This window comes from Mixophyes fleayi, chromosome 12, assembly GCF_038048845.1.
Source record: "Mixophyes fleayi isolate aMixFle1 chromosome 12, aMixFle1.hap1, whole genome shotgun sequence".
NCBI classification, from domain to species: Eukaryota; Metazoa; Chordata; class Amphibia; order Anura; family Limnodynastidae; genus Mixophyes; species Mixophyes fleayi.
This window is the reverse complement of record NC_134413.1, coordinates 16,860,092-17,004,270: the sequence shown is the minus strand read 5'-3', so window position 1 is coordinate 17,004,270 and position 144,179 is coordinate 16,860,092. Positions and strand designations below refer to the sequence as shown.

At 40.3% G+C, this 144,179-nt stretch overlaps 3 protein-coding genes across 8 annotated transcripts; 1 reads left to right on the top strand and 2 right to left on the bottom strand.

Annotated features, from left to right (window-relative positions):
• Window positions 1–20,895: 20,895 nt before the first annotated feature.
• On the bottom strand, window positions 20,896–42,827 carry TRMT61A (tRNA methyltransferase 61A). Its single transcript, XM_075192998.1, has 4 exons — window positions 42,709–42,827; window positions 38,669–39,021; window positions 32,482–32,748; window positions 20,896–21,431 (listed from the first exon to the last, which is right to left on the bottom strand). The coding sequence occupies exons 2-4, from the start codon at window positions 38,997–38,999 to the stop codon at window positions 21,118–21,120; spliced, it is 912 nt and encodes a 303-aa protein (XP_075049099.1). The 5' UTR covers window positions 39,000–39,021; window positions 42,709–42,827; the 3' UTR covers window positions 20,896–21,117.
• A 10,389-nt stretch (window positions 42,828–53,216) lies between these two features.
• Window positions 53,217–67,031, top strand: CKB (creatine kinase B). Its single transcript, XM_075192502.1, has 8 exons — window positions 53,217–53,344; window positions 55,135–55,339; window positions 57,434–57,588; window positions 58,516–58,648; window positions 60,104–60,275; window positions 61,705–61,828; window positions 63,610–63,799; window positions 66,655–67,031. The coding sequence occupies exons 2-8, from the start codon at window positions 55,147–55,149 to the stop codon at window positions 66,831–66,833; spliced, it is 1,146 nt and encodes a 381-aa protein (XP_075048603.1). The 5' UTR covers window positions 53,217–53,344; window positions 55,135–55,146; the 3' UTR covers window positions 66,834–67,031.
• A 14,965-nt stretch (window positions 67,032–81,996) lies between these two features.
• On the bottom strand, window positions 81,997–124,389 carry MARK3 (microtubule affinity regulating kinase 3). Of its 6 annotated transcripts, none has more exons than XM_075193257.1 (18): window positions 123,855–124,389; window positions 119,503–119,694; window positions 117,880–117,933; window positions 110,292–110,340; window positions 108,776–108,841; window positions 105,906–105,976; window positions 104,172–104,228; window positions 103,479–103,715; window positions 102,382–102,501; window positions 100,297–100,396; window positions 99,596–99,708; window positions 98,794–98,947; window positions 98,128–98,345; window positions 97,214–97,317; window positions 94,835–94,996; window positions 93,455–93,712; window positions 83,926–83,970; window positions 81,997–82,999 (listed from the first exon to the last, which is right to left on the bottom strand). In XM_075193257.1, the coding sequence occupies exons 1-18, from the start codon at window positions 123,903–123,905 to the stop codon at window positions 82,654–82,656; spliced, it is 2,397 nt and encodes a 798-aa protein (XP_075049358.1). In that variant the 5' UTR covers window positions 123,906–124,389; the 3' UTR covers window positions 81,997–82,653. The 6 variants fall into 6 exon arrangements, with proteins under 6 accessions (XP_075049358.1, XP_075049353.1, XP_075049355.1 ...); XM_075193252.1 differs by lacking the exon at window positions 94,835–94,996 and adding an exon at window positions 87,740–87,766 and having other exon boundaries at window positions 123,855–124,388; XM_075193254.1 differs by lacking the exons at window positions 83,926–83,970; window positions 94,835–94,996 and adding an exon at window positions 87,740–87,766 and having other exon boundaries at window positions 123,855–124,387.
• Window positions 124,390–144,179: the final 19,790 nt, after the last annotated feature.

Sequence of the window (144,179 nt, the reverse complement as noted above, 5' to 3'; positions counted from 1 at the left end):
CATCATCATTTATTGATATAGCGCTACTAATTCCGCAGTGCTGTACAGAGAACTCATTCACATCAGTCCCTGCCCCATTGGGGCTTACAGTCTAAATTCCCTACTATAGACGCACACACAGACAGAGACAGACAGACAGAGAGGGAGAGACTAGGGTCAATGCACATCTAACAATGTAATGCAATGCACAGTTTTTTTCAGCCTGTACTATTGTGTCTCTAAATGACACTTATGCATACTTGCCAACATTAAGAGGCAGCTGTCCGGGAGGGGGTCCGTCGAGGGGGCGTGGCCTCGTGTGGTCGGGCGTGGCCTCGTGTGGTGGGGCGTTAGGCTCCACCCCTGTCAATCTTAACCCATTTTGGCCAATCGCAGCAGGGGGCAGGGCCACGATGCCCCGTTTAGCTCCGCCCCCGCCATCTTCAACAGCGGCGACTTTGGGATCCGGGATTTTTGCCTGCTCTCTCGGGAGTCCGGGAGAACTCCCAAAAATTCGGGAGTCTCCCGGACATTCCGGGAGAGTAGGCAACTATGCACTTATGACCCTCTGGGGGACATATTTGATTAGGGAAAGGTTGTCCAAAAGTGAATAATACCTATAGGACTTAAGTAGAAAAGCTACAATGAATAAAAGGCAGTGTTTATTCAGCATCTGCATAAGCCCTTATTCCAATATTTTCTTCACATGTAAGAGACAATGAAACTTGCAAAAGGCTGGCAGGGAACTATGGAACTTGTAGTTCCACAACAGCTGGAAACTCTCAATGACTGTTTCATGTGACAGCAACATGATCAGTACTTTTTTTCCCCAAGGCCACTGTCACCTTCCTCTGCCATGACAGATAATAGAGAAACAATAATGAGTTCCTTGCACCTATTAGTGTCCATTAAGTGATATAACCTGCACTGTACAAGTGACAATAGCACATGTTCCCTCTGCATAACTCCTCTAAGGATAATTGCTGCGAAGTCTTTGACATGACATCATTTTATTCACAGCATGAAATGGAAAAAGCAACAGTTGATGAAGTGAAGGTAAATCCCCTGTAGCGATGTGCATGTGAGACTGTCAGGTGTAATAGCAGTATAACTAATGCTAGGAGCTGTCACTGTGCCCTACGACAAGGATTTTATACTAAGCTACCACAGGGAATGATCACTAGTGGCAAATAACATTTGTTAATGACGTGTATTCTACATGCAAAACACTTGGATTATTTTTAGCGATAGTCAGATCAAAATACTATTTTTATCCATCAGCTTTATGACTGAATGTGGGATTATTCTAGCTATATAAAGCTAGGTTTACAATAAAATATGTTCTGATGTTGCATTTGCCATTTAATGTGATACAACTGGCTATCTACTGGCAAAGCATGCTGGGACAGGAAACAGTGGATTAGTGGTTAGCACTTCTGCCTCACAGAGTCACGGGTTTGATTCCCGACCATGGCCTTATCTGTGTGGAGTTTGTATGTTCTCCCTGTGTTTGCGTGGGTTTCCTCCCGCACGCCAAAAACATACTAGTAGGTTAATTGTAGTTTCACAACACCTGGGCAGCCACAGGTTGGCCAGGACTGAACTAGACTATTTTGCACGAGACCAGTGGTGAAACGTATGACATTTCAGTGTGTGTGGCGGCTAGGGAGACCTGGAAATGAGAAAAGAGGCCCACTATGGGGGAGATTTACTAAACCTTCTAATAAGGAGAGGAGGTGTTGCCCCTAACAACCAATCAGATGCCAGCTATCATGTTCTAGAATGTACTAGATAAATGACAGCTAGAATCGGATTGGTTGCTATGGGCAACACCTCCATTTTTCCTTATTAGAAGTCTTAGTAAATCTACCCATAAAACACCCTGCAACGCCGGTAATTATTACTAGTGGGTACAGTCCATTGCCTGCACCCACTATTATCTCAGAGCATGGGCAAACCCCCCGAGTATTTAAGAAGAACAGAGCGGGGGCTGAGGAAGGATGGTTTGCATCGCTTGGGCCCCCCCAACAATTTAGCTTTCTGGCCCAGCGATCAGTGTTTCGCCGCTACTTGAGACTGCACCTCTTTTCCATCTGGCCACTTGTTTTACTGAACGAGAACCTACAGCGGCAAGCTTTTTAAATAAATAATAAATGCATTACCTTTATAAAAAGATACTGAAGTAATTTTCAGGAAGTCGGGAGCTGTACTGAATATAGCCTAGGATCATACAACTACTTGACTGCTACCTCTTAGCTCACTTCCCTGGGACATACTAATATTTGCCATGAATTAATCTAATGACAGCTGGAGACTGAAACACAGACAGTCGCCTTTTGAAGGTCATATGAAGGATGAACCAGAAATCTTGTCCGGTTTTTATAAATGCACTGTTTCTCTTCCAGGTAGGTTTCTTCCCATGTTATAGATACTGCAGAATCTCCCGCTACATGTACAGCCGACAAGTGCAGGGTTACAAGGGTGTACCTCAAAACCCCTAAGGATACGGCAATTTACTGTTAACATTTGGAGTCTGACATATGCAAATTACGCCATGTAGGCTTCCTTACAGGTCAGCTAAACGGCGGATTTATAGATGTAAGAATAATTATATTCATTTACTGCAGAAATTCCACGTGGATAAGCTTCCTGCAAAGCTTCTACAGCAATTTCACATTCCTAGCCGTCAATAATTTACTCAGTTACCTTGTTTCTTTCACCCTGCCAGAGTGTAGACACAAAATTCAAAATGGAATAACTAATTTTTATTCATTTAAAAAATACGTATGGAGTTTCCTGCGTCAACACAGGTGAATTGATCAGAGTAATTTACTTTAATAAGTTTATCTGCATTCCAGTGCGGATACTGGTAATTAATCTTCTGTGACGGTTCATTTGAGAGCTATAGCTACGAAAACGGATACTAAATAAATGAAATGTTGACAACAGGCGCTGATGGATACAAAACACATTCCCATAAATAAAATGCGTAGACCTAAACTAAAACATGATCTGTTTCTCCCCAAAAAAAAAGTTATAAAATGTATTACTTGCTAATACAGTTTTAATGTCATGTACCATGTACTCGACATCCCTAAACGTGACTAGGCAGAATTATAATTGTATTGTATTTGGAAAGCTAGGTACACACTACAGAATTTTCCACCAACTTTTTATGCCGATCGATTTTACATGCGATCGATGGTCCGATTGCTCGGTCCATGGACTGCATACACACTAGCCTTGCTTTAGACGATAAAGGGAAGAGCGGCCGTCCCGTTAGCGACTTTTTACAGCCATGTTGTCGTGAGCAATCATTTTAATTTCGTACACACTGAAGCATCATTTGCAGGGCATGTAACGATATACCAAAGACATTAGCATAAAGGGGCGGAGCTTTCACTATAGTTAACACCCAAAGCTGCATAAAAAGAGAAGGTAACACTGTCTCTTAATTCATTCCTATAAAATAGAAGTTTATTACCATACATAAAATATGATGCAACATAGATGCAAAGGGTAATAACACACGTGTAATGGTCTGCAGCCAGACAGGTGCAATACACATCTATACAAAACACAAGTCTGTGATGTGCGGATACCGCACCACGTGGGACTGGTACAGACATCACAAATTTACATTCACGCCCCCCAGGTCGAGGAAGTATCGGAGGATTGTCGTGGATCGGTCGGAAGTTTATACACACTACACAACGGAAACGAGATTGGAACGAAAATATTTAACTGTACGACCAACCAAATGAGGTGACAATCGTCCATTTGGGCAGACTTTCGACCATCGCGTCACTGCACACACTGACCCGACTTTTGAACGAGCGGTCGTATGTCGGCTGGTTGAGCCGATTATTGGACGAAAACAGTGTAGTGTGTACCTAGCTGAACTGGTTCTTTTAATTGACCATACCTTAAACTACATACATGAGTAGAACAGAACTGCATATAGCACATAGGGAAAAAAAGAGAGAAGTTGTACTGAGCATTTAGTCAATAAAAAAAATAATAGTTAATTTTCAAACAAACATATCCAGTGACGCATGATAGGTACATTTGGCAAATATGACCACATTTTACCTCAGAAACGTAGTTGTTTAAAATCTACTAAGTTCTCTATTGCACCAGGGATAAACATTTACATTTTTCGTCAAAAACCTTTTTAAAAATGCTGTGCAAGTCTATTCACTAAAGAAGGGTTGTCTCGCATACACAAAACAAAACAACAGCCTATTTTAGAGAAAAACAAAATTCCGCCTTTGGCTTTCTCCGTCACCACAGAAACCGTTACAAAAACACAACAATATCCTCCAGATCCCCTCATCAATGAGGCACTGTGGCTTTCCGCACCGCCGATCATGGCTCTGGTGAAATGCATTAGATGCTGGAGGCCAGCAAGCATGCCATGGATCACTGAGAAACTAATAGGATATGTTGTTAGGAAGAAATTACAGGAGCAAACTAGTTTATTACAGCTAATTGAATATACATTGACCTTATACATTGATCAGAAGACAAGGCACATTTCCTGTTATTCATGTTTGTTGTGACTTATTCTGAGTGATTTTCTTAAGTCTGCATGTCCTTCATTTATATATGCATTGATGTATAATTTATTACCTTCACAGGTAGCTACATATGCCGAAAGCACTATGGGGTATATTTACTAAGCTGCGGGTTTGACAAAGTGGGGATGTTGCCTATAGCAACCAATCAGATTCTAGCTGTCATTTTGTAGAAGGTACTAAATAAATGAAAGGTAGAATCTGATTGGTTGCTATAGGCAACATCCCCACTTTTTCAAACCCGCAGCTTAGTAAATCTAGCCCTATATGTTCTTGATCAAAAATGCAGACACAGGCAGGAATGTAGTGGCTATAAATCTTTGACCACATTTTCATCAAGACCGACAACTTGAGTGCACAATAAACCCTATTTATAAACGAAAGGCTCTTATAAACTGGTATAGGGAATGTGTGTGTGTGTGTGTGTGTGTATACACCCTTTTTTAGCCAATTCTACTGAGTGGATTACAGTGACACCATTGCCTACATCCATTTTGTAGGCTGCACCAATATTCATGGGAGGATGCGGCCTAGCCATTCCCCGGGCTGCGCTATTTCCAGTGTCTGTCCGGAAATTCGGGAGTGGTCCGTCATTGCCACACAGCTATACCAGAGGGGACCTCCCATTAACCAGAAACACCTATATGTCCGGGTGTACATTGCTGAATCAAGATCACCTCATGGCTGGCTGGTTACTGAATTAAAGATGTCTACCCATCATTTTTATTTTACCGGAGTGCAGTGGTCCCAGTGACTGGACCCATCAGGGGCTGGCTGGCTAGCCCAGTGGGGGGAGGATCTGCTCAACAGCCTATTAAGAACATTTTAAAGGAAAACAAATTGCAGGTAGCCCAGTGTCCCAGCCCAAGGTAGCCCACACCCCTCTGCACCCATGTTACACTTCCACTAAGGCCAAGCGTTTCTTCTATCAAATAAAAATTTTGGACATTTTTTTTTTTTATACTATTTATGAAGAGTTTTAGATCATGCACATAATCTACCACTGAACTGGTGTGGAAGCTGAAAATATGTAAAGATAGTGTATAGCTGGCATGTTCGGCCAGGGACCAGGTCTTCAGCCAAATGTGTAGTAAGTAATTACGCTGACATTACAGCCAGAACATCAAAAGACAGCTGTGTCAGGTGCAGTGTGCAATATGAAGTCATTTATAACTTTTATGTAGAGATGCTCAGGCTCGGTTTTCTGAAAACCAAACTTAGGGGATCCGAGTAGGTTCGCAAACTGGCTCGTTACTTTCGCGCGTCATCGGATCTGAACCGAGGCAAAATGTCATTCTTGCATCATCGGATCTGGTGGGTTTTGGATTCCATAAGTACTTCCCTCCCGGAGATCCAGTGCCATTGCTCACACAGAAACATGTGTAGCAGTGTTCTTGTCACTTGACAAAAATGTACTGGAAATGATTGGGAATTAATGTTATTGAGGTCAATAATAATGAAGGGATAAAAAAAAAAAAAGATCCAATTTATGTGATTTTAGCAAAACAAAATAAGGATTTTAGAAGAAAAAAGAAAAAAAAAAAAAAAAAAAAAAAAAAAAAAAAAATCGGGATCCAAAACCAAAACCGAAGCACGAGGTTAATCCAGATCCAAAACCAAAACACGAGGGTCAGTGAACATCTCTACTTTTATTTCAGCATTTAAAGTACATTTCTGTTTTTGATCCCACTTACCAACAAGTTGTCACCCCTCTCAAAATCTGAACAACCTCTGACCCTATATTAACAAGGGGTCTTACTACAGGGTTTATTTTCCTAAGCTACATATACCATTAGCCTGTGCGGCTGTACACCTCTCTTTTGATACAGCCAGAACATTAAACCAATCAGGAACTAAATCCGGAATAAAGACTAGAATCGCACATCAGCACAGGGTGGTATGTGCTCTCCCAGAGGATTGTGGACAGGAAGCAGTTATAACACCTGACAGCTATACCCCTAGGCACTGGTTACCTCAGGAAGCTCCTACAGAGCTTCATTGGAAAAGAGGCTCTAATACATCAAACCACACAAATGCAATCCTGAGGACAGTGTGAATAACCCCGTGCATGCTTCTTAGAATGAGGACACCTTAGTAACTGCTGTTTTGGAAGAGAATTATTGCCGACTAACATGATCCACCTTTGCTTCTATCTTACAATAAAGCAGTTGTGGTGTGAACAACACACTTTGGTTCCGCTCTGCTCTTGAAAACCATTTCAATGACAATTTTTGCAGCACAGAACTGGTAAAAACAGGCGATTACAGACTTGGTGACAGGGTCATGAAATAAAGGGTTATAATAAACACGGCTATTGATAAGAAACCAGGGTAATATATATATATAAAAAAAACAAATGTTAAACATTAACATCTCTATGTCAATTACAGCAGAGATAAGTGATGTGTGCACAGGGTGCGGTAGGTCATTGTGCCTGGTAAGCCCGGCCACTTATATCGCTACACTGATGTGGTGAAGAAAGGAGAGAGATTGGAAGTGTATTACATATTACGCGGCGCTTTACAAAGAATGTTCGTCAATGACGTCAATTCTGCCCCATTGGATCTTACAGTCTAAATTTCCTACCACACAAACACACACTCTAGCACAGAGACGAGCTACGGGCCCCGATGCAGGAAAGCGGGACCCCATTATCTCCATGAGCCCCGATGCTCCAATGGTAGCTCCACCCACCGCTCTAGCGTCATTTTGTCAGAAGCCAATTAACCTACCTTCATTTGATCTACTATTTTTTGAAAATTAGTACCATGATAAATATTACCAGGGAACTCACTTGGAAAAAAAGGGTTAAGAAAAAGGGCTTTAGATATAATTATATTTCATATTCCCACATTGAATTAGAGATGGAGCAAGTAGTTAGAAAGCAAATACTTCATCGAAAAAAGGACAAAATATTAAAGCTTCTAATAGCCAACAATAGAAACAGATCTGGGGGTAAATGTATCAAGCTGAGAGTTTTCTGGCGGGTTTTGAAAAGTAGAGATGCTGCCTATAGCAACCAATCAGATTCTAGCTATCATTTTGTAGAATGTACTAAATAAATGATAGCTAGAATCTGATTGGTTTTTCAAACCCACCGGAAAACTCTCAGCTTGATACATTTACCCCCTGGATTTAGAGGACTGGAGCCTGTAAACCAGTGAGGGACAACATGAAATAGCCTCCAAAGGAGTCTCACAGATTATCAGGTAACAGAAGCCAAACAGAGAGATTGAATCTAAAGGTTGATTTCTTGTTTGTAGTCTTGAAATTAAAGTTATGTGCCTCGGTCATATCACCTTGTGACACGATCGGCAGTTCCGGCGGAGACAAAGGTCACTTGTTTTACAATGACAAGGAAAGGTAACGTCTCAATAAAATACCTGCTTACTACAACAAACACTGGCTTAATCTGTGGAAGGGTGGACAGATATATGTACTTCTATACAAACAAAACATAGATCCATATTGCTATAGAAAACATTCCCAGGTAATATCTGCAGCCTGGTTAGTTACATACGGTCTTCACAATCATCCAATATTTAAAGTAGGCCCATCTGTAAGTGTCAAACATTCTAAAAAGGAAAGGTGGAGATGTCGCCTATAGCAACCAATCAGATTATAGCTATCATATTCTAGAATGTACTAGATAAGTGATAGCTAGAATCTGATTGGTTGCTATGGGTAACACCTCCACTCTTACTTTTTTTTTTTTTAGAAACTGAATAAATCTAAAAAAATGGCAGGTCCTGTAATGCAAATGCCACATGTGCCTGTTTTTTTTGAGCTGTGGAAAATATTGAGCAACCTGCATGCAAAATCAGTTCATTTTGGAAGATAATTTTATTTAAATGAGATAATGAGGTGAAGAAGAAGTATTTAAGGAGATGTTCCCATTTCAGCAGAAACAAGTGGTGTAGATGGGCCTTTGCCCATACATTTAACGGGAAGTCACCTGCACTATCAGGGGCATTTTGTAAGGAAATGCAGATTTGCGTTGTGCATTCCCACCAATGAAATGAAAACATTTAAACTTATGGGGGCAGCACGGTGGCTAAGTGGTTAGCACTTCTGCCTCACAGCGCTGGGGTCATAAGTTCAATTCCTGACCATGGCCTTATCTGTGTGGCGTTTGTACGTTCTCCCCGTGTTTGCGTGGGTTTTCTCTGGGTGCTCCAGTTTCCTCCCACACTACAAAAAAAACAAACATACTGGTAGGTGAATTGGCTGCTATCAAAAATTGACCCTAGTCCCTCTCTGTCTGTGTGTGTGTGTATGTTAGGGGATTTAGACTGTAAGCTCCAATGGGGCAGGGACTGATGTGAATGAGTTCTCTGTACAGCGCTGCGGAATCAGTGGCAATATATAAATAAATGGTGATAATGATGATGAAAACACAAATTAAGCTAAACAGATCAGTATTTAGGAAAGCAATCAAAAATCTGAAATTGATGAAGGGAGGGGTCCTATAATTGTTATACACTTCGGACTCACCTATATAACAAACTTTGGAACTTACCTATCTGTTCCGGAGCAACCATGGAGTTACAATGCGTAGGCATTGTCCATCCAAGCTAAATGCCTTATGTATAAAACATATTCATGATCTGAATGCATAAAGCAAGATCTCTATAGCAATAACAGACTATTATCCAATTTAAATATCACTTAACAGGTAAATATCCCGCACTGTGATACTGAAGGTAAAAGGCAGGATTAATTCTAGGGCAATGCTGATGCAGTTTATGCAATCAATGCTACTAATAGTTAAATCACTGATGACTTAATTGCAATCACATGCTTACTGTGTATAAATAGCCCTATCTCCTAGTTCAGGGAAAATGCTGCTTTCTGCAATTAGGTCAGGAAAGTATCTGATAGAGGGGAGACATTGTGTCATGAAATGAGAAGAGAACAACGCATTTTATTTCATTGTTCCATGTAATGATAGCCACTAAACGCATAAAGGAATCCTGTGGCTACATGTTATCTGTTTTCTCATTAACTGAATATTTTATGCATTTAAATGGATTTGTGAAAATGAAAAACTGGGTAATTGATTTTTTTTTAGCTGTATAGGTACCATTTACCCTGAACAATATACTGTAGATTGGATTTAATGGGATGCTTTTAGAGAGGTTGGAGACTTTTTTCATACATACAATCTAGGGTATTTCTTGTATATTTTATACACTTATTCAAGACTAAGGGAGAGATTTAGTCGCCACGATGTCTGGCTGCAATTACGGAAGGAATCTCTGCTCAAATGAGCGGAGATTCCAGTCATAATATTGGCGCAAAGTGTCTCTACGGATGATTCTGAGACACCTCGCGCAAAATTGAATCTCTTCCTAAGAGTGTTGTCTACACACAGTGGAGGAAGTAATTCTGTGGGCCAATATTCATCATCATCATTTATTTATAAAGTGCCACTAATTCCGCAGCGCTGTTCAGAGAACTCACTCACATCAGTCCCTGCCCCATTGGGGCTTACAGTCTAAATCCCCTAATACACACACACACGTCAATTTGTTAGCAGCCAATTAACCCTACCAGTATGTTTTTGTAGTATGTGAGGAAACTGGAGCACCAGATAAGGCCATGGGCTGGAATTGAACTCATGACCCCAGTGCTGTAAGGCAGAAGTGCTAACCACTGAGCCGCCTAAAATATTCACCACAATGCAGCCCATTAATGTGTCACGACTCAGTGCCTCAGCAGTTCCTAGTCTAATGAATGTTTCCAACCTATCTGCTGCAAAGTTGCTGCTAAACAGATCAACCTGTGTTCTGTAAACCAGTTGATAGGTTTAAATGTTTTGTCTGCAGACATACCACAGGCAAGAAATGAGTAACGATGTCTGCAAATCATGTTATGAATCGGATACGACTGAAGGAAGAAATGAGTAAACCTCATTTACAGGAAGTTGCACCTTTATATAAAACAGCACTTTGTGTCAGTCACAAACAAATGTGAAGATTTCCAGGGCAAGCTGAGGCTTGTAGTTCTACAACCGTTGAGGAGGCACTGGCTACCTAGCTCAGCTTTACATGGATTTTCTACCTTTAATGGCTTTAATTTTCTCCCTGTGTCTGCCCTCCCGCAACACGACCATATACATTTTATTTACCTTATGGCTCTCTTAGGTGCTTTTTAGTCTTGTATTCATATCAGGAAGTTACTTATGTTTCCCTGGGATATGACACAAAATCTTCTCCCTGGAAGCAACTGAATTCAATGCCGAGAGCAAAACACAGCTTTGCAGTGTCACAGAGCAACAAAATAAACAGATCTTTCTGATGATATACAAACATGATTGAAAAGCACAGAAGAATGAAACCAGGAAGATAAAGAGATGCATTAAGTAAAAGTTGCAGTAGGGCACGTGCAAGCCAATAAATTGAATTAATCTGCGGGCTGGACAAGTCATATAACTGGGAATGCAACGGTTTTACTTTGTAATAACAGCTCTGGAAATAAAGTATTCTTTTGAAAATAAACACTGTTCCACTATATGTTCCAGAACGTTATTGGCTTTGTCATGGCTTTGCGTAGGTCAATACTGGAGCGGTATACGTTCTTTATAGCACCGCGTACAAAATGCTTCACTGTCTTACAATAGAATCCAACACACCCAAAGGTACCAGTGTCTGGTCAAAGTCCTCTCAGCTCAACCCTTGTACTAAATCCATCACTGTAAGGATCATTAATTACATCACCGAAGGATTTCACAGAACAGCGAAGGTAGGGCAGGAACAGACTAGAAGCATTAGAAAAAAAAAAAAAAAAAGGCTTATGTCAACATTAGCCATAATGCCATATTCATTTATAATGTGAAGTCATATTTAACAAATAGGGCATTTGCTTTCTTTTTCTAGCCCATAGGCACCAATCATATGAAATTAACTTATACAACTACCTTGTTCAGTGGCAGCAATGCGGCATTTGGTAGCAAAACACCGGACTGGTCTAAATTGATGCTCTACAGTAACAAGAGAGAGACTCTTGGTACAAGGTGCCAAGTCTTAGTTTGTGAATGCATTTTATATTTTTGGTTCATATCTGAAAATGTCTGTTTCGGGCCTTAGTGGTCCTGTATAGTACAGAAAAAGAGGACAGGGTTGTATAGTGTGGCAGCTTAAGAGTCTCAGGAACTGGGATAACACTATAGGGCAGTGGATCCCAAACTCCATAATTTTTTCAAGGCACCCCCAAGCCAAAATAGTTACCAAGTAGTCCCCCCACCTTACTTATCACCGGCCCTGGCCGCGGCATCCCTGCGAGATCGCCGCGGCACCCCAGGGGAGCCGCGGTGCACAGTTTGGGAACCACTGCTATAGTGCATATGAAATTAGGTCCGGAGATAGCGGATACGCTCCGGAACTGCCGGGCGAACGTACTACGCGTTACCGCAATAACGCAGATATCCCTTTGCCCACCAGAAGGTTGCAAAGGAAAATCTGCGTCGTTGTGGTACCGTATTACTTTATATAATGCGCAGCCGTCGCGTAACCGAGATCACCGGACCTAATTGAATACCTCCCATATGAGTCCTAAAGGAGGCTTCTTGCAAATTCTTAACAGGTTTCTGTCACTGTACAAGTATCGAACACAAAGTGCTCTATCTCTACACCACTATACCTTTTTCCCCAGTGTGAATGCATGTATCTTTTATTTTATTTATATATATATATATATATATATATATATATATATATATATATATATATATATATATATATACTAATTATAATTGTGTCAATGGTGCAAACAACAATCATTCCGTTTGTCTACTCTTGCGTATAAAAACCACAATAACTTTGTGCATATAAGTATATATTAGTGTTCTTATGCTGTCACTGTTGTTTCGCCACCACTGGTAGATGTGTGATATCAGATCAGCAGCGTAAGAATTATTGCAGATATCTAACATGGCTATACGCAAACATGAGAAATATGTAGGAACCTTCTTCGTCAAGAAGAAATGTTTTGCTGCTGAACAATCACTGAAAAATAAATCTGCAACAAATGCCCAAAAGCTTGATTCATATGCAGTGAGCTCGATGCTGTGCTTCCCCTCCCCCTCCCTCTAGAATAAAGGTCAGCTTTGAGATGACCGCAGTGCGCAATAATCCTGTCTTATATAACTCAGGGCATGATCAGGTGAAATCTCTTCTCTCAATTGTATAACCAGCTTTTTACAGCCACAGCTTCCTCTCCAACCTCTGCCTATTTGATGTGTTCAACTCTCTTCCTCCACCAATCTATCACTGCCTCATTGTAATTCCTGAAAAGTAACCAGAATAGGATGCACATAAATGAAACATTGCAACTTTGTGATGAGTTTAAAGTAATGCTAATTTCTTAGCCTTTAATTCAATCATCAAAGGCTCTACAGAAGCATTGTGTATAATTCTATTTATGCTTAAAGGGGCATCGCACAGGAAATTACTTACTGTGTAAGAGAATATAGCAGTGGGTAATTTGTTTATAAGCTGGTCACACACAGTAGTGTAGCTAGGAGAGCAGAAGTAACAGAACCACAGTCAGGTAAAGTCATATACAGTACAATCATATTCTTTACTTGCTGCCCAATATTCCGAGCTTCAGACAAGTCTGCCCTGAAGGGGGGTTTAGGGACAGCTTCTAACCCGCTAGACGTGCCCCCAAAGTGCACTATGTAAATGAACAGCTTTTGCTATTGTCCAATTGGGACAACGCTAGGAGTACATTACGCAAGTCTAAAGAACAAACCACAATTCATTAATATACAGACAATAGGTGGACAATAGTACAGATAGGACTGCAATAAACAAGATATATAAAAAGACATCTAGCTACAGATAAAAGACAGCTGGTTGGATATGCATAAAAAGTGGTCCGTCACTAAAAGTGAATACCATACGCAACAACATACTTGAATTTATAGAGCATGGATACTACAAAGACACGAACAGTGTGATTTCCCTAGTGAATGACTGGAGAAACATGTCAAGAGAGGTGGGCAACGGGGGTGGATCAGGAACTATGCTAATAGCAAGAGGGAAGGAACAGAAGGCATACGAGAAATTGGTGAATGAGGCTAAGATACAGGGAGAATGTGGAAGGAGAGTGGGATAAGGTTGGATCCTTGGACTGTCAAAAGATCTGCTTTGCATGAAAACCTTCACTGTTAGGGGTCTGAAGACCAGGTTTGGGAAACCCTGTTATAGGGAAATTAAACCTATGGTCTGATATAAAAACAATACAATGCTGCATAGAGAAGGGTAGACTAGTGATGAAATGCAAAGCACTTTAATAAAAAAAAAAACAATTAACTTAGGTATAAAGAAGCACATTGGATATGGATTATATCCAATATTAATCAACTAGGGAAAGTTACGCAGTGGGCTTTGGCTTTTAGAAAACAGATTTAAATAATGATGACTAACCACCAATCGATACATTTACCATGTCTCTGTCTCATTTTTTTTTATTAAATAAACCCTTCACATGGTTTTCAGAGCAGTCTGGTCAGGCCACACCTCACGCTTTTAAATTCTGTACAAACTGCGGAGCTTGTACTAGAAGGGTAGACATGCTTAATACGTGAAAATAGCATTGTCTGTCTTTTGGCATTAAGCAGCAACTTTTATTTTACTAAAGATCTAGCTTTAAAGTCAACTTGGAAATCCCCACAGTTGTGCAACAGATGATTGTTTAATTTTTTTATTTTTTTTTCCAAATTGATCCCCAAAGTCTATTTTGTTGATATAAATGGCAAATAAGAGCAGCCCCTGTTGAACACCTGAGCGTAACAGATTTGGGGGGAAAAAAATTAAGCTGTGGTCTTGACCAGTTGCTCCCTAATAGAAAACGTAGTTGTGGAACCAAAGTATGGAGGTAGAATCTAGACTAATAGATTTTAATGCAGAAAGGAGGCAATGGTAGACAATGACAAAGGCCTTACTGAGGTAAAGAAAATGGCCTTTGCATAGGAATGCACAATGTGTGTGTGTGTGTGTGTGTGTGTGTGTGTGCGCCATAGCCCAGGCCTCAACCACCAGCCACTCCCCACTGTCACCCCCGGCAACCACCAACCACTCCCAACTGTCACTTCTCCTTCAAGAAATATATATATATATATATATATATATATATATATATATATATATATTTTTTTTTTAAATCTTTATAAACACTTTTAACAATTAACAAATTAAAAACATCTTAGTATACCAAATTTCAGCCCTTTCTGAATTCTTTTTTCCACACACACTAAGAATTTAGTAGGTCAGTGTATAACTCCGCCCAGCAGGTGGCGCTGCAGCTTGGTTTTATATTTTCCACACACACAGACAGACTAACACACACCACTAGACATTTATATTATAGAGATATATATATATATATATACATACACACACACATACAGCTAAAGTAACATGTGATTATAAACATATTTCATTTGAATCTGAGGAACAGCAAAGCTGTGTTCTCACTACATGAAATGCTCTGCGAGCTGTGCCTTGGAATAAAGCTGCGACCAAAGACTACGACTTAAAGTTCTTCTGATACACTTTACGTTGGCAGTTGTTGGCAACAGATGCACTCCACAATATCCAAACATGGTGAGAAATACAGCTCTCTATGCAGAATAATATACCACATAGCTTCTGCTGTCACATTCATGTATCACTCTGCCAGTATGATAAGCATCAGCAAGACAGAAGAAAAGGAGTAATTCACAACGTTATTACTTCTGTGTGAGGGTGAAACTCAATGAAGCATATCAATGTTTCAGTATTCTATCAAGACTTTTATATATATATATATATATATATATATATATATATATATATATATATATATATATATATATATATATACATATACATATACATATACATATACATACACATACACACACACACACACACACCTTCAATTTTTGAGAAAACAATTATATTATAGAGTTGTCTTTGATCTCAGTGCTGCACACTTGGAGAGAGATCATTATAACAATCCCCAGACAAATGCTACGATAGTGAAAATACCTATTTATGTTTTGCTCCTCTGTATAAATGTTCAGAAATAGTCTAATAAGAAAACATTGCACCTCGAGTTGACTAGGACTGACTCATTTCAATGCACGTATCAATGGAGCAGAAACCAAAACTCATAAGGAAGCAGCCTATCACTTCACAAGTGACCTGCTGATGAAATTCTTGCCTCATGAGACCAATATTCATATTAGTACTCAAATGCCTCAAAAATTCAGTATTTGCAAGAATGAAGCTTCAGAGCTTATATCCACGGACCCCAGTAAGCAGCTGCATTCTCATGAATAGCCTACTCCACACAACGGATGCCTGCAACATCTGAAAATGTACTGAAACCCAGGTTAGCCAATTAGATGATCGCTTTTATTAGTGTAGTAGAGTCTGTCTAAGGAAAGCGAATACCGGACTGGCTGCTATGGGCTACAGCACTTGTACTATTAATTAAGTCTGTCAACCAGCAACTACATTTCAGTGTAGGTATGAAGCCCTGTGGCATTTCTGGTCCTTTCTGTTTACTGTACACCCTAAATTTACTGTGCACATTTGCAGCTATGCACTTTCTCAAAATGTTTAGCAGAACGTAGCTGCGGTACCATGAACGCTATTATTTGCCATTCGAAGATGGTATCGATGCTGAAAGCCAAAAAGAGTCTTGGGGATACAAGTATACTGTATAGTGTCAAAAAGAAAACACCAAATCACTGAGTGCCAATGTTATGCTTTTTCCGTTACCCACTCTATTTAGATAGGGGACTTATAACAAATGGAAATGTCCCCCCCCCCCCCCCCCCGGGCTTGCTGGAATCCGCCAGCCCTGCCCCAAATGTCTGGAAATTCTAAATCACTCTGGGTTCCGTCATCTGAAATGGATATATTATTACCTATTTTTCCATACCCATCTAAATTCTCAGCATGAAGGAGGCAAATAAGGTACCACCCGTGGAAGTGCCATCCAGGATAGCTGGACGACCACTATTGGAAGCCAAACCCGGGATCCAAGTACCATACCCTGATTTTTCAACATTAGATTTAAAAGGCACTCAAGCCCTCCCCACTGAACAGTAAACCTCTGTCAACTGTCTCCGTTTAGCCCCATAGTTAAGTTTCCCCTATCGCTTTAGTGAACCTCGAAAGGGATGTGAGCAAAGACCCTGCCCCCCTTGCAAGTCCCCCAAACACAGAACAACCAATAATCTCCACCAGGGCCTAGCTCATTCGATTCCCACAGAGATCCAGGTGGGAACCTAGGACTATATGGGCCAGGGTTTATGATTCCTGCTGGACTGTCTACTGAGAAAGAAGGAAGACTTGTTACTGTTGAACTCCAGCATCCAAAGAATGAACTGTTTGTGTTGTTGTGTGCCCACTAAAAGCAGGGTGACAACTGGGCTGGACCTCAGCAAGGCAGGATCGGAGCAGAACAAACCATGACCTGGATAGTAATCACTATCAATTAAAACCCAGGGTTGGCTCTTATTGGTGTGGTATGTGTTGTATATGTGCCATTTTACACAGTATGGTTCTGCTGTATAATTGCTAAATTGTGTAGCAAATTTATGGTGGTTTTAGAAATAATATAGAGGTTTGGTTTATTAAGAATATTTGCCTAGGTGTGAATCCTTACCTATGAAACAGAACCAGGGTAATAGAGCAGATAGGGCTGCAAGATAAGCCCTACATTGGCGCAGAGTTGTACCAGGTAATCACTGGAGACCGTTTTCGTCAGTTGTTGCAGGGTAAATAACCAAGGTACACCCAGTTATTGTGAGACAATTCATAAATTAAGCTAAATGGAGCATTATAGAAGGGGTAAAGCAGAAACAAGGTGTTTTGTGACGAGCAGTCCGTAAGCTTGATCAATGTAGTCTACGGTCTCTAAACTATTATTTGATCCAGGAAATTGCACTGGTAGGGGTCATAAAGGATGGTGCTGATTAGTAGGCAGTAGTGTAATTAGAGGAGATAAGAGGACTGGCCAGAGAAAGCTTGGAATCCAGTACCACCAAATGTTCTATATCTATTCTTATATTCCATATGCAAGATACTTTACAATGGACAGATGTATTATATTGTGGTAACTCTTCAGTGTGTGCTCACAATGTACTGGTACTACACAGGGCTGATGCTGGGGATCTCCCAGGCCGGAATAATCAGAGTTTCAGGACTCAAGAGTTTAACAATCCCCAGCAGCAGTGTCAAAGCCTGTGCAGCTGTATATACTAATATGGAGAAACGCCAAACAAGCATGCTGCCATATGAGGCCATTGTGCAAGATCCAGTTTCAGTCTCTAAATAAGGAAAGAGAATGACTGTTCCCACTCCGTCTGCAGCTACAGGCACATGTTACAGCCATAGCATGAGCGTGCTGAATACACTGAATAAGGGAACACAGTATCGTGTAATGTAGTGGGATGTACGAGAGCACAGAACAGTACCATGTAATATTTACGAGAGCACAGTACAATACCGAGTAATGCAGTGGAATTTACGAGTTCACAGAACAGTACCATGTAATCCTGTGCTATGTACGAGACCACAGAACAGTACCATATAATGCAGTGGTATGTACGAGAGCACAGCACAGTATCGTGTAATGCAGTGGGATGTACGAGAGCACAGCACAGTATCGTGTAATGCAGTGGGATGTACAAGAGCACAGAACAGTACCATGTAATGCAGTGGGATGTACAAGTGCACAGAACAGTACCATATAATGCAGTGGTATGTACGAGAGCACAGAACAGTACCATGTAATGCAGTGGGATGTACGAGATCACAGAACAGTACTGTGTAATGCAGCGGTATGTACGAGAGCACAGAACAGTACCATATAAATCAATGGTATGCACGAGAGCACAGAACAGTACCATGTAATGCAGTGGTATGTACGAGAGCACAGAACAGTACCATGTAATGCAGTGGGATGTACGAGAGCACAGAACAGTACTGTGTAATGCAGCGGTATGTACGAGAGCACAGAACAGTACCATATAATGCAATGGTATGTACGAGAGCACAGAACAGTACCATATAATGCAATGGTATGTGCGAGGGCACAGAACAGTACCATGTAATGCAGTGGGATGTACGAGAGCACAGCACAGTATCGTGTAATGCAGTGGGATGTACGAGAGCACAGAACAGTACCATATAATGCAGTGGGATGTACGAGAGCACAGAACAGTACTGTGTAATGCAGTGGGATGTACGAGAGCACAGAACAGTACCATATAATGCAGTGGTATGTACGAGAGCACAGAACAGTACCATGTAATGCAGTGGGATGTACGAGAGCACAGAACAGTACTGTGTAATGCAGTGGGATGTACGAGAGCACAGAACAGTACCATATAATGCAATGGTATGTACGAGAGCACAGAACAGTACCATATAATGCAATGGTATGTGCGAGGGCACAGAACAGTACCATGTAATGCAGTGGGATGTACGAGAGCACAGCACAGTATCGTGTAATGCAGTGGGATGTACGAGAGCACAGAACAGTACCATATAATGCAATGGTATGTACGAGAGCACAGAACAGTACCATGTAATGCAGTGGGATGTACGAGAGCACAGAACAGTACCATGTAATGCAGTGGGATGTACGAGAGCACAGAACAGTACCATGTAATGCAGTGGTATGTACGAGAGCACAGAACAGTACCATGTAATGCAGTGGGATGTACGAGAGCACAGAACAGTACTGTGTAATGCAGTGGGATGTACGAGAGCACAGAACAGTACCATATAATGCAGTGGTATGTACGAGAGCACAGAACAGTACCATGTAATGCAGTGGGATGTACGAGAGCACAGCACAGTATCGTGTAATGCAGTGGGATGTACGAGAGCACAGAACAGTACCATATAATGCAATGGTATGTACGAGAGCACAGAACAGTACCATGTAATGCAGTGGGATGTACGAGAGCACAGAACAGTACCATGTAATGCAGTGGGATGTACGAGAGCACAGAACAGTACCATGTAATGCAGTGGTATGTACAAGAGCACAGAACAGTACCATATAATGCAATGGTATGTACGAGAGCACAGAACAGTACCATATAATGCAATGGTATGTGCGAGGGCACAGAACAGTACCATGTAATGCAGTGGGATGTACGAGAGCACAGAACAGTACCATGTAATGCAGTGGGATGTACGAGAGCACAGAACAGTACTGTGTAATGCAGCGGTATGTACGAGAGCACAGAACAGTACCATATAATGCAATGGTATGTACGAGAGCACAGAACAGTACCATATAATGCAATGGTATGTGCGAGGGCACAGAACAGTACCATGTAATGCAGTGGGATGTACGAGAGCACAGCACAGTATAGTGTAATGCAGTGGGATGTACGAGAGCACAGAACAGTACCATATAATGCAATGGTATGTACGAGAGCACAGAACAGTACCATGTAATGCAGTGGGATGTACGAGAGCACAGAACAGTACTGTGTAATGCAGCGGTATGTGCGAGAGCACAGAACAGTACCATGTAATGCAGTGGTATGTACGAGAGCACAGAACAGTACCATGTAATGCAGTGGGATGTACGAGAGCACAGAACAGTACTGTGTAATGCAGCGGTATGTACGAGAGCACAGAACAGTACCATATAATGCAGCACATGTTCAGCACCATAGTATCCAGCAATTTAGGAGAACTTGGTACCATATCCTGCAGTACATTAAAGCTTCAGAAACGAGAAGCACAATGTGAAGCAGGGTCAGTATAGCTTAGAAAAAGACCCTTACAATGCTGCTGTATGGTCAGTAGAACATTATGTAGTGCAGATCAGCCATCAGCGTTGTGTACTACGCCTCTGTAATGGCTCACTCTCTCCCAGCAGGGGAATTATGAATCACAGCTCTCTGACACACTGCGTTCCGAGAACACTGATTGTACTGCTGTTCTAGCCAACCAGACATTGCTCTTCACGCATAATGTGCCAGAGCACTAACATTACCCGTTACAGATTCTGCGTGCCAGACACCAGAACCTCTGCTGCTCTGCCAGCTGACGACAAGGAATTGAACATTTAATATCACCTTTAATGCTGTGCGATGTTCAGTCTAGCACATTAAAGATCGATATAATACCCGGCAGTGCACAGCAGCACAATGTGGACCAATGCACACAAAGCAGCGAGTTACAATGCTGAGCAGTTGAGTAGTACAGTCCTGTGCAGTGCTCATTAACACTGTTCAATACACCAGACGCTGAGGGAAAGAGTTATCACATCTTTTAAGGCCTAGACCAGTTGCAGCCAAACTCTGACACGATTTAAAAAAAGAAAAGAAGTTTATTATTTACACACACTGAAAAATGGATGTGATGGTTCTTCTCTGGCAGAAAGGATAAGGCGCACTGGAAACTCTGCCATTCCAGTGTGGATGTGCTGTTTACATAAATGCATTCTTTAGCCCGGTCTGGCTATATATGGGGCTTTCTAATGAGTGATGTACAATATGCACTCATTTTTTTTTTCCTCCCTAGAGGAATACTTAAAATAAACTCTTGGTGGCAAAGGTCAAGTACCCAGTATGACCCACGGATTCCCTGGCCGAAACTCCACTTTTAAACACCGCACTTCCCTGCTGGAAAGCGGAGACCTGCTTGGTCTTATCACTACTCTGTGAGCTTCCTTTATCTTCGGCAGCTGTCCCAAAGTCTGGGATCTGCAGAGTGACTGTCCGGACATCGTAGGCACGGAGGAGAATCTCCAGAGTGTTGATCTCGGTGAATCCGTGTTCCGTCAGGGCCAGACAGGTTCTCTGCACCTGCTCAATACAAGGCGAAAAGGAGCAGACTCTCCCACCTGCAAGAAAAACAAAAATCATGGGGATAAAGCACTTTACTGACAAGCGACGCAGCTCCCTGACTGCTAGCGGCTCTGCGCTTTGCCGCAGGACGGCTTTACGATGTTACGCGTGTTTGATTACTTCTCTCGGGAAGCACGGCAATAAATCTACAGCCCACGCAGCTATTGGTAGAAGGTAATTAGAATCCTATACAAAACCAACCAGATAAGGAATAATTTAACAGCTGAGAGAACAGAACTGGAAAGCAAAGCAGGTTTAGAAATCGTAATTCTACGTGGTGCTCCAATCTTCATAAATATGAGCAGACCTAGCAAGAATTCTACAGCCAAAGACATCTAGTGCCTGCTAAATGGAAAAAAAAAAAAACAGAACAAAAATAAAAAGGGCTTGTTTCAGTTTTCTATGAATAGGAGCTTATTTTTTTCAGCAGATATTCAGATTTCTCTGTATATTTGCAACAAATGTCTTTTCGGTTGCTCTGTAAAGATGAACTTAAAGTGCACCAAGTTCCTACACAACGTGGAAGCAAGCATTTTGCAGGCTGTACATTACATGGGAATACAGCCAACAATTCACTTAGGGCCTGATTCATTAAGGATCTTAAATGAAGAGGATTCTTATTTCAGTCTCCTGGACAAAACCATGTTACATTGCAAGGGGTGCAAATTAGTATTCTGTTTTGCACATAAGTTAAATACTGACTGTTTTTTCATGTAGCACACAAATACTTGATAGCTTATTTGTACACTGAAATTTAAAGTTGATATTTGTGTGCTACATGAAAAAACAGGCAGTATTTAACTTATGTGAAAAACAGAACACTCATTTGCACCCCTTGCAATGTAACATGGTTTTGTCCAGGAGACTGAAATAAGAATCCTCTTCATTTAAGATCCTTAATGAATCAGGCCCGAAGTACCAGTGACATCACTGTTGTGCAAGGTTCTTGGTGATGTCACTAGGTTTCCCATGAATATTGGTCCCACCCACGTAATGGCCATATTAAAAACAGTCCCTAAAAGGAAATACTGCCCCCGGTGGTCAAACTCATGTAAAACTGTACACAATTTGCATATGGATTGCAAAAAGAAAAACAACGAAAAATAAAAAAACAAACAAAAAAACAAAAAAACAGCAAAACAGTATTTCTAAAATAATGTCAAAGAGAGAATTTCCTAAATAGGAATCTGCAACATTAAAATATAAACACTCTCCAGCAATTAACAATTATATGAGTGAAAACAATTGGAATTTTTTTACATTTTTATAATATTTGTAGATATCTAGGAATATTGTTTGGCTATTTTTGGTGTGTCAGATTTTTTCCCCAAAACGTCAGCCCTCACCAAAAGTGAAGATATATTGTATAAACACACAACATTCAGGCACCTTTTTTGCTCTATACTAGAATTCCTATCATGCTTTGCCAAACGAAACTGCTGAAACTTGTAGTTCCACAACAGCTGGAGTGCCACAAGTTTCCTACGTCTGCTTTAAAGCATAAAATAAACGGATGTAAAATCTGAACCGTGAAAGCAGCAGATATATTTTCCTTTAACAAAAATTCTCTTTTGAACAATTTTAAAAAGGAGCCGGCAGTGAGCTGGATGATTCCACTCTTATTAGCATTAGCTTCTGATCAAAGTTTAATCCGCAGATTTGTCGGTATTTTAATCAAAGGAATTATTGTTTTGCACATCAGAGTTCTGCTCTCCTGCTGAAAATCACTAGTGTTACAGCAATCCAAAATGGGGGAGAGACAAGAATTTATGATTATGTGGTATGTTATTAGGCGGAATCAGCATATACAATGTCCAATTAAATAGCTCTGGATTTCCAATGGAGCTTAATGAGCAGATTTTTAATAAAATTGTATTTTGGGCTAAACCAGTTTTACAAAAAGGGACAGTGGGCAGAATATGAGGTAGAGGCCTAGGAAACGAACAAAGCCTCAACGTACTAGCAGAGGGGATTTTAAACTTATTCCTGAGGTCAAAACCCCCTGACCTCTACATTCGCCAAGAAAAGCAGGCAGTATTTTGCAGTAGGCAAAGCCCATGCAAGCGGACATTTGCAGAAGCCGTAAAAAAAAGCCACCACACACGTTGAAATTCTGTACATATAACTGGCTAAATGTGTTCTGTAAATGACCCAATGCAATACCACAGACAATCTGAAAGAGTCTCCGTCTGCCAGAATTCACAAAATGGCCTCCTTTGTATTTGTTTAGTAGGCCGAAGTATGTCGATACCGTCTGTTTCTTGTTTAATTTCATTGATATTTGCCAATTCTCTGTCTCTATCGGCATACTTCAGCCTACTATACTAAGTGGAGTCGGCCATTTTGTGAGCAGAACCCAATATTCATAAGAATGACGCCATACAATTTGCCAGCGTCGCCTCTGAGACACAAAGTACCTCATGCCTCAGTGGCGACACAAGTGTAGGGGACAGGTACAGTTTGGCTGTTTTATGATGAGAAAAGTATAGCCCTATCTCAAATAATCTTCCAGGCAGATGCTTTTTTTCCTTGCCGTAACACTGACATGAAGCAACAAAGAAGAATATTCTTCACGTGGGGCTCTCCTTTTAATCATTAATGACTAATTCATACTTGGCAGAAACATGGTTACCGTAGGAACCGAGCGGGGACACTCGTTTCCTCAGAGAGGTAGGTGGGTAGATGAAATGCTGAAACGTGTTGAAAAATCTGAGGGGTTTGCAAAAAACACTACAGCTATTGTTTATTAACCTTATTCTCAACACGAAGCAAATGAACTGAAGTCCGCAAAACAAGGAGAAGAATACATAGGCTTAGCACCAAATAAATATATTTCTAAACAATAATAATACTACAGGGTCACAGTTTCCAGAAGACACCCCATGGCCTGACAACCGTTAGTCAGCTACAAGATGTGTAGGAAATGTCCCATTCATTTAAATATCACAACACAATGGGATCTTTGTCTTGAATTGTATGAAGAGAAATGTAGGCATCCACTGAGAATAATTCCAGTGGATGGTTTCACCCTCTAAACAGGCCCCAGACATGGAATCCTGTTGTTCTAGAACCATCTTACCAATCCTTATTTAATCAATTCTCATGGTTCCGCTGGAGCTGAAACTGAAAGTAACCTTTAATAAAACACTAAATACTAAGTTGTTATATTTAAGCACAAGGATATTCACATCATCATGACTCAGATATGACGTCAAAGTCCTATATATAAACGCATGTACTTTATATAATTAAAGTTATTTGATCCAGATATATCTGCTTTTTAAAGCCAGGCGCTTTTTTTTTCACAATTTTAAATCAAATATGGATTTCATTCATATATACGGATTCTGTAGTTCTCCAAGTTAACGTCAGTTTGATTTAATCTATATGCTATTTTCAACAGATTTTAGAATGACCTTCAAGATTAATAAGAAATCTGGTTGAATTGAGACAAAAGAAATTAAGTATTGAGTTGTTCTTTGCAGGAGTCTATATGAATCAGATTTTGTCGCTATGGTCAAATAGTAACAATCTTTTATCATATACAAAAAACGCATAGTCTGTGTTCTTGGAAGATAAAGTATCTGAACTACAACATATCCCGTTCTCTCTGCACAAGTCAGCTGTCTTGGGTCATATAACGATGACTGAAATACTGCAGGCAAAGTCCAAGACCCGTTTCTTGAAGTGCAAGCAACAAGGATAAAGGAACTGGGCTATTATCAAGCTCACACTAGTAAGCACTGGGCAGATAGCAGAGCAACTTGGTGATAAAAAAAACACAAGACTTGGTCTAGTTGTGCAGTGATATACATCACGTGGGCCACAGATCATATATATTGGGGAACCAGTACATGAGCAGTACAGCAGCATTTCTGTCACTTTGTCCCAAGTCAGCATGCATTTGTCCTGGCAGTGAATCAGTCTTCCACTCTCACTGTGGCAGACTGATTCACTGCTAGACTGTCAACTGCAGGGATAAGTAACGTGACACACACTAAGGAGGACAGGTGAGAACTGTGCAGGAAATATGCTGCTAAAGGTCGGGGGGAGGAAGACAAGAAATAATGCCCTGGGGTAGGGAGAGGAAAGACCTGCTGCAGGAGCAGAGGGAAGCCCAGCAGGTGGGGGGAGAGTGTGAGTGTGTGTGTGTGGGGAGAGTGTGAGTGTGTGTGTGTGGGGAGAGTGTGAGTGTGTGTGTGTGTGTGTAAAAACCTGAGCCTCGCTGTGTCGGAATAACGTACCCCACCCGTCTAGGTCTAGTGTACAGAATAGCAAAACTTGACGGACATTCGGAAATAGAAGCAATAGAATAATACAAATAAAAACAACTGCAGTTACAATAACAAAACCTCTAAACAACGAGACCTATTGTAAACAAACCACATCCACCCAAAATAGCTATTACCCAATATGTTATTAAAGGTTATGTCTAAAACACACATTTAAAATTACAAAATGTTTATGGTCATGATGTTGTCCCTTTAAGGGGACTGTTTACTATCACCAACGGAGAACTACACAACCACTGAGAAGAATATAAACCCCCTTTACCTCCCCTCAATCACATGTACACGGCTTAACATGGCAACTAGAAAACAAGTGTAATATGAAGACTGCAGAATATTAACCCTACACGTCTGACCTTTATCTAAATAAATCAGTAACTCTTTAGCCGTCGATACGTCCTTCACAACTGTCTACTAGCTGCAGGGTCTCCAGGTATCAATGATGCTTTCAGCGGATGCTCTCCAGCCTGAGCACCCTACAGACAGCTCAGACATTGTACCCATCAAGCAGATATCACCCCGAGGTGACAAGTGTGTCTGCAGGGAGCTGCAGAGAGAACGATTAGAGAGTCAGACAGCGACTGCCATGTACGTCTATTTATTTATGTTTCACAATGACAGGGCCAGTTACACAAGCAACACAATGTTCTCTCAGCGGCCAAGACTACACCTAGCGAGAGCGACAGACAATTTCCTGTTTAATAGCCAAAAAAACTAAAAAAATAAACAGCATTAGATCTGCCCATTCCAAGAGGTCTGCTGTGCACGTATCTCAAGAGCTGAACAAGTGTTAAAAATGTCAAATTGCCCATTCATTTTCACAGCATAGAAAGATTCAAAACACCCCAGGAAATATGTGAAGACTGGTGAGAAGATTAACACTGACTATCAGCGGTGCCTTCTGCCTGCATCTCTCATGATACGCAATTGTCAAGTTCGCATTTATCACTGAACTATAAAAGATATAAATGAATCGAAAATAGACAACTCATAAATAGAACAGGTACCGTCCATAACAGCCCCTTGCTTCTTCCTAGGTAACACATCCGCTGATCTAGTGCTTGCCTCTCTATATTGCAGGGAATTTCTGGTCTTAACTGCTCCAATATACCCCAAGCTAGAAGGAGCAATAGTTAGCAAGACACGTTCAGGAATATCGCTGCATACCGCTCCGTTAGACCCAAAGTGAGAAGGAGCAATAGATAGGTAGATAGCAAGACACATTGTTGTATTATAAGAGAAGGTTTCTCTATAGCAGAATTTGCCTATACCCATCTATACGTATCTGCAATCTGCTGCAATTTAAGTGGTTATTATACCGGGATCTATTTATAATAGTGTACAGATAGACAATCTCTTATGCAGCACTATCATACCATATTATATTAGCAAATTCCTTTATGATACTACCTATGATCAATCCCTTATAAAATAAGAGGCAGAATCACTCTATCAGTGGATTTTAAACACACACAATTGTTTTTAAATGAGGATAGTCGGATTTATTTCGCTTTTTTGTTTATAATAAATAAAAGTTAAGTTTTATATACCTCTCTATCTCCAACTTTAAAATAAGCAAGAGTACTGTGCACCCAGGCCATTTCTTTCTGTTTCTGGTTTACATTATCTATCGATGGCTGGTGCACCCTCTGTACATATAGGAAATAAATATCATCTTTCAAAGTAATAAAAGAGGAGTTACTCTTGTTCATTGGTGCGACATAACCTTTGTCTATTAGGTAACACATACAGTAAGACAGTTATAGGAAACCATGTCCGTTAGGTATGTTAATCTATCGGGCAATGGACTAGATATTGCAGCACGTGCAGACCCAAGCTGTGCCCAATGCACGATACCATCTTATCTAAACTGGGGTCGTTACTGGACACGTTGAGAAAAGGAGTCGGAAGGTGACCATTATTGTCCGACCACACCAGGCAGAGGTGGGGCAAGAGAGGCATTTGTGTCAGACGCCGAGTAATGGGCCACAGTAGTTTATTTTCTTATTTTCAGATAAATGAATGAAAGTAAAAGAAAGAAAATGTTATTTGAGATCACTTAAAAAAAAAATTGAGATTAGAGGGGAACTGGGGAGAAGGAATACAGAAAATAAAAATAATATTAAAGTATAGGGGAGATAAACGTGCATCCGATTTTGAGTACATTACGTGAATGATGCACCAAATATTCAAAAGTAGAGATATATTATTAGAAGTAACTACAATATTATCAAAACCACATTTTCGAAAGTGCAATTCACAGGACTGAATGCTAGGCAGCTGCCAGCGGCTCTAGGTGATGGCAAAAGGGAGATTAGGGACTAGAGGGATCAAATCAGACACTGGCTAAGAAGGGGTCACTACAGATTGTATTGTAACAGCTGAGGGGTGCTCTAAACTGTGTGGACCAGGGGGCCCAGGTGCAGAGGAAACCGTTTGGGGAGTTCATTTAAACGCAGGTAATATGGTCCATTTTTAGATCGGCTATGTGCAAAATTTACACAATGTTTGTGGCAGTCTCACGATACACAGCAGCATAATGGAGACGAAAGGAAGCGGTCATTTTCTTGCTGCTGGCGTTGGTTTCAGACATTCAGTGCCATCCAGACTACCCATGTCCTAGTGTTCCACTCCCACCAGTCTGTAGTGCCACAGCACCAGTGCCAAACAGCACCCAAGGGCAGTCAGCCCACCAGGAGCTGCATACAGGCTACAACAGAGCACAATAAGTGACAGTGATTGACTACTTCTACTTCTGGTCATCAATCATCAGCAGCAGCCTCAGGAGATGTTATGATGCAGTGTTTTGTTTGTTTGTTTTGCATTTGAAAATTGAAGTTTGCTGTTAACAACGGTGTAAAATATTGTGCAATGTTGTTGTTTTACGTGTAATGCGTATGCCACCGTTGTTTCATTTATATATGGTTGGTAACATGTTTTAAACCTCACAGTTCTAAATATTCTGTATTGAAAAGTTAATCAAACATTTAAACCCCAATTGTGTCGCTGAAAATTGTGTTTATGCATTTTTTTGGGGGGTGGGTCACTTCTGAATAGCTGCAACAAGGCACTGAAATGAATTGTCCTGTCTATGACACTGGGCTTTAATGACAACGTAAGAGGTCCAGCTGAATGAGGGGGGGAATCTCATCCAGTGTGTCCATGGATCCTGTTAAGACTGATCTTCCTCTCTCACCGATCCACATCTGCTGCACCCCTTTGCAAATCCCTACACTGGCTCCCTGTGTCCTCCAGAATCAAATTACTCACAATTACCTACAAAGCCTTTAACAACACTACCCCTGCATATATCTCAAATCTCATATCAAAATACTCTCCCTCCCGCCCTCTTAGATCTATCTCTGACCTGTGCCTTGTCTCATCTCCGGTAACCACCTCTCACTCCCGCCTACAAGACTTCTCCCGTGCTGCTCCCTACTTATGGAATTCCCTACCACACCCAATCAGGCTTTCCCACAGCCTTCAAATCTTTAGACGCTCTCTGAAAATCCATCTCTTTATTAGAGCTTACCCTACTCCAACCTATACTACTCACACTAATACACCCTCACAGCTGTCCCAATCTCCACTCTGAGCCACACTCGCTCCTCTTGTTTCAGCTGTGCCCTCTTCCACTTAGAATGTAAGCTCTCTAATGACCGGGGTCCTCTACCCTTTGTTTTCATGTCTGCGTTTATTTTGTCTGCCTTGTACGTCCTGTTTTCACTACTGTACAGCGCTACGGAGCACTGTGGTGCCTTACAAATATACAATAATAATAATTTGCACTGGGGCTGAGTGGCAGGACTGCCCCATAGGCGGCCAGCATTATTATGGAGGCAAAAAAAAACAGGAGATTAGGACACATGGGAACAGATTTTTACAAATAGCCGCATATGTATGTTCATATGTCTCAAAGTTCTCCGCAACTGAAGTCAAGATACTGGAAATGGCATAGGCAATAGATAAAGTGAGAGGCTCCAAGTGGTTCTCTGTACCGGCCTGTAGCGTTCTTCCTATACTATACAAATCACAGGTTGAACCTTTACATGCACTTTACATTAAGTTATCCTGAGCCGCGAGCTGAAATCCAGCTAACTATTACCGTAATAACGGTAGTAATTTTAACGCGGCGGGGAATCCGGACAATTGAATATGCCCCATTGTGTGGTAATATGCAACAGTGAGCATTAGAAAAGAAATTACAATTATTAAAACATGAAACAAGGGCAATTCAGATGCCAGGCATTTAGTGATTGGCTTGTTGCCTCCTAGGTAACAGAAGTGATCCGAACAGACTACAGATTGGTGGGTTCATACACAGGGTAAGCATAGGACTATATGGTGGCTTACCATACATCACAATGTTAGAGAGGAGGGGATGAATGCTCACATGCTCACTTTCGGCACAATCTGTCCACACTGCTTAAGACTGGGACATAACATTCTACAACCCCACCAGTACGTAAGGAAGCCAGAACAGAGCTCCAACTCTTGGGTGCCGGAACATAAAAAGTAAGCCAATTTTTTTTTTTTTTCAATGTTTTAACTGTAGCTAATTAGCAAGATTGATAAGGAATTAATTTGGAGGGATTCTGCATAGCTACAGTAAAAAAGGTCAAATGCCAGAGAGAGAGAAGACGAATACTGGGAGTCATTAATCAAGAGGGAGTCTAGAGCAAAACCAGAGACCGCAGGGACGACTGAACCATTTTAGCTGCACAGAAAAGGTTGTAAATTTGGGGAAGAGCCACCGAACAGACAAGGTAGATAAATCAAAATAGAGAGAACAACCGTTTTCGCTGCAAACTATGCAAGGTTTGCATGATATCTGTTACAGCAGGTTGGAAACCTGGTAAACGTACTTACTCTACGTTATCTGAACTGAGCCATAAAACTGCAGTCCTACATCCATGTACAATGTGATCTAATGCACCAGATCGTCACAGAGCAACATGCAGCCCTAAGCAGGTCACAGAGAATACTGTAACTACGTTACCATACCATGGGATCTAAGGTTAACAAGGTAAAGGCGGCAGCATCTGCTGGTTATAAAATAAATGCAAACATTCCGCTAATGGAACGTTTATCCTTCTAAAACGGTTTAACTCCTACGCTGAATTTATTCTATGCACACAGGATTTTTCCGGCTTATATGCACAAGATACATTGTAAAAGCCAGTCTATTTTTAAAAAACGGGGTCACTGGTCATCTGAAAAGACTCTGCTTCGTATGCATGCCACCAGAACGAGCTCTGTTTTCAATACAGTATGTAATATGCTACACAAGGCATGTACAATATACTGAATTAATGGGACCCCTAGGCATACCATTTACGTATTTTACAACACTACGACTAAGCTGTATTATGCATGGCGCACTAGTTATATCGCTTATCGCAGAACTGGGCCCAACATTTCTTTGTTTGCCATGCAATGTGCTATCCAAGGCTGCTAGCAAGTCTGTCTTACAATAAACCAGCTCAGAGGAGCCTCTGAAATATATGCAAGCTCTGAGGTGTGTTGCCCAATAAGCTATCGTGTTTATTATGGGATATATGTTTGGGAAGGGGGGGGAGCCCAGTGAGCATATTCAGAGCACCAAAATTTCTTATTGGATGTGAAAAACAGAAGACAGACCCCCACTATAAGATGAATGTCTGCAGGCATGTAGCTTTTCCCTGTGGCGGTTGGAGGGGGTTGAATCAAGCAAAGACTCACGCAGCAGAAAGTGTTGGTAGACCACCTGTTATTGCATAAGAAACCACCGTATTGGAGGCAAACTTGTTAATTAACTTTAAATACTCAGATTAAATTTGTAGTGCAATAAATAGCTGCGACATTTAATCAGTTAAAGAAAAGGGGGCAGCTTTATAAGTGATTTAAAAAATAAATAAATCCTGAAATAACAAAGGTGTTCAGGAGCGCAAGCCTGTCTGGGTTCATTTTATCAGGTGCAGATCACCGAGAGGAACATCAAATGAGGGCGAACGTGTAATTTACTGTCTGTCGGTCATAGGATGCATCAAGGTTTAATCCTGCAGAACAGTAAGTGGATTCAACGTTCTAACACATATTTGAACCTCCCCAATCCTCAGACCACAATTCCATCCAATATTAGACAACGCTGTTTGCAGAGCTGACCAGCTGCTCTGTACCCGTCATTGATTCCTACATGTGGGTGAGGGGGGAGGAGGCTGGTACTAGAATACAGAGACAGGAGTCAAGATTAGAAAATAATCCCAAACAAGGAATACAGTAACCTCTCGTCTGCCGTGCTGTCTGCTAGAGTAACGCAGAGTGACTGCTGCTATGGTTACAGCACCTTTTCCTGCAGTTATGGGTCCACCAGATTCTAGAACTGTCCCCCCCCAGCGATTGGCTATAGTCCTGTGAGCCAAGGATCTATTTATCCAGAATTTCTAAGCTTTAAGGCAGCTGTTAATTGGCTGCTATCAAATTGACCCTAGTCTGTGTGTTAGAGAATTAAGACTGTAAGCTCCTATGGGGCAAGGACTGATGTGAATGAATTTTCTGTACAGCGCTGCTGAATTAGTGGCGCTATATAAATAAATAAATGATGATGATGAGTTCTAGCTAAACTAATAGGCTGCATTCTCAACTATTTGCTTAGCCCACAAAATGGCTGCATACACGAATATTATGCTAAAAGAATATTGATAAAACGGCAACATGTTCCACAGTGCAGTACAACAGGGGGCAAAGTTCACTCTGTACAATGTGCTTACGGTCATACCTTCAGTCTTTAAAGCGTCCTTGGCATGACCAATCGCCTCCCAGGGGGATGGTATGTCCAGAAAAACAGCATCAGCGACGTGAGACACTCCAAATCCATTCTTACATACATCCTGGTTCTTTACGGTGACCAGATGGCCCACTTTGTGCTGCTGGAACTCCTCTGTGGCTTTCTCGGCTCTCTGCTGATGGAACTCCACTGTGTACAGATGTCCCGTGGGGGCCACCGTACGTATGATAGCATGGGAGAGAGAGCCACTTCCTGTACCTAAAGAGAGAACACGGCGGGTGAAACGGGGGCCAGATTACCCAGAATTCAATGCAGCAACAGTTTTGTACTCCTAGAGCCTTATGGACAATAGGTCATAACCTTAGACACAAATAGGTACATTAGTGTGAACTACAGGCCCGCACTCATCTAGCTATCCGTTTGTCTCCCTGTGATCAGTGGACGAAGTGGAAACTTAGACGTGGCGATTTGGAAAATGTAATGGAATGAAAGTTGATAGTTTCGCAAAGACGGTAATAAGAGAAGTGCCAGTATGGCGTACCACCGTATACTCCCCACTTCCACCACTGCCTATATATGCCTAAATATACCATTTCATATAGTAGATTTATAGTAGAATATGCCTATTCATATTACTAAATATTAATAATAAACTTGCCACCACAATCCCACACAATTTGGGAGCTCAAGAGAGAAGATTATGCAGTTTACCCTTAAAAGTACAAACGGTTACATTATCTCCAGGGAAAATGGTCTTCTAACACGTTTCTAAGAAGAGACGGGACGTCCGAAGCCAGATTTATAATGCACAGCAATATTTAAAGAGAGGACAAACAAGACAATATAAAACTCCAGAGGGTAAATGTATCAAGCTGAGAGTTTTCCGGCGGGTTTGAAAAGTGGAGATGTTGCCTATAGCAACCAGATTCTAGCTGTCATTTTGTAAAATGTACTAAATAAATGATAGCTAGAATCTGATTAGATTTTTAAACCCCCTGGAAAACTCTCAGCTTGATACATTTACCCTCAGACGTACACTATCCTTACCTCACTGAAAAGCCGACATAAAGTCCCATAAAATGTTATAACAAAAAGTGTCCAAAATGCATTAGACTTTTTGTTTTACATAAATCTACCCTGATGTTTTTAACGTGAAGCCTCAGACAAATTTCGTTTTTAATTTATTTATTTTTTATTTGGACGTGGATGTTTTGTGAAATTATAGTCATGAAAAATCAACCTAACAATTCACTAATAACTCATCAATACAATAGGCACATGCCTCAGTATTCTACATTCTTGGAAATTGATATGCTGCATACCGATACAGCTCCCCAAGTATCAGGTTTTCAATTTTACAATAACAGAATGCTACAGAACCAGACACTCCCCCCCCCTTATTTGCATATTAGAGCCACTGGCATTAAGAGTACAATCAAAGAACAATTCTGTGCAAAACTCTTCCCCCCCTCCTGATAATTAGTAGAACCATAGATCCTTTCCAATGTTTCCACAGACACAAAAATACAACATTTTAGCTCCAATCACAGTCCAGCTTAGAATTTTGCAGCAAACATGGCTCCTCTCTTTCTTCCTCACGTGTTAGCTGATGGATTATCCTTTCTTCAGTTGCAAATCCAGACCGGGATTACCCAATCCAAGTTCAAAGCAAGAATAACTAATGATTAAATATGTATTTATTTTTTGAAGAACAGGGAAGGGCTGTTAAATCCTTGCAAGGGAAATCGAGCGGTTAATCTCTCCTCTATTTATTTTACGGGAATGGATAATTTATACATTAGCAACAGTCCCGTCAAGAACAGGCAAGGCTGACATTTTTGTTTGCTAGTCTCAGGTACCGATAAATCAATACAGCAGTGGTTAAATGGATGGATGAAAACAATATAGCTGTTTGCAGACAAACAAATAGGCAGTTTTGTGAGTTTGTGGCGAGAAAGATCTCCCAGGGCCGTACGCACACATGGAGCCCTGTCAGATGCCCTTTGTCTCTTGTTCCAAGAACAATGTCTCGAGTGACACAAGGTGCTATGTTAATGCGGACTGCTGAATGCCAAGCAAAGTGCTGCTTAATGTGACTCTGGAGAATTCAGGCTGGTGGATTCTGTGTCATGTTACAGAAACTGTGATTAATACAACTGCTGCTTTCTATGTGAAATCTATTAGTCTGTACAGAAAGGAGTGCAAAGGGAAAAGTGCTTTCAAAGAAATTCTATATTTATCATCACCATTTATTTATATAGCACCACCAATTCCGCAGCGCTGTACAGAGAACTCACTCACATCAGTCCCTGCCCTATTGGAGCTTACAGTCTAAATTCCATAACATACACAGACAGAGAGAGAGAGAGAGAGATTAGGGTCAATTTTGGTAGCAGTCAATTAACCTACTAGTATGTTTTTGGAGTGTGGGAGGAAACCAGAGCACCCGGAGGAAACCCACGCAAACACGGGGAGAATATACAAACTCCACACAGATAAGGCCATGGTCGGGAATTGAACTCATGACCCCAGTGCTGTGAGGCAGAAGTGCTAACCACTGAGCCATCATGCTGCCCCTGATTTATTTTGTTGAATTCAAACTAACAGTCAATGATTAGTAGCTGGATTTATTTATTTTATTTTTTTTTACACATTAACAATAGGTAATATTTTCAGCACCAAAGTTGCATTTTAGGTGGTTTTCGTTTTAGATCCTGTCTCAGAAACCATGCTCCTTCAACATGCACGATAAAAGAATGATTTTGATAATAAAGAGAAGGGGTGGTTTAACTTTACTATGAGCAAAATAAACCTGCCAAAATATTCTGGTATTTTATATTGCAAATAAAATCAACTCCTCTATCCTAATACAAATGCACAGACGGTGGGGTCATTGTCTGGCCATGGAAATATAAATTAATTTTTACTAGCAAAAGAAAATTAAAAGAATCTGAAACTTGCACTTGGAAAGGAGAGATTTTTGTTGCATAATAAGTACAAAGCCAACTACTACCTAAGGTGCTTCTTATCGGTTGATCCGAACTGTTAATATATACCCACAGTCTTTCACTTAAAGAGTCAATGTAGTCATATTATAAGGGTTTCATTTCAATTTCATTATTACAGTTATGACCAACTGACACCGTGTAAGTGGTTGTTGACTTAAACATACTCTGTACAATGTGCAGCCGTCATTCATTTTTCTTCATACGTGGTTTTTCTTTTTTACATCTGGTTTAAAAAGAACGTGATTAATGACCATGTCCGTATACTGTTTGGGGGAATTTCTGCAGCCAGAAGAACCAAGTTCCCTCCTGTGTTCCACTTACCTTTATTGAAGAGATTAAACAGTAATAACGTAATTCAAACCCGTCAAAAACATAAGAAAAATACACACACACACACACACACACACACACAAACACAGTATTTGTGGTTGGTGTATGAATACCTCAAAATAAACAGGGCTAAGCTTGGATCAAGTTCTAAAGCTAGTTCCTGGTTATCCTACAACGCATACATACCGCTTAGGGTACGAGTTGATGCCACAGTGAGAATTCACCATGTTCAGTCTTGGAATACAGGTGGATTGCCTTTGGTCGATCTAAAATACCTACCTAGATACTTGCATGGTGTTGACATTTTTAATAAAACTTTCTAAAAACCGAAATGTTTTCCTTATGCAGTTTAGCTTATACAAGTTTTATGAGGAATATAAAATACAATATCTGTTAAGCAGTAAAGCTGGGGGAACAAAGGGTGTATCCATGTTTGAAATATTGGTTTTCTTGCCACTAATCATAGTTACTGTAGCTAGACATGAATATTACAGTAATCCAAATATAGCTTTTTCAGGGGCAAACAGGACATCGCTAACCAGGTAAGACACCGTGTACTGCTTTACTAGCCTCAAACATTTTGTAAAACAAGAACTTCTCCAAAAACAGAGGTTCACCTCAAGTCGACCACATTTTGGACATGAGCGAGTCTTATAGCTCCCTGAAAAACGTACTACGAGGTGAACAACGTGACCTGTGGAAAAGCCCCAGGCACTTTTCTCTTGTAAACAACATTTTTATTACGTTTGATGATTTGAGGGTGGGAGACTGGCCGTCCACTGGAAGGCCAGATTTCTGAGTTATGTGATCTGTATTTTGGCCTGAAGAATAAATAATTAGGTGAGATGGCAGGTCTCATCCACAGGAGTCAAAAGCTGTAAGAACAGTTATTTTCATGTAGCCCCAAAAAAAGACACAAAAAAAAAAAAAAAGATAAGTATATAATTCTAAATTAGAAATATTATATTTCCTGTATATAAACTGCAAATAACACAGGGTTATTGCATCTCTTCTTATAAATCCCACCGATACTTGACTCTTCTCTTACTGTGCATAATTGTGGCGCTACCACATCTGGGAGGGTCTGAGTGCTGGAGACATTACTGCTATTTAACCACCCGAAGGACCTCCCAATTTTTCAAACTGGAGCAACTAAGAATTAGCCGAGTGTTCAAATTAAGTGCAGTGTTGGAAATGTATCAAGCTGCGGGTTTGAAAAAGTGGAGATGTTGACTATAGTAACCAATCAGATTCTAGTTATTATTTATCAAGTACATTCTACAAAATGATAGCTAGAATCTGATTGGTTGCTATAGGCAACATCCCCAATCAGATTCTAGCTGTCATTTTGTAGAATGTACTAAATAAATGATAACTAGAATCTGATTGATTGCTATAGTCAACATCTCCACTTTATCAAACCCGCAGCTTGATACATTTACCCCCCCCCCCCAGCAATTAATAAAACCAAGGATCTCAATACACAGAACTCCTGTACTTCACTCTGGGAAAATGGGAATAGTATTTTTACCCAAAATAAACAAACAAAAAAGCACTATTCCTACATCATAGATGTAGATCACTTATGGAATTTTCCACACACAAGAGGGACTGTGACATTGTCATAACTTACAAGGACTGTACAAATATTAGAAGATATGATGTCACATCAAAGCTAATCACCAAGAGCTGCGTTTACCAGCTTCACCAGCAGAGCAGGGGTTAAGAGAGGTTACACAGCTGAAGGAGCGAAGCAGACTGCCGATTCTCCCAATAAAACGTTCTTCTGCTGACATACCATCTGTGACCTCCAGCGCCGCGCAGATCACATGTCCTGACTAAGCTTTGTGAACATCGGCTTACAAAGAGGCTTGTGAGCGCCAGACCATTATCAAAATCAAATATGCAGAAGGTGCATTACGGCACTGACAGAGCAGAACAGGAGACAGGAGCTTGCAATGAGCTAGGACTGTAGAAATCCATAGGCAAAGCATGCACGGGACAGCTGAGCAACATATAATAATATTGGGTACTGATTAATTGCTAACTGCATAAAACCACAATTGCAATAACAAACTCATCATTAATAATAAAAAAAAATTGATTAATGACCTTGTCTCTTTGCACAATTACAACAGACTCATTTATAAAGAGAGGATGCAAATTATTATTTTTTGGGCGTTATCGGAATGAGCTGTTCTGTTCTTTAGATCTACGCCCCTGATCCAGTGGTGTTAAGATGGAATTAGGCTGAAGGCGTGCAACAATTTCTTGCCTTCCAGTATTTTATATATCTATTGTTAAATCACTCTCATTTCTCCTTATTGTAAAACAATCTGACATTCCTAATTAAATTAACTTATTTGTAGAATGCTCTAATAAAATCCTTCCACGGATAGCATGATCAGGCACCAGCTATAAATGAATTATATTTCAAGACAACATAAGAGAGCATTTATAATCACGATTGCTATTTGTTCTACAAATGCCTAGAGAAGCCCAGCAGTATGCCATTTAAAAACATCACAATGTGCGGTTTAAATAGGAAATAAAGTTGTCATTTGTTTGACCATACAAGCGGTTAGGACTATCTAAAGTGATTGTTTGTCAAACAATGTACAAACGTTTTTTGATTAGTTGCTTTGGGTCCACACGACGTAGCGTTTCGGTTTCAGGACAGTAAAAGTTAATGTCGCACGTCTGCACTTCCAAGACAGAAGAGCACAGAAGCTTAGCAGGAAATACTGCTGATTACTGCAGTGAGCCCAGTAATATAGAAAGATGGGAGCGAGACAACAGCATAACCTTTTGGAAATGTACCCGTATTAAAACATCATTACCTGATTCACAGACCACAGATCCCGGTTTTATCTCCAGCATCATAGTGATCATGGAAATGTCAGTAGAATAAAGAATTTGAGTGCGGTGAGGAAGGTTCATGGTCCATAACTCCGGGGTCGGATACAAAATGTATACCCATCCTCCTTTGCTGCAGGTCACCTTGGAGCCATACTTTTTTCCTATCAAGTCAGTGGAATGTCTGAGAACTCCGTATTTGGTTTGCGTCTGGCCTCCATGCTGGATGACGGCTGGAAACATGGAGTCGTGACCCAGAAAGATGATGGCCGTGTCCCCGTCTTGTATGAGCTCCCTGTATTCCTCAAAACTCATGCTGGCGATCAGCCTGGTGAACCTTAAAATAAATAACAACTTTAGTAGATGGGGCGTATTCAGCAGACCGATCAGTAATTCATGTTTTAAAATGTAGTGTGGTCTGTCCCAGGCATCCTGTCCACTGGCACAGATTGTTTGCAACAGAAAACTCAGAAATACTAAAACATCAAATCCCCTCCACCAAAAACAAACAAATTAAAACCAGAAGCTCTAATTATAACTAATGGACAGTTTAGGTTAGAAGGATTTATATGGTGATCAGTTATCAAAAGGATACATTTTAAATGGCAAACGTAAATACACCATATGTACAAAAGTATTTGGCCACACCTGTTAATTGTTGAATTGAGGTGTTGCAATCAGACCTGTTGCTAGAGATGTATAAAATTAAGCACCTAGCCATGCAGTCTCCATTTACAAACTTTGTTATGGAAAATGGGTCGTTCTGAAGAGCTCAGTGACTTCAAGCGTGGTACTGTGATAGGATGCCACCTTTGCAATAAGACGGTTCGTGAAATTTCATCCCTGCTGGATATTCCACGGTCAACTGTAAGTGACATTATTAGAAAGTAGAAGCGTTTAGGAAAAACAGCAACTCAGCCACGAAGCGGAAGATCACGTAAAATCACAGAGTGGCATCAACGACTGCTAAGGCGCATGGTGCGCAAAAGTCGCCAATGTTTTGCTGATTCCATAGCTGGAGTTCTAAACTTTGACTGGCATTATTGTAAGAACAAAAACTGAGGCGAGAGTGTAATGGAATGGGTTTCCATGGCCGAGCAGCTGCATGGAAGCCTCACATCACCAAGACCAATGTCAAGCGTCGGATGGAGTGGTGAAAAGCACACGGACACTGGACTGTGGAGTGACAAATCATGCTTCCCTGTTTGGCAGTCAGATGGGCGAGTCTGAGTTTTGTGAATGCCGGGAGAACGTTACCTGCCTGACTGCATTATGCTAACTGTGAAGTTTGGCGGAGGAGGGATAATGGTATGGGGCTGTTTTTCAGGGATAGGGCTAGGCCCCTTATCTCCATTGAAGACTAATCTTAATGCTGCCCCATACCAAGTCATTTTGAACAATACTATGCTTCCAACTTTGTGGCAACAGTTTGGGGAAGGCCCTTTTCTATTCCAACATGACTGTGCCCCAGTGCACAAAGCAAGGACTACAAAGACATGGTTTGATGAGTTTGGTGTGGAACAACTTGACTGGCCCGCACAGAGCCCTGACCTCAACCTCATCTAACACCTTTGGGATGAACTGGAACGGGGATTGTGAGCCAGGACTTCTCGTCCAACATCAGTGCCTGACCTCATAAATGCTCTACAGAATGAATGGGCACAAATTCCCACAGAAACACTCCAACATCTTGTGGAAAGCCTTCCAAGAAGAGTGGAAGCTGTTATCACTGCAAAAGGGGGACCATCTCCATATTAAAGTATATGTATTTGAGTACAATGTCATTACAGTCCCTGTTGGTGTAATGGTCAAGCGTCCAATTACTTTTGTCCATATAGTGTATAGATCTGAATTAATCTCTTTCAGGATATGTAAAACATGTGTGAAGACTTTAATTTAGCCAGTGAAATGTCATACTAATGTTTATGTAACGTGTCCTCAATATAACCTCTCATATCACCTTTTGATTTGTGCTAGTTTCATTTCTTTATATGCTTTTAGAGATATAGCACGATGGCTAGAACCACATAACGAATGATACTGTGTCATTGTGACACATGAATAAGCAGGAATGTATATTCTGGTCTTAGATAGCGGAGAGACCATACGCATGGGTAACAGACATTATTATGAGCATGCCTCGATGAGCCCAGATCATGTTCAGACTTGACCATTTTAATATAATACTAGAAAAGGTCGCTTTCAAAGCTAGGACTGGTTAGCTAATTAAACCTGTCACAACATGTAGACTCAGACTGGTAAAAAGAAGGGTGACCCCATCCCTTCAGCCCTCATGTTAGCCCACCCTGATAATACAGACAATGAATGAAACTACCACTGAGGTGTAGGTGACTGAGGAACCATCAATGGTTATTTGTCACGCCCCATAAAACTCTGCAGTGCCAGTATAATCGTACACAAATTGAATCACATATAAAAACAGAACAAGTGCATACGGCACTGGCGAGGAAGGTGCAGACGTGAGGCTGAGGGGTACGGCTAGCTCTACTCATGAGATAGGATGGGGTCAGCTTACCATTGCTATGAATTACAGCATGCACTCCAGGCTCTACTTGTAATATTTTACTAATTGTGACTATACATGTAGATAAGTGTAAACAAAAACAATTTGCATTGCTAAATATTTTGTCATCGTTTTCCAAACGGACAAAAGTAACAGTGTATCAATATATGCAAACAAGTCATCTCAACTGAATATATTAACTGTAATATATATTAACTGTAATATATATATATATATATATATATATATATATATATATATATATATATATATATAGCACTACAGCTGCTGGTGGGCACCTGCCTCCTATATTATGTGTCACAAACAGGCATTAGCCCCACACTTCCTCACCCACTGCTGCAAAGGTCACTATTTATACAGCCCACTGACACTGTTACTTTACAGAATGTGTTACTGTCCCTGTGATGGAACACACAAGAATTCTGATTGAAGGTTTGTCTTTGGAAATTTGTGTCCCCAGAAATTGATCTATTTTTAAATATTTACCAACTACACTACAAAACTGTGGAACTTGTTAATTATATGGGTGCCACTTGAAAACATAGACTTCGCCCAAATGTTATCCAACTGAGGATTTGGTTATCTTGTGCAAGTCCTGTTTTGCCTCATGTAGTTCATGTCCTCCTTCCCTCTGGAACTCTCGACCTTAAATCGCACCCATATGGACAGTTATAATAGTTACCTGGAGTGTGATTACGATCGCAATCAGCAATAGCTATTCAGAATCCAGCTCTACCGGTTCACCCCAAACTTATCCTCCTACGGCACAAAGCTAGCAACATGGCTGAAGAAAAACCAATCAGCTCCCGAGCTGAAAGGAGGTGAACCGCGGATACCCCATTACCCAGCATACATAATCTAAATTCATTTGGTATCAAACCTCACCGCTACTATTTACTGAATTGATTGGGCCAGCCAGCAGGAGGAGCCTGATTTGGCATTTCACAAGTACCAACATTTCTCTTTTTCTGCATATTAAATACAAGCCTTACCAATTATTCAATGGGTTTTATACATTTATATTTTTAAGAGATTAATAAAATAGCAAAAAACTATGTTATAATCAAATTCATTCAATTGTAGTGCTCCAAGATCTGCCAAGACAATATCGTATGACAAATAGCAGCAAAGTGTACCTGCAAATCAGGTTTTACAGCAGGTAAATGAGTGGCTTGATAACTACTGTATAAAACGCACATAAACCTCTGTTAAACAATACTATATAATCCTCTACTGAAGTGAAAGCTGAAACCTGACTTTAGGGATATGCAATTAAAATACCAAACTCACGCTGTGATACAACGGGAATAATGTCAGAGGTGAATAAATGTATTTTATTGAATATCTTGGAGTGAAACAAAATATAAATATAAAAAAATATTAAATATATTTTAATATCATTATCAACACATCATGATGATTCTGCTCGTGTTACTTAATACACAGCAAAATATAGACAGATCAGAGAGCTACAATTACCTGCAAAGCGTCTGATGCCCAATACAGACGTCTATTGATAACAGATTACAGCAGACGCCGCAGCTGCCCTCACTGTCATACACGTGGTTGGCCGCTTCCGGGTCGCTGAGTGATGACGTAGCCGGCTTTGTCTTGTGCAGATGGAGAGAATAGAGTGATGATATAATCCATATTAAATACTCAGTGCAGTTATGTTCTTTGCCTCACATCACAGTCCATGTGTCTAGGCATTTTATGTTATAATTATATGTACAGATTGTGAAAATAGTCTGCATTTTCATTTTTGCTTTCCTAACAAATAATTTAGCATAGGATGTGGTTATTGGGGAGTCTTATAACAAGATGCACTATTGCATGCATGCCTGGATATGTGGCTGAATTTTCAATGCAAATCATAAAGTAGTTTACTCTAAGCAGCTATAAACAAAGACCCATGAACTCTATTTTGTATTGTGTGATTCCCACTGCATAGTCTTGTGTGCCACCAAAACATAGAATTAGCAAACCATTGTAGCTAAAATGTTATACATGGCGCACAATATGGTGAAATTCTACCTGACAGGCGTGCTTTGGCCAAATGTCAATTTATGGCAGCATAAAGTGAATTATTTACATTATGCTAAAATGTTTCAATGTGCAAAAAATATGCCACTATAATACCTTGTATGAACCTGTATTGCACCATATGATCCAATACCAGTCACTATTGCCTAATGTGCTCCCCAAGACAATCAATAATCCTGTGGCTCTTGAAAGACAGGTGCCACACTAGAAAGCAGTACTTCTGGCGTTGAAGGTTTTACTGTGGATCCAATTGTTTGCAGATCATGAAGTACTTTCTTAGAATTCTGAAAGCAGTCAATGGGCTAGATTTACTAAGCTGCGGGTTTGAAAAAGTGGGGAAGTTGCCTATAGCAACCAATCAGATTCTAGCTTTCATTTATTTAGTACCTTCTACAAAATGATAGCTAGAATCTGATTGGTTGCTATAGGCAACATCCCCACTTTTTCAAACCCGCAGCTTAGTAAATCTAGCCCAATGTGTAAGACTGGGATATTGCAGGTCTGTAAATACCAAAAACCACTAAATACATGGTGATACTATTCTGAATATAGGACAGAAGTTGACATTTTTGGAAACCAGTAAATGAGTGTATCTATACAGGTCTATACACATACAAAGTTAAACAGTCCCATTTGTTATGGGACAGTCTAAAGTTTTGAATGTCAAAGTGGGTGTGGCATATTTGAAAAGGGGGTGGACTTGTGTGAAATCATTGTGGCTTGGGCAGATCCAGCAGAGTTTAAGTAGATCGGGGATGTGGCTTAGCTTACCCCAAATTCCATTGGGAATGTTGTGAGGTCTGTACAAATCAGTAGGAAAATAGAGATACTTTTGGAAGGAAACAGGGACAGAGATTTGAGGCACTTTAGAGGTATGTGTATTTCTGTATGTCAATTTTGTTCAGTAAGAGTGTAACTTTACAGTAGCACCATAAATAACTCAAGATGTGGATCTATGCTGTTCATCTACGCTAAAAGTCAGGGGCATTTTCTGGACATTTTCCAACGTATAATATTTAAAACCTGAGTCTGTCTCTGGAAATTAGGATGGCTGGAAAGTATGCATCCTCCTACCTCCAAATATTCTAGGGGCCAATTGGGAAAAATGGCCAATTTCCCGATCCACACAGCTTTTCCACCCAAAACTCTCGATATATACCCAAACCCTTGGCCCTTTTTACTGAGACCACTCGCCCAGTTAGCAAGCCACACCCCTTTGAGAGGCAAAAATTCTAGATAAATAGGGGTAGTGCAGGCTGTTTGAGAAGCTGGGCTAATTCAGTTTAAAAGAAGGAAGAAAGGCATTAAACAAAACCGGTAAGTGTGAGACATTTTAGGAGACACAAACTTGAGAACACAGTTTTAGGTGTTAAACTACAGGACCATTACATTCCTTGGGTACTCCAGCTGATTAAATGGAGCACAGTATGCTTTCATTTTTATTTTAGCTCTTCGTACTCTACCCACAGCTAAGTTTTTATTTTTGGAGGAATTCAGTATTGGATTGCAGTATGGTAACATGGCCATAAAACACACAAGTTATGCAGTATGGGCCTGATTTTGAGTTACGAGCAAAGCAAAGAAAAAGAGCAAATTTGCACCTTGGCAAAACCATGTTGCAATGGAGGGGGAGGTAAATTTAAAATGTGGGAAAAGATTTATAGTTGGGATACGGCATGTCATAGATCAACTTTAATTTCAGTGTTAAAATAAAGCTATCAAGTATTTGTGTGCTACATAAAAGAGCAGCCCGTATTTCTGTTGCATGCAAAAAAAAAGTTAATTTGTAACCCCTTGCATTGTAAAATGGTTTGCCCAGGTGCAAAATTGCTCCTGTTCTTTGCTTTGCTCCTAACTCAAAATCAGGTCCTATATGTACACTTTGGTTTCAAGTTGACCTAAAACAATGGAGGTCTGTAAATGTCCCATCAGAGTCCAACCTCCTGCCACTTCAGAAGCACCCTTTTAATTAAATATGACTTTTCTAAAATCCTTTCCTTTTTTTTTTCCTCTACCTAATGCTGTGCCAAGAGCCAGTGCTGGGGGCTTAATACTTTGGAAACTTCCCTAAAGGGAAGTGCCCCATTACTCCACATACTACATGAGGATAACAATCACCTGTAAGGCCTGTTAACCTACACCTCATGCACCTGTCTTGTGCAATGCCTGGATACTCCCTTCTCAACTGTTTCTTAACCTTATCAATCACTTCTCAGCCTTCTGGCTAAGATCAAGTGCAGTTGTGGCAGAGCTGTAATTAGTCCTTTGGCCAGGGAACAGTGTTGAAAGCCCAGGACTAAGGTAGCGACCCAGGAGTGCCATAAATCACTCATCTAGTACCTTAAACATATAAGCTTATAAGCACCGACATATTTTTTGCCCTATTTGGTTGGGTGAGAACATTTTTAGAATGGCCCAACCATTAGATTGGGATCATGACCACTCGGCACTTTTTTATTTTTCTATTTTATTACATTTTTTTTGTATGTCCCATTCATTTTTGTGCTTTTTTGTTTCACTCTCTGCGGTCTCCTTTCTGCCAGTTGCTACATTGTCTACCCATGGTCAACAGAATTAAATTTAGTTTCCCCACTCTCCCCTTCAAAGCTCTCAATTAATCCCCTACATCTTCAATCTCATCTCTTCCTACACTCCTCACCACCCCCTCTGCTCTGCCAGCGACAGCCGCCTCACTAATTCACTGATCACCTCTTTCCTCTCCCTCCTCCAGGACTTTGGCTGGTCTGCTCTCCACGCCCTATCCGGTTAGCCTCTACTCTCAAAGGCTTCAAGCATTCCCCTTTCTTTTAAGATGGGAAGTAAGCTCTCACAAGCAGGGTCCCCTTTCCTTGAGTTCTCCTTCTGCTATTCCATTACCCTCTGTACCTCTTGGCCTGCTTCACTGGCCCTCTTTTCTTAAGCTCAAGCCTACTTCATGCTGGCCCTTACCACCACTCTCACTCACTGTCCTGCAAATATTTTGATCTGGATTACCATTTTATAGAATAGTATTTCTTTATTCAGTACGTCTGGTCTTTGTATTTTCATGTAATGTGTTATGGATCATTGCGTTCTGTATATGTCATTTATGCCGCTGCAGACCCTTTGTGGTGCCTTTATAAGTAAGATTACAATAATCGTCTAGGAGCCACAAGGCCCCAGAGAGAGACAAGGGTCTTTAGGGCCCCCCTTTGTCATAGCTGTGGGGGCTTGTCATCCCAAAACTCCAGAGCCAAAAGACCCCTTATGATAAATATAGGTCAAGACATGATCTTCGCCATCTCAGAGCTGGTGCAAAATTTAATTTTTTTTTTTTTTTTTTTTTTTTTTTTTTTAGTGAAAATGCCTGTGTGCACTTCTGCACACAGGCATTTTGTGTGCAGAAGTGCATTTTCTGCAAAGCAAGTAGAACCCTTAAATACACATGCATTAGTGGGATCAAATGTCTAGTACTAGGTCTCTGGTAGAAGCCGCACAGAGCTTCTGTCACTGCTGTACACTATAGAATGGCAACGGTGCCTAGGAGAATCTGACACCATTCCTGCCTTCTGAGTTACGGTTTTCCCTTTCTGAACCGATTCCTATAACCTTCATTTGCCCCCACGTTCACAAATTATTTTGTGGATGAATCCTCAATATTCAAAGAAACTAAAGTTTTACAAAATCAAACAGTTTGAAATAATCAGTTTCAGTGGTTTTAAGTAATTCTAGCTACCTACTTCATTAGTACCTCCACCTATTTTCAGAAAAATCAATTATTTATATCATATATATTTATATTTATACCAGTTTTTTTACTGAGCACATGCAATACAATCTAGGGGTAAATGTATCAGATGAGAGTTTCTGGTGAGTTTGAAAAGTGGAAGTGTTGTTCATAGCAACCAATCAGATTCCTGCTATCATTTTGTACAATGTACTAAATAAATAACTAGAATTTGATTGGTTGCTATAGGCAACATCTCCAGTTTTCCCACCGGAAACTCTCAACTTGATACATTTACCCCCTGGTCTTGAGTGGGGAGTAGATGAGGTGTTTCCAAAACCATTTATTCATAATAGAAAAATCATGGCAAAGTCCCAACCACACACAAATCTGCCAATGCCACGCGAATTTTCACGAAATCATGCCGATTTCCTACCAGGAACTCCTTGCCCGCCGAAAATCTGTTGGTAGTTATTCCTATTTGAACTTGGTAGAGTAACTCTAAATTCAGCCCAATGGGAACTGTGTAGAGAGCAGCAGAGGGAATCTGCAGAGGTAGGACCGGGTACCCCTGGTCAGAAAACCAAGAGAGTCATCGAGTAAGTCTTCTAAATGAAATTTCATTCTTCATAAAGACACAGAAAAGAACTTTAAAGTATTATCGCTTTATTTCATTATATACTTCTCTGGTACGTTATCATATAGGTCTGTGGTTTCGCTGTTCCGTTCTCATAAAGATATTAGTCAGTTCCTGTTGTAGATGTATTTGCTATTAATATTGCAGTGGAAAAAATAAAAAGAGAGAATTGTTTCCTTTGATACAGAGAACTGCAAAAAATATATAATAGTATATCATTAAGTTGGACTTAATGTGAACCTGCCACCTACACACTACATAGAGGTGAGATAACAATGAGGGCTATTTACTAACATTGCATTTATGTGCAACCAATCAGACACTTTTTTGTTTGAATGGCGCTAGACAGATATAAACTATTTATAGAATTGAGTGTAGATATGCATCTAATTAAAATGGGAATTGCCATCAATTTCAAACTTGCCAACATTTTAAAATATGCATTCGCTCATAGGAAATATACTAGCAAATATGCTATATGTACCTAGTCTTGAAAGCAATTGGTCATTGAATAAACTCACAAAAAAGCCAATAATGACTGTTGCATCATCACAAAAGGGTCACATTGTTACTGACGGAAAAAACGCACTGATGTATTGTACCAGCAGAAGTGTATAGAAGCAGTCAACCGCCAAGTAGGATCGACATGAACTACATCCATATGTGGCAAGGACGTCACCCCAAAGAAACAAGGAAGCTAGCATTAAAGCAGCTCGTTAATGGTTTCAACATTGATCAGTGCAGCCAGAAAATAAAATGTACAAGTTTCCTTAAAGGAAAAATTACAAGAATTTTCTTTCCAAAAACTAGCAGAGAGGAACAGCCTCTGGACTTGATACACTGATGTATTCATTCAGACCACAGGAAGTAAGAGGCATTTTCTCATGTTCTTCGATGATCAATCAAGATACTCTATAGTCTTTTATAGTAGATTCTCTTGGGGCTGATTCAACTCAACGCAATGTGCTGCGGTGTGTCTCTGGAATGGGCATTCCGCAGCAATTCAACTTCATGGGTTTTTGGTTCACATTCTATAGAAATGCGCAAGGAAAATCCACGATGTTGGGTACCGTAGTACCCGAAAATGTGCACGGACGAACATGTCACTGATGTTTGGCAGTGAATCGCTCAAAGTTGAATAGGGCCCATTAGAGTATCTTGCTCAAGAAAGCAAAAAGTTTGTAAGAAATGCCAATATGGCTACTGAATGCTCAAATACTAAGACACAAGTCATAGTGGGAAAAGAATAGACTGTTCCAGACTACAATTTGAACAGAATGGTGTTGCAGAGAGAGAGAGAGAGAGAGAGAGAGAGTGCAACTCTATAAAAGCAGTTATGACAGCATGTTATCTTACCGAGTGGGAATCTCATGCAAGGGAATTAATTCTGGTAGGCTGCAGTGAGATCAGAGCCGGAACTAGCGAGCTGTGGGCCCCGATGCTGAGAAGTGGAGAGGAGGGAACTGGGGCCCACAGCTCGCCAGTTCCTCATGCAGTGGGCCCCAGTATCTCCATGGGCCCCTGTGCGCTGCACCTACAGCACCAATGGTAGATCTGCCACTGAGATACAAATTTCACAAGTAGCTCAGCCTGAGCAACAAACTTAATTAGAAAAATAAATTATCAAAGTGTAATTAAAATCAAATGATGTGATCCAGATATTGAAGAAGGGGAGAGAGTAGTAACATATCTAACTTCAATGTAACATCCCCAAGATAGAACAAGTGCATCTCGGACAAATGTTTGTCCTTCCTGGTTCTAACAGCAGCACAATCCAAATCAGTGTTGTGCAAGGAAATTAAAAGATCACCTAATCACAGAAATCAGATGTGGATTAAAGCTGATGATGAAGTGATGAAATCTTTGTCGGCTCCAATCTGTTTTACGACTATTCTGAGGATACAGGCAGCTATGATGTTACCCTCTGATATAGATATATATATATGTGTTTACATTTACTTACTGTTTAATTAGCTCTGCAATCTGTGTAATGTCTCCTGCCACTGATATATTTAAGTGTTCAGTAGTCCTACTTATGAATGGACCTGTAGGGGTAAATGTATCAAACCTCCTAAACAGGAAATGTGGAGATGTTGCCTATAGCAACCAATTAGTCTAGCTATTCTAGAATGTAATGGATAAAAGCTAGAATCTGGTTGCTATGGGAAACGCCTCCATTTTTACTTTTTAGAAGGTTTGATAAATATACCCTGTAGTGTACTAAAAGCAACATTTTAATGGTCCCCACTAAATGTGGGAATAGTCACACCCTTCACCTATTACCATAAGTACAACTAGAACTGCGGAGAACCATTCAAGTTATTATGTCTCTACGTTTAGGCTGGGTACACACTGCAGAAAATTTCTCCGGAAGCGCTATCTTTAACGATGTTACTAACGACAAAAAAACACCAAAAATAAACTCCCAATCGGCATCCTGATTTATGTGTACACACTATATACATTTTACACTATTTGCCTTCAGATCTGTGCGCTTCATCTGACATAACCATCGGCTCAAAAGATGGTGACTGTGCACAGTCCATAGAGATCTATGGACACTTCCGGTCCTGAGTGCGTACACACTGCAGAACTGGAATGATATCGTTCTATCGCTGATCGAAAGATTTAATCCAGTTTAAGAATCAAATAAAACGATGAGCTTATGTTTAAACTCCCCACCTGCCGCTCCGAGGATGGTGGCAGGTGGGGAGTTTGACTGGGGCGGTACACCTGTCAAACTGTAACGCAGATGTCTTAAGGCGAGCTCAGGGAAGACAGAAACCTCCCGTGGAGCAGAAGAGCAAGATCATCGTTCACTAATGTGGTATCGTCTGATAATCGGATGACTACACTGTGTACCCAGCCTTACTTTATAGACAATGGTAGTTATTCTTATGGCTTTATTTGCAATGAATCGTATGAACGGCTTACGTCAGCACTTCAAACACTATTTATCACATTATAGCACTGGGTTTGATTACTATTGTGTTCTGCATCATACATGCATTCTGTATTCCATTAATATAACTCTAACATCCAATCACCACATGTGCTAATGTACAATTATTTCTCTAATGTCATGGTATGGGGTTGAGCTGCGATCAGCTGCTTGCGGAACGCAACAGAAGCCTCTTGTCAAATACCATAAATTGTTCTCTATGGGAGATTACACCGGACGATGGAAACGGCATTGGGGAGAAAAAAACAAAACTCCTTGTTGTAATTTTACTACTAAAATGGACAACTGGCTGGGTGTTGCCCATAGCAACCGTTCGGATTCTAGCTATCACTTACATTCTAGAATGATAGCTGAGCTGAAATTCTATTTGTTGCTATTGGCAACACCCTACACTTTTCCGTTTTAGTAAATCTACCCCTCATGTCTATAAAGTGTACTCATTTATAAGTGTTACATGTGGAGATAAAGGGGGATGTTTATAAATGCAAATAATGAATTAATTAATATGCATATCTACCTAGCATATTAATAAACAATGGGTGTGCTCTGAAATTTCATTGCGAAGTGCCGCAACAATTGTTTTAAAAGGTGACCAGGGTCTTATGTGACTGTGTGTCCCAGAGCGGTCATAGATCAAGGGCATTGCGTAGTTATAAAATTTATTTCTATATATGTGAAACATGGTTTTCCTCTTTTTAATTGCTTCTGGTGGGCTACGGTACTTCTGTTCTGTTGTAGTGAATGTCCCCCAGTGGCTTTTGTGTCTCACTCATTCCTGGTGTTTCAGCAGAAGAAAATTGGAATGTAAATGATATATATGTTATATATTTTCACTAAGCTCTGGGGAGTTAGAAACAAGGGAAGCATCCTATGCTACTGTCTATAAATCACCATACATAGCAAATAAAACTGTTATTCCAAAACGTATGGAGCCTTGTACAACACAAACAAACCACTTTGCCTGATGATATAAACATAAGGATGAAAAGCACAGAAGAAAGCTAAAAGGGATTGCATTCAGTAAGGCACATAAATGAATATCATCTGAAGGTGGAAAGCCCCTTTATGTCCAGTAATATCTGAATTAGGAACATGTATATAAGATAAGGAACTACAGCACAATACAGAACTTAAAACCTGCTAATATGCTTCAGACAGTGGCGTTAATTTATCTTGCAAAACTGTGCTCATGGTATAGGGGTTACAGAGACGAGGAAGAAGTTTTAATGTAATGAACAAAACTAACAATGAACAGACCAAAATGTGCAGCAATCTGATTGGTTGATATGAGGTACTGCATTGTGGTGCTTCTTGAAAATTGGTTAAATTCCAGAGCCTTGTGTAGCATTGAATGCATTTGTGTTCCAAATAATAGTAAGCAGAAAAAAAATATCACCTGAAAAAGCATATTTAATGAAGTGTCATATAGCTGAGAGCATAGTGTCATTAATAAATACAAAAGTGCCATTTACATGTTAAACATAATTAGAGACACAAATGAAAAATAAAAGTACAAATGAAATTCCATTAAATATAAACCTCTGTCACCTTCCTCTTAAAGAATCAAATGGTAATTTTTCCTGCTTTAGTCCAAATGGAGATTTTGGTGAAATTATTTGAATAGACTACAGCAACTTTATATAATATAGCAGCAGCACTAGCGAATTTAATGCTGTCAGTGTGAGGTACGACTCCTGACAGACATATAAGCATCTCTGTCCCAGTCTACCTTGGTTGCGTTTATGAGAATACGCCCCTTGCGGTACTTTATCTACGCTGGCCGACCTCTTCCCTTTCCCGTTCCACCTCTCCGCTTATAAGGAGTCAAAGTGGTATATTTATTAAACCCCGGGTTTCATAAAGTGGAGATGTTGCCTATAGCAGCCAATCAGATTCTAGCTATCATCTATTTACTACATTCTACAAAATGACAGCTAAAATCTGATTGGTTGCTATAGGCAACATCTCCACTTTTTCAAACTTGCAGTTTAGTAAATCTAGCCCAAAGTGTATAATGCAACCAAATCTGCATGTTTGGTGCACATGCACAATATAGAAATGCTTGCTTTACGAAAAAAAACCCAGATGTATGTCCAACTCTACATGAGCTACCCCCCCCCCCCCCCCCCCCCATTTTTTGAGGCCCATTTTGTTGAGTCCTCCAATGAGTAGTAAGTAGAGCTTCCATGTACCTCTTTCTCCAAGGTCTTGCTGCATATAAATTAAGTCATTCACTATATGAGTGAAAAGCTAATAATGCATGCTCTTCTTAGGCTTATTGCATCCTATTACATGTTGTATGTAACTGTCCTGCTGCATCCCAGTGTTTATTTGTTATCCACTTTTTTGCAAAATGGCTTAAAATGCATATTTAAATAACTAACCAAGCATAGACCTTGCTCCATAATGTTCAAGCGGTATGAACGTGCGTTTTGGATGATTACAGGTGCGTCTACACTGTGCGCTGACTACACTACAAGCTGCTGTCGGTCACCTGAGTGACATTATACTGCACAATGCAGTCAGGGCCAGTTCTGGCAAACTGGAAGCGCATTGATTAGAGGTCGTCCTGATACTTCCCTCTCCCAGCCGCCCAATCCAATGAATGGAATATAAATAGCAGCCAATGACGGGGTGGTCTGTCAATGCTATATAAAGGGGATAGAGGCAACATCTCACACACATCCCTTCAGGTCTGGGTAGTTGTTTGGTCCTGAAGTCATTCAGGGTCTTTAACAATTTTGCCTCCAGTAACAAAAATTACCAGGTAAGTAACAATGTTACTTGCTCAGCATTTTGCAGAATCTAGGATAAACAAGCTGCAGTTTTTTTTGTTTTGTATGGGATGCAAATGTTTTGCAATTGATCTCTGGAACATTAATGGTTGTGGAAGATTGCAATGCAGAGCGCGTACTGGGCTGGCTCCAAGCGGGTTAACTGAGGCTTGGAAGTCGCTGGCTCCGGGCTGGTGCCTGATTCTGTTCCCAATCAGCGGCAGCTTGGATCAGACGCGCGTCCCCTTTGGATCGTGGCATTCCAGGCGTTATTGCGCAAAGGAGAAGCCCAGATGGCCGCTGCGATAGGAAGTTCTTTGGGGGCTCACGAATGGGGAAGCTGCGCTTAGAAGCGTCATCTGTCATGTCCTTGGGATGTGTCCCCTCTCCAGACTGGGGCGTTGTTGCAGAATGCGCATTCAGACACTGCTTGTGTGGACTCCAAATTGATGATTCAGAATTATCCAGGTTTAAATCGCAATTTACCCAATAATGCTCAGATTTTGCAAATGATTATGAATCTGTAAAGGCTGCTCCAAGCTGCACATGTCCTGATATACAGTGTGTCATTGCTGCCATCATGCTAAGAATGTGATGCTGAGTTTTACATGGAGGTGGGAGGGAGTTTTCTGCAAACAAAAAAAAATGTCTTTACATAGAATACCGTTAAAGAGTTAATCTAACTGTATTGAAGTTTTTCTGTCCCAGCTCAACAGTGCCCCCTATTGGTCCTCCTTATGCTAGTGGTGCAGCCTGTAGGCTCAGGGCCAACAATATTTGGGGTGACTTATTATTGCAGCATTGTATATACTCACTGCCAGGGCATAGAATATAAACCGTGAGAGGTATTTGGAGAAGTTACAGCAATGCAACCATTAATCTGCTTAAATGCCTTTAGCTTTATATTGCTATTTCAGTTATTATTTTGACCAGTAATTCATTGTTAAACCTGTCTTCTGCATCCACTGTTTTTAATTGTTTCTGATAATGACTATACTGAAGCACACACTATACAACTGGTAGCTGTCTTTCAGTTTGCATTCGTTAACCTTTAAAAAGGCTGTTCCTTGGTTATATGGGGTGAGGAAGGGGCCCTTAAAGTGATATGGTTCAAGTGGAAGCTCCATTGATGGAATATGCTATATGTAGCTCTTAGCTGTTGAACTGCAAGTCCCAGCATACCCAGTCAGCCTTTGGCTAACATGGCAGACCGTGACTACAGTGCTACAGTCTGACCTCTTGATTACACCAGATGGCAAACAAGGGATCATCTTAAAATTTAGGAATCCATTATCATTTTTTTTTTAATTTATTTTTTTATTTCATTTTTAATTAAATATTGGATATTTTTTAATAGATTACTCTTGTGCTTGTCTTTGACAAGGCCAGTATATCCTCACCTGCCACTTAATTAAACACAATGTGCCATTTCAATGGTGTTACCCTACCCTTGGTGCTGGTGATGTGTAATACAAGCTCCACTGGCTGAATATGGGGCTTGCAGTGTGTTGGAGTGTACATAATTGATGGTAGGCCTTCCTGCCGTCTCCTATTCTGTGTAATGTTTACAGAAATTGTCATGACCTTGGGCTTCCTACCCAACCTCATACGCCAGCTCTGGCTTAGGGTAATGACATATATAGTCCAGCACCAGCTAGATTCCAAGGCTGCCCATTCCTGGCAGGGTGGGCTTGCTGCCACAGCGCTTTCTCAAAGGTCATCTCTAAGGTCATGCAGTAGCCATGTGTAAGGTTTTTACTTCTTCTTCCCCATAATCTTGCAGTAAAGTGCAATCATGCCTTTCGGCAACACCCACAACACCATGAAAATGAAGTACTGCGTGGACGAGGAGTTCCCAGACCTGAGTGTCCATAACAACCATATGTCTAAGGTGCTGACAACGGAGCTGTACGAGAAACTGAGGGGAAGACAGACGCCAAGTGGATTTACAGTGGATGATGTCATTCAAACTGGGGTTGACAACCCAGGTAAAATAAAAGTCTATCTTCATCCACTCTGCCATCTGTTCACCCTCATTACTGGAAGTGCTCAAACCATATCTGCTGTCTGTTCAGTATGACTTAAAGGACTGGTCCTATGATTTAAAGGTGTTTGTTTATTTTCTATGATGTATTTGAATTTCTCTCTAATGCAACAAATTTTGGTGCAACGAGACCTTTTTTGCAGCACTTCTATTGACAAGGGAGAGCAGATTTTTAACCCATACAGTGTTTTATTTTCACTCTAGCAAACTTAATATGGCCGAGCTAATCATTTTGAGGTTGTCGGCTGAGGAGGAATTCCCTGATCTGTCCACACACAACAACCATATGGCGAAAGTCTTAACTTTTGCTATGTACAAGAAAATGAGAAACAGAAGGACCCCTAGTGGCTTCACTCTGGATGATGTAATACAGACTGGGGTAGACAATCCTGGTAAAGAGAGAATGCATGCCGAGATACCTTGTTTTAAAACTCACCCATCGTTTTATTCACAATGGAGGCAGCCATCTTGTGTGCTGAAGCATTCCCTGAGTACCTGGTCAGGTCACCTTGAACGGATAGGCTGCGGTATGAAGGGTGGGGCTTTGTGCCTCAGTGATGTCACTGAATCCTAATGATTGGATAGTCCTTGAGTTCTCGTGAATACTGGTCAAGGCCACAACATGGCTGCCTCCACGGTGTAAGCGGCGTGTGCTCTCTAACTGTTACTGAGGTTTGCAGAGACTGTGTGTTTGCTCTAACAAGGATATATATTTTGGACTTTGAAACCATTAATACTAATTGTCTAGTATAGAGACTGAATTGGACTACAGTGCATGTCCCAGCCATAAGCTTGGAGTAATGAAATAAATGTCTGCATTGTCCCCCCAATACTAGTGAATCACCTTTATCAAAACCCCTACAAAGGAAAAGGAGAGATGTTACCCATAGCAACTAATCAGATTCCAGCTATCATTTTTTAGAATGTACAACAGAAAGGATAGCTAGAATCTGACTGGTTGCTATGGGCAACACCTCCACTTATCCTTTTTGAAGGTTTGATAAATCTACCCCTTTGTCTTTTAACCTCTGTAACTGCATGTATGTCGGTGAACATGCTCTAGGTTTCCTGTAAGGGTCTCCTTTACCTCTGGCCCTTCAGTATATTTTCAAATCTCCCTTTTTTTAAACTCCTTCACTAAAATGAGGTACATGGACCAAATTTTAGCATGACTGTGGTGCTGTCTAATAGCTTAATTAATGTGGAAAATATTCATATGGTCCTTGGTTGTACAAAGTCACAATAGTTTTGCTTACTAATTTATAGTAAGTGTTAGTAGCCTCTGGGTGGCAATACTCTGGCCCGTCTTGTCCCTGTTCCTGAGTGATGAACAATTTAGTTGTCAAGGATGTGGGTGACCAGACTAGACCGTTCTGCTCACACAGCCGTTCTTATCCAACATGCCCCATAATATTTATTTCAATAGGATGTCTCTTGGATATGGTAAGCGCTTCGAGGCCAGATGCAGTGATATGAGGTAAATTGATTAATATCGCAGCATAACATTTCGTTACTGGTAATGGTTAAATACTTCTATATCACGCTGGACATTTTATTCCAGATAATTCTCCTCCGCAGCTAGTAGCCCCTCACTACTGCCTATGAAATAGATCCTGAGCGCATTCTGTCCTCAATATCTTAAGTGCACTTAATCACTTTACATGCAGTGGATGCATCCATTGCAAACCAATATCCATGACCTAAACACAGCCTGTCACCAGGGACTGTGACCCAACCGAGTCATGCAGTAAAAACAGGTGGAGAGCTATGGCAGTCTTATATTGTGACTGCATCTGATAACGGCCTGCCTGACGTGCGTTGGTGAAGTCTCCCTTCACAATGCCTCTGTCTTATGTAGGGATCTGTGGGGTGAGTTTGGTACTTAAACACCACCCAAGTGCAGGTTTCAGCCTCTCCTAACCTGGTAATGGGCAGGTTAGTCACTGTCAGACTTCCAGAACTGGTCACCGCTGGGGGGGCATCCTTTAGAACTGTATCATTTATTGTCATTCTCCTAACGACGCCTGTACTTGTGCAGGTCACCCCTATATTATGACCGTAGGATGTGTCGCTGGGGATGAAGAATCCTATGATGAGTTCAAGGAGCTTTTTGACCCCATCATTGAGGACAGACATGGGGGCTACAAACCAACAGATCAGCACAAGACAGACCTGAACTCTGAAAACCTGAAGGTGAGTTGGCTCTGCCTGCACCTTGTCACTGGTATGTTTGTGGACTAAAAACACCCGTAATGTTATAAAATATAACAAACCCAACATTTCTTGTTCGGTTGCCGGCAACGTCTTTAAAATGTGATTAGACCTTTAAAGATGGACACGTGCTTACCTCAGGAGGTATTTGATTATGGTTTACCTGTGTCGTGAGATTTTATCAACAAATATCAGACGTTTACTCTTGGATATGAGAATGTAAGATAAACTAGGAAATATATTTTATTTTATTATACCATGTACCACCTATTAAATGCACTTTCATGTTTCCTAAGTTTTGTTTGGTTTGACACAGAGGAAGATGTATACTAGCACACTCTCCATCCTTATTAGGGCTCCTCAGTGCAGGGAAGTATAATTATTGGTCCGCATATGAAATGCTATATACAGCCTTGCCCAACTAGGGATTCTAGCATGCTTGGCCAACCTGTGGCTCTCCAGGTGTTGTGAAACTACAAGTTCCAGCATACTTTTCCAGTTAGAGGTTAGATATATGCTGGGGTTTGTCCAGGCCAGGACTGTAGCATTGAATCTAACAGCTACTATGTAGACTACATCTCCCAGAAGTCCATTCTCCTGAATAAGAGTGGCATATTTGTATATTGTCACCACTAAAATTTAGCTTATGGCTCTCCCCGACTCTTCCTTTTTGTTAATAAACAAACAACCAGGGCGATGTCTTAAGTAACTAAATATTTTAAACCGCTTTTCACTAAAACAATTTCTTGTGCAGTTTTTTACACCTCTAGCAAGTAACATTTGTTTCCATGTAAAATCCCTAATACACAAATGCAATTTTGGTTTTTAATTTGTTTTTAAAAAAAAATTTTGTTTTCAATTATTTTATTTTTTTTAACTAAAGTTGATTAACTCCTATGATTTAATTAGGGTGGTGACGATCTGGACCCAAACTACGTCATCAGCTCCCGTGTCAGAACCGGCAGGAGCATCAAGGGATTCTGCCTCCCACCTCACTGCAGCCGCGGAGAAAGGAGAGGCATTGAGAAGCTCTCCGTTGAAGGTAATCTCACTCCTGTGAATAAATAATATGAGATTTACTTTAATTACAACGTTCTACCTCTGCGCATTCTTTCCATGTGCTCAGTTTCCATGAGCTGAGCCTGTAAATAGGGCAACACTGAGACACCCAGCAGTATAAGGAGGTAATGTATGTCCATAAACTGTGTATTGAGGGCAACCAATTGTTAAACACTGCAGAGTCTGCACGTTGTATATAAATAATAAATGTGACATGTTAAAGTATATTCTTTCATTCAGTAAGTGATACTGGAAAGCTGGGTGTCACTTTCTAGGAACAAACCTTTTTAAGGAAGTAACTTTCTCCTTTACAAATCGTGCTGAATACCTCTCTGTATATGGTAATGTCACATAGAGGGACTTGGCTGATGGTACAAAGACATTCTTTCCATCTTCCGCTAATATGGAATAACAGGTTGTCTAACATACAGCCAGACGGTGAACGCAATAGAACAAGCATCGTTCATTCCTGTTATACGAGATGTTAAAATAAAACCCTGCCGTTTCATTATCCAGCGTTCCTACAGAGCTATACTAGGCAAGTTGTGGCACTACAGGTCCCAGAATTCTGGCTGGCAGGATTTGCTGGGATCTGAAGATCCACAGTTTGCTCTAGAAGAAGATTTTATACAGTTTAAGGGATTTTTTTTTTTACTTTATTTTCCCTTGAAGGCTCTGTCCAGATGGATTGTTTTCTTACACCGTGCCACTTATAATAAACCCCTTGTGCCTGGTAAAGACATGGAAAACGAGGGCTGCCTAATTTTCTACTCTGCTCTCAAAAGTGGGAGAAGCCTATGTATTTTATGTACATAAAAGTATATGTATTAGAATAGCTGTATTGAGAATAGGTTCTCCACAGCGCTCCCCCTTCCCTTCCTCAAACTCAGACTGGGATAACAATAGAAACACCTCCAGGATTTGGCAGAGGGTCTGGAATATCCACGTTGGCAAACAAATTAAACGTATCAAAGGTGATGTTAAAACATGACTTTATTCAGCACAATGGATACATTTAAAAGTGTTCTTACTGGAGTAACGCTCATTAAGATTTAGGACGATGTAAGGAGGAGTGAACCGTTTTATTTTAAGAATAAATGTGCAAAATAAACAAAGTCTATATTGAAAGTATGACCCTTAGCCTATATCTAACGTTTGGTAAGATACATTCTCTAGAATGTATCCAACATGAGCGGCTGGTATGTCCTCTATAAAACTGAATGGACATTCGTGTCCTACGGGAAGGAGGGGGCTACAATGACTCTGGGAGCTAAATCTTGGCACGGAATCAGCTTACAGGAGGCTGAGCTTACAAGGTCTAATCCTACAAGAAATAGACCTGTCAGTGGCTGTAATGCTGCACTATAGTTTGTTTTCTGATTTTGGTTACGGGGCGGCAATCTGACTTTTGTGTAAACATCGTCTCTTGTGCTTTCAGCTCTGGCTAGTCTGGACGGCGACCTGAATGGGAAGTACTATGCTCTCAAGAGCATGACAGATGAAGAGCAACAGCAGCTTATTGACGATCACTTCCTCTTTGACAAGCCCGTCTCTCCTCTCCTCTTGGCCTCTGGAATGGCCCGGGACTGGCCTGACGCCAGGGGAATCTGGTAGGTCTCTTCACAATTCCTACTGACACTAGCAGTGCTCGGAACATTCTCAAAACAGGAAACAACGCTCTTTAGGAAAGAAAGTACAAAGAAGATAAACTCTGTCTGTCTTTCTGCAGCATTATATCGCTGTCTACCGGCCACCTACACATGAGCCAATTATTCAGCCTATCTGTTCAGTAGAACAAGTGACGTCGCTGGGATCCAAAAATCCATTCACTGGTAACTAGCGGCTCGGTGATGTCACTTGTTCACAATTGATGGGCTGAATATTGGTCCAGCCCATAAAATGGCTGCCTCCGTTGTAGGCAGGTGACAGGTCCATATGAGAACCTAGTTCCACATAAGAACTATTAATTTGCCATTTGTACTACAATCCTACATGTAGAACTGTAACAGAACGTGAGATGGATAAATGGAACACGGAACCTTCTGTCAGTCTGGAAAATATGTTGACAACAATATAACAGTTGTCTGTTGTCTTTACTGTCTTGTTTGCTACAAGATTTCGCATTAAGCTGGATAATGCCTTAATCTGGGCTTCTACTCACAACACCCGCACCTTGACCTATACTCTAGTTAGCTACTTAAGAGCTGTATTCTGAGATGGTAGTCATGGGGTTAAATGAGTTGTCCACTTCAGGATAACTAGTTCTCATTAGTGTAACCCCTTCTCGAATGTAGCAGTTTGGGGTTTCCTCATTTGACATGTAGATGACCTTGTTGTTGCTCCCAGTCCATGATTTCTTCAGCCACGTAGGGAATGTGGAGTTTTCTTACCAAGACTGGAGCTGTAAAATTCAAAACATTCACTATGAGAGGTCTGGGAAATGAATGTCCCACTGGATTGGTGCAGGTAGTAATGGAGGTTCTAAAGTCTGGACACTATTCAAGGTCCTAAAGCGCCAATGCTCCCGTGAAATCTGGGGGTAAATTTTTCAAGCTGTAGGTTTGAGAAAGTGGAGGTGTTGCCTATAGCAACCAATCTGATTTTAGTTATTTAGTGCATTCTACAAAATGATAGCTAGAATATGATTGGTTGCTATAGGCAACATCTACACTTTTTCGAACCTGCAACTTGATACATTTACCCCCTGGAGTCCAACTTCCCCATCCATGAAACTAGCACGGACAGCAGCTATTGCAAGATGGCTGATGGTTGTCTCTCCACAGCTTCCTCATGTCCAAAGTGCTAAATGTCAGACAGCTAAAGACTAACTGGTTGTCTTGAACCCCACCATTATGGAATGTACAAGTTGAATACCTTACTGGCTACATGTATTAATGATGCATTATATCAAGGTTCCACATTTCCTGATGAAACCAAAACACTAGTTCCTACCGGGAAAAACTGGGATAGGATGGTCCTTGTGTTTTAGATTTTTTAAAATGGGTAGAAATAATAACCAATGCACTGTATGCTCATTAGGCACAATGACAACAAGACTTTCCTTGTCTGGATCAATGAGGAGGATCATCTCCGCGTGATCTCAATGCAGAAGGGCGGTAACATGAACGAGGTCTTCAAGAGGTTCTGTGACGGGCTGAAGAAGGTGGGTGATAACACGTTATGTCATTTATAGCTTCAGACGTTGCACACGTCTCCAATATCTCGCCCATAGGGGCATATTCATTTGTCCGTGTTACTTGTAAAAGTAACACAGCGTTAAAACTATTATCGTTATTACGGTAATTCTAAGCCGGATTTCAGCTCGCAGCTCCCTGAGCTGCGAGCTGAAAGCCGGCGTTAAAGGTACCGTAATAGCGGTAATTACGCGCACTATTACCGTAATAGTGCGCACACCGCGTTACATTTCCGAGTAACGCGGACAATTGAATATGCCCCATAGAGTAATTGTATGCAAATTTCTAAGCTGAAGGCACCCTACAAAACCAAACCAGCATTATGACACCTAGGGCTAAATTTACAAAGCTGCGGGTTTGAAAAAGTGGGGATGTTGCCTATAGCAACCAATCAGATTCTAGCTGTCATTTTGTAGAAGGTACTAAATAAATGAAAGCTAGAATCTGATTGGTTGCTATAGCCAACATCTCCACTTTTTCAAACCCGCAGCTTAGTAAATCTATCCCCTAGTGTAAAGATCTTTGTCCAGACTGGTTCTATTTACTGGATCCTGGCTCTGCACCCAAACTCTCCACAGGGCTCCGGCCATTGACACAAGTGACGCCAGTACCTTTCGGTTTACAGCGACTATAGCGGTGGCCCTAGAAATATTTAAAAGGACAAACTATATAAATGGTTGGCATAGTGGCTTGTTTTTCATACTTGTAAGACTGGAAGGCATTGTTTTACTTACAGAAGTTACCAGATAAACTATAAATTCTGATGGGTCAGACATACGAGTGTCCACCCTTGTTTAAAGGAAAAAAAAAAAAATAACCAGGAATGCACAATACGTTATTTTATTCCCCACTCCTTCATCCTTAAATTACCCTTTGTCAGTATGCATGGAGCCTGTGTCTGTAGTGATTACACCTATAATGTGCTTTTACATGATGTGCCCATTGTGTGGTTGTACATGTGAGTGAAGTCATACATAGCCTATGAAATGCATAAACAATGTATATTTCTGAGTACTATTATGAAGTACAAAGCGGCCCTATCTGACCAGTACTCAATGGAGTGCCCACTCTAGGATGCTATATAGTGACCCTATGCAATGGAGAGCATGCTAGTGGCAGCTGTGCAGGGTAGAACCCTATAACAAGTACTGTATTCCTTGCTACCCATTTCCTTGGTGCATAGTTCCCTGGTGAAGTTCCTGTAAGGGGTCATAACCTCTAGATCTAAGCACAAATCATCTACTAACCAATGCTTGGCTCTTCCAACACCTTGATTGGTTAACGGCTGGCGCTATCCACCAATAATAGTGCTTGGAATGGACTAAAGTCGAACACCTACAGTACAGTTAGTAGAGGTACAGAAGGACCTCATCTGTACTCTATACTGTTTAACAACTACACAAGTGGATGGGAGGAATGGTCATTCTGACACTTGAATGTCAAAAATATTAGATTTCTATTTTATTTTTTTCTTCCTGAATTGATGGACTAAATTGGAATATTGGTCCAATCATAACATGGCTGATTTCTTGGTGAGGTTGACTTAGTACAACAGTGAATGGGAGCATTGACATGAATATTGGCACAGACTTCTATTGTCCTCTTGTGACGAGAGATAATTTATTCATGACATGCATCATCCCACTATACATGATAAAATGACTGCTGGCGGTGAATTCTGTATACAGGGAAATAATGGTAATGTTAGTGGAGGCTGCATATATTAACCTGTGTTCCTCTTTTTTTTTAGATTGAATGTTCTTTTAAGAACAAAGGCTACCAATTCATGTGGAACCAACATCTTGGGTATGTCCTAACTTGTCCCTCCAACCTTGGGACTGGTCTCCGTGCTGGTGTCCACGTCAAGTTGCCAAATTTGTGCAAGAATGAAAAGTTTGGAGACATTTTGAAGAGGCTCAGGCTGCAGAAGAGAGGAACAGGTAATAATTAGGCCTCAACAATGAGATTAATGAAACTGATGGTCATTTGTGAAATAATGGGGGTGGGGGCTGAGGGTATCCCTCCCTTAGAAATTACAATATACAATAAAGGTTAGGTGCTCATTGGCTAGTGATATTGTCTCAACAATGGTGTACTAAAATGTTAAAGTACGTCCATAATGCAGGTTTTGAATAAATAAAACCATATAATATCCGTATCTCCAGATAGGAGTGACAGCCTAATAATTTAAACATAATATCCAGTATGGTTTATTGAAAAACGTGACTAATAACTCATAAAACAAGTCCTTATAAAATATCAAACCCTAAATTCCATAAAAACTATGTATAGTCCACAGATAGATGACAGATATAAATATAAGATATTAAAAACAAGTATATATCAAACCAAAAAGACATAACAGTGGGAATCGCAACCTACAGGAAAGAGGCAGGGAAGGAAGGTGGAGGTGAGAGACCTCACCAGAGGGTGCTCTAGCAGAGAAGTCGAGGGGTCATACTGGGGATCCCACGTTTAATGAGTCAAAGTTGAACAGAGAAGGGCTCTATTGAGACTTGCGTGACGAGGTTATAGCTGAATCTGTAGCAATATAATCAGACCAGGTGAACCACTTCATCAGGGGGTGGAGGCTGAAGAAGAGTATTTGAGACCGATGGTTTACATCGTATAACAGTTGAATTTTTGCTATGACTTTGGAAAGAGGCGAGGGAATCGCTCTGGTGGCAATTAGAATATGACCCACCACATACCGGTGGTGGACTGGAAAGTCAGACGGAAATAGTTGGAGGATAGTCAAAGTTGTTTGTGGTGCAATGACTGATCTAATTCGGCAGGTAACTTCATTAAACGCCTATCCCAAGGTTTAGTTTTGGGACAGGTCCAAAAAAATGTGAAAAAGGGTTCTGGCTTCCCCCCAAACTCCCAACAGTATTGAGAAACTGAGGGCCAAATTCTATGCAGTTTAACTGGAGTGTAATACAAGCTGTGGATCATTCCCTCCAACCAAAGCAGGTCTTCTATTGGAAGTGGAAATACAGCGTGAGCTTCAATAGAAACCCATGGTTTGCAGTGATGGGGAGCCATCCAATCCCTAAGCTGGTCGAGCCTTGCGGCTTGTTGATAAAGTTCCAAGTCAGGGGCAGCAAGGCCATCTCTTAATTTGGGATCGAAACAATCCTTGCCTCCAACATCTCTTTAGGTAAATAAGAATCTTCCGTAGCCTTGTTGAACAGGGTTTTAAGCACTGGACTGAGCTCTCCCAGAAGGTACGATAGAAGCCGTTTATGAGGCAATCAGGTCCCGGAGCTTTATCACGCATTAGGGATTTTATAGCCACCTGAACTTCCTCCTCCGTCCAAGCCGACCACAGGTCAGGTACTATATCCGATGTCAGGGTTGGGTGCTGAAGGGAGTCCAGGAAATCTGCTATAGTAGCAGGGGAGGGGTTGGGAATCATCTGGCCTGAGATTGTGAAGCTGCGTCTAGTAAGCGGCAAACTGATTACCGATGTCTGGTGGATTACAGATGCGAGTACCCTGGGGACCAGCAGCGACTTTGATGCGATTAATAGCATTCGTATATTAACATTTTAGTGCACCATTGTTGAGACAACATCACTAGCCAATGAGCGCCTAACCTTTATTGATTAATGTGAAACTAACCCCATGATTTTAGGACCCAAATAAAATAACTGTTGACCTCTACACCAACTTTTATTTGAATACTTCCTGAATTTGGGGGGGTATGTAACTGGGATACATGGAAGCTCTACTATTAATCAATAAATATGTTGTATTTATTGAGTATTTTTGGGATCATAATTTCCCCCCACCCAAAAACCCCACCAATAAAAAAACACTTGTTTATCTAGACTGGGCTCACAGTTCCTCCCTTCAGTAATGCTTACAGAGGCTGCCTTGTGTTAGACCTCAGTTGACGCTACATTTACAAGCAGTCCCTTAAAGAATTTCTAGACTTTTGCATTTAAAAAAAAAAAAAAAAAAAAATTCCTACCCACTCATGTTATAGGGCTCACTTAAAAGTGTTTGTGTTCTATAGTGGAACACATACATCATACAAGCAAAATCCATCGGCATATGAGGTTATACAAGTAACTATTTAGAGCTGTAGGGAGGAGACTGTAACTCCTAAGTAAAGAAACTTTTTGTTCTTTCAATGCATCCACTGATCTTGGTCAAACACTATTTTAAAATCTAATCAGTAGTTTGCCTTGACTAACGGGATGTGTTATGAACAACTGGTTCATAGATTTTTAGTAAATTGTATTTATTTGGCAAATCATTTTTCATGGTACAAGTCTGGTACCAACACACAGCGGAGGAAGTCATCTGTAACCTGTTAATTCAGTAAACGGAATGCTGCCGTTTCCTAGTGAATTGATTTGCTGCATTCTAGTGAATTCTGGGTGGTCTGACACAATGGCTGCCTCTACTGGGTGGAGTCGAATACATTGTCACTTTGGTGTCCTTTGTTGACCTTGAAGAAGCTATGCCTGCATATAACACACCGTGGTCACTGTGTACACTTTCCTTCTATAATGACAACCTTGCTTACCACCAGGTAGGCTCTTTACACAAAAGTGCAATAGAACATATCTATCCATAACACAACCCTCACTATACCCACTCTGGCCTATGTTGAGCTGAGATTTGAGGAGCACTCTATTAAATTCAGAAACCGTTGTAGATCTTTCTTTAAAGAGTTCGTTGCAGAACAAAATCTTGAACCAGTATCGTCAGCCACCTCGTATAAATATCTAGATTTACGGAAGCCTTAATTAGGCGCTTACCCCAATTGTAACCTTCCCTACCAGGTGGCGTTGATACCGCAGCTGTTGGTGGAATCTTTGACGTATCCAACGCCGACCGTCTGGGCTTCTCCGAGGTGGAACTGGTTCAGATGGTGGTTGATGGCGTGAAGCTCCTTATCGAGATGGAAAAGCGCCTGGAGAAGGGCCAAGCCATCACTGACCTCATCCCGGCACAGAAATGAATGCACTTTAATGGCCATGCTTTCTAATTTATTGGATCAATAGCCTCACTGAGACCTTTGGGACCCAACTCCTGCTTAGTAACAATGTAGAAACGTCTTCCATCTGTTCATGTTCAGTTTTATTTTTGGTTTGTTTGTTTTTTTTTTGATGGCTGCAATGTTACTGAAATAGAATATTAAACAATGGTCTTGCCTTGACGTGTGCCTAATTTCTGCCAATCGGATGCAAAATGCAGTTACTCTTTCAGCTGCGAGTCACTAGTAGAATGTTGACTAAGCAAAGTTCCTTCCATGACACTAAGAATACGCGGCCATTCTATTGGTGGATAGATTTGCTAAACTAGTATCAGAAATAATATCGCAAGTTCTCCAGCCTTCTGAATGCAGTATGCTGATCTTTACAAACCAACATTATTTTACCTTTCATTCTCTCTTAACTGGCTTTCAGTATTCCAGATGCTGGAATAACACATATGTAATGTTAAAGAATTAGGGGCCAGTTTACGCCAGACTGAAGGAGAGTAAACGGACTCGTCTATAAATACATTCAAATCGGTTAATGGGGTAGATCTGCGGAAATCTTGTGGCGCCTAACAAATAAAGGATAATAATCTGTTTAGCATTCAACCATTACTTCAATGGGTTTATGTAAATGTCACAAAAAATATGACTGCAGTTAATGCACTCACTATTGTAAATTGTATTGGTATTCTAAATAGGTGAGGACTTATGTGTTTCTATAAAAGGGGCAATTAGTAGTTGGTAGTAAAGTTAGTACATGCAAATCACAGAAATCTTATATTCATAGTGTAATTTGTCTTCCTTTCATGATTCAAACCTGCTGCACACCTCTTCAGAAGTGTATCCTTGGTTCTTTCAGTTCCAGTGGTCTTGGTTCAAAGATAGATTATATCTATCTATCTATCTATCTATCTATCTATCTATCTATCTATCTATCTATCTATCTATCTATCTATCTATCTATCTATCTATCTATCTATCTATCTATCTATCTATCTATCTATCTATCTATCTATCTATCTATCTATCTATCTCTATCTCTATCTATCTATCTATCTATCTATATCTCTATCTCTATGTGTACATGCAGAGTCTTGGCACCCACACATACAGTGCAGGGGGTCGCTTACAGGTTGTTCATTCACTAAACGAAATCTTGCTGTTTCCTAGTGAATTCTGGGTAGTCAGACAGAATAGCTGCCTCCATAAAGGTACCATTGTTTTATAATATGCATGGTTTCCTAATGTCCCATGAAGTAACATCAGAACTTACACTTTTACAGATTAATCACTGGCGTTTATAAATCATTAACATCTGTTGTGCTATATGAAATTTGTAACTTGCGAAACGAATCGGAAATTGACACCTCCTGCAGGTGAAGTTTAACATGGATAGATTTAAAGTAATGCATTCAGACCGTATTGGCTCCATGTTTATGCATTATGTATTTGCACTGGTAATCTCTAGCAGATACCCATTGCTCCTATGTAAGCTCAGTGACAGGCAGCTGCTGCAAGAGCTAGTAAGATCTGGGCATCCATTAAAAACATGGATGGCTGCATCGGAAGCAAGTTATACCATTGTATGAGTTGCATCGTAAAGGGTACAGTTTAGGGCAACAATCTGCATGAAAGACCTGATGGTATATTTTACTAAACTGCGGATTTGAAAAAGTAGAGCTGTTGCCTATAGCAACCAGATTCTAGTTATTTAGCACATTATACAAAATGACAGCTAGAATCTGATTGGTTGCTATAGGCAACATCTTTACTTTTTCAAATCCACAGTTTAGTAAATGGATCCCCTAGTCTTTTTAAAGTCTGCTAAAGATACTTTAGCATGGACCTAATTTTGTGTTCAAAGACATTACAAAGATTTTATTCTAACATAATTTAGCCAAAACTTTGCATCTATATTTGTAACCCTTATATCTGAGTCCTAGAACAGTTCAGAGGCGATGGCCTACATATTGAGCCTGATTAATGAAGCAACGCAAAGTTAAAAAAAAAAAAGTTAATTTGCTCCTGGACAAACCATGTCACAATGCAAAGGGTGCAAATTACTTTATTATTTTGTGCATAAGGAAAATACTGGCTGCTTTTTCATGTGCACACAAATAAGTTGATCTAGGACATGCCCTACCCCAACTATAAATCTGGTTCCACACTTTTTTTTTTTCAATCCTCCCTCCTCCAATGCAACATGGTTTTGCCGAGGTGAAAATGTACTTGTTTTGCTTTGCATGCCTTAATGAATCGGGCCCATTACAACCTGGAAGAAGCAAAAGTTCATAGAGTAAGAACCTTGTTATAAGAATAACAATATATCCATTACATGGAAACCAGTAAATTGCACTGTTTACACATAGTATAATACATTTTTAGTCTAATTGCAGCCATGAGTTTACCAAGGATATATTCTTGCTGGTTGGTGGACCCCCCCCCCCCCCCCCCCCCCCAGAATACGGACTGTCCCTTTATAAATGGGGTCTTCTGATAACCAAACCATGGAAAGCAATGCAATCAGTTTGCATATTGCTGAATATTACAAAGAAGTGCGTCCCAGTAACTATTAAACAGTTGGTTAAACATGTTAATTATTTTAGCCACAGACTCCAGTCCAAACTTGTCTTGTTTGTGTCACCAATCTGTAGTATGACAAGTACCCAGGAACTGGTCACATCACGTTCCAAGTGCCATTAAAAAGTGTTAACCACTCATGCTGATTGAAGTTTACAAAGTCATAATAAAATCCGCTTTTAAAAACTCATGCAATTAATTACACAACATTTCCTCTGTTATACACCCCCGGGGCCGCAGTGAAGAGGGGGGAAGAAATCTGCTCCATAAATGAATTTCTCTGCTAAAGAGCTCTGTGTTGTTGCTATGGAAACCATGATAATGTCCCCAAAGGTTAACCAGCCCTTTCAATATGAATCGGTTCACCTGTTAATATTTAACTACTTTGGCTGTTGTACATGATTTACTGTACGCGGTGCTTGACACACAAAGATATCTGCAAGCAACTTAATCCTGTGTACGTTGAGTGGATACTCAGCTGATGGGAGAAACCACTGTGGTGCTGTGAATGCAGATGCTGGAGGAGATAGACCAGGACTGTGAGACCCAATAATAGTTCTGTCCTTTCTATCATACCTTGCTCATGTCTTACTGTACCCAGGGACGGTGCTAGGGTCCACGGCGCCTTAGGCATTTTTAAAAAAGTGGCGCCCTCCTCCCTCCTCTCCTTACCTTGTCTCACCACCGCCGCCTCTCTGCTCAGTCTCCTCCCCTCCACTCACTGACACTAGTAAGTGGAGGGGAGGAGACGGAGCAGAGGGGTGGCGGTGGTGACAAAATAGCCTCTCCCCCCCCCCCCCCTCCCCGTCATTCTGATGCTGTGCGGCGGCCGTGACAGGTATGGTCAGCGGTCGCCGCACAGTTTTAAAGTATTTTAGAATACTGTGGCGCCTGGCGCCCTAGGCAAGTGCCTAACCTTGCCTAATGGGAGCGCCGGGCCTGACTGTACCGTGACACCATATACTACGTATGGTTAGCCCTGGCAATCTTTCCCTGCAGATTACACGTCAAACTTAATGGGCTAGATTTACTAAGCTGCGGGTTTGAAAAAGTGGAGATGTTGCCTGTAGCAACCAATCAGATTCTAGCTGTCATTTTGTAGAAAGTACTAAATATGTGAAAGCTAGAATCTGATTGGTTGCTATAGGCAACATCCCCACTTTTTCAAACCCGCAGCTTAGTAAATCTAACCCAATGTCTTTAATCAGCAAGGAAAAGTGTTAAAAATATTGGAGGAACATTATTTATCTGTGGAGGAAATGAATTGCGCAGAAAAGTGTTTTTATGTTCTCCTTTGACTGAGGCTAGATTAAACTTTGTAATGTTCCATGTAAACTAGGTGCAACTAGACAATTTGTATGCCTGCAGCCTCCAATGATGTACATAGGGCCTATCGCACTATATTCTGCTCTGTGAGGTTCCCACACACTTGGTTGTACAATTTGATTTTGATTGAAATGCCCAGAAATCTGTAAATCAAATTCAGATATGGTGGGTTAGAACTTTTATTTTTTTTAATCTTAATGCAATCAAATTGTGTGTGTGTGTGTGTGTGTGTGTGTGTGTGTGTTGTACAATATTTCTTTGTATAACGCAGATTCTGCCAAGGCAAACAGAATAATCTTTTAATCTAGCTGCATTCCTGAACTGATCTCGTGGAATATCAGTGTGCTGAGTCTGGGGAAATTGCAAGAAAATTGATACAATCACTATTTGGTTTCTAAAAGATTGTAGTGTGTGTGGATAGCTTTGTTTTATATGGTGTACAAGTGTTATGCACTTCAACGAGGGTGCGTGGACAGCACCAGATTTTTCTGGGGGACCCCTCGGCAGCCCTGATTACAACCTCTTTCACAACCAACATGAAATGCAGTCTAACATCTGCACAGGATGCTGGTCTTGGTAGGTACAAAAGAGAATGTACAGATATCAAAATAAAACACATTTGTTAAAACAAATAAATAGATGAATGAACTTTGTTGAGTTGAGTTTGAGAACGGAATCTTCCTGCTTTACAGGAGCCTCAGACCAATACTCTGCTATCTATGACATTTAGAGGCTTGGATTGGATATCTGTTGTCTTAGCCCCTCCCACTTCAAACTGGCCTACACATGAACACAAAGGAATTGGCCGAGCCACAACTCTGTGCTGCTGTTAACATGTTCTGATTGGCTAATTGTTTTTCTAACCACACCCACTTCCTCTGGCCCTAGTCAAATAATCATAACAAAATGCTGGAATGGAAGTTTGCCCCCTGTTTATCTCTGGATAGTTGTCATCGCATTAGGGTTCATTCACTCAGTGCTCTGCAAGTATTTTGTTGCCTCAGGCAGCAAATGAACTGGTGACCCTTTCATCATTTCTCCAAACTAAAATAAACATTTGAATTATTGTACTATATAATCTACTCATCTACTCATTTTTACCGTATTACCAACCAGATGGAAACACTTTTGAAGCAAGAAGAATTGCAAATTGTATTATTTTCCTACATTTTGTTACATATCAATCCTGTTGCCTAATTCTGCTTCATTATAATCCCACTTCTCACCACCATTATAACTGAAATACGAGAACCTTATAAATCATCATTTATTAATTTATATAGCGCCTCTAATTCCGCAACACTGTACAGAGAACTCACATCAGTCCCTGCCCCAATAGAGCTTACAGTCTAAATTCCCTAACACATATACAGACACACTAAGGTCAATTTGATAGCAGCCAATTAACCTACTAGTATGTTTTTGGAGTGTGGGCGGAAACCGGAGCACCCGGAGGAAACCCACGCAAACACAGAGAGAACATACAGACTCCATACAGATGAGACCATGGTCGGGAATTGAACTCATGACCCCAGTGCTGTGAGGCAGAAGTGCTAAACAAAATATATGTATGTGTTTCCATATGAAAGACTTGATTCACCTTTTGACTGTATTTCTCAGCAGGACCCAGCGTAGGATTTCCACCATCGTCTTTCACCAATATGATTCACACACGGACCTGTTGACTTTTTCCTACAGTTTGGTCAGTGGGGATGCTTGTCTACCATACACGGCAATAGTCCTCAGATTATGTCAGGATTTTAATGTTCTCAAAGGGGTGGGGCTTACATATCTGGAGGTATGGCCTCTCCAAATGAGGGTGTGGTCTGGGTGTATCTGGGTGTGACCCAGGCAGATTAGCTGCCAATTTCATTTAAAGTTCTCCATTAATGCTTTCTTTCACTGGCTTATTGACATCATATAACAACTCATGGTAAATTACAACCACATAAGTTCCTGATATGAAAATCTGGACAAACTGGCCACAGGGGAAAGACGATGCCAACATTGGATACCGCTATAATGACATCACTGAAGCCTCATACCGCAGGGATATTACTAGTTCCTGCTAGGTTTAAGATTTTCTTCAGTCCACAAAATTGCTGCCACTGCCGTGTACATGGGTGAGTAGTCCACTTTACCATAGGTACTCTGTATAGAAAGTAATCTGGACTTGCTTACAAGCCATTCATGCCCAAGGCTGGTGGATGTCTCTTAGGACTTCTAGTTCCAAAACTGCTGGGAGACATAGGCTCTCTAAATAAGCCCATACTTGCCAACTCTCCCTGAATGTCAGGGAGACTCCCTGAAATAGGGGTGATCTTCCTCACTCCCCGAAGAGTCTGACATTCTCCCTGATGCTGAGACAGTACAAGACGTGGTTGGCTTCGCCATCTGTGGCATGATGACACAGTTCAGAAATTGTGTCCTATGTCCATGTATTGATGCCTATGGAGGAGGCCATTTTCATGGAGACCAAGATTTAATCAAAGACTGACAGGTAAGACAACATGACTTCAGTCGTGGAGACAGAAATGTAAAAGAACTTCAGTCTCTAGAGATTCATTAGCTGCTTTTCTTTAACGCATAGTTGTCTACTCTCCCGGAAAGTCTGGGAGACTCCCGCATTTCTGGGAGACCTCCCGGAAGAGCAGGGCAACCTCCTGGTTCTCTCCCCCGCCATAGATAAGTGGCGGGGGAATGGCTTAATGACGCAAATATCGCATCATCTTAGCCAAAATGATGCAATTTGTCACACCCCTCCCCCACACGCCCAGCTCCCCTGGGATCTCCCTGAAGGTAAGGAGGAAAAGTTGACAAGTATTAATAAGCCATAAAGAGCAGATTAACATGTATTGCTGCCAATTACAGGAAAACAACATGTTTTGTTGCTTTAATAGTATATTATGAATAGGTTTTATCCAAAATAAAGAGAAATAATGATTATAGTTTCATTGTGAACATGCTGGGCTGGAGGTCACCTTCACAGAGTCTCCTGGGCTGACAGAACAAGACATTGCAGCAATTTATCAACCTGTGAATGTTTACTTAAGCTGCCTTTGATTCCTAATCACTCTAAGTCTCCAAGCCGCATATCTAAAAAACAAAAAAAACAAACATGTTCCACACCATTGGGAAGACGTGCACAGCGGACAGGACTGACTGATTACCTGTGTGGGTAGGACTGCATTCAGTCATTGGTATGTAGTGCTCTCCTAGTGTATAATATGTTATATTGTACAATCTCGCTCATTCTGATAATGTTTCCTGCAGCGTAATTCTGTGTTCCGCTGTTATTCCAAGTTCTGTTTCTACATTAAAGTGTCCTCGTACATAGATATAGTAGAGGCAGCCACCAGTCTATCAAGTCACTCAGGGGGCTTATTTAATAATTACCAATGACAGATGAATTTTTGGGGCCATTTACTACTGAAGTCATACTGGGACAGTGCGTCCAATAGGAGGCTGTCCCAGCGATGACTTTTTTGTAATGAAGAATCTGGTACAGACCTAGGGTAGCGCATGTGTAGATGCCATTTGTGTAAAACAGTGCAGTGGACGGCAGCAAGGCTGGTGGAGAGGGATCCAAAGAGCCCTCTCCTGCGATGCTCTCCCCATAGGATTGATGGCGGTAGCCATCAGGGTCATGCTCCGAAAAAGCTAAGCCATTGAGTATTATGGGGATTGTGGTTTAATGCTGCAAGTTCCCGCATGGTTAAGGTGAGGCCTGTCCAACCTGCGGCCCTCCAGATGTTGTGAAACTACAAGTCCCAGCATGCCCTTCCAGCTATCAACTGGTTGTTTATTGGCAAAGCATGCTGGGGCTTGTAGTTTCACAACACCTGGATGGCCGCAGGTTGGACAGGCCTGGTTTAGGTCTTCATAAATAGGCTACTAGGAGATAGTTACATGACATGTTTTCATGACCCTTTTAAAACAGCAGTGAAGGGAGCAGGCCCAGCTGGCAGAGGTGGTTTTGGATTGTAAAAAAACATGCTGGTCAGTTAATTGGCTGCTATCAAAAATTAACCCTAGCCTCCCTCTCTGTGTGCCTATATTAGGGAATTTAGACTGTAAGCCCCAATGTGGCTGGGACTGATGTGAATGAGCTCTGTACAGCGCTGCGGAATTAGTGGCGCTTTGGCTGTTTCATGTGTAGACCCATTATGTGGAGGAATTGGGGATTGCCATGTCGAGTGTTTCTCTTATAGCGGGGACTCTCACTGGACGTTCTCTGTGGTTCACAACAGCCCCACTCCTAACTGGAGCCCGCAAACTTACACGGCCCAGAATCCAATGGGCCACTTAGCAGCTGCAGCCATAGTAAACGTCACTGATCACCTTTCCTCCTTAGCACAGGCTGGCAGGAAGGTTCTAGCCTGGAGAAGAGGGGGGGGATATTTTAAAGGAAAACCAAAATGCAGGTGGTCCACTATTGAAATGGCCCAGATGGCATATGCCCCTGGGTTAGTGCCATACCCGTTTTCCATATTGTGCTTGATTTGAATTATAACATACTTGGGTGGATGTATGTAGGATAAGAGGTGGCTGCTTCCTTATATCAGCGCGGACAAAGCCGAATAATATTTTATAATATGCCCCTCCTCCCTGGCCAGCCACTGTTCTGGAGCAGCTTTGTACAGTCAGTGGCGCTGTGCAGTTTCACTATCAAACACAACCATATGCAGCTCTCCAACACATTTCAGTGGTCCCCATCTTCACTGAGCCCCTCAATAGACTATTGCATTGTATTTTTGCACATATTCAGCCTGCGAGCAGTATATGCATGAACAGGGCTGCAAGTATACATACACTTTAGAGCCCCCTTGTGGCCAACTTATTTATTTCACAATGTTCTTACTAAGGAGCTGTAAGATAGAGAGGAACAGTCAATGACATCCATCATAGCGTACACACGGTACCATCCCTGGTGAGGTCAGATGATTTCTACATTGTTAGAAAGTAAACTTGCTTGCACAGGGCATATTTTTAATTAATTTTAATCTATAATACGACCACACATTATTACTAATTACTAGTTAAAATACCAGAAAAAATAAGAGCAAGATCCCGTTGGACACTTTTGCACCCAATTTGACTTTACCCTTGTGGCAGCATTGTTTGAATAGTTTGTCCATTGGCTGCTCTATATGGCAAAAATTGACAAATACTGTTCATGGGACCAGAGTTATGAGCATTAATATCTGTTTTATCAAAGTTACCGACGTGAAGAACGGCGTGGGATCTTGTGACTTTGTAGACGTTGACACGATATTACCTCTGTCCTGTTCGCTCTTCGATTGTTTTCTCTGTGACGGCAACTTGCAGGAGTCATATTTACATGACATTGACGTTCTATTCGGTCATCAGTCACAGGTTGTCGTCAGGCTTTATCCTGCTCCACCCTTCGTCTTTATGCTGCTTCTTTCTGTTAAGTTACTCCCACAGCAGTTATTTGCCTTTTAAGTGGCATCGCAGTTACACTTTGTTGTTTAAATTAATTAGTGTTAAGCTAATAAGAACATACTAAGTGCAAATAAAACTAATGGATAGAAAATTGAGTCATTTCTATATAGAAATGAGGAAAATGTAATCAATAGGAATAGTCAAGTTCACTAGTTATTTGCAAACATTTTACCAAATTTGTTTGTGTGTGTGTATTAATAACGGTAAGGAGCAGCATTAGCTTATATCTCTATAATCTAGTTACAACAAAAGCATTTTGGTAGGTATCTGTTATAGCTCTTTACTGCCACCTAGTGTTTCACTTCAAATATAAAAGGGAGGAGCCGCAAAATAGATATATATATGTCTAAAGCACCAACCTAGTACTCAGCACTGTGCATTGAGGGGCTCATGATACAAAGACATACCCTGAAACAAAAGGTAAAGATGACCCTGCCCATATGAACCTACAGTCAAAGTAATGTGGGGGGGGGGGGGGACAATTGATCTGTAAGGCTCATTGTTCAAGGCTACAGCCACCAGGCTATTTCTTAGCTGCAAGCGGTTGGTTGATACAAGTACTATGCTTTTGACAACCACAAGCAGAGTCACAGTTGCTGGCTCTGGGCAGTGTGTGATTACAGGCACGGTGCTACTCTCTAGCTGCAGCCAGTTGGTAACAGCAGCTAGACAACAATTCCTGGCTTTGACGTAGTTGGTTATTACAGGTACTGTACTATTTTTTTTGCTCTAAGCAGATGGTAACCACAGGGTCTGCACTAGTTTCTGTCTTTGAGAAGTTGATTAAAAAAAAGTTATGAAAGCCACAGAAATTCATTAGCCCCATGCTTCACCAATAAAGAAGGAGAAAAAAAAAAAGCCCTGTTGAGATTCTGCTCTTAAAGATGGAAGAGGTGTTGACCCCAGTACTGTGAGACAATGGTGCTATGTGTTCAATTCCAACCAGGTCCAATCTGTATGGAGTTTGTATGTCCTCCTGGTGATTGCAGGAATTTTGATTGGAGCATACAGTGGGACAGGGATTGATATGATTGATTTCATATTCACTGTACAATATAAATAGTACTATATGAATACTAATAAATAAGATCTCCTAGTAAGATGGGAGACTGTAGACTGATGGGGTGAGGGGACAATATAAAACACACACTAGGCCATAGTAGTTTGTATTTGACATGAAAGTTGACACATCGATTGAGGTTTTTCACATTGTGCTTATGTCCACAGCAATTAGTCTTTGTAAAGTCCTCGTGAGATAGCGCCACGTCTCAGTCACGCCGCTATTTGCACAGGAATTCAAAGGGCGAATATTAGTTAAGTCGACAAAACGGCTGCCTCCACTGTTTGTTGGTTCATGGACTGCATTTAAAAGCTATACAGATTTTAGACTCCATGACACCAGCCAGGTGCAAGAAATTTAAGGCCAAAATACAGAAGTAGAAAAGCATCACTCCAGGATATTGCATACAACTTTCTCATAATTTTTGCAAACTGGATACAAGTCAGTAGCTGCAGTATCAAACATTTAAAGACTCAAACTGCAATTAATTTGGTATTTCCAAAAAACACAAGTATCGACAATACATCGTTTACAACTGCTAATGCAGCTGGCTAATTCATATGGGTTAGAATATCTACAATACAAATGGAGTCTGAGCTGTCCCACATCTCACATACACCCAAGTTGTTCTGTTTCTCCTCCTCCCCCCCCCCACAAACTATATTCTGCCTTTAGTTAAAGCTCTAACAAGGGGATGCAATGGATAGAGTTGGACTGGTTCTAAGTTTCAGAAAAATATTGCAAATAGAGAAACCATAAAACCCACATTTCTCAAATCCAATTTGTCCTACTGAAACCTGTGACGTTGCTATAAGAAACACAATTCCTTCCTACATAGTCTATTTACCAACAGTTAAGTAAGATTAACCATAGGGAGACATGATCGTATTATTGAATATTTTTATAACTATTTTTAATATGGATTTATTAGAAGGTGAACTGTTATAAATTCTCTTAATATACTTCATATTTAAGGGTCAAACACTTTTACATTCAAGAGGTGTATCATGCTCAATTATGCCTTCGTAAAGTCAGAAGTGTTACCACCACGCACTTTACAATACAGCCACTAGATGTCTCTCAAACCACAACTTACAATCTCAAAAACTAAAGCACAATATCAAACTAGATATTTTCAATAAACCTGTACTTGAAATTAATCTTCATTAGGTTATGCATATTGTTCCTCTCTTCTGGGATTATCAACGTAAATGACAATATATTTAAAATATATTAATGGAAATATAACGACAGAGTAAATGTAGGTGAACAGACTTTAAAAAAATAAAAATAAAATAAAAATAAATAGTCAACATTCCAAGGTAGAAAAAAAAAATGAATTAAGTTGGAACGTGGGGCTAGGGAACTAAACCTTTGTTCAACAGGGAACAAAACAAACACGCAGAGCAGATATAAACAAGCTGTAGATCTTGTTTATTGCTGAACTACAAGTGTGAGAATGTCATAGCAGGCTTGTTTTTCTACCATCACATTGTAGGGGGATAAACTGGTCTTACAGCAAGACACCTTGGTTGCAAGTAGACCTATGAAATTCCATGCCTGAAAGTGAGGGGTGATGAGGGTTTTACAATTGGACTGAAATCTTACCTGACATTCTGGAGCAAGCAATAGATCTATGCAGCCACCATGCCCGGTATCCCAGTTCTTATTGTACCACGCTACTAATCTTGCAATTAGAAATAGTGGTAAAGTGACACTATTCCACTGCAGGAGCCCGGACCTAATCCTCTTAATCTTTCTCTGAACCATTCAATGGTAATGGCCAAACACCAGAGACAGACAAATACATAGCAGGATTGTTTAGACAACGCAACATTCGATGCATGATCTACACAAGTACTTCTCCACCTACAACTTGCACCTAAAATGATTTTTCACCTTTCTTCTGGGTTTTCCACCAATTCCTTACAAACCTCCAATTGTCTGTTTGTCTTGTCCTTGAATAGAACATCGCTCATTCATGTACAATTGCAGCTACAGGAAATTTTTGTGTAAAGACACAAATAAACTGCCTATATGATGTAGAGACTTTGTAAAACAAAGTATTAGGAGCAGCAGGAGAATATATACAAGCCAACCAATCAGCTTTGCCCTGACATCGTCATTCTTACTCAATTTTAACATTCTTGAGGCTCAAACACCTATAGTGATTGGCAGGGGTCTTGAAGTACAGACCCCCACCCTGCAGTCTTACCAGAAGTGTAGTAAATTACAGCAAGGGTATACTGAAAAGAAAATACACCATTAGTGCTCCCCCCAAGCTTACTGCTAGAGAAACCCTGCTTTACAGCAGTGCTAGAACATTTGTGAACCCTCTAGAATTTTCTCAGTTTATGCATAATTGTGACCGCAGATGTGTTCAGATCTTCATCCAAGTCATTCAAATTAAGTGAACAGTACACACAAAAGGATAACCCATTTGTAAGCTTGCGAGCAGGGATCTCTCACCTCTGTCCATTTTACCTAGTTTATTACTGTGTTTGTCCCCTACTGTAAAGCGCTACAGAATTTGCTGGCGCTATATAAATGTTAATTATGGTATTTTCATCCATTCATTGATCAAAGCAATGCAACAATAAATTTGTGGGATAAAGTGAGCCTCTAGGATTATCAGTTCGGTTAAAGGGATGGCCAAACAATGGGATACCAATCAGGTGTGAGTTTGGTACTGAAGATAGGTATGTGTTTTTAAATATGCCACCAAAGACTGGTCTTCACCAAACAGGCTTGTGAACGAATGCCATGGGTTGGTCAAAGGAGATTTCTGGAGGTCCTCAAAGAGTGGTCAATGTTCATCAGGCTGGAGAAGATTACAAAATGACTGGGGCTTCACAAATCCACAGCCAGGGTTGATTTTGCTCAGTTTGTACAAAGACTATTGTTACACTCCCCAAGTGCGGTAGTCTGCCAATAAAAATCACTTCAACAGCAAGGCATATAATATTCCGGGAGATCACACAGACCACCAGGGTAATATTAAAGGACCTGCAAATCTCTCTTGGACTGGCTAATGTCAGTGTTCATGACCCCATCCGTCAGGCAAACACATGACTAGTGTGCATGGGAGTATAGCAAACAAGAAGCCACTACTCACTGATACGTACCTTTTTTTTTTTGCTTAAAATGAGAATTATTATGTTTGCAGAAAACCAAAAAACAGCATTCCAACATACAAGCTTCAAGCCAACCATGAAATAAGGTGGTGGCAGCACAAAGGTTTGGAGCGGTTTTGATGCCATGAGAGAAGATTGGCTTGCCGTCATTGATGGAACTATGAATTCTGGACTGTACCAACAAATTCAACAGGAGAATGTTAGGGTGCTCCCGTGAACAGGTCAAGAAAACCCTAAACGTAGGCTACAAAAAATAAAAATGGCTGACCTCAAGCCAATCGAAATTGTAGACAGACCTGAAGCAGGGTGTCCAAAATCATCCATGAGTTGAACCACTTTTGTAAGGAGGAATGAGCCAAAATTCCTCCAAGTATGCGAGGGACTGATTAACAATTACCATAAATGTTTGATAACTCATTGCTGCTCAAGGGGGTCACATATTCCTGAAGCTTAGGTTCAGATACTTTTGCCAACAAAGAAATATAACATTGGATCATGTTGATCAATAAATGGAAAATGTTAATTAAAAGATATCTGTTATTTGATGTATAGTGTTCTCTATTTTTAGGATTTCAATGAAGACCTGAACATAGAACACAATCACTTTTATGCAGAACGTCAGAAAATTCGAGGGGTCAAACTTTCCAGCACCACTGTACATGGTTTATAAAGATGACATTCATATTTGATAGTCCGTTACCCAGGCACATAAATGTCAAATAAAACTCTAAAGATGTCCTTCTAAGATCTAAAGCAGAGGTGCATTTTTGGATTATGGATACAATTCCATAATTTAGTGATGTTACAGAAACCCAGAAATGGATACAGCCCTCTCACTTCACTACAACACAGCTCACTTGTAAGAAAATCACCAAACAGACTAATTCAGGGCCAGATTAAAGGCTAGATTTACTAAGCTGTGGATTTGAAAAAGTGGGGATGTTGCCTATAGCAACCAATCAGATTCTAGCTTTCATTTATTTAGTGCTTTCTACACAATGACAGCTAGTATCTGATTGGTTGCTATAGGCAACATCCCCACTTTTTCAAACCCGCAGCTTAGTAAATCTACCCCTAAGTGTTCACTTACATTTTACACTTTTTTTTTAGTGGGGGGGAAAAACATGCACAAAAGGGTAAACTATGGTACTACCCTTTTCTTTTCAAAGGGAACATAGCCCATAGCATTGTACAAAAACAAAAGAAAAAAAATTGTACAATATAAATTAGGTGTTTTTATAGATCAGGAAATCCAGTAACGAGTAATACATGTAGTGAGCAGGAATATTTGAATGATATAAATATATTTTTTGCTAGATTAGTGCACAGTGTATAACCCAAATTGCATTTTTAATTATTTGGCGCACAAAAAAAAATAAAAAAAATAAAAAAAATAATATAAATATATATATATATATATATATATATATATATATATATATATATATATATATATATATATATATATATATATATATATATATATATATATATATATATATATTTGAAATAAAGTCCACTTGCTGTTGTAAGACCAGCAACACCTGCATATTCACCAAGGAATAAAATGAGACTGTTTAGCTTTCTTCAGCTGGGAAACTGTTTAATTGCTGACCAGGACTCTCCCATTAGGTTACAATTCTCACCTTTTTGTCACTTTTTTTACCCTCTCAAAACAGGACAATGAAAATACTGTCAGAACAGAACATGTGGAAACATTTGTGCATTATAAAAAGGTTTTTGTAACAAAAAGAAACACATTTTCTTCCAGAAACAATGTGGGAGGGGGAGAAAAAAAACAAAAAAGGGGAACTTTCGGTGATACAGTAGGGTCTGTTTAATAACAGCCATATTTTTTTCTTTAACACAATTCTATGTGCTCAACGCAAACAGAACATCCATACTTGCACACGCATACAGGATGGATATCAAATAAGGAAATATTCAGTGAATAACATTGCCATGAACAGAGCACAGAAAAAAGCCAAAAGTAAATAATTTACATGGTAGGCAACTTTAATGCTGTAGTGCACTAATTATATATATTAAAAAAAAAAAATAGAAGTCCAACACTCCCTCCTATTCCAGCAGCTTGTTCCATTTGTAATATCATAATTCAGGAGATGCAGGAATTATTGCCTAAATAATTCTATACATTAACCAGTGTTTTTGGGTAAACACTTAGAATTGCTACGTAATTTACAACTTGATTGTTCACCTTCCCGCCCCTAGTTTACAGTTTTAACTCATTGGCAATTTTGGAAGCAATGTTTTTGAAAGCTATGGATGTCCCGGATATCCGCTTGAAGCGAACACCGTTCAAAGAGAGTCTTGGCAGCTTGCACACTTCCATCTCCCACTGGACGAGATTTTCGGCATGGCCGTCGCCGTGGACGCAGAAGAGCAAGAAGCACTCCCGCTGCTCGTAGTCACAATTGTTGGCGTCTAGAACTTTGCGGATCTCGCGCATCATGTCGTTGGGATCCATGGAACTCGTCGTCTTCATGCTCCAAGTAAATCGCAGCGATCGCGGCTTTGAGTCTTTGTTCTCGTCTTTCTGGTCCCCTGACACATTACGACTGGAAGAGAAGAGAAGTTACTCTATTGTAATCAGGCATTTCAGGGTGATGATTAAGATGCCCTACCATATGCTCTACAATAAACCCTGTACCAACATTGGGCCTTTACTTCATCACTACACTAGTCAGAATCTCATTGACCTATATGGTAAACGTATCCTTTGTACACACAAGCTTTGAAAAGATCCAGATTGCATATCTGGTGAATACATAGGAGGATGCTCCATTCAGCCTACATAGCACATGTGTATTTTTTTTTTTAGCACTAAGGGGTAGATTTACTAAACTGTGGGTTTGAAGAAGTGATGGAGATGTTGCCTATAGCAACCAATCAGATTCAAGCTAGGATTTATTTAGTACATTCTGCAAAATGACAGCTAGAATCTGATTGGTTGCTATAGGCAACATCTCCACTTTTTACTAAACTGTAGGTTTGAAATATACTCCTGAGGGTAGATTTACTAAAAAGGAAAAGTGAACGTGTTGCCCATAACAACCAATCAGGTTCGAGAATGTATCAGATAGAGGATCGTTCGATTCTGATTAATTGTTAGGAACGACACTTCCACTTTTCCTTTTTAGAAGTTTGAGGACTAAGGAACATATTATATATTAGGAAAGAGGGACATTTCAACGATAGAGGTTGCACTTCTTGTGGATGTGTAGTAAGCCACTGATTCTTCACAATTTCTACCGCTAATCCAGTAATCTATTAAAGATTACATGGCTTTTCTAAAATGGGCAGAACCCCACATACATGGCTATGCAGCATAATATAATGTAAGGAAACAAGGAATGACATGCAGACATTCACAAAACACTTCCAACATAAGACCAAGCTAGCAGGAGACATGCAAAACATTCTCATGGGGGGTTAACCGGATGCTTGTGGGTGATGGTTAAAGTAAAAATATGTTCGCCCTCACCTTGATCCCTCATATCTCCCGTTTCTTTCAGATTCAGTTGGGAGCCTCATTGAAAATAATGTGAAAAGCAAAAACAAGCAGAGAAAGAGAAATCTTACACTGATGTACCACTACTAAAAGCAACAAGTTAGAATTACAAAGCTTTTGTTGCATTGCAAGATATCAAACATACTGTGATAATGCAGGGGGGCATCACATGACTGCTTATTGTATTACTTGGGATATTAAGACATTACTAGTCACCTATCACATTTGACCTTGAAGTGCCCCAATCAAAGACACACAACCATGTGTGGACTGAGCCAATTTTTATGATGAGGCCTATTCATTCACTAGGAGCATGTGACTACTGAGGCACTTTGTAAGAGTAAATGGAAGATATTTAATTATACCTGGGTCAAGGAAGCAGCGTAAGAGCTTCCACTCATGTTAGTACATGCACAAAACAGAGACGTGAATAACCTGTTCTGGTCACGTTTATAACATTGAAGGGAAAATCTAGACACCATATAGAGTTTATTTTTGCCTCTAAGTTTTTGGTATGTTCAGATTTACTGCCTTGTACATGTCCTGCAACATTTACTAAATACATTGCTTTATATTCCCAGCTTCCTTTCTGTGCTTTCCATTCATATGATTTAAATCAGGCAGAGGAGGTTATTCCAATCTGCTCTTTCCACTGGATGTAACTGGGTACAAAGAGCAGCTTTGTATTGTATCCCACAGCAACGTTGTTTCCTGCCGATAAACAGCCGTAACTACAAGCACAGACAGAAGCCAAGAGGAAAAACAACAACAATGTATTTAACCGGCATACACATACTCCAACTGGAACGGTCACTATTTTACTAAAGTCAACTAAATGTATAAAGCTATTTAACAAAGACACACGTGCCTAATTTAATTCTGCCCTTGGAATAAAGTATTAAGCAGACTCCTCTGGTTATTAATGCCCATTTCATAAGGTTCTACCTTAAAGCTGCACAACCACCTAGGAAGCCCCTCTCCCTTCCCCCTAGCTGGGAAGCAGCTTTTCACAGGCTCACCCATTCCTCACACCCCCAGCCAAAAAACGTACACCCCCCTCCGCTATGTACAGATGGTGCGCTCTGTACAACGCCGGTTCTGTATTACAAAACAGACAGAGCTCTGGGAAAAAGGCTGCATGTCCAGTCCTGGCTAGGTGCCACCTTAGGTATAATGTTTCCTGGGTGGTAGTGCAGCATTAAAGTGTAAGAGGAATTATACTCCAAGATATGACCCAACGCTTATTCTATTACTTTAATCAGACCCCCGCCCACCCCTAAACTGTGACACTGACATGAACGCACACAACGGTCCAGTGTGATAATTAGATGCTAAACTAGGAAAGATTTTTGTAACAGTGGCTGTATTCATTACATGTGTCTGGGCTAATAGCGGTGCCCAATTACACCGTAGAACCAATCTTGTGTTGGGTCTACCAGATTGGCTCAGAAATTCATCCAAATGTTTTGTAGACCATAGATATTGCAAGGCTGGGCTTATTTGAAAATAACTATACTGGCTGAGCAGGTCTGCATAGCAGATTCTTCTCTCTACAGTGGGAAATAAGTTACATCTGCTTCAAAACACACAGTAAGCTATACAATTCCCTGATATTTCCACGCCAATAATTTAATGCTATGAAAGCTATACATTTGCTCCTACATTAGATACTAGCATACACTATGGTTCCATTAATGAAACAGAAGATATCTGTTGTAGCATGTCCATTAATTTTGTTTTTAATGTTTTGTATAACTGGCTAATTAAAATACAAGTGCCCCCAATTCTTTGCTAAGCAGCTGTTTGGTATTCAACCATTACATCATTTTACCACTAGAGGCACCGTTTCAGTTCAGTGTACCGGGGAGAATGGTCTAATTTGTCTCCGTGACTGGCCTATAATATGCTCCAATATATAATAGGCAAAGAAATAACGTTCAGAGCAAAAATGACATGTGCGCATATATTTCACTATCCTAAAAACAAGCTCTATTCATAACAAAAGGTTAATGAAAATAGAACCATTTCAACAAATCATGTTTAATTCTTTCCTACATTCACTGTCTAGGACAAGAATCCCATATATTACATGGGCATCTAGACCAATGGTTCCCAGACTTATGATGCCACAGCTGACAGATTCTCAACGGGACAAGATCAGCACAGGAATTTAGGGGAATAGTTGGTGTCATCAATACATTTATTTCATTGCATAGATTCAACCTTTTAAGAGGTTTTTCCCCTGGTGCTCCTGAAATCTTGCGATATTCAGCCTGGCACAACACACATTGGTCGGAAATCATGGGTCTACACAAAGTAACACTATATGGAAAATTTACTAACCTGGTGCAAAGGTGCAGTAAACTATAACACACGTCACTAAACACTGAGTGGCTCAGAAGAAGTCGGATTATTGACGGTAAGTAAAGCTCTGAACGGTTTAGTTTCTGCCTTTTTGCAACTTAAACCTGCGTTTGTGTCCACACTTACTAACACCCTCATTTAAATTTAGCAGACAAGTGAACTCAGACGGATAATCTAGAAAAAACAGATCAAGTGATTCTCAAATAAGTGGAAACTGAAGCAAGTTCTATTTTAGAAAAAAAAAAATATTTAAGTGTCATAAGTTACATTCAAACATTCTCATCTTCCAGGGATTATTCACATGAATTTAATTATGGTCCGTGCGCTCCTTACTGTGACTGTTATTACATCTACCTTTCAAGCCTCCTCTGAGCTCTCTCAGCCATGCCTTTATATGAGCAGAGAGCCTTGATTGTGTTATTCTGGGAAAAGCCACCTCGCTGCTAATCGCTTCCTCATACGCAACTAGATCCAGAGGGCAGACTTACCAGTAGGAAACAAAAGCTGCTATCTGTTGTAAACGCATGGCTACAAAGCCGGGGAGAATCCCATAAACATTACTTATATTTAATAAATGTTGCAGGTAGAAATGCACAAGTCAATAAATTACTCAGAAGATTCAGGGGCTGGCCTAAACTGTTTATAGTTTTATTAGAAAGACCGGGGTCTTGATGGATTGTCCAAATCATACTTTAAACACAGTGTTGGCTAACCTGTGACACTCCAGGTGTTGTGAAACTTCAAGTCCCAGCATGCTTTGCCAATATATAGCAGCTTACTGCTGGAAGGGTATGCTGGGACTGGTAGTTTCACAACACCTGGAGTGTCACAGGTTAGCCAACACTGCTCTAACATCAAGCCTGGACAACCAGTGTTCTCCTGGTGTTGTTAAACTACAAACCCCAGCATGCTTTGCCGGCCAACAACAAGCTGGGAGCTGGCAGGGAATGCTAGGACTTCTAGTTCTACAACACCTGGAGACCCACAGGCTGTTCAGGCCTGCTCTGCATGAATGAAACTTGTCCAAAACTGGACTTCAACTCTAAGCATACAGCACGTCTATTACTCTACATTAGTACTTCAAGGCAACAACATCTGAAGGGCAATAAATAAAAACACAAAAGAAACTTACCTTGACAAAACAATATATGATAAAACATTAACACCACAAACCTTCTGCTGTAAGCATGCCAAGTGTGTATTAGTTATAATGAAACATGAAGATTTATGATGCACGTGACGTATGGGTGCCCAGGGCATGCTCAGCTGATAAAAGGTACAATTCAGGAAGAAGTAGGAAAGGCTGAATCTAACAAACTTAGTTTTCAGCAGAAAGTTTAGTATTCAGAAAAAAATAAAAATCAGATCCAGGAAGACAAAGTTTTACAGAAAAAATAAAATGCATAGACAACTTAAATCCTACCTTTTTATAAATCTGAATGACATGTTTCTAAAAGAAAAGCAAAGAAAACAAAACAAAATTCAAAGTAAAATATTAAAAATGTACAAACTTACGGAAATAAAAGTAAAAAGCAGTCAGTCAACGTCAAGTCTTGTGCATTCATAAGTACAACACATCCTGAAAGGAGGTCCAGCTAGGAATGTGGACTTGCACGTATCAGGCATGCAAATTAAATAAAAATAAAGCAAAAAAGGCACCAACGGATTTAAAAACCCCAAAAAAAACACTCCTCAAAAAACAGTTTGTATCCATCTACCTGTGTTACTGGCCCCACAAGGTGGATTGGTTTTCCTTCATTTAGAAAAGTGAAGTGAAATAAGTAAAACAACCCAACTTTCATAATCATATGTTGCACAAAGCTCAAAAATAAAAAGCTGCATGGTAACAGGATTCACAGTTTAGATTTAGCTTCCAAATCACTTTTAGGGTAAAAGTAAACCCTTAAATGCTGCATTTTCCCTTATTAAAAATTCTACGTAAGCACAGACTAAGAGTCAGGGTTTCCCAAACCCAGTCCTCAGGGCTCCCTAACAGTGCAGGTTTTCCGGATCACATGTGACATAATTAGGACCACCTGTGGATCTGTTACAATGTATCAGTCAGTAATGAATACACCTGTGCTCCAGCAAGGAGATATGGAAAACCTGCACTGTTAGGGAGCCCTGAGGACTGGGTTTGGGAAACCCTGGAGTAAGTGATGATCTGGTTGGGGCAGCTGGTCAAAAAAATTAGGGGACTAGTAACATTAAGTGGTTTATTGACACATTCTTTGACACGGTATTGGGGTGCTGTAGTAGGTACTGGAACAGAAACCAATATTTTATCAAACGGTTTAAAATAAATTTACATCGTTTAGATCTAAAAATGTATAATTAGAGGCCTGAGAGCATGCAGCTGCAGCCTGCAAATGGTTTCTACAATTGTCTACTTGCTGTGTGGTACCTGCATTTATAAGACTACATATGGAAGTAACAGGTTAATATAGCATGTCAGAATGAGCCATTTCTCCCACGCTGTAAGACACATAACTGGTGGTGGGAGGCATCCCTGTAGAAGTCATCCCAAGTGTTACAACGGCAGGATCAACCCCCCCCCCTCAAGTAAAACCTGTGTACAAGAATCTGCAGCACTACATGTATTATATATACAGCATGGATCGAAGACACTGGGCAAGGAAACATCGCTCCATGTTGTATTTAAGATCTGCATTTAAGCTATCCAGTGTGCTGCGGTTTACTCTACGTCACTATGTAGCATGCTAGCGGCTTCGGGCAGGGGCTGAACGTAAAGGAGGGAGACGAGTCTGATAACAGGAAGGGAACTCAAAACAAATGGGTAATTATGAATGTAGCTTACTGTCCCAAGACCACTTCTTAAAAAAAAAAAAAAAGAAAAGAAAAACTGGTTTGGACTACATATACTGCAACCCAACCCCATGCAACAGAGCTGAATGTTTAATGCAAATAAAGTAACAGAACGCAAAGACCACACTTCTATAGATTCAGTTCCAAATTTGCTAAGCTTTTAGCAGTTGCAGATCTAAAATTAACCTCCTACTAACAAATGGGCAAACTGGTTTCCTTGAATGCGATCACTATTTCAATAAAACGTTTCTTTAACAAAAAAAAACCAAGTAAAGCTACATTGCAGATACACTATTTACGCACGCTGAGCTTGGCAAACCAACGACAACTATCCTTCATTAAACGTAGTTTAGTATTTTACCAGATTACCATAAGAATAGTGTTAAGTGGTATATACACAAGGTATTAGAAATAAAAGGGTGCAGCGTCTCTCAACCACCTCTGGGATTACTGTAGAGCGACATTATGTAGAGACCATAGCTGCTCAGGCAGCCTGTTGCTGGAGTGTATTCCCGGTAATGTACCCATATGACAGGTCATTGCTCTCAATGCCGTGTACATAGATAATTTGATAGTAAGCACTGTTTCTTTTTAATGGGTAAAGGAAAAAGAGAATGTTTATTATAGTCTCTAGGCATCACATTTGCTAACTGCTGTCAAGAGGTTGTTTTCTATAACTTATTAAATCACTATACACATAGTAAACTTAGTATAGCTGGACTTTGCTCTAGAAAGATTTTCAATTTGTTTTAGTTTCTTAGTGTATCTCTTAAGGCTCCCTTTCCCATTAACCAAGACCAGGTCTTTGCCAAAAGCAAAATTAGAAATAAAAAATATGTGGGAAGATCCCTTTGATACCGAGCATATATACCAAAATATATAATCAGTGTCTCTGCTCCTTACAATCATGCACAGGACGTAGGTCAACAGATGGAGAGTCACAGGTTTCAGATAACCGATCAAATATTACGTCAAAAACCAGGTAACGTTAGGACCAAGACGCTTGGCAAAGACTCAAAGGTTTGAATGGGGTATCCTTGTGTGTTTATTAGTGATGGATATTTATGTGCGCGGGTCACTTCAAGTGATAAATGCATTCTCCTTTGTGTCATACTAAAATTAACCCAATAAAATACTGCAAAAAAACAAAGTATACTGGATATTGATGCAATACTGGTGCAAGTTACAACTTTGACTTAATTTTCTAATGTAACTAAGTATTTCACACAAACAGGGTATTTCTGAAAGTTTTATTCAACTTTGTTACAGGCAAGTTAGGATGGAAACTAAGTCAAAAATAAATGTACAGACATCTTAATTGAAGATGGTTAATTGAACGGCGGCAGCAGCAGGATTAGACGCTTCAATAACTTCTGGACCTGCCAGAAGCGCGCTCTGACGAAAGCGTCTTTACTCGGATTTGGAACATAATTTAGAGTTGATTATTTGGCCCTGAGAAGATTTGTCCTGTTAGAGAGTTCATGTCATCGGTGAACACAACACATAACATTTACATTACTGTATTCGCTGTTAACAGATTGGTTTACACCAATTTCGCTAGACAATTTGCAATATACAGTACACAAACATTTACTGTAGTTTCAAAACTGGTTAATGGTCAGGTCAAATCACCAAGTGACCGTGGGAGATATATTTTTAGAACACAAAAATGAACATTAAGGCAAAAAGTAATACTTTCAAAAAGGAGGTATACATACATTAAAGCATAATACAAGTTAGTTTTTGTTCAAGGACTGGGTGCATTCATTGCAGAATTTTAGGGTTTTAAAATGAATTCTAGAAAGGTTGCTCATCACAGTTTAGTTCTGGTCATTACTTCTAGTGAATTACATGACTATAGTAATTTTTTTTTTTTCAATGTAAAAGTAACTTGAATGCAAAACAATCTTTGTTAAAGGTAATCAATTGTGAAACCTGTGTACCTGTATCCTACACATTGTGACGGCAGCAAACGTCGGTCAATAACAAACATACAACATAGCTTCCTCCTGGTGTAGGAGACAGGTAGACTTAACTAGCATATGGTGTGAGCATTGTCAAAATAGATCCTTTTCTCAGTGGTCTTTATTTAAAAGTTAAAATAACTTTTTGTCTTTCTTAACCGTTCCATGCTGCCCAAACCTCGCTCGCCAGCCAAATGGCTTCTGGGACTGAGCATGTATTTGGAGGTTTGGAGAAACGGTGGTCACCAAGAGGTTGCTCAATAAAGCGTCATCACCTCCGAAACATATCTAGCAAACTGTAAATAAAGTCTGAGCACTTCGGAAGAAGTAGCGTTTGTAAGACGGACTTAAATAATAAAAAAATATATATTAAATTTACAAGTTGTTTTTTTTTTATTTAATTTTTGTTTTGTTTTTTTAAGGTCAGACCATTTTTGAAAAGGATCCATTTAGGTACAACGTTCAAAGAGGTTTGAGTTTGTTTTCCCAACACAAAAAAAACACAAAAAAACATGAACATACATTGTGCAATACCAGATTACACGAACATGTAAGACTTGGAGGTAGACTTTGTGTTAAACAAAGATACAAAAAGACATTTGTGTCAATATTCCAAGTACTAAAAATTCTATTTTAAAGAAACGTAAACTACTATAAAGTAGTGAACACAGTGCGGGATTGCTAGTATAGTAGACACTAATTTAACTCTTGCGCGACTGTGCTGTCCAGGGGATCGCAAGAGTTAAAATTAAACACATTGATTATATATATATATATTAAAGCTAGCAAAGCTCTAATCTACAAGCAAGAAGGAACAGTACATGGATACTTTACAGTGTCTGAATGGCTCAGCAGGCAGCACGTTCATGCCTGGTCCAGATTGGAAGAAATAGAAGGCATTCTGGTTTATTATTGCACTGTGACACACACACTTAACAAGCAGTAAGTATACTAGCTGTACTAAAGAAAAACAAAACCGATAAACTTCTTGTATGTTCTAGTGACAAAAGTACAACTGGATGAAAGAACACTGCACTCCACCTAGAGGTAAAATGGCATATCATAAATGTAGTTTCAAATCTCTATTGCACCCAGATTGGCGGAACAGACTCCGATACTCTCCCCGGGACCTATTTCCCCGGACGCTCTACCCAGCTGTTTTACTTTCTACTCTGCTCTAGGAACCCGACAGTAAACATTTGAGTCATACTGTGCCTGTCTTACTGTGACCGGTACTAGATATCCCTCCCACTCTGTCAGTGTCATGTTACCATACAGGGCGCATATTGGAAGGTGGGGACACTTCTGTGCATAGTCAGATTGCAGACGTGTTAGACCACTGACCAGTCCTGGCGGTCAGGCCTAAAATAACTCTGAAACAAATATAAAAGGGTCCCCTTAGTCAGCAAGCAGCCAATAACCTCCAGAGTCTCTGCAATAATAATGAAAAATATAATTTATACGTAAAATTGTCGCCACCCGGCTTACGTCTTAATGTCACCCGAACAGCAACGTGTTCTGAACGCATAAACTAAACTTTGAACCGCAAGAGAGTCGTCAAGCTGGCGATGAGCTTGGAGCCTAGCGCTCTCCTAGTCATGGGGAAGGTGGGTTAGAGGAAAATAGGATGTAGACATCTAAAAGATAATCAGACCCAATAACTAATAGTGTGTCCATAAAGGCATTTTAAAGACAACATGAGAATAAGTAACATGGAAAACATGTCGGATAATTACGACACATACAATACAATAGGATAATAGTGTATTTGAAAAGCATATTGTATTATTCAAACTTTAGTTTACTGCTTGTTAAGTGTAACGGGGCCGAATAGCCATAGATACATTTAGCTAGTTGCACGTTTGGCCCCCTAATTACATTGCACACCCCAAGTACTGTAAACTTGCTTCCCCTCTAACACACACCACTGTCACTGTATCTAGTTGTTCTTAATGACATAACTGCAGAGAATGTTCCCCACCCTGAGCCAAGATATTGGTGTAGAATGTCCTAGCAGAAGACGGATCGGAGGTTGTGACCTGTGACACTCCAGCTGTTTTTGATCTACAATTCCCAATTGTACTTCCTAATTTAAAGGCTCAATGGGACTCGCAGTCCTACACAGAGCTGCAGGTGGGCCGATCCTGCAAAATAAATGTAAACTTTTCTGTGAAGCTTACATTCTCTATGTAGGACATTGACAGAACCAAAAAGAAGGGCATAACCCCACAAATATGGCACAAAATCCAGTTACAGAAAAACACAACAGAAGTAGAACCCTGACGGAAGATCTTTTGGGAGTGATGGCAAGCAGCGAGTGACTGGTGAACAAAACCACCAAAACTTACCTTCTAGTTAATTTTGAAGTTAATTTACTAAAAAGATTTGTGGAGCCTCTACTTCGAGTCTGTGACAGAGGGGTGGCTTCATGAGATAAACTGGGGGAGGCAGGTGGTCCATTGTAGGTGGCGGTTCGTCGCTCGCGGAGCTGGCCGTGGAAAGTGCTTCGGCTGGCGGTCCCTCTGGGGAAGCGCATGCGGTCTGGAGTAGTGGTGCTGGTTATGCTGTGCGTTGAGGCCACGGATGTCCTTTGATCCGGGATTGTGCTGTGATGACAGAAACAGATTAAATGAATTATGCATGTGGTCAGGGGTATAAAAAGGGAGTAGGGTGGTTGTGCTATTGCTGTATTCAGAAAGTCTACCAGTAACATTCACAAATATATATGAAAGGGTTACATGAACCTAGAATTCACGTTATCAGGGATCTGATCAAGGCATCAAGCACTAAAGTCAAGTACCTTAACCAACTGCTGAGCGCTCAAAATAGCTGAAAGCAAAAGGATGCAAGTACATAGTGCAGGAGATCTCAATGTGAAAGATGGCTGCAAGTGTTTACCATTGTGAGATCCAAAATGCACAGCATATGGTGGGGCCAGGAAGTCTGATGTGCATCAGGGTAAGTACCTCCACCATAATGAACTATATCTATTTGTGAATGCACTCAGTAGCTCTTGTATAAAACTTGTATGTTAGGATTTAGGGGTTCATTAGAGTTTAACATCAGCACTTTTAATGCATGAAGTCATGAAAAGCGCAGTAAACAGAAGTTTACTGTCACTGGTGTGTTCCCGCTCATTCATTTCAACGTTGTCCGCTCTGCTCCAGGCAAGATGCACCAAGAGACAAAGAACACATTTTTTCCACGCAGAGATATAAATTTAACCTTCTGTTTAAGGCTACTTGTTCAATAACCATGGCTATAAAAAAGCTGATGTTTTGACATTAAAATAAGACAATGGGAAAAAAAATCTGACTGTAGTCTGATAATTCGCAAGAAAATAAACTACAAATGTTATACAAACCAGTAGGCACGTAGTACAGTTTCAAAGGAGATCTTACTACATGATGTGGCCATGTGGCCTGTTTAACTTTAACTTCGTGTTAACTGACAGCAACACCAACAAGACACATGAACCACCATGCTTTAAAGGCAAGATCTAGGATAACATTTTAGACGGGATTTCACAGATGACATGACCATTAAACAAGTACATTTTTGAACACCTTTAGTGACAAAAAAGAAAAGCGATAATGAATCAAAAGGGCGATACAACACTGGCCTTGTATTAGGCCTGAAGGACACTGCAACATTTAAGGGAAGGGTTGGGAAATATTAGTTTTACGATACTTTCAGAAGGGTGTTCTTTTTGTTTTAAATATTCTTACACGGGCCCGAAGTTATCGACTTCACAGGTAATTGGCGGCAACATCTGGGAGTGCCTGGAGGCTGACCTGGACATAGATTTCGGATGCCGTAGCCGAGCAAAGATGGAAGATATGGCACAAACCGAGGCAGGACTAGTTGCGTAACTGAAAATTCCTGTCAGGCTGTGATGGGGGAAGGGAGGCGAGGGGGGGATAGGTTTGGGCAGACAGAACGGTATAATGGACCAATAACACAGGCGCAAATAATAGAAGAGCAGAAAATTCTACAGGTTAAATAAAAAAATAAAAAGAGATAAATCACGGTATTGCGATACATAAGTCTAAAACAAAATCATGCACGTGCCCTCAAATAACCCCATACACAATCAGCTTTGTTCTAAACACTTTCAGGTCCCTCGTTTTATTCTTATGCAAATACTATAACTATACACTTGATTTCAGCGAGTAGGCTTCGGGGAATTTAAGAAATTAATGCAGATTTAAGGAGAAAGCTTTCACAGTGTCTGCTGATTGCTATGGGCTAGGAAACAGCCTGCATCAACTCACCCACATCTCTGTGCCATGTCAAGTGATATTACGCAGATTTCCACTCCAGCAGTCCTGCACATTTCACCATTACATAACACTATGGGCTGGCTCAGGGACAGGGGGAAGGCAGCCAAGGGGACTGTACTGCTCAAAGACTTCACATGTACTATAGCCAAAATACCTGCAACATTCTTACCCATCATCTGCCCTTATGATTATGGATGTATACAACTTTCTGCAACCGGCCTTAAAAAGGACAGGTCACTTAATGAGAAAATCTGTTTTTACTGTAGTGCAGTAAGTGTAGGATGTATCAGAAATCATGAGAGGATACAATGCGAGTGTAGGCAGAGAAGCTAAATGAAGACAGTACAGAGTAATATGCAGGGACACGCATGCATTGTATATAAGGAGTGCTGGTGGGGGGCATAGAAAAACTAAACCTTTCTATACTCACAGTGCACTATACAATATGAAAATTACTTATCAAGCTCCCCGCAAGTCACTCTGCGAGCGCACCAGGAAAGGGTCAATTATTAAGGACACAGATACATCTTGTCTGGGTGTCCAACACATGCAGAGCAGCATAATCCACACATCCGACTCACTGTGCTTATGTGATTGAACACCATTATTGCTGTAATATTTTAGTGTTCAATCAAACATCACTTCCATCAAAGAGCAGCCAGACAGGATCCTGGAGACAGCAATATGAGGCTGACATATCCCCATCAGAAATCCTGCACGTTCCCCTATTATGCATTGCAGTAAGTGATGGATGCTAGGACAATAGGACAAAACAATTCTATAACTAGTACAATCTGAAAACATTTAGGCTGGATTGAGGGTCATTAGGAGTTACCCTTTAGGGTACTCTTCTTGCATGCATGTATGTATACACAAGTGACCATTATGACAGGCATTATATTATCACTTCTAACACCATAGTATTCCAGCAGTGGTATAACACTCCATCGCAAGCTAAGTGCACCTGGCCCCATAACCATCGTACCACCTGCAATTGCGGTAGTCCAGCCACTGAATCCAAGATGGAGCTAGGAAATATCACTGACCCTACACAAGTACATTATAAATACAGCAAGTGCTTCCACCCAGACTTCCCTACTGTATGGCTCAGTTCTTCACTATAATATGGTAGGCACTGCTAACGCAAAGCCTACCATATCAATCCATAGGATGCTGAGGACTTGCTACTGTGCAAACCAGTCAACTACTCACTGGTCGGTTCAATCGCCTGCAATCAAGAGGGTGGCTGAGGTGGAGAAAAGGCTAACCAAAACACTGTCTCATAATTACTGAAGGCAACTTAGTATTCATAACAGTTTAAAGAATAATTCTGCCTTTTATAAAATAGCCTCATCTGTACTTCTCCCTTACACAAAAACTATGGGTTCCTCTTCCAAATCTCTAAATTGGATCCCCAAAAGATGTGAAGCGGGCTGCAGCAGAGCCGAAACGTGAATCAATCAGAAAGCAGCTTCGGGCCTCCATCTCAATGGTTGTAATACATTAACTTTCGAAAAAGGGACTTTTATTGATGCACTGGTGAGCAGGAGGCAAGAATGAAAGTAATCCGATTCTGCTGTCTGGGGGCCCAATTTGTTCGGTGCAAAAAAAGAGGGCCCCACAAGAGAGACTTATCTTTTGGTTGGAAAAGTTTACATTATCCTTTTAAAAGGAATACGGTCTCCCTAGTAGCGTAAAGTATATAACAAAGAAAGATTCTATGGGCCCGAGCCCGGACTGAGCTGCGTGTACATGGCAGGCACAGCCATGCAGCCATGTCTACATTAGGGGCTTTCCAAACAAAAACCAAAGTGTATTTGTTACCTGTTTTCTTTGCCATTTTGGATGACTGAGTGCCGGTCAGTGGAGGCGCGCTCACTGCAGACATAAGTATTTCGGCGGGTCATTCCACTGGACGTAGAATTATTCTGCAATGAGAGGAAGCAGTGACTGACTGTATAAAACTCTGCGTTCACAACCCTACCGAGCAAATTTCTTGTGAACCGAACTAGACTTTGACCTTCAACATTTACAGTTTCTCGAGAGGGCTCGGGGCATTTTCTGGCAACAGAACAATCTAACCCTGTTTAAGTGTCAGTTCCTTACACGGCAGATTATTTTCCCACAGCAGAAGGGTGACGTTAAAGGGTTGGATTTTGGCAGGGACATTGTTTTAGGTGAACAAAAAACACACATTTTTAAAATAACTAAAATCCATTAGAGAATATGATGGTGGGGCATGTTAACACATCCATTGTTTAAGTAGTCTTAAAAATTACCACTAAGAAAATATTTGTCTAATGTTGTGGAGAAAAGGGAACCTTACGGGTACCATTCTCTGGATACTAAAATCCCTGTTTATTTAGAGAATACATGTCCCAATTCATGGAATGACTACAGCCTGAGCACACCAAGTCACCAGCTTTACCTCACTCCATGTTCCTATTTGCTCTAAAGTATATATGGTGCAGAGATTGAACACTGTATCCACAAATGCACCAGATACATCTACAAACTATTTCACTCGCAGACCTGCTTAGTAAATGTCTTGCAAAGGAGTCAGTATGTCATCTACCTGTGGGAGCCTATGCAGATGGGAAAGTATGTTAACCGTTTTGAGGCCTTAGTCTAAAAAAAAGTAGATGAGCATGTTTGTTACATACATCTTACAACCAATTATAATTTGTTACCAGGAATCTGTACAATATTTTATTTTTTAAATTATTTGTTATACTTACACTGGGAACAACTGAACTCTTCTTACGGTCGGGGATATCCGCTTTATTTGGGTTGTTTGCATTTCCAAGCATCGGACTAGGAGGAGTCACTCCTCGCCCACTAACCGCACTGCTACTAGATTTCCGGGACTGCACCCCCTCTTCTTTAAGGTCATTATCTGTGGTGCTTGTCTGGCTTCGTTTTGGGTATACTGTAACTGCAGGGATGGCGGGGCCAGCTAAAACAGAACATTATGGATCTTCATTAAGGTTATTATTGTTTCATTGAACAAAAGGTAAGTAGTCCTGACCACATTTTGAACCTGAAAACAGGGACTCCAATGCAACGAGGAATATTAACAGCCCCTAAAGGCTACCACTTGCTTCTTTTTTGGAAGTGCATAAAAAAATGTAGGTGTCAATTTATATAGATATTACTCTTAGTGATATAAGTGCATCAGGAGTGTGAAGGAAAAACAGGGAAGAGTACTCTAAAAACTCCTTACAGACAGATAGGTCAGCACTTTAGATGGTTCTTGAGGTCTAACGTCGTAAATAAAAATTACACATCAATATTGATTTTAATAAATCAGAATTTTGTTTTGGGTTTTTTTTTTTTTTTAATAGGGGGGCAAAAGCAGTTTATTTTTCTTTCTAAAAAGATTGAAAGCAGCAATACGTGCTCACCGTGGTCACTGTACCGTCTCTGTTTCTGGCTGGAGGAGATGCTGCGCTGCACCTTGTGATGCGGCGACTGCCCAGTGCTGTTGTTGAGATCGCTGCTTGGTCTGACTTTAGCAAGTGACAAATTGCTGCTAGAGCTGGAGTCACTGGCGTCCAACTGTAGACAGGGAGGGGGGAAACAAAACAATCCTCTTACAACATTCTACACAACACATTCCTACTGTAAAGACCAGAACACAAAATAAGAAAACTGCCAAGTCATTAAAAGTATAATGCCCTTGTTAATAATCGAATCCTATACATTGGACAAATAAAGCCACCTGTGCCCCAAAACTAATCGGAACAAAAGGGATTGGATCAATGTCTGGCATCTGTACATGAGGCTGGCTGGTCACACTAGCTTTAGAAGCATTGATTAGAAACACTGATAGGAATCTAAAAGACCTCAATATATTAATGAAATAACAGTTCTCTTGTCAATCAGTTAATGCAGAGAACATGTTGTTCTAAGGTAACTAAAATAATCAAACGGCTGCTACTATACCAGCAACAGAACTAGCCTGTGAGTGAGCGATAACTTACTCATATAAAGCTGTATTACACCAAATATATGGTAAAATAACTGGTACAGAGTACAGTGTGCATAGATCCAATGATTAGGCAAATGCAACAGGCAGTGCTGGTCTTTGGGGGGGGGGGGGGGGGAGGAACACACCATCATAACCCTCCATAATAACCCCCATCTGACCCAAAATACAACTTAATGATTTAAAACACAATATTGAAAGGTGCATTATTTTACTACCTCAGACGATTTTCTTCCAAGTAACAGGTACGTAGCAGTGATCTCATCATATTTCATTTTGCTTAGGGATTCTTGAATCTCTTCCCTTGAATATCCCATTCCAACCATTATATCTAAACAAGGATACAAAAACTGTAATCTACATATACGGAGGATACTGTTCACCGATACAGACAATGGGCTACCCAACCAAGGAGACGTTTGAAGATAGATATGTCTGCAGCTCTAATACTGAACACAAGTCACACAGTTTTGGCATGTAGTATTTGTTCCTTAAAAGAATATTTCCACCCACAAGTTATTTAGCCAAAATCCACTTCTGCCAATCAGTAAAATAGAGGGAGGTCCAATGGCAGCGATCTCCAGTGTTGAGGAATACTTAACCCTATCAACACTATACTGGGGGCTTCAATCGGCATCAACTCAGGAAATATCAAACTCAAACACCAACAATGTCTAGACACCACGGTTCTGCATTACAAGCACCGGGCTGTTTGTGCCTCCCCTTATATCTGCTGCCCATGCAGAGATAAGACCCAGTGCAATACAGATTGGGGCTTCCTTTAAGCATTGGACAATTTAATGGATTTATGAAATGCAAAATGTGTTCCAGTAAGCAATTCCGACATTAGCCATCTTGCTACAATGCTGTTCCACATACACTGTCCTTCCTGTAAGCAACAGTCACTAGAATTGATTACCTATTCGTTTCTGGTCCGCAATATCAAGCTCTGGCTCAACAAATGGTTTCAGCTCATCCTCTTCGTGTCCCGCATTGATCCATCTGTCCTTCATTATTTGCTGAGTTAGAAACAGATGAGCCGACAGGGTGGTGGAAGGGAGAGGGGAACAAAACACATTGTCTCATTGCTGTATATGGGTTAAATGAACCAACAAGATTTCACCTGCTGTTCATACTATACAATATCCGCATTTTACATACAGGAGGCACACAAAAATTAGCAACAAGAGCATGACACTATTTAGGCATATGATCTTCACAGTATACAGAGGCTGTTATTTTAGTGGCAGCTCATTTTATATTTGATCTAATACACGGTGATCATTAACAATTGGCTCAAACTGTTCGTTCCAACAAGAATCCCAGAGAGTGGTGTTTTGAATAGTGGACAACATCCAGTGAAGTCACTAGAGGACAAAGGATAATTTCGAACTTCTTTTCCTAAAATGTGTATAAAAGACCCACATGGGCCATTTTATAAAAGCAAAAAATCCCTGCTTGGTCTGTTTCTTTAGCAGAGCATCTAAGAGGTACCCTTACAGCAGTGTACAGGCGGTCGGGCACATGCTATACTCCAAATGTCAGACCCCCACCACTGTGACATCTTAAGGGGGTATTAAACCAAATGAAAATATAGTAAAAGAATTGTGTGAATCTTGCAGCACATTACTCCATTGTGCCCATTTGTCCGCCTCATGTGTACATAGCTGCACACCTACATTTAGCATTTGTTTTTTTTAACTGTCCATGAAAAATCAGTTTGTGCCTACTTTTGAGATTGTAGGAAAGCTTATAATGTGCATTTTAGAAGTGATACCATTACCACCTCCAGCTTACTATCACTGCAGGACATCCACCTTTTTACTTCACGCTTTAAACGCAGCTCAGTCGAGCCTCATTGGGGTCTAAAACCGAAGACTGAGGGGACATTGGACAGTCCTCACTGTATAGGTAACTATCATACATTTCAATATTTTTATGATATTGGCAGTAAATTGCTTTTCCAGATAAAGTGCACAGGATGTCCCAATTAAACTATAGGTCAAGGCCTATCGCCACCTACAAAAAAACCCCACAACTTTCATGCGGGACACAATACAGAGCACACAAGCACAGCTAGATTTTATTTGGAAAGGATAACTTCAATTCACCAAGGTCCTCATATCAGAAGACATGAAATTATGTACCCCAGAGGTTGTGCCATGTTTATTTGTGTATAAACAGGGACATTCTAGCAAAAATATACACAGCAACGGCAACTTACAAACCAGAAAAATGCAGTACAAATATATAGCGCGTACATAGTGAGGATAGTCCTGATTACAGCTAAACACAAGTTATATTTTTGGCAGCCCAATTTGATGTGATACTTTAGAGAACCTACCAAAAACATATTTATCTGTAACCATATGAAGACTTGTCCGTTAACAGAAACGGACAAGCAACAAGTCTGATGATCCACAGCAGTGACCACCAGTGACTCACTAGCCACATGCGTCTGCGGCCCTTTCATGTTGCAGTCTCTAAGCTTTGAAGCACCAGACTGTCCCGAGCACAGCAGGAGTCCATCCTGCTGCAATACACATGCACAGGAGGATCTTTGCTTCCTGTGATTAGGCAGATCGCAAATCAGCAATTGTTACTCTGGCTGCACTGTGCAGGCTTGTGAAGACAACCAAGTGCTGACCTGCACAGTACAGCTGGGAACTAACAGAAGTGAGGACTGCCCCAATCTCGGGCATCTCAGACACACTCCTGGTCCTACAGTTTGTGTACTCCAATTACTGGATCTAAGGAGCATGCGTGCAATAAAAGCCAGCCACAGCAGAACAGTTGAAGAAAAGATAAAGACCATTAAAGATAATATAAAGAGGAGGTGGTTTGTGCCCAGTAGCACCCGCTCTTTATTAATGGGTGTCAGTAAATTTGAGCGTGGAACATTTCTCCCCCCCCATCACTTTGAAAACATAACCTGGGTGACAGACTGTATATAAAGCTCTACTGCCCAGTCACTACATTGGCACGTGCCCATTAAAACACTTACCTCTAGAGTGCCTCTCTTGGTTGGGTTTAGCACCAGGAAACGCTTGAGAAGATTTTCACAGTCAGTTGACATGTAAAAGGGAATTCTGTATTTCCCTCTCAGCACCCGTTCCCTTAATTCCTAGAAAAAGGATTTTTACCAAGATCAGAAAATGGGACTTAAGAGACGGCATTCGACAGAATGAGTGCTTAAAATGTGTCCATCTGTTACATGCATGGAGCCAGTCATTTTTTTTTGGGCTGAGCCAATACTCAGATTATCAAAGTGCCTCATATTTAATCAAGTCCTATATACTGAACTGATGGGTTACCTTGATATGAAACTTGGCACAGCCCCTATAGTGCACCACAGAGCCGTACACCAAGTCACATAACAGAAGTAGGGGAAGTGTGAGAAACGGATTTTGTAAACAAGGAAGTAACTAGAGATTTTCTTTAAAGAACTTTGAACCTTTCAGAGTTTATCTTACTTTCCCTTTCATTACAATTGTCCTGTAACTAATATCATAGCTAACCGAGACCTTCAGCTATCCTGAGGAGTCAGACAATGTGGATAGTCACATGTCTGAACATTTATTTGGCATTTCCCAGAATATTACCCCTATAGAGGGCAAAACTAGAAGGACATCAAACATTTATTAGAGAAGTCTCTTGTATGACATTTCTTATGTCTGTGCATCAAGCTTGGAACTCTACTCTGGAACATTTACAACATGAGTGGCAATCACAACCTGAACACATGTAGAGAGATCAGGAAGGAGCATTAAGTGTATACTGCCTTTGGCAATAAGTCACAACTAACATATCACCAAGTCACCCAGTGTAAGCAAATATTTCCAGTTTAGTCTATTACCAATAAAATACAGCTCTCCCTCATTATACCTCTCCCACACATTTAATATCGATCTATTTCCTTACTGCCAGGTAGAATGCTGTATAAACACAATAGAAGGTATCAGCTTAACCCTATCTCCATCCTTAAAACGCCAACCCTGGCCCATATATCAATCTTAATGTACAGGTGACGTTCGACAAGCTAGTTCGTTTCACATGCCAGGGAGATCTATTAGCAGTATTTGGAAGACAAGTGAAACAGACCTTTAAATTTTGTCCATCGAAGGGTAAGGATCCACTGACAAGAGTGTAAAGAATAACCCCTAAGCTCCAGACATCCACCTCTGGACCGTCGTACTTCTTCCCTTGGAAAAGCTCCGGAGCAGCGTACGGGGGGCTGCCGCAGAAAGTGTCCAGTTTGTTGCCAACAATAAACTCGTTGCTAAATCCAAAGTCTGCTATTTTAATGTTCATATCTGCATCCAGTAGAAGGTTCTCTGCCTGTAAAAATGGAGAACATATAACCACAACAGTCTAATCTTAAAGCCGCTAATCAATAAACTGCTCTCCCCACTATACGCAGGTACATTTGTATTATTAGTCAGAAGGTTTTGGGACACATGAATAGAAGTGTATACTTGAATTACCACCTCAAGAAAATAAAGCCACAGAACCTGTTTCTAGATAACATACAAACCAGATATGTACTTTTGAGTGAGAAATTATGCTGTTTGCTCAGCAAAAGTAAATAATCAAAACAGACCCAACACAACTATTAGATAGCCTGCCAAGTGGTCAGCTGTTGAAAATGTTTACCATTCTCAGGCAATAACTTGGGGGGAGGACAGAGCAGTTTGAGAGGATATTTGAAGGCTAGAAACCAGTTATATAAAAGTTCCTCAGTGTAACAGTAAAAGAACGGTGGGGTTCAGTAACGAGTTGCATAGTTTTACTTACTTTAAGATCTCTATGAACAATGTGTTTCTGATGACAATACTGCACTGCAGATACAATCTGAGGGGGGAAAGAAAAAAAAAATTCAAGCTATTAACAATAATTAAAGCAGAACAGAGCCAAAATAGCGAATATTTAATAATGCCATGTAACAGTCATCTAATTATATTCATGCAAGTGATAGACAAGCATTGTATACTGACTTAAGGTGTCCATACACATTACCATTTTGGCAATTAGTCCATTTCAGGCTTGATTGGCAAATTGCAGCATGAATAGTTCAAAGACTTCTGACCGGGATTTACCATGTTAGTAGAGACTGTGGATGCAGCTGGACGAGAAACATCTAACCGTTTGCGCTCATCATCGAACCATGCCAATGGTGCCCTGCGGGACAGCCGGGATTTCAGATCCGGCCACACATGTATGTATAGTGAAATCTGATGGATCCAGCTGAGCAGTCTGTGTATGGCCACCTTAGCACACGCTCAAAGGGATATGCCATGGGGTCTAAATGTGCAGTGTATGCGTGTACACTGCTGCTTTATATTCCATGGTAATTGAATTATATAAAAAGCCAGCTGTAGCATACATTGCTGTAACAGAGTACATTATTTATGCCACCACTTTGACGTATTGATTTTAATTACTTTCGTTTTTACTTTTGCCCTTTGTCCCAGATGGTTTAACAACCTGTCGTCACCAGGTTTCACAGGAGCACTTTGAATATAGTGACATGATGAAGGACAGCACGGACTGGCTTCAGGTTCACAATGTGAAAGCATTTTAGTAGATTTAGTAATCATGCCTGTGACTTGTTTCCAGAAAGATTAACTACCATATACATTTGACCTGTAGATTCCCGATAGACTAGTATATTTGTCAATAAAATCGCCCAACCCCATCTGCTTTCCTTTACATCCCTCCGCTAATAACAGAGGGTCGGAGACCGCTCCCCTTTAGCTTCCGGCAGTCTACTCCCACATAGGACCTATGTATGTCAGCCCTCCTCCCCCAGCACATAACTATACAAACTGTAAACAAGGCAGGCTATTTACACCTGAAGTTTCATTAGACAAACATCAGATTCATTATATGACAGATAGGGATCATGTGCAGGAGCGGATGGTTTACCCCAGCAATCAAATGGAAACCATCTCTTAACTTGCTACAGCTCATACTAGGAGATGTCACTTGTCAAGAAAAGAAGTGTTGAAGGGGGTGCTGTGAACCAAGTGTATTATCATTACAGGTGCATCTCTATGACTTAAATATTACTGGCAATTTGGAATCTATAAAGCAGACCTCACAAGGAGCAACATGATCAGGCAGGAAATAAACTATAATCAGCCACACACACACACACACACACACACACACACACACACACACACACAATGTGAGGCACAGCTGGCCAGAAACAAGCCAAATAGTCAGCCATCTAGGCACATCTGTGGGCAGCTTACAGTGCAATTGTCTCACACACAAGTAATGGAGGTGGCTGGATTAACAATAATGTTGCACATCCATTCACTAAGAAATGTTTTGTTTGTTTTCACTTTTAAACACTAGGAGAAGAAATTAAAAAAATAAATAAATAAAAAATGCAGTAGCTAAATAAGACAATTCATTACTATAAACACAAAACAAAACTGGAAATGAGGATAACAAATTTCTTGCAAAATATATCCAGGAACAGTTTGGAGCTTTTCAAGGAAATAATACCACATTACACACCTGCCGGAATTTGGCTCTGGCTTCCTTTTCCTTCATTCTTCCATGTGCAACCAAATAGTCAAACACTTCCCCTACAGAGGAAACCATGAGGAAAGGAGAAAGATGAAATGAGAGAGGATGATCTTATCCAATACTGAAACACAGCACATAAGTTACCAGCCCTCACCCACCCAACAAGCATCAGAAAAAAAACTACATAGTTTGTGTAAACAAAATAAAGCAATTAAACAAGTTACACTACTAACATAAGAGGGGATATTTACTATAAATATGCTATAGAGAGTTTCTGTTGAGTAAAACAGAGACATCGCCAGATTTTCCAGGTGTAACATCGTAAACACAAACATTGCTAAGTTGGGCTAAGTCTGGCATTTCCTACAACATGAAATTTAAAACTGAATGAGGCGTTTTAGTGAACAATACGAACTACTACGTCCCATTCAAAAACTAGACTCCGATCACGGACAATCGTCGGAATGATTGAAAAAATTCTGTTCAACAATGATCTCTATCCATCCTGATGGAAAATGGGTAAGATGGCAAATAATGGGTGAAAAAGTACAGTGTAAAGCTGGTAGAGACTTACACAGAGACATTTATCTGCGATTAGAGCTGTCAGTCTACTACAACAAGGGCGTTAATACTAATTTGAGCTTTCATTTACATTTAAGAAAAAGCTTGAGTTGTTATTAACCATTAGAGAAGTTTGTGCTGATGAGTGGTGAAAATTTCAGAACAAATCTATTTTGATTTCATGATGTAAGAACTTAAAACGTGTAGAAATGTCATACAGGTGTAAAGGCTTTCTTTGTATACAGTGGCAATAAAAACCCCAAAATAAAGTAGGTTTGGAGGGCACGCTATACTTACATGACTGCAATATTACTTTGAGGATGTCGGCGCAAACATTGAAAAGTACAACAAAACAATGGTATACGTCAAATAGTACTAGGACCAAAAAAAAAAGTGTTTTCTCGCACTGCAGACAGTTACTGGGCCCAGTAACAGAAGGTAAGACTCTAGAGCCGCATGTCTGCCATTTAGCTGACCCCTGTAGTGTAACAGGGTGAAGATTGCAGTTATTATATAATATGGTTATGGAGCACCGGACAAACTACGCACTGAATCACAGTGCCCATCAAATTATACAAGATAATGACTTTACATGTAAGCTGTGCTCTACCATATTAGCAGTTCCCTGTGCAATGACCTTTACAAATGCCATCCTCAGTCCAAAAGGCGTCAGGTATTATTACATAGTGTGCATCGGCCAAAAAAGGCAGGTCCTCTTTAAATAAACACACACCGTGGCTCATATCTAGCACATAAACACTGACCATGAAACAGAACAATCTATAGTGTGTAAGGCAATGATAAAGCAGAACAGTTGAACAACAACTGACTTTAAAGAACAGATTTCCAAACAGACTAAACAAAATAAGAACCCCTGCTGCAAACTATGTAACGTTCTCCTTCAGTTAACACCAGCCAAAGCAGCCTTCATAGGAAAAAAAAATAACTGGTTTGTAAAGTTGAGATCATTCAGCTACAACTTTTCGACCAATGAAACAAGTCCTTAATAAGAACATCTGAGGTTACGCCAGAAAAGCTCAACTTGCAGAACATGAACTCTCGCTCTGGCACTTTCCTCTGTAAAATAAACTTCTCTCTACTTCGTTAACACCGCTGACCACAGTCGCACAGCACTGCTGCCAAAACACTAACACTTGTTCTAAGATGACATTTTAAAAAGGGGCAGAGTATTTATTACCACAGAGCACCAAAAGGAAATAAAGTGGCTGCCTGTTGAAATAAACAGTGTTTTGTAGAATCCTGACAGAACACACCAGATGCACTTTTGGTAGTTGTGAAAAAATATAGAGCCTGAATCAGTGGCCAACTGACCCAAAAGACACAGCAATCAATGTTTACATTATGGTCACCAAGTCACTGGACTAAGCAGTAACCGGCCATTAATACTTATCGGGGGACCACTCTGCTTCCATTATCCATCAGTATGTGGTTTCTAACCAGTCTCCATTCCGTTTCTCATAATGCCCATGTCACATGCTGTCCTGTCCCCACTACAAACCATAAGGCGGACAGGTCAGTGTCTCCCGATAGTTTGGAAAAACATTCGTACATTGGTGTGAACATTGGCTGTACGTAGTCTTGCCCAATCAGATCTTCAGAGTGCGATTATGGGGTATATTTACTAAGCGGCAGTTTGCCGTCATTTTTTAAAACAGCAATTTTATTAAAGAAAAAGTCCAAAGGGTTTTGTCTTTAATAAAATTGCAGTTTTAAAAACGGCAAACTTCCACTTAGTAAATATAACCCCAGGTCTCCAACACGAACGCACACAGCCAGTGTTCACAAATGTGCTACACCCAACGACTCCAAGTGCACAAATTTAATTTGTGTGCTGTCTTGGTATATATCCCAAAATACTTGTACTACCAAATAACAGACATGCTGGAAGCACTTCATTACCCTTTGTATTTGTCAGACAAACATTAAAGATAAATGTATAACATTACTATAACGTTAGACTCTAAAAGGTGATATTCAGCTTGCCTAGAGAGCCATTGTTTTTATTTCCCATAACCCCTCATCCCCACTTGCCAATCTAACTTCCGTGTGATTGAAGGGGTTAAGGAAAATATTTAAGGTTAGGTTAAATACATTTCAACGAATTTTCACACTAGAATGCCAATTAAAAAGCAAAAAACAAAAACAACAACCCACAATGCACAAGCAAATTGTAACTGCATACAAACATCTGCTGACACTAGATGCATCATACACACGGTCATTCCAGTGAATGTCAGGGAAACAGGCCATAGCTATGAAGTCGCAATGCCACTTACCTCCACTTGCATATTCCATTATTAAGTAGAGTGTTTTTTCTGTTTCAATGACTTCAAATAATTTAACTACAAGGGAAAGAATCAAAATATGTTCAACACTGTTGCTGTATTTTTTCCTATTGTTCTTGTACACTAATTCTAAAAAGTTGTGCAATATAAGTCAAGCATTACCAAACTGTTCACAAGAAGAATATTAGAATCGTGTTATCTGTACTTCTATCCAGGTTTACATATATAGTATGGAGAAAACCAGAACATGTTTGACTACAGAAATACAGGACACAAAGCAAAACTCCGCAGCATCCGGGGGCTTAACAAGAAGTTAGGGAAATTATGACTAAGGGTTTTAATTAATCCCCTGTGCCACTAGAATGGGATTTCCAGGAAACGCTGTACACACATGTAACGTCAGCTCAGAAATACCATAAAGGCAGAGTGTTTATAACTGCATGGTGCTGTTGAACTTCAGCCTATGCAGATGTACACTCTATAGAGTTAACCAATTTACTTACAAAGTATTTTACCAGGAAGAAATACATTAAGAGTCACTGCTCTTTTTTAAGTATGTCCTGGATACATTATAAACAGTTGTGACCCAATTACAGACAAAAGACATTCAGCACGCCAATTACAAGCATGTAATTAATAGAAATGACAGCAGCTTGGTTAAGATCTCAAAAAGGTGGCAGATTGAAGAGACTCAGGTGGGTCATCCCAGAGGGGAAGGAAGGTTCAGCCTATAAACATGCAAGTATCCTATGACTATCAAAAGATCTTTAAAAAGGATATTTTCATTGAGTGATTGTTCACACAAGAGAATTATGCAAATCAGCTAAACTTAATACATCAAGCAAGATGAGATCATCTATGATTGTTCCATCTACACAACGATATTCGGGTTTTTAACTACTTGACAATCAAAATTTTCAAACTTAGACTATCAGTTTTGAGCCAACTATCAAATTAGGACCTTTCTATGAAGATATGTGCCCCCATACACAGTGGTAATTGTAAAATTGCATCTAAACTTGTTTGCTTTGTGAGAAAATCCTGTTTGTAGGTTGTTAATGAAAACATTTAAATTAAATGGGCACTAAACAAAATTCTGTTATGACAACACAAACAAACTGAACAGAAAAACAAGGATAAGAGTCCTTGAATATACCCCAAAACAAGCCTTGGCAAAGACACTAGTCAGGTATTTAATGTGGGACTGTTAACATTAACAAGCCATGTGACCATATGAACAAAGGCTGACAATAATTGGGCTCTCCGGAGCTAGTTTGTGAAATAAAGAACCCATATAATAAGAAAGTTCACACAATGACGGTCCCAGAAAGCCAACTTTATATATGAAATGGTAACCTTTGTGCAATTTATAAGAACTTCAAGAGTCACAATTAATGACATTATAGAACAAGCAATACTTCACTTGATGCAAGTCGTAGCTACAAATTTAAAACATTCTAACAGATTACCAAGTAACTGGGCAAAAATAAATATACACAATATTTACCTATATTAGGATGATTTAATATCTTCATTATTCGTACTTCCCTGAGAAGCTGGCAGGAGAAACAAAATTTGTTAAAATACGTAGATGCAATGAAAATGGTAAACACAATGCAGTGTTTAAAATATGTTGTTATTTGTGTAACTGAACGATCCCATTTTGGTAGAATCATAACTGAATAAATAATATTGAAGTAAAAGTGCACAAATAAGTTGAAGTCAACATATGTATACAATACACAGATATTGTACCTGGGGGCTAAAAGAGGATGATTGATCTTTATTGGGGTGATTACATTTTGGAATGCAGAACATATTTAAGCGCAGTGAAAATGAGCAGCCCAAGGTAACCTCTCCCAAGTCATTTGGGTCAGGTATCAAAGGCAATTCAATGGACACACATTCCAATCACTGCTTCTGCTTAAACAGGGCGTCCACGGCTAAACTACTATTACAGAATAAGTGTAAGGAATTAACAAGGGGATGAATAGCAGGCACATTTTATAAAAGATAGAAGAAAGTTTGAAAATAATTGGGTATATTTTAGGAATAATCTTTAAAAAACTGTGGAAAAATCCTTAAACAAAACTCCACAAGTATCAAGTGTTTAGGATATTGAAACTAATACAGACTTTACAAAATACATTCATACAAATACATGGAATAAAAGGCCATTTGTATACTTAAAAAGTGTGGATGTGAAATACCAAATATGTAGTCATTTATAGTAAATATTAAACCACTGACTCAAATGCATTCTCAACTTTATGCCAAGTAGTGATTACAGCCACTCATTCATTTTTAATACCAAAATATTGTGGAAATCCAAAAAGTCTATGAACAAGACCAGACCATGTGGGGAAATGTACTGAATCTCATTCAACTAGAATAGTGAACTGGAAAGAGACAAAGTCCCTATGTGTTCATCACATCTAACAAGCATTACATTCTGTCAGACTGGAAGGAAACAAGTCTTACAACAACAGACGACAAACACATTGTGAAAGAACTGACTAACCAGACTATTAGGTCCTACATTTAGAACAAAAATAATCTCCATTAAGTGTCAGTTGATGGATTCAAGATTTAAATTATAAATGGGATCCAGAGCTTCCTACTCCACCCGGGCAGTGCGAGAGCCTACAGTGTACATCGGGTTATGACGTGATAGCAGAGGAAGCCAGCTTCAGTGAATACGATTTTTTTCTGCAGACACATAAATAAACACAGGAAGCTAACCCCAAGAGGTTTATCCTCAGCATATTAGTAAGGCTTATAAATAATAATACACACAGGTCAATTAAAGATTTGAACTGAACAATGATCCAACAGGTGTCCGGTTACCACAAGATGTTGACCAGACAGCCTTATAATAAAGTTGGATTCAATTTTAAGACTATGCTGGAAATGCTGTATACAAATATTTGCTTAAAGTGGACCTATCACTTACACACAGTGGGTGCAGCTATTTTGTGGACTGAATTATTCACTAGTAATGAACATAGTGCTTGTTCCTAGTGAACCAACAGGCTTCATTCTCATGAACATTGATTCTGCCCACGGAAGAGCAGCCTCCACTGTAAAGTAGGCAACGGGTCTGCTAAAGCAAGCAAACATTTCCCCTGACAATTTGATCACCACTACACTGGAGTTTGGGGGCGGATAGATCTGGACCAGCAGGCACTATAGCAGTTGCCTGCTCAGGTATGGACTACTTAATATACAGTGAAATAATGTAATCTGTGCAGATTTAATGTCTGTTTTGTTATAGATTTGTAGACAACGTGAAAATGTATATGGCTATTTCTACTAATCACTATTGTGTAACCACAAGGGGAAAAAAAATCGTAGTATAGAAAGCACAGATACTTCTGTTACTAATCTATACACTGCGATTGCTTTGCATAATTAGATGCCATTTATGAGTCGAAACACAATGCTTACATTGTAACGTGTATATAAATATGTATTACAGCTATCCATTGCTCAATGCAATCTGTTCCATCAAACAATGCCATGGTGAGCCACAGATCAGGTCCCATGGCCGAGACTGGCTGTATACAGACAAGACACATAGTAGACCTGGAATTAAATCACTTAATGTTCTGGAGTTCATTAGAAACCCACATTACAGTTCAAGAAATACAGTGATCAATTCACATTCTGCAGGTCAGTCATGCCGCCAGTACCTACTGATTGACTTCATACACATGAATATCAACCCAAAACATGGCTGACAGTAATGGGTGCTTGTTAGAGACGGTACTAGTGTAAGTGTGGCAGACCCCTTGGATGAAAGGACCAAGGTATTATAACCAGGTATAAGAGTGCTCTGAAAGGAGTGGCGTGTTTGATTCTAGTACAGCAGTGATTCCCGACTAGCATGACTGGAGGAATAACTGGTGTTTCATGACACCAGCCTGGATGCCTCAAGATTCTATTAGTAACATGAAAATATTTAGGTGAATATATGAAGTTGGAGTATGAAATTTTACTGTAAGATAAGCATTTACTAATTCAGCCTCAGTAGTACTTAATGTTAACTACAGTAATAAGGAGAAAATGATTGTGTACCCCAAAAAAATAATGTGGCATCTGTCGACAAGTGTGTCACAACACACCAACTTTTTTTTTTTATCTTTGATTACAGCGTACTACTACTTTATTTTTAAAAATAGACAGTCCAAACTCAGTGAACATTTTAGATATTTAAATGTAACTACCAATTTATGTTAAACCATTGGTGTTTTTAACATGCTTGAAATTCAAATAAACGCATCCTCTGCCTTGGGGTAGGGGGGAAGGGGGCGGTGGTGAGTATTCATGCCTACCACCGCCACTGGTGTAAATGTGGGACTGAATAGCATACATATATTCACATATTGTAAAGTTAGACTGCAGTCTTAAATTGCTCTGCGCATACTCAGGAAGTGGCTGCGTCAGATTTGAGAGATTCTGCCAGGTAAGCCTGTTCTAATGTAGGCTGTATGTGATGGATGCATGGTGTAAATGAGGGACATAAGTTACTGATGCAGACCTGCATATATGCTTTGCAGCTTAGTACCAGTCTACAACTATTCTTTTTTAATGACTGACGCACTTCTGCATCAGCCACATTTACAGTGTTACAAGTATAAGCAACATGCAATGCTTTACTTTTTGAGCTTTTTGCCATAAAACATCCTTCTACCCGTAACGTCTGTGGCTGTGTACAGCACAGTTAACTTTTTAGCTTAGATTACAAAAATGTTATGGGTTTAAATCGCAACTAAACCTACAATACATTATGAGTCACTAGGTTAATCTTGGTCTCTAGACCATGCCTTTAGGATTGCAGGGTTTATCTCCGGTGCTAATTCCAAAGCGTCTTTTTCATATTAAACAATGATCTAGTGTCTGCTTGCAGGAATGGTTGCTGTATGCCAGATCCTCGCCAGTGAATCATCTCATCCTGCCTACATTGGTAGTTGCCAAATCACCTTCTGTTTCCTCACTTGGCTTAAAACATGATTAGCAGCTAAAGAGCATTTACATGTCTTCTAAGGCTGTGTCCTCGAAGTGCTAACACAAGATATACAGTAAACAAATACAGCTAATGTTAAAGGTAGGCAGTTACATCCAAATGTGTGCATTAAAAGATGAAATGGATAGTATGGCAGCTGCAAACACATGACTAAAAATAACCACCACTAGGTGTTTCTCTAATTTATTCACAAAGGAGAGGAAATCAAGTATTAGAAAAAAATACACTAACCGACAGCTTTGTGACTGTTCCACTGTGAAAAATATGTTAACTATGTAGTAAAATAAGATTAAAGTTTCCCCATGCCTACATGCAATGGAGGCAGCCATTGTTGGCTGGGCGTTTAATTGGAATAAGGCCAACAAAAGGATTAGGAGCTAGTGGCAACTGTGGCCCCTATGCCCAGTATTGCTGGGATACCGGTAACTCATGACGGAAAATCTGTATAATCAGGATTATTGGTTTACCACACAAAATTACTGCACCCACTATACACACACACACACACACACAATCATACACACACACACATATATATACACACACACAAAAAACTTTTAATGGATGACCGAACACGAAACCATAATCTGTGCAAAATGTCCGACAAAACATGCAACCTTTTTCTTCTAAAAAAAATGACATGTTACAAAGACCAGAAGTGTCCAATTGATCTAAATCTTGATTTTCCACATTACCTCACTTCCTCCAATAACCAGTGTTCTTTCAAACTGCTCGGTCAGGGAAATTAGATGGTCATCTTATAAAATATTAAAGAGACAATAAAGGAAGATTGCAATCTGCAGATGATTGCCTGCACTTTTATTCCCAAATGTAACGTAAAAGCTTCATGCGCTTGATTTTTCTTTTCCACTGGTAAGTTAGTGGCAATATAATTCTCCACATCCTAATTTTCAGTGCTGTAACTGCATTGGCAGTAAAGACCAATAATTATGCAGATAAATGTAAACACAACTCAGATTTCCTGGTGACAGTAAACAGTTGTTTGAAAACAGGGAAGATGATTTGTTTGCAAACTACAAAGGGACATCTACACTAAGTATTTGAGTATCACAGATTGTCGTTTTCAAGACACCTGAAATTCTCAGGAACATGGCCACTAGTGTCCATTTAGTAGTTAGGAACTTTTATTTGCAAGTGTAGCATCAATGGTTGGTTCATAGCCGTAAAACAAGCAGATAAAAGGATCTAAAAAATGTTGTTTCTAATTATGTGTTTACCAAGCAGCCATTCAATATGTTGCCATCACAAACAAAAGGCTTTAAGCACAGCAAGAAACCACCCCACTGCCACCATTAACAGAACTTTTAGGGAACAGCTCATGCAGGATCTGGCTTGTAACTTAGGACCATTCCAACAGGAAACTGCTTTGCCCTGTACCAAACACTACAGAAACATGAGCTTAATCCAGGGCATTGCTGACTGAGCAGAATACAGCAGCATTAATTAACAGCAATCGCTCTGTAACGAGTCACAGGGGTGTGCAGATTTGATTAGACACCACATGATACTCTGTAATTTCCACAAACCTACAATATAGGACGTTAGGCAACGCAACTAGCAGTCAGGTGACAAGACAGATAGTCTTCCAGGCTCCAGCACGGCATACATTACATTGTCCACCATTTAAAAACCATTTAAAAAGGGAAAATGTGCCATTCATAAGAAAGGCTGATTTTCACTTTACATGTCTAAATGTTCATAGAAACACATGGACCCTGCATTTAGTAAGAGTGAGAGCTTCCATCCCGCTTGTCTCACTGATGAAAAATTAGATTATCCATGGAGCAGTACCAATCAATCAGGTTAATCATGTCACAGTAACATGTCATTAAGAAACAAAACCTTTAGAAACCTGGCATCTCAGACACAGAAGTAATCTATATATTGTTTTTAAGAATGTGTTATGCTGAGGATACGTTCCCCACAAGCAGGAAGGATGGTAAAATGTAAAGACTGCTTTAGATACCAGACTCATTCAATTTTAAGTTGAGAAGTTCAGACTCGGCAAGCTCGATGGAAGATAAATGTCCTAGGGTCTATGGCACGATGGCATGAACAGGACTTTTGTCTGAGTGGCATTCCTATCCCCATCCCCCATTCTTGCAGATTATGTGGCCGATAGCAGGATAACAGGAGCAGGGAGGAAACTGCTGCTTATGGGAAATGTTCTTCCTACCTTCCTTTATGGGGATGGGAAAGACAGCTGACTGTTGACCCCACACTGACTACTGTTATGTGCAACAGTAGATGTCTGGACAACAGGTACAAGAATAAAAAAAAAACAGCAAAACTTGAATTCACTTACATGATTAGAAAGTTTAACTTTGCAAGTCACAAATAATGGCATGACGATCAGGTTCACACTGATAACGCTGCTGAGAAATAGTCACCATCTGTTACACTGCTGTGTTTGGAATTGTGTCATTTTATTAAATGCTCAGCCTCATAAACATTGCAGAATTATAGCTGAGAACTTCATACAATCCAGACTGAACCACGCAGTAGCCACATAATCAATAAGGATGTTATAGTGCACCAGGGGGACTACATAGACATCGCCTTTCCTATCTCTACAAGCGTCATAGTAAGAGCGTCTGCTCCTCGGCTTAAAAAACCAAAGAAACAAAACAGGGATTCTTCAAAACTGCCAATTAATGATGCTGTAGGATTTTAAAATTTGGAAACAGATTTCAGTGTCTTGTACCCTCTACAAAAAGAAGAGAGTCAATCTTAGTTGTTGGTTTTTCATTTTCTTAGTGTGTAGGAGAGTTAGGTCTGACACAGCCTTGCACAGCAGTTAAATCTGTCTCCTTTGATAGCTGAAAACCCAATGAGTTGCTTGATTACATGACGGCATTACCAGCTCTCCTGATTTGAGGAACAAACTGCAAAGTTATTTTGCCTATAATTTCCACCGAATGTGTTTGCTACTGACTTGCCAATATCAGGATTAGTTGATTTATCAGAGTAAATGTTACAAGAGAATAGGAGAGGTGTTACACTTCCAAAGGAGACTGAATAATCGATTCACATAGGTCACCACGGCTAAACAGTTGCTACTTTGCATTGATTTAAATTATGTCTATTAATATGCCCATATGATTGCTAATTTGTAAGGAGTTACAGAACTCCACAGCGCAGATGTGACATCTAATACAAAACACAAAGCGTACATAAAAAGAGTACACATGACGCGGTCTGAGAATATGCAGTTGTGAGACAGAGGGTAGAGAGGGCCCCTATACATGTGAAAGCTCAAACTAAAGGATAAAGATCATGGGCCCCATACACACAATAGAATCAGCCACTTTGTAGGCTAAACTTATTCCTTCAATTAAATCACTTGGAGTCTGTGAAATCGCTGTGGCATACCAGGATTAATATTCATGAGTTACCGATTCCTAATGACTTGATGATAGGTTACATTCGCAGGGATATTGGCTCTACCCACAAAATACCCGCTTCCATAGTGTATGGGTGACAGGTGTCTTTAAAACATCTGAAACTTAAGTCCATTCACAATGCACAAAGAGTGCTGCCCACAGACACTATTTACCAGGAACCGTGTCAGCAACGCAAGATCGGAAACTGGATTCCCTGCTTCGTTACTGTCAGTGACAAAATAATGAATGAAATTACAGTTAAAAGACAAGTTCCCTTACATAAGAGCTACCAATAACAACATTCACAGATCGGCTTCCCATATCGCACAAAACTTATGTTTGAGATTGTATTTGTTTGCTATGAAGCCTCTGTGGTAGCAGACTTTTCACAGACACCCTCTATCCACCAAGACAAACTACTAAAATCATAAGTTTAATGTCGACCTTTTCAGTTCTGATGAGGTCCTGAAAACTTGACAGCTCTTTATCTGTGTTATTAGCATCTGTTATACAATAACTTGTGTTTATTTGTCCTTCAATTTGCAGACGGAAGTCACAATGTAAAAGTCACCTTGCTCTGTGTTACGCAAGACAATGCAGCTATTCTAGAGAATACATGAGCCAGCTTGTAAGCAGATACTACTATATACAGACTGGAAGCTTACCTTTTGCAGACTAGTTGGATTTAACTGGGTTTTATCAATTATTTTTATTGCCACCTAAAAAAAAATTATAAAAAAAATAAGTCTTTGTTTGACATTGTGTAGAACTGAACATACAATGATCAGGCAGAGATATGGATTCTGTAAACAAGGTGCTCCTGAAAATTAGCAAACGTTTCCTGGGAATGTAACGGGATACCACAACAATTAGCAGGGCACACAATGACATTTCCCAGAACACAGTGTTATTGAGATGTTCTTCAAAGCAAATGACAGTAAAAGTATAGGTACTGAAATAGACAAAGGTTTGTGTATCAGGGGACATACAGTGGTTCTGTAACAATCCCTGAACTATGTTGTTGACAGCCAAGACAAAATATCGTAGCCGGATCATTAATAATGATTTGCTTCCCATGCAATAACATTACTCAGTTGTCTGAGGAACGGTCTGGTCTTCAAATGTAATCTGCGAGGGTCACTTTCTTTCTACTGCTGTATTTTTTACATGAATGAATGGGTAATAATGACAAGCTTTCCTAAATGCAGACCAAGTATAAAACATTTTTTCAGCATTTGTACATTGAAGACATGTTCAAACAAAACGGTGCTTTAATAAATTAGAATGAATGGCGCTCTTGACAAATTCATTACACCAACAATAGTCCCCCAACAAGAAACAGTAGACATCCTACCAGCAATATCAATAGACTGCTTTAGTCAAAGTTCCCCAGGATGAGGTGTCCTGAAAAGTGACCACTAAGTTGTAGTGGGAAGTTGGACACTTAAAAACAAAATGCCTGGGGTGCCTGCTTGTTTGCAGTGTATAATGAATATACGTATTTATTGTTCTGGCACAATCTAAAATATTTCAGCATAGTATCTACAACTCAAAGGAATAATTCCTGATACTTTTAATAAAGGCCACAACTATGGTTACAAACATTGCTAATGAAGGGGAGATCTTCAAAATCTTTCAAATTGCAGCAACAGTGTGTTTTCTAGAACAGGTGACTTCAGACAGATTTCAAGCATCAGGATTAATTTTAGTAAGTTAAGATGCTCAAGGCAACATCGTTATGTTGAGTAACCCTACAATGAATATATAGACAAGACTGATGTTGGCTGGTGTTATTTCTCATTTAAGTAAAAAAATAAACCACACTTAAATTCAGGATGAGACAATTTTATCCTACTCTGTAGAATAACCATATAAAATTGAACTTACTTTTGAGTAAGACAATATACCAGTGTAAATGGGATATTAAACTAGTCTCTCCATTGCAATGCATAATTACATTACACTCTAAAGCACTTTTCAAAAGGATGATGTGATGTTAACACCAGTAAAGGAGGCAATCCCAGTCTACCCATTATCGTTTACTGCAAACAAGCTCATTGTGAATTGGAGCAAATATAACATAGGGATTTAAAATGGAGTGCTTTAGTGACTCCACAGTAAGGGCTAAAAATGATACACATGCTTTAATGACATTCCAGCACACGCCAACATGAAATATGCATGCTCTCTACTCTATGTTATATAACGCTCCATGCACTGGGGAGAAAAGTGAAACACCAAGGAGAGTACAAACTGCTGCCTATATCTTTCACATGCTGCAGTTTTACCTCTCTGCCAGTAAGGATGTGCCGGGCCAGTTTCACTTTAGCAAAGTTGCCTTTGCCGATTGTTTTAAGAAGTCTGTAGTTCCCAATATGTGGCTGCTCGTCAGCACAAGAGGCTATTGAATTCCTGTTTCGAGCTCCAGAACGGCCGGAACGGGAAGGGACATCTTGCCGTCCGTCTCCATGAGAAGTATGCTGTAACAAAAAATAAATAAAATGAAACATAAGCTTTTAGCACATTAATCTTAGACGCCAAATAATAAAGAGTTTTTAGTGCTCTGACTGCCTACAGGTTGTTTCCCCCCAGCAAACCTCATCTCCCGCATGTACCCAGCTTGAAGAACAAAGGCATATAGGAAGAGGCACCTAAAAATGAAATATTAGATTGGCCAATACTTTATTTGCCATGAATGTTCTACACAAAAGGTTACCCAAACACAGCCATAAAAGTCTGATTCATGAAAAGTTGCTTATTTTTTTTTTGCTTTAAGTCAACTGTAATAAATAAAAAAGGGCAAAGTTGAAGTACAATAAGGGAACACCTAAACACAGGTTTAGCCATGTTTTGGAGTGCGGAAAAGGACTTGTTATATTGATAACAATGACAAGAGCGGTATACACACACACAGGTTTTTACAAACACCAGACTGACCGCAGATGCAATTGTCTTTTAACATCTGCAGCGAGTATAGTTCATAATTGGGTATTTGCAGTCACAAAACCAGTCATTACAAATAAACTAAAATACGCATTTATTACAGTTACATTATGGAGTATTAAGACTGTAGAAGATTGGAAAGGCTGTTTATTTCTGTACTAGATAATATACCTTAAATAAAGAGTGTATATTTAATTAAATCTGCAAAGCATGCAGTTTTCTCCATCTAAAAATAATGCTTGGCCATTGCACCCTTCAGAATACGAAAAGTTGCTGGCTTTTAAACGTAATCTAATGTAAGAGATTCTGTACATATTGGTAAATTCAAGTAATGGAACATAGCCAATGACGACAAATTATGTTTAGTTGACCTTTTGGTCCTACATCGGTACCCTTCTGGGTATTCTCTAAAATGGGAAGTGTGTATTTTGCCATGTGCACATCTACAGCATGGAGCTTTTTGAGTGGTGCTGCGGAGGAACCTCATTGTAAGACTAAAGAGATTTTTACCTCTCTTTTGGACAAGCACTATTCAACTCCATCTCTACATGACACAGCAAATTCCTTATTTTAAAAGCTTCACTGCATATCTTTGATTACAATTAGGCTCCATTTATATATACATTGTATAATGCCTTTGCAATATGTTGGTAATTATGACTGGACTGTGGTAGAGAGGACCATTGCTTACGAATTAGGTTGTTTCAAGTGACGTCAAAGTAGGCTCCCACAATAGGTAAGGGAAGACATATATACTGTATACTAGTCTGGAAAGTCAATAATCTGGCAATACAACATGGTACACAACTTCTTATACCATTTTTTTTATGGATAAACATGCATATATAGTACATACACAATATTACAAAACTAAAGATTAATCTTAAAGTACAGCAAACAAGTGCTCTGCTTGCTACAAGAAACCATTTCAAAAGTCGACTTAGACTTTTACAACAAAGCAGACCCAAAATCACCCGTGTGTGGCCCAGAAACAAGCAGTTCTGCATGAAGAAAGAGTGATTATATTAGGTAACAACAAAAGAAAATCTAGCAGCTCCGTCCTTTTGGCGCTCAATTCACCTATCCAATTAGCCATGTGTGACCAGCATGATATCAAAGTGCACTTGTCGTCTGGAAATCACATCTAATAGTTAACTATAGGTCAAACTCGCTTTTTTGTTCCTCAAAGCGTTTACTTTTATCAGTCAGTATGCAAACAAGAAGGGAGGAGAGAGATTCAGGAGTACTCTGGTAGTACAAAAAGATGGTGCTTGAGTAAAGGACAGAAGTAACTATTGCAGCCCCTTCCTGTGTAAAAAAAAACAAAAACTGTCCTATCAACACATCTAAGGTTTCAAAAACCGCAAAACATGAGTAATGGGAAATAGCCTCATTTTAATTTTGAATCCGTTGTCCAAGAGAAAATATTTATATTATCTCTAATCCCAAAAAATAATGACTGTATTTTACATTTCACCATTACAGAGTGTACATGAATAGTGAATAAAAAAAAAAGAAGCAATCTTCATAATACCCTCCAACCAACTTCCTGTGATCCGATCTGTGTGAACAGGAGAGGTAGTCACCACCCAAAAGTCTGTATCGTCTTTACTCTAATGATTCTATTTGTTTCTACTGAATATCAATCTCTGTCTGCCAGTGGCTCGGTGAAAAGGTTTATTCCATTTAAGAATGTGTCTCTATTATGGTTGACAATCACTATTGTGCAGCAAATTCCAAGCTGAAGCTCATGTTCACTATTTGTCTGGCTATGTATAATATACAAGGTTACAAAAAGCAGGGGGAGATTATCAAAGCAGTGCCTACTTCAGTCTGTGGGATGCATAACTGACATCGTCATCTGCAAAGCTCTCCCCACAAAGCACTGACGCATTTCCTGACAGCCAGCTCAAGACAGGCATTGTAACCAGAGATTCTACAACAGACCTAAACATATAATCCAGTACCAGGTATCAGTACTGCAGAGGTTTGTTTTCTCATTTTTTATAAAAGTATAAACGACGATGGAATCAAAAACAGACAACCAGTAACATTTTCAAAATACCACAGAAGTCTAATAGATTCAACATAGAATTGTTTTGCAGGACTCTTCAGTGTCAGCTATCACACAGCATGTGCGATTTCTACAATAAGACATATTGTGATAACAAAAGGAACCCTTTTCAAGTGAAAGTATATAAAATCTTGTACATGTAAAAGAAAAATGTATAACTCCAGACGACATATGCAACGCCTTACAGTATGAAAAACTGAGTTAAGTAGGAATAAGATCCATGTCCTGAAGAAGTTAGAACAAAAAACTACAAAGGCAAAACCATCACACAACAGTTGAACAAGCAAAAATTGTAGCATTAATGGGAAATATGCATTTGAGAACGAGTTCTGTTTGAAAAGCCAGTACAATGTACATATAAAAGTACAACACTAAAGACAAGATTGAAGGACTATCAAAAACAGTGGCCATACACTGACAAGGGACATAGAAGCGCATAAATGGTCAAATTATCAAAGTGATGCACAACAATGAAAGCAACCAATTAAATCAGCATATTTAGGCACAAAACAAAGATATCCGATCACCACTACATTTAGGCACAAGCATCAATGCAGTTATATTTTTGGGATGCTGTCTTAAATGTAACAGAAGACAAAACACATACCCAAATTTTCTATTGTAGTGTGCACTGAAAACCTGGTATTTTACAAATACATATGGAAGTAAAATGAAAGAACCTGATTTTATGTAAATATTTAATTGTATTACTATCAAGCAACCATCATGTACGAAAATATATACAATGATAAACTCCATATGTCTGCAGTGCATCACTACATGCAATATCATTATGTAAAATCAGAGCAGTCATCACAGCCACCCTCCCATGGACTGGTCAATAGGAAGCTGCTTGCAACAATTTATAGTACATGAACTACAGGCATGACACTGGAATTTCAGTGTGCCATGGTTTCCACCAGCAAAAAGGAATCACTGAAAGATGGTACATGCATGTGAATTGACACAAGTCATCATATATAACAGAAAATGCAGCAAAGTCACATAAAAAAAAAACCCTACTTGCACCACCTGATTGCCAGACAGCATTTTAACAAAAGTGTAGTAAAAAGTATTGGCCCATTATGCCACTTTGACTATCGCCATAAACTAGTGATTTGGGGAGAATCATACCCAATAAAAAGGTTTGCACATAAATAAAAAACCTTTACATAAAAAATTAGTTATAAAGTTGGATTTTATGTTATAAGAGGATGTCTGGCTATAAAATGTTTAGGTTACAAAAAAAATATATCTAAACTTGATTTGACACACAAGTGTCATTGTTCACTTAGCAGCAATGGGGTTGCTTAGACATTTCCCAAACTGACAAGGGCCCATATCCTAAAATCTAAACAATGTGACTAAACCACAAAAATTTTGGGACCACAAAGAAGGGGGTGAGACACAATATTCCCATCTTCTCCAAATGACCATAAAATATTCACCTGGTACTAAAGTCCTCATGATTAGCTAAATAATAAATTATTATTTCAGGAGGGGATGTTTTGTACCCACAACAAACAAGGAAAACCAGTCAAGCACTTGGGGAGGGGGAGGAGGGGGCTGCTGCCCACTGGGGGGCACAGGGGATGCCCAAATGAAGGATATCCATCCACTTACGTTTTCTGTGTCCCGTTCATTCACCGTGGGCAGAGGAGTCCGAGTGGACATTGTATCCCCTTGTGAGCACCCTGTACTGTAGGAAGAGATGGGGCGATGGGGAGGGGGTGATAGTGGTTACAGTCAGATCCCCCAATGTGTAGCTTGAGCCGCCGCCGTCCGTCACCGCAGCAGACAAGCTCTGGGCTCCCAGGGGCTCATTATTTACACACAGCTGCGGGTGCCTAGGCTCAGATAACTGTCTCCATCAGCCAGATATAACCGGGTAGAGGAGGTCACACAGGCCCCGGGTGAGAGGAGATGTCACTGGGGCGAGGCTCCCAGGCTATGGCAGCCTGACACAGGGGCGGGTCACAGGCTACGCCGCCGTCGCTGTATACCGTGCCCGGCTCTCGCTTCCTGGACTCTCTCTCTCTTAACATTTGGGGGGCGGTTTCCAGTGTAATTTCCACCCCCCTACAAGACCGCTCTGCCCCCTCCGTGCTCCTACTATACCATCCAAGATGGCCGACCCGCTTCCTCCGGACGGATCCTAATAGCCTAGCCCTACAGTCGCCGGAAGTGACGTCGACGGTGTCCGCAGCGCTGATTGGGCGGGAGGGAGCACGGGCTAGTTGTTGTTGCTAAGGGCGACTTAGGTCTCAGTGTCTGTAGAGTAGGGTGTAAGTGCCTGGGACTGTCCTGTTCTGCAGACAGTGCAGGCATAGTGACATGGAGGCTTTATATCCAACTAGCCCATGTATTTGTACTGACAGGGCATGCTGGGGCTTGTAGTTCATGCAGAGTGTAAACTCATATTTGCCCACTCTCCTGGAATGTATGGAGAGATTCCCATATTTTGGGTAGGTCTCCCAGGCTCTGGGGAGAACGGGCCGCTATCCCGCTTGGAATTGGGGCCTCCGTGATGCGTTTCATTGTGAATCGCGTCACTTTGGAATGCTGAGGTGAAATGGCGCAATTGCTGACCCAAAATTGTGCAGCGCCCTCCAGGAGAGTGAAAAAAAAGCACTGAAGTATGTGTAAAATAAAGGCACAGGTTGTCCACCAAAGTTTTTTTTTTTTTTTTTACCGGACAGTCCTGATTTTAGCATACTTGCCAACTCTCCCGGAATGTCCGGGAGAGTGTGGCAATATCCCAGATCTGCCCACTTCACTAGGAAGTACGGGCAGAATTAGCTCCAAAACGCCGCGATTCCCGGTGAATCGTGGTGTTTAGCCCCGCCCCCCGCTGTCAAATGACGCGTTTGCGTCACGGGAGGCGGGTCCAAAATGACGCAAATTTTGGAGCCCCGCCCCCATCACACCCACCTCTCCCAGGAACCAACTTTGTCAAGTTGGTAAGTATAGTTTTTAGCCTGTATGTCTTCTCGTGAAGTCCTTATTCAGAAATGCTAGCATTTGAGGACAACAGATAGGGCACCATTTTTTGTTTCACCCTATCTATAATGGGGTTAACGCCTGTAAACCCCACCGGTGATAAGACTCACCCATTTTATTTAAGAAGGATCCCTGCAGTACATGTATCACCACAATTTTTCTATCACCATCTCAGGGTCGCAATAGCAGAAAAAGATAAAAGGATGCTTTTTGCTGAGATGGGCAATAGTCGGCCAGACTAGGGTTGGTTCAGACCCTTCACCTGTAGCCTCAGCTCCTTCCTGCTTTATTGTTAGAGTTGTTTGTTATAACTTGTAACACTTGTTTAAAATGCCTGTTGATATGCTATTACAGATATGTGTTTCTTTTTTTTTTTTTTTTATTAAATGTATTGTTTTAATTTTTGACTAAGATTAAGGGTAGATACGTAGCCTTTTGAAGGTTAGAGGGCTTTTCTATGCAGCCACTGGTGTGTATCAGGTTCGCTATTACTGATTTAAATAAAGCATTTTTTTTTCAAATGATAATTCTTTCAAAAATATTTTCTTTTGTCGCTCAGTGGAACTGAAAGCCCAAGTCTGAGGCATGTGTGAAATGGATAGCCGGGTCATGCATGTGCACATCCCCTGAGACCGACCACAGCCAGTATACTCAGCAATCTCGGCAAGATTTTATTGTTAAATCATGGCAATAGGTGTTTTTTTCAAAAACCAGTTCTATAACCATGTCTTCGACTCGTCATTATCAGACAGGTACAGTTCGCCTAAATCTGTCACACATCGTGGTTTCCCTACCACTAGGGAGCTGCATTCCCTCTGGTTTTCTGCTACTCTTTGTGACAGAAAATAAAATGTTATGTTATATCACTTTGTCAGCTTTCAAAATAAAAGATTTTAACTCTAGTACGACACCTGTAAAGAGGTCTGAAAACAGAACATATTTCCAGCAGTGACACCATACCCACTCCTGTTTCTTTTTTTACTAATGTTGCATTACATTTTTACAAAGGCTTCTTGCTCCGTTAATCGCTTTGGGAAAGCCTAAAGTGACCTCAGAATGCCAGCAGAAAACACATGTGAAACGTTTTTATGTTTGAAATTAGTTTTCATTTGTATTTTTACATGCATTTGTTAATGCAAAAAGGCTAGTGGACACTAGGCCTCAGGTTTCTCAGAGCAAGCTATGGGTTGAGGTTGATAGTGCAACTTAGTTTGTGTCACGATATGACTTGGGGATGCCGCTGACTGGTATTGACTCTACTAGGCAGGAAGACGCGGAGTCTAACGTACCCCCGGTATTCACCAGGGACCCCCGCAAGGAGGTATGGGCTTGGCTGCGTGGGGCACGCAGGTCGCGGTCCTTCAAGCTAGTTAACAATGCAGCGGGAGTTTGCAAGAGTAGTCGTACGGTCCGGGTCGTAGCCAAACGGGAGCGCGGTACACAAGGGTGATCCAGGAGAATGGTCGAGAGGATAGCCAAGGGTCAGAGTCCAGTAAACGTAGAAGCTAAATCGTGGAACAGAGAATGGTCAGAAACAAGCCGGAAATCAAACAAAAAAGGAAGCTGGAATATGGGAACAGGATACAACGCTGGAGAAAGGTGAAACCAATAATCTGGTACTGAGGAGACAAATGAGGGGCTCTATATAGTAGGGCACTAGCCCTGAATGGTACTGTGGCGGTCAGGTGCTTCCTGACCGCCGATGAAACGGAGAAAATGCGTCCCGCTGCCTAGCAACGGGACGCGCGCACTGCACATGCGCAGCTGCGAACTCTGAAGTAGGTCCCGTTGCTAGGCAACAGGACGGGTGTCCGGCGGCCCGGTCAGGCGTCCGCTCCCGACATCTAGCATGGTGTGAGAGCGGCGCCTGACAGTTTGTTTTCCATCACCAGTCAACCCCACCAGATATGATTTATGTCTCCTTACTACCCCCCCCCCCCCCCCCCAACATCTCCTAAAACAAAGAGGGATGGAAGAAGGGCTAAAAAATTGTAGACAACTATATACTGGCTTTATCAAAGTTGTCACCAGATGGACAGGTGTTTCATTATTAAAGAATATTTCCACCCATAGTGAATATTTAAAATCAATTGCTTCATCCCCCGACAACTAGCAGAACAACAGGGGTTCAGAGTGCAGGTCTGCTCCCAATCTGGTGGTACTCACCTCAGTGCCTCTTGGAGAATTCTGCAACAGCAGCAAGATAAGTTTGAGACACTTCAGGTGTTGAGAATACGAATTGGATGTCTGAGCAGTCGGCCAATGAATGGGCTGTCGACGCAAGGTGTCGGCAGCGCTGAAACGTAAAATCCCCTGCACCTTGAAGAAGTGGAACAATGTGTTGCAGATGTGCCAGTAAGGTGAGTATTGCCATGAACAGCAGGATTCCCGGACTTCACACCTCTGCCGTTCTGCCGAGACATTAAATGTTGCTTTCACAAAACAGTTTATAATTGTGGAAAGCTGTGATGGAAAAATTATACATTTTATGACCAATTCACATTACAGGAAAGGGTCTTTCTTGAAATTGGCGATTAGTCGTAAAAATATAGACATATTGACCAATTTAATGATCGAGTTGATGAATTCGCAACTTGGCAAAATAATCTCACCTTAAGTTGCATCTTTACAGTTGTGTTAAATCTGGCCATAACGATATGTAAACCCCCTGTCTGATAATGATTGCTCTGAAAGGAGTGTAAAATTAATCACGCAGAATAAATATATCCGCTACTCTCCGTTCACTTAGGAGAGGGATTTGTAAGATACATGCCCAGTAATAAATGAGTATTTCAGAGGGGATGTTTTGTACCAACAACAAACAAGGAAAACCAGACAACCACTTGGGGAGGAGGAGGGGGCTCCTGCCCACTGGGTGCACAGGGGATGTCCAAATGAAGGATATTCATCCACTTACGTGCCCTGTTCATTCACCATGGGTAGAGGGGTCCGAGTGGACATTGTATCCCCTTTATGCCAATGAACGCCAATGCATGCAATTCAAGTCCGAACACATGGCACTTACAAATGCTTACAACTTGAAGAGCGGAAAGGGGTTGGGAAGGGGTGGAATAACATAGACAATGTACAGTAATGGTGTGCCAAGGGCATGCCTACGCAGATGCACCCTTAGGGTCTCCATAATTGTTCCAAGGCACCCCTAAGTCAAAATAACTACCAAGTAGCCCCCTACCTTGCTTACCACTGGCCCTGGCCGCGGCACCCCTGTGAAATCGCCGTGGCACCCAGGGAGCCACGGCACACAGTTTTGGAACCACTGGATTATATAGTTAAGAGTTGTTACTTTACTTTTTTAAAAATTGTATTTTAATGTGCTCTGATGTATACTACAGTCTGTGCTGCCTGTCTGCATATGGCAAGTAAAGTTTAGGTAGAGTGTACTTCCGCCCAGGTTCAAATCGAAACGCATCTTGAGATTCGTTTGCATTTGAATGTGGTCAGAACTGCATTCCAGTTATGTGCTCTTTATTTAAAATGTAAGTTTCGTGCATGTTGCATCGAAACATGAATCAAGCCCTCAGTGTTTTAGGTGCCCCCAAATGTTGGCGCTCTAGACCGTTGCCTAGGTTCCCTAGTAGTAGCGCTGGCCCTGCTCACTGGTCTCCAGAACTGATATTATGTAAAGCAGCGAGCCAGGAGTGAGCACTGCGCAGCACAGTAGTTACTGCCCAAATAAAGCTAGTTGGCATGGTAGCCATTCTCCTGACCAAACCTTTCATTTTTTCTAAATCTGCCCCCTGGTGATACATCCTCGTTAAAGATGACATCGCTCAGACACAGGTACTCTTGTTTTATTCAAGGAGCATTGTTTTTCAAAAGATATGTTCCAGGGTAGTGTCTATTTAATTAAGCAGAATGTTGTAATTACAAATGGTTTAATTGTCTTTGTGATTCCATGGTGAAACCAGTTTCAATTATGTCAGTTTCATTGGTTTCCGCATGCAATGGGTATGTGTAAGATAGGGATTCCAGTATAATGGGATTAGCAAGGTGTTGCTGCAGCTGGAATCACTTGTTGTTATACTCCCTGACACTTGATACAATTAAAGGTGACATCTAGGATATGAACAACTATTATAGTTTGGAAAATTCCAGCTCTCAATTGCAACGTGGGACTTGTGACGAGCTGATTTCAAGTTGTATAATATGGACACATATTTCAACTCCCAAGTATTTTTCACAATTGCACTTGGCCTGATTTATTTTAGGGCATCTACCACCTTGGAAATTATTCCTCTAAGACCTAGGTTCCCAAACTGTGCGCCGCGGGTCCCAGGGGTGCCGCGGCGCTGTCACAAGCGTGCCGTGGACAGGAAGAGAAAAAAAAACTTACCAGCGGCGCCCAGGACCCAGCATCCTCCTCCCTCCTCGCTTCTCACTGAATGTCGGGCGTGACATCATCCTGCACTTGGCAGAGCGTAAATTACACCCAGATTCAAATTGAAACACGTCTTCAGAATGACTTCGATCTGAATGCGGTCGGAACTATGCTTAAGTTCTGTGCTCATTTTTTAAATGCAAACTGCGTGCAGGTTGCGTCCGAACATGTGAATCAGGCCCAAAATGTCACAAAATCAAAGTACAACACTCCAAAGGTAGACCCTTTTTGTTCCACAAATTGATAACAAAAAGGAAAACAGAGAGTTGTGCAGAAGTACCTAATAGGAATTTAATAATAAAATCTCAGAAATCTGTACAAGATGCATGTATCACATACAAAAAGCCACCTAATTGTGGTATGGCATAAACTGTGTATACACTAGCTCTTCTAAAATAAAATAAAGATTCTGGTAAATCTCAATTAAAAACAAATCACATGACCTCATAAACATGTATATGCATACATATATTGTGATGTAACCCAATATATCTATCTATCACCAGCTGGTAAATATAATTGGGATATCCAAAACTTTTTGATCCTGCAGGATATAAAGAAAGCAGAGAAATTCTCTCTTCAGATGATTAAATAAAAATAAACTATTACATGTACATGCGGAATTTTCCTTTTTGGAGTTTTGATCTTCAAAAACTGTCCTTATAAGGATCAAATATAGAAGATATCCAGTAAGCAGACAAATAAAGATAATTGGATATTATTGGTGATCAACAAATTGAAGTCTCTTGAAGTCTCATTTACTCTTGATAAGTAAATGTTGTAGTAGTGCAGAAATTTTATATATTTTTCCCTATATGTATGCTGAATTGCTACCGTTTGTAAAATTTCACCTCGCTTTGTTTAATGCTGATCTCCAAAATTAATACAGAACCTTTTAAATTAATATTTAACCCCCAAATTATTGTGTAACAGACCTAGTTGCGTAGAGCATCCAATGTCGCTCTACAATTTATCCGCAGTGGCTTGAATGTAGAAAGGGACTTGAGTGCCCTACCACATTCCTTGTACATGTTCAAGAGCTGTACAAGGTCAACAAAATCTGCTAAAAATATCATTACAAGTTATATGCCTCTCTGTAGAACTAAGGGTGTACAGCAGAATGTGTGGAGTAACATTGTTGCAACAAAGTGGAAACAAATAACAATCTGCCTGGATTGTTCTGTTATAGTGAGTAAGAAAGAGAGGGTGATGTGAATGCCCAGACTGCTATCTATTTAGACTCATGTCTAATAAAATCTCCAGATCAAAAGTAAATAGGTTAAAAAACAGGGTTGTTAAAGTGCTTTTTAACAGAAAAGTTAACATTAATAATTTCCAAATAATTACTGTACGTAAATGGGGAGTTATATTTTAATACAAGCTAAATAAAGCGATTTAGCCACTTAGCTAAATATCAATATTTGCAGATGAGAGAGCATGTCTTTATGTAATTTACCCTTTTCATATTATAAATATATTGTGCAGGATACAAAATTGTCTTTTAGGTGCTTTATGTTATTTTGTTAATGTTTATGTTTTATAAAAATACATAATAAACATGATTTATATAAGAGGGCTTTAAATCTAAATACCATTACCATTTTGCTCCCTGAGTCAGTAACAGCTACAATGGTGATATGAGAATGGTAACATGAGAGGATTATCTGGTCAGTAATTACCATGGTTAATATGTTGCTTTTCAGTACATTGTACCATCTCAAAGACTAAGGACTTTTAATAATCTTATATATTAAAATCATTGGTCTGTTTGTTTGTTTGTCTGTCCGGTTATGCATTCGGACAGCCTTGCACCAATTGGGATGAAACCAAGGCGAGGTGGTCCAGTTTGATCCTGGCCAGGTTTTAAGGGGGTTAGGATCCCGGTCGGACTTCCCGTTGCTATACATTGGGCAGAACTTTGACCCGAGGAGCCTGTTCTGAGCCTTACACTGGATGGATTTGGGCGAAAACATTGGATCCCAGATGACATGCTATGAGGTTGAGGTCCCAGTCGGACCTCTCGTTGGTTTATGCTGGGGAGAATTTTGACTGGGGGAGCCTGTTCTGGCCCTTCCACTAGATGGATCTGGATGAAAACTTCACAAAGGGGTGGTAATTGGTCTGGGATGCCTAAAGGAGTGGTCGGACCTCCGGTTGGTGTACATTGGGCAGAACCTTGACACAGGGCCTTCCACTGGATGGATTTGTATGGCAGCTGCTAATAATTTTTAAAATGTTGACAGTTACATCCAATTCATTGATAACTTAATAACTTGAAGATTTAAATCCGGGCAATGCCAGGTACTTCTGCAAGTTGGAAATAAATCACTAGTTTGATTTATCATATTGATTAACAGAGATCAGATATTACTTTCTTTAGCTAATACACCAGCACAAAACATTTTTTTCAATTAATAAAGTGATGCCTCTTTTGCTTACACAAGCTACCATAAATGTTTGATTAGTGCATTATGAACGCACACATTGTCAGGTTAATCATTATTAAATCTACCAGCAAACTAGGAACCACTCATTAAGACCAGGAAGCAGGAAGAAAAATTGCATGTGTTTAATTATGTCACAAACCTTTTTTTGCCTTCTCAACCCATCCCCAATCAAGCTGTCTCGGTCCGCTGTCATTGGGCAGCACTCCAGTAAATCCAGTCGCTATAAATACTTCCCATACCATTTCAGAAATTAAAATGTTTGGCGTCTATATCTATTGTTCTCTGTTATCAGCAAAGGCTCCCTGTGATTTCTGGCTTACTGACAGGAAGCTTGACGTGCATAGGGAAAAAAATCACAAGTGTAAAGCTGTAATTCAGAGCATCGGTTTGGGACATGCAACGCCTTATAATTTTTTAACTACACATGTTTTAGACTCTAAGCACACAATTACACACAGTATAGAGATTCCTGGTTTATGGTTTTGATGCAACAGAGGAAAATAAAAAACATGTATTCTTTGTGTCACATGTGCTAAAAGGCTTAACTGAAACTCACTGTCTTGTTTTGATTCTTTAGAATGATACCCATCTTTCTTTCCACATTCAGAGGCCTTTATTTTATTACCTTGTATATGCCCTTCCCAGAACTCTTACAATATGCAATGCATTTTGATTTGTATTTGTATTTCCTCCTGTGCTTTTTAGCCACTTCTTTTTATGATAAGTGTTGTTTACGTTCCTTGAGCTGGAATATAAATCACTGATGTTCTTTGAATACAATTGCATCCAATGTAGAGAGCACAATGGAGCTATGTCTATACCAGAGCAGCAAAAAAATAAAATAAAGAAACAACTCATAATATAAATACATGGCTGAAAAGCACAGAGGAAAGCTAGAGGGATAAAACAATCTATTTAGTAAAGGTTGCAAGAGTGCATTTACACACTGATAAATTAAAGTCATCTGACGGTGAACAGTATCAGGTGCCTGATGCCTGCCAACTCTACAACAAAGTCTGTGAGTCACTTGCATACCTCCCCTGTGTCCCGAATAAGGATGGATTGTCCCGATTTCAGGGCTCTGTCCCACCATCCCAATCAGGACAGTTCTGTCCCTATCGGGCCAGAAAGTTCGGACATATGTCCCATCTGCATAGCAGAGCAGGCATCAATGGGTGTCACAAGCACGTGCCACAGGGGTGCATGGCATCATGGCATTGAAAAGGTGTTTTCCGGGCAAGAGGACAGGGGGCAGCACAGAGCATCTGATCCGGAGAAAGGATATGTTCGTGACACGTGCTCTTCTCCTGCACATGCTACTGTTTCATGGGGGCGTGAGCACTTTTTATCGATTCTTCAACTTGAAAAGTTGGAAGGTATACTCTTTGGTTCTTACGAATAATAAAAATGCAACCAGTGCAGCCAATGACAGCACTGGTTGCTTGTAATATGTGTACTCCGGCAGGTAGGAGAGAATAGGCCTGGACTATCTGCTATTTGGGACCCAGGGTATGATTATCCGAAAAGCTTCAACATTGTATAATGCAGGCCTGGACAAATTTATCCAAAACTATTTTGAAGCAAACAAGTTGTGAGCTTCACAACATATTTTTAGAGATGTGATATTGTGGAAATCACATCAGTGTCAGAGTGGGGCATGAAGGGCTCACCGGGGGACTGCAACACTATGGGCCCACCAGAGGGGGTGTGGCCAGCCAACAAAGAGGCGAGACCAGACACTAGAGGGGGAGTGGTCAGCCTACAAAGGAAAGCTAGCACTATAGTGTAGTATATAAAGAATGTAGTGTGTATATAAAGAGTACACAGTCTTGACCTGCCCCTTAGATTGGGCAGAACAGTCACCAAAAATCGTGATTGTCCCGCTAGACCCAGAACATTTGACAGACTGTGACTACCTGTTCTTGTCACCACCTGTGGCTGCTGGTTTCTTAGTTGCGGCTTGTCTGGATCCTGGAATGTTGGGAGCCCTACTTGGGGGAAAAATGGGTACATTTAGAAAATTCCAACCAGCCCCGGCGTTAAATCAGTAGGACCCACAATTAATACTTAGGCCTTCCTCCAGCCCCAACATTAAAGTAATAGTATTCCCATTTAATAAATAAACCTATTTCCCTCCCTCCAGACAGCCCCAGCAATAAATTAATAGCATTTATGTATAATAAATATACCTATTTCCCGCAACCGTCACTGGCATTAAATAATTCATATTCACATTTAATAAATAGAGCTCATGCTCCTCAAACTCAGCCCCACATTCAATTAATAGCCCCCAACCCCCCCATCTTAAATTAATAGTCCCCACTATAAAATTAAATTGCCCCACCATCACCCCACAAACAAAATAGCACCCATTGGTTAGCCACCACCTACCACACACACATTACATTGCCACAAGCCCGCTGTGCCATCACACACACACATTACTGTGCCCCTTCATCACCATCCTGTGCCTCCTTATGATCACACTGCGCCCTCTATGCTGCTTTTGCTCCCCCCCTTTTCTTGGCCCCCCTTCATCACACTCTGCCATGCTGCTCTGGCCCCTCTTCACACTCTGCCATGCTGCTTTGGCCCCTCTTCACACTCTGCAATGCTGCTTTGGCCTCCCTTCACACTCTGCCATGCTACTTTGGCCCCCCTTCACTCTCTGCCATGCTGCTTTGGCCCCCCTTCACTCTCTGCCATGCTGTCTGTGCTCCTTCTCACACTCTGCCATGCTGTCTGTGCTCCTTCTCACACTCTGCCATGCTGCTTTGGCCCCCCTTCACTCTCTGCCATGGTGCCTTTGCCCCTTCTCACTCTCTGCCATGCTGTCTGTGCTCCTTCTCACACTCTGCCATGCTGCTTTGGCCCCCTTCACTCTCTGCCATGCTGCCTTTGCCCCTTCTCACTCTCTGCCATGATGCCTTTACTCCCCCTTGCTTCCATTCTTACACTTACCTTTTCCATCGGCTTCTTTCTTCTCTTCTTCTGTCTTCTCTCTTCTTGCCGACTCCTCTCTGCGCCACTCCTCACTGAACGTCGGGCGTGATGACCTCACGCCCAACATTTAGTGAGAACAGGGCAGAGAGGAGTTGGGGAGCGCTGCGGTCATGTGAATATTTTTTTTTTTTTTTTTTTTTTAAGTTACCCGCTCCCTCCAGTAACGAAGAGGGCAGTCAACCGGGGAAAAGCCCGGACCCCGGCGGTCCAGTCCGACCCTGTCACACATATTATATTAACCCGCTGCAAGCAGGATTGGGCTGCACTGCTGGGTGATCCGCAGTTGACAGACTGCTGCGCTGCCCTCTGGTGTGACAAAATGGTAACTATTGAATGCGGTGTGCCAAGTCAGTATGGAAAAGATGGATCAGACTAGCAAGGGCCTGGTACACAAGCATACAATGAAGCACCAAGAAACCAGAACACACCTGGAGGTGCCGCATGCCCACCAATAAACATCAGACAGGGTGCAGCTGGTTACCAGCCCAGTAAGTGAAGAGTGGACACCAGTGACAGCATGTGACACGTATCAGCCTGTGTTCCCTTCACAGGTTCCCCTACCTCTTAGATTGTAAGCTCATTTGGTCAGGATAATCTTTACCGTCTGTTTCATTTCACTGTATGTTATTTATATCATGATCTGCTCAATGTACATCACTGACTTCTATGTTAGTACTTTATAAATTAAAGATGATAATTATAATTAAATTAAAAATATTCATATATGAAATATGTGTGCTCACAAAAGATTTCAAGCCCTTTGCCCAATAGTTATTTGTGAAGCTCCTCATTAAGGCCTCTAAACGTGATCTTACAGTAAACAGAACAGGACAGGAGAGCCCACTAACAGGATTGCAGTTATTTCCAGGAGATGTGAATTTGCCCAGGTCTCCAGGGAATTTTGGAAGCCAGACATCATCTATAAATGGGGATTTCCAGGTAAACTCGGGGTAAATTTATCAAGCTGCGGGTTTGAAAAAGTGGAGATGTTGCCTATAGCAACCAATCAGATTCTAGATATAATTTATTTAGTACATTCTACAAAATGACAGCTAGAATCTGCTGGGTTTCTATAGGCAACATCTCCACTTTTTCCAATCTGCAGCTTGATAGACGTATCCCCTGATGTCATGGGGCAGCCACTTGGCAACAATGTTCTCCCCGGATGAGGGAATAAAATTTCTTCAGAGATGGAACATTTTTCCTCTGCAGGCTGGCAAAGCCAATTGACCAAAGCAATTTTTCTTTCATTCGATACAGCTAGTCCATCATTTTGACAGATGTTCTTACCAAAATAGTTATATAAGATTTTATTTGCAACAAATCTGTAAGTAAACTGAAGGAGGTCACCCTATATTTTTGGGGCATTGGGAGCAAACATCTATCTCTACGGGACCCCTTCCAGTGCTGGTCACATTCATTTTTTTTAATGGCAGTGCCATATTCGGATGTTTAGGGCAACTTGCTTATGTGGCGATATTGGCAGTGTAAGAGGGCACTATAATTCATATGCTTTTGTGCTAAGTTCTGCAATGTTGATGTCATTCTGTAAAAAAAAATCTCTGTATTGAGTGTCTAGGTATAAATGGGTATTGTTTCATAATTTGCTATTTTCAGAATTAAGTCAGTAATTTCAATATCACAAAGAAGGGGTCATGGGAATATAGGAAATGCATTTTGCTGCATTAAAATCCCTACAATTCTCAGACAAACACGATCCATTATCCGTTGTGTGGTGTATAGCCCCTAGACACATACTGGAGTAACAACATTATTTCGTAGATTTCTTTTGTCTTGAGTAAAGAGATAGCAAGGTCCACAAGCTGCATTACCTGATACTTATAGGCACCTTCAACATTATACCTTAGTAGTTAACTCAAACACAAACCAGATCCAAGCCAGAAACCATTTGGTTAATACTTATTAGAAAGGGGTCATTAGTGGAGACTTAATTTGAGATCATAACTTCATCATCACCATTTATTTATATAGCGCCACTGATTCCACAGCGCTGTACAGAGAACTCATTCACATCAGTCCCTGCCCCATTGGAGCTTACAGTCTAAATTCCCTAACATACATAGACAGACAGAGCCTAGGGTCAATTTTGATAGCAGCCAATTAATTTACCAGTATGTTTTTGGAGTGGGGGAGGAAACCAGAGCACCCAGAGGAAACCCATGCAAACACAGGGAGAACATACAAACTCCACACAGATAAGGTCATGGTCGGGAATTGAACTCATGACCCCAGCGCTGTGAGGCAGAAGTGCTAACCATTTAGCCACCGTGCTGTATGTTCTTGTGAACAGATATTCACCACTGAAGGGCACTCAACAAAGGGTACTCACAGGAAGCTTCTCAACACATGTGTCTCACATGTGTTTTTTGTCTCATGTGCATGGATATACTATTATTATTATTATCTGTTATTTAGATAACGTGCACTTACTATGCAGCTCTGTACACAGAAGACATTATAGTATAAACAACTTATATACAATGATGTGAAAGAGAAGCTAATGATGGCCCTGACCAATCTAAGAGATTTAGGGAACACTTGATACATTAAGTAGCGTAATAACAATTGTAGATGCTGGTCGGGAAAGTGTGTGTGGTTATTGTAAGGCCTTAGCATTATCAGACACCGAAAATAAAGCAAGTATTGTCGACTGGCATTTCTGTGTAGATATCGGTGATGTGTCACGGTTGGGACAAGGAGAGACAGCAGAAGATGAAGACATGAAACTTGAACTAGTCACTGTAGAAATCTTAAAACAGTCATCTATTGTCAATCGTTCCTTCCTCTTTATCTTACCTGATCCTCCGTCCTCTTCTGGTTCTGACGAAGGCCTTTGCGTTCATGCTGCATGGTTACTGCCAGCTTGGAGTATCTGTATGTAGCTTGGTGTTTTAGTATCATATTGCTGCAGGAAACATAGCCAGGACTTATGTTCCTCATGTACAGTGGCAGCCGGTGTCACCAAGGAGGTAATGGAGATTACCAAATGAGGAACCGAAATGGCAACAGCAATGACCATTAACATTAATGACAGTTGAACTCACTGAGTCCAGCAGCTGAACTGAGACGGAAATCGGTAGATAATCTAAACTACCTGGTCCTTGGTGTAGTTACACTTTTTGGCACACTTTGAAATTTACCAGTTTTAAAAAAAAAAAAATGACTTTTTTAAAATTTGTGAGAAGATGATTTTGTGGGCACAGAGCTGATCTAATCTGCAGCCACAACTAACTGCTGCCCACATACCACTACAATGGATTTGATGCTGGTAGACAAATGAATTGAGAAACACTCCATGATGTGGTCTCACCACATCCCTATATGCCTAACATGGACCCCAAATGGTAGACAATCACCAACCCCAATCATGGAGACTGAATGAATCCATAATGAACTCTTGGAATTAAATGTATCAAACTGCGAGTTTCCGGCGGGTTTGAAAAGTGGAGATGTTGCCCATAGTAGAATGCACTAAATAAATGATAACTAGGGGCCTGATTCATTAAGGATCTTAACTTGAGAAACTTCTTATTTCAGTCTCCTGGACAAAACCATGTTACAATGCAAGGGGTGCAAATTAGTATTTTGTTTTTGCACATAAGTTAAATACTGCCTGTTATTTCATGTAGTACACAAATATCAACTTTAAATTTCAGTGTACAAATAAGCTATCAAGTATTTGTGTGCTACAAGAAAAAACAGTCAGTATTTAACTTATGTGCAAAACAGAATACTAATTTGCACCCCTTGCATTGTAACATGGTTTTGTCCAGGAGACTGAAATAAGAAGTTTCTCAAGTTAAGATCCTTAATGAATCAGGCCCTAGAATCTGATTGGTCACTATGGGCAACATCTCCACTTTTCAAACCTGTCGGAAACTCACAGCTTGATGCATATACCCCTTGGAGTCCTTTCAAGCAACCATTGATAACTATTTCAAACTCAACAATTCAGTAGATATTGGCATTGAAATTCATTGATGTCCATTGAAATCTGTGATTAGGGGGGAAAGTGGTAGAACTAAACTTTCATCTAAAAAAATAAAATAAGCTAAGAATACAGATCCCTATAAACAGATTGTAGAAATGGAAGTGTCTCAGAAGGGAAATTTAACCAAACAAGCCACTGGGCAACTTTTGAAACTGCAGGATGAATAAAATGACCTCAACATGTTTCACATTGAAAAAGCTTGAGTCAGACGTAAGCAGCTTTATTATACTAAAGGGAATAGGCTGATAAATTACTAGACCATAAGATTGAAATCCAGGTCTAGACTATCCTGTAGAGTTACACTGAAGGGAGTCAAATAAACAAATACAACACTGATAGGATATGCATTTGAAGATATTATTAATAATTTAAAAGACAATTCAAAAATCCCTTGGCCAACGGAGAACTTAATATTTAATTTCCTCATCTCACCTGATGTACCTCAATTCCTATATGTAGCAACCAAATCATTTTCTGGCCTTTTAAAAGTCTCTGGACCAAATGACCACTCAAATCTCTTTTACAAATCATTTTCAAAGGCTCTCATCTCACACTAGGGGGTAAATGTATCAAGCTGAGAGTTTTTAGACGGGTTTGAAAAACAAATCAGATTCTAGCTATCATTTATTTAGTACATTCTACAAAATGACAGCTAGAATGTGATTGGTTGCTATAGGCAACATCTCCACTTGACAAACTTGCAGAAAAACTCTCAGCTTGATACACTTACCCCCCAGATTTCCCTGAGAAATATTAGAAGTAATTACTATTCCAAAGGCAGGTAAAGACACATCCATATATGCAGGTTATAGACTGATTGCATTACTAATCTCAGACTTCAAAACGTATATGCCATAGATAATAGTTTACAAAGAATCATTCCAGAACTGATTCACATAAATCAAATTGGTTTTATTCATGGCAGACAAGCTATACACTCAAAGAATAATTAATTTAATTACATTGGCATCTATCTTCATTTGATCTCCTCTTATGGTCCTATCTAACCCTCTGGAAATTTGGTTTTGAAGGATTAATACTGGAAGCTAAACCGGCATTGTACCCCTTTTCCTTTGATAGGGTTTTCAACTGTGACCTCTTCATCTAAGCGCCTCTATATTACTAACAGCATTAGACAAGGGTGCCTTTCGTCCCTAAAATGTGCTCATTATCAGTGGAGTTCCTGGCAGAAGTGATTAGATCTTCTCAAGCTATTAAAGGCTATTGATCCATAGCATGCAACAAAAAATGTGCTTTACTGATGGCATGTTGTGCTCCCTAACTGGCCCTGAAACCTCTCTGGCAGGTCTTCATTGACTGCTGGACAGATCTAGTAAAATTAAATACAACCAAAACAGAGGTTCTCCATTCACTTTCCATCACCACTTCTGCAGATTGTATAACAGAGATACAAATATGCATGGGAAAGCAAATCTCTCAAATACTTGGGTAAAAAAAACTGTCTCCAAGGATTTTTACGAGATAAAAGCCCCCATCCCACTTGTACTAAACATTAATAAATAATTGTGGTCCTGGGAAATACATAACTGTTTGGGGGGCATTGCAACAGTCAAGATGTTGATCCTACCCAGGCTCGTCTATCTGTTTCGTACCATCACAATTTGAGTCCCTAAAAAATTGCATTCAGGAATGAAAATTAGTATCTCTAATTTTATATGAGGAGAGAGGAAAGCAAAAATACCTAACAGCATCTGGGAGAGTCCATGGTCGGCAGGTGGAATAGATGGCCTACATTTAGAAAGTTATGATAAAACATCAATTATTCATCATTTGAAATTCTGATCTCTCTGGTGTGAGTTCACAGGGGAACTATGGTTCATGTCTCATATAATGGAGTACACTCCATTGTCAATTAAATGCTAGAACAACAGATATCGAAAGATCCCTGGTGCTTCCTAATTTCTCAACCTCCCCAGGATATATAAAGCCAAAAACTGGTCTCCCACTTACTGGCAGCGGCTAAAGGGCTAATCGACAAAAATTGGAATCAATCAAGTCCATCTTGGCCTTTAAGAAGCACGTCTGGCATATTGCATGCATGGAGAAAATAACTTCTTTCTACACAATAAAACACATGCCTTTGATGAGATATCGGGTCTGTTACACAAAGAAGTACCCAGGTAAGCCATCCTAAATCCCCACCCCCTGAGAATTAAAGTGACGCTTCCCTTGGGTAACCTTAGCCGTTCCCTTCAAGATCCTCTGCCGAGCAGACCCAGAACCTTTATCATTGTAGCTAAAGAATCTCTTATTATACAATCCTATGTATTGTACCTTGCATCTTCCCATCCCCTTTTTATTCACTGTTATAAACATTATGCAATAATATCATGAAAATATGTTACGGTTTTGCATTATAGAAAATTGTCTATGCATTCTGGTCTCTGCCTAAGGGCGCCAAAGTATGGGTAGATGTGGAGACTCCTAGTGTTTGCACAATGATCTTTACTCCTACTATGGACACCCTGATTCCTCCACTCCAACCTAGCTATATGTTACCCAAGCATAAGTTTATCAGCTGTTTGGGATGAATTCAATAAGTAAAAAAAAAAGATTTCTATGTTTTCCCATTCCAAAATCTCTCTCTTTAAATTGTAGGCAGGAAAAAGTCCAAAACCTCCAACTTCAAAAACACAAACAGTAGATGTTGGAATTCCAAAACTGGAAGATCTGTCTATGTTCTTTAGCAAGTGTTAAACACCTTTTAAATTTCCAAATGCAGAACGTCAGAAATATCTCCAGATTAGACTTTCATTAATCACTTGCGGCCAACCTGGAACTTTGCCTGATGTATTACCTCGCCTGACCTCAGCGTTAGGCTCTGCAGATGGCAAGGTCTCCACAATTTCTAAATGGTGTACGGAATGTGTAGATCCCGTTACCAAAATCCCTCTAATTTTACGTTAGGAAAAAGACCTCAAAGTTGAGAATATATGCTCAACAATATAAGTAAAATGTCTAGGAACCACATTGTATCAGTTTATAAAAGACTTACTCAGAAGAGATGTGGAAACTAGAGGAGGTTAAAAAGATGCACACAGAGATAGGGTTTCTTTGCATTGTCTATGAAATTCACCAGGGCCATCTGCAAGTGAAGTTGGCCTTGAAAGAATGGAGACATTTACACTTCATGATTTCTCTTGTTTTCATTTCATTTTAACTTCAGATCAGAAACCAAAATCTCAGTGGAAGATGCTCTTTTGATCCAGCTACCCACAGAGATCTTTAGATCTTGCATATATTAATTTCAGCCGTGTAGTAATACCAAACAGAACAATTGTTCTCTAAGGACTCTTCCTGACAAAATGACCCTATATTCACTGGACATTCCTGGAAATATTACAGATCATTCTTAGAAATCTCCGTTAAGCAGAAGTGAAAATATCTACAGTGGATTTCGTATGTTGCGCTTGTGCTCTAATTAAGGTTCCCCAGTGCACTTCATCCTCTTTCAATTCTTGTTATGCCTCTGTGCCGGCCTCGAACAAACTCAAGGGTTGGTGTCTGCTAGTTATTTGTCTGTTCTCTGTTATACTTGTATTCTTTCAGAACCTTGTCATGCCCCACTAATAACATTGTGCAGCACCAAGGGCTTCCTACAGAGACCTTTCTACTAGGCCATGCCCTAAATGTATTGTATTCTGAGCGTATAATTATACCAAAATAAAAATGACAGGAGAGTTCTAAAATGAAATAAAGGTACTATTGGGACTTTTTACTGAATGTTGAACTCTGGATGATGATTCACTAGCACCGTCATGGAAAATAGGTCTATAACAGGAATATCTTCACCTTTTAATATTTACATTAGACAAATGTAAAAAGAAAAGAAAATCTCTAGGGTTAGAATCCCTTTAATTAAGATATATACAAGAACAATGAAGTTGTGGTTATTAGAAGTGTCATTTCTGGAATTTTTAATATGCATTACATTGCCTTATTTACAGTGAGGTACTTCTTCTACAAGCCTCGGATGTGCAAATGCCAGCCCACAGCGGATGGTACTTAATGCTACTTCCAAGCTGATATTAAAGCACGGCCTTTTGCATGACACATAGGCTGGGTACACAATACAGAAAAATTCTCCCGATACGATATCGCTAACACTTTTACCAACGACTGGAAAACAAAAAAGTTCCGATCAGCATACTGTTTCATGTTACATACTATACACGTTTTACAAGATTTACCATTAGATCTGTGCTCTTCATGTGTTATAACCATCAGCTGAAAAGATCTTGACTCTGCACACTCCATAGAGATCTATGGACTCTGCCGGTCCTGAGTGCATACACACTGCAGAGTTGGAACGACATAGTTCCATCGTTGAACAAGATTTTTAGTCCGGTTTAACAATCAAATCAAATGATACGATGAGCTTCGGAAAGTTAATCATTCATCGATGGAGCGTACACACTAATGTGATATAGGGGTGAACAGTCGTTTGTAGTGTAGTATGTACCCAGCCTTATACTTTGTGCCTTGAAGCTAGACCTATTGCCAGTTCTTGTAGCTAATTTAAAAATCTTGGATGGGGAGATAAAATCTTATTTTTGCACTTCTACGCTGCAGCGAGCACAAAACTACAGCTAGGTCAGTATGTTACAAAGCTACAATCCAACCTTGCAGTCATCCAAAGCAAACCTGCAAACTGCCATCTCTAGAAAAACTACCATGTTGAAAGGTAAAGGATAGTGCATGATATCACAAAGATGAAAAAAAAACAGTTTTTGTGAATTGTAGCATTACAAATTACTGCTGTTAAGCTGTATTTAATAACATGATGTAAATATCACATATATGATATAACAATTAACAACCAATCAAATATTAGTTTAATCTAGTACAAATATCTGATTGGTTGCCCCAGGTTACATCACACTGTGGTATATGAACCATCTTATTAAACACACCTGATGCAGTGATCAGACTTAAATAAGACATAACAACCATAGTACAACACAGATTACAAAATGTGTGTCAGAATTTGGAACATGGAAATGAATGCAGAGATCATAAATAACAAGATTGGAGGATGAATAGATTTAGGAAAGTATTTTTTATTA

What these genes read in the sequence shown, in the direction of transcription:
- MARK3 (XM_075193257.1), bottom strand. Translation starts at nt 123,905, where the DNA reads ATGTCCACTCGGACTCCTCTGCCCACGGTGAATGAACGGGACACAGAA. An exon ending in CCAAGAGAGGCACTCTAGAG is followed by an intron (nt 100,397 to 102,381) that starts GTAAGTGTTTTA and finishes TTTCTAACTCAG; the next exon opens with CAAATAATGAAGGACAGATG. An exon ending in GAGACGGTACAGTGACCACG is followed by an intron (nt 98,346 to 98,793) that starts GTGAGCACGTAT and finishes GTTCTGTTTTAG; the next exon opens with CTGGCCCCGCCATCCCTGCA.
- CKB (XM_075192502.1), top strand. Translation starts at nt 55,147, where the DNA reads ATGCCTTTCGGCAACACCCACAACACCATGAAAATGAAGTACTGCGTG. An exon ending in AACTGGGGTTGACAACCCAG is followed by an intron (nt 55,340 to 57,433) that starts GTAAAATAAAAG and finishes GTACTTGTGCAG; the next exon opens with GTCACCCCTATATTATGACC. An exon ending in CCTGACGCCAGGGGAATCTG is followed by an intron (nt 60,276 to 61,704) that starts GTAGGTCTCTTC and finishes TATGCTCATTAG; the next exon opens with GCACAATGACAACAAGACTT.
- TRMT61A (XM_075192998.1), bottom strand. Translation starts at nt 38,999, where the DNA reads ATGAGTTTTGAGGAATACAGGGAGCTCATACAAGACGGGGACACGGCC. An exon ending in ATCTGTGGTCTGTGAATCAG is followed by an intron (nt 32,749 to 38,668) that starts GTAATGATGTTT and finishes TTCTCTCTTTAG; the next exon opens with GTACAGGAAGTGGCTCTCTC. An exon ending in GGACGCTTTAAAGACTGAAG is followed by an intron (nt 21,432 to 32,481) that starts GTATGACCGTAA and finishes TTTTTCTTGCAG; the next exon opens with GTGGGAGAGTCTGCTCCTTT.